At 42.2% G+C, this 125,239-nt stretch overlaps 7 protein-coding genes, 4 non-coding genes and 1 pseudogene across 21 annotated transcripts; 7 read left to right on the top strand and 5 right to left on the bottom strand.

Annotated features, from left to right (window-relative positions):
• The first annotated feature begins 12,129 nt into the window (after nucleotides 1-12,129).
• Nucleotides 12,130-19,472, top strand: thap4 (THAP domain containing 4). 2 transcript variants are annotated; one of them, XM_021589895.3, is made up of 5 exons: nucleotides 12,130-12,491; nucleotides 14,622-14,775; nucleotides 18,044-18,153; nucleotides 18,625-18,728; nucleotides 19,092-19,472. In XM_021589895.3, the coding sequence occupies exons 1-5, from the start codon at nucleotides 12,467-12,469 to the stop codon at nucleotides 19,206-19,208; spliced, it is 510 nt and encodes a 169-aa protein (XP_021445570.2). In that variant the 5' UTR covers nucleotides 12,130-12,466; the 3' UTR covers nucleotides 19,209-19,472. The 2 variants fall into 2 exon arrangements, with proteins under 2 accessions (XP_021445570.2, XP_090081208.1); XM_090225082.1 differs by lacking the exons at nucleotides 12,130-12,491; nucleotides 18,044-18,153.
• Nucleotides 19,473-19,509: 37 nt separating this feature from the next.
• On the bottom strand, nucleotides 19,510-26,757 carry LOC110508964 (bcl-2-related ovarian killer protein homolog A). 4 transcript variants are annotated; one of them, XM_036966473.2, is made up of 6 exons: nucleotides 26,364-26,712; nucleotides 25,580-25,753; nucleotides 24,477-24,605; nucleotides 24,160-24,222; nucleotides 21,312-21,475; nucleotides 19,510-20,717 (listed from the first exon to the last, which is right to left on the bottom strand). In XM_036966473.2, the coding sequence occupies exons 2-6, from the start codon at nucleotides 25,743-25,745 to the stop codon at nucleotides 20,592-20,594; spliced, it is 648 nt and encodes a 215-aa protein (XP_036822368.1). In that variant the 5' UTR covers nucleotides 25,746-25,753; nucleotides 26,364-26,712; the 3' UTR covers nucleotides 19,510-20,591. The 4 variants fall into 4 exon arrangements, with proteins under 4 accessions (XP_036822368.1, XP_036822367.1, XP_021445568.1 ...); XM_036966472.2 differs by having other exon boundaries at nucleotides 25,580-25,892; nucleotides 26,364-26,684; XM_021589893.3 differs by lacking the exon at nucleotides 24,160-24,222 and having other exon boundaries at nucleotides 25,580-25,892; nucleotides 26,364-26,757.
• Nucleotides 26,758-33,370: 6,613 nt separating this feature from the next.
• Nucleotides 33,371-33,443, bottom strand: trnav-cac (transfer RNA valine (anticodon CAC)). The gene has a single exon. It is a non-coding gene; the product is annotated as a tRNA-Val (tRNA).
• A 350-nt stretch (nucleotides 33,444-33,793) lies between these two features.
• On the bottom strand, nucleotides 33,794-33,866 carry trnav-cac (transfer RNA valine (anticodon CAC)). Its single transcript has one exon. It is a non-coding gene; the product is annotated as a tRNA-Val (tRNA).
• A 1,101-nt stretch (nucleotides 33,867-34,967) lies between these two features.
• trnav-aac (transfer RNA valine (anticodon AAC)) lies at nucleotides 34,968-35,040 on the top strand. Its single transcript has one exon. It is a non-coding gene; the product is annotated as a tRNA-Val (tRNA).
• A 327-nt stretch (nucleotides 35,041-35,367) lies between these two features.
• On the top strand, nucleotides 35,368-49,398 carry stk25b (serine/threonine kinase 25b). Of its 2 annotated transcripts, XM_036966526.2 has the most exons (12): nucleotides 35,368-35,796; nucleotides 41,327-41,557; nucleotides 41,746-41,802; nucleotides 42,092-42,200; nucleotides 46,894-47,051; nucleotides 47,427-47,612; nucleotides 47,974-48,119; nucleotides 48,325-48,430; nucleotides 48,518-48,589; nucleotides 48,710-48,846; nucleotides 48,951-48,965; nucleotides 49,070-49,398. In XM_036966526.2, exons 1-12 carry the CDS (start codon nucleotides 35,767-35,769, stop codon nucleotides 49,107-49,109), a joined length of 1,287 nt encoding a protein of 428 aa, XP_036822421.1. In that variant the 5' UTR covers nucleotides 35,368-35,766; the 3' UTR covers nucleotides 49,110-49,398. The 2 variants fall into 2 exon arrangements, with proteins under 2 accessions (XP_036822421.1, XP_036822422.1); XM_036966527.2 differs by lacking the exon at nucleotides 48,951-48,965.
• A 1,916-nt stretch (nucleotides 49,399-51,314) lies between these two features.
• On the bottom strand, nucleotides 51,315-68,791 carry LOC110508962 (septin-2B). Of its 4 annotated transcripts, none has more exons than XR_016492757.1 (14): nucleotides 68,272-68,341; nucleotides 67,735-67,906; nucleotides 65,477-65,519; nucleotides 62,741-62,855; nucleotides 61,335-61,421; nucleotides 61,020-61,143; nucleotides 60,489-60,623; nucleotides 56,098-56,215; nucleotides 55,676-55,777; nucleotides 55,139-55,284; nucleotides 54,539-54,655; nucleotides 53,444-53,516; nucleotides 53,022-53,181; nucleotides 51,315-52,896 (listed from the first exon to the last, which is right to left on the bottom strand). XR_016492757.1 is itself a non-coding variant. In XM_021589891.3 (14 exons), exons 3-13 carry the CDS (start codon nucleotides 65,498-65,500, stop codon nucleotides 53,095-53,097), a joined length of 1,095 nt encoding a protein of 364 aa, XP_021445566.1. In that variant the 5' UTR covers nucleotides 65,501-65,519; nucleotides 67,735-67,906; nucleotides 68,272-68,791; the 3' UTR covers nucleotides 51,315-52,896; nucleotides 53,084-53,094. The 4 variants fall into 4 exon arrangements, 2 of the variants coding, with proteins under 2 accessions (XP_021445566.1, XP_021445565.1); XR_016492758.1 differs by having other exon boundaries at nucleotides 54,572-54,655; XM_021589891.3 differs by having other exon boundaries at nucleotides 53,084-53,181; nucleotides 54,572-54,655; nucleotides 68,272-68,791.
• Nucleotides 68,792-70,592: 1,801 nt separating this feature from the next.
• Nucleotides 70,593-70,664, top strand: trnap-ugg (transfer RNA proline (anticodon UGG)). Its single transcript has one exon. It is a non-coding gene; the product is annotated as a tRNA-Pro (tRNA).
• A 10,456-nt stretch (nucleotides 70,665-81,120) lies between these two features.
• Nucleotides 81,121-82,025, top strand: LOC110508960 (transcription factor Sox-14-like). Its single transcript, XM_090225079.1, has one exon. The coding sequence runs from the start codon at nucleotides 81,198-81,200 to the stop codon at nucleotides 81,930-81,932; it is 735 nt and encodes a 244-aa protein (XP_090081205.1). The 5' UTR covers nucleotides 81,121-81,197; the 3' UTR covers nucleotides 81,933-82,025.
• Nucleotides 82,026-84,017: 1,992 nt separating this feature from the next.
• cldn18 (claudin 18) lies at nucleotides 84,018-86,666 on the top strand. Of its 2 annotated transcripts, none has more exons than XM_021589887.3 (5): nucleotides 84,018-84,469; nucleotides 85,346-85,510; nucleotides 85,816-85,948; nucleotides 86,047-86,160; nucleotides 86,308-86,666. In XM_021589887.3, exons 1-5 carry the CDS (start codon nucleotides 84,106-84,108, stop codon nucleotides 86,408-86,410), a joined length of 879 nt encoding a protein of 292 aa, XP_021445562.2. In that variant the 5' UTR covers nucleotides 84,018-84,105; the 3' UTR covers nucleotides 86,411-86,666. The 2 variants fall into 2 exon arrangements, with proteins under 2 accessions (XP_021445562.2, XP_090081204.1); XM_090225078.1 differs by lacking the exon at nucleotides 84,018-84,469 and adding an exon at nucleotides 84,577-85,267.
• Nucleotides 86,667-87,306: 640 nt separating this feature from the next.
• Nucleotides 87,307-99,453, bottom strand: LOC110508961 (selenoprotein F-like; annotated as a pseudogene). The gene is made up of 5 exons (XR_002471378.3): nucleotides 99,396-99,453; nucleotides 96,513-96,680; nucleotides 88,987-89,050; nucleotides 88,268-88,317; nucleotides 87,307-88,046 (listed from the first exon to the last, which is right to left on the bottom strand). The product of XR_002471378.3 is annotated as a selenoprotein F-like (transcript).
• A 96-nt stretch (nucleotides 99,454-99,549) lies between these two features.
• Nucleotides 99,550-121,495, top strand: hs2st1a (heparan sulfate 2-O-sulfotransferase 1a). The gene is made up of 7 exons (XM_021589885.3): nucleotides 99,550-100,319; nucleotides 116,255-116,499; nucleotides 116,883-116,968; nucleotides 118,196-118,334; nucleotides 118,546-118,643; nucleotides 118,968-119,125; nucleotides 119,688-121,495. The coding sequence occupies exons 1-7, from the start codon at nucleotides 100,196-100,198 to the stop codon at nucleotides 119,912-119,914; spliced, it is 1,077 nt and encodes a 358-aa protein (XP_021445560.3). The 5' UTR covers nucleotides 99,550-100,195; the 3' UTR covers nucleotides 119,915-121,495.
• The last annotated feature ends 3,744 nt before the right edge of the window (nucleotides 121,496-125,239 follow it).

Raw genomic sequence — 125,239 nt, 5'->3', positions numbered from 1 at the left:
TATGTTTCAATATTCAATTAAAATAAAATAAACAAATAAAAAAGAAGGGATCATAGCTTTCAACTGGATTCACCTGGTCAGTCTATGTCATGGAAAGAGCAGGTGTTCTTAATGTTTGTACGCTCAGTGTATATAATGCATTATAATGTGGTTATAATGTATTGTAAGACCTGCCATTAGCAATGCATGACTTCCTTTATCATTTCTCATTATCCTCTCATGATGATCACACCTGTCACGTTCTGACCTTAGTTATTTTGTTATGTCTTTGTTTTAGTATGGTCAGGGCGTGAGTTGGGTGGATAGTCTATGTTCTTTTTTCTATGTTGTGTTTATGTGTTTGGCCTGGTATGGTTCTCAATCAGAGGCAGGTGTCGTTCATTGTCTCTGATTGAGAATCATACTTAGGTATCCTTTTCCCACCTGTGTTTTGTGGGTGATTGTTTTCTGTTTAGCGTTTGTCAACGTACAGGACTGTTTCGTTTCATGTCATTCTCTTTGTTATTTTTGTTTTAGTGTTCTGAGTTTAATAAATATCGTCATGAACACGTACCACGCTGCGCATTGGTCCTCGGATCCTTCATACTCCTCAGACGAGGACGACGAATGTTACAACACCTCTGTTGCTCTTCTGTTCATCGGATAAGGAAAGACATTATTTAGACAAACAGTTGTTATTCTGTCACATTATCTGGACACGCGTCAGCAGATTCAGAAGATGTTACATCACACATTAACATTGCGAGGAATCTAACTATGGAGGAATCTAACTATGGATGGCATTTACTGCACAAAAATGTTGTTTATTATCTGACAGCCTATCCATCTATAGGCCCTGGCCAAACACAAGCCCGTTCTGTTCCTCCTCACACATGGAGAGTCCTCTGCCAGGCTCGCCAACCCCGCCAATGGCATTGGAGACCTCTGCCGGGCTCGCCAACCCCGCCAATGGCATTGGAGACCTCTGCCGGGCTCGCCAACCCCGCCAATGGCATTGGAGTCCTCTGCCGGGCTCGCCAACCCCGCCAATGGCATGGGAGTCCTCTGCCGGGCTCGCCAACCCCGCCAATGGCATTGGAGTCCTCTGCCGGGCTCGCCAACCCCGCCAATGGCATTGGAGACCTCTGCCGGGCTCGCCAACCCCGCCAATGGCATTGGAGACCTCTGCCGGGCTCGCCAACCCCGCCAATGGCATTGGAGACCTCTGCCGGGCTCGCCAACCCCGCCAATGGCATTGGAGTCCTCTGCCGGGCTCGCCAACCCCGCCAATGGCATGGGAGTCCTCTGCCGGGCTCGCCAACCCCGCCAATGGCATTGGAGTCCTCTGCCGGGCTCGCCAACCCCGCCAATGGCATTGGAGACCTCTGCCACAAGTGAGACACCGCTCCATCGCAAAACAATTTAAAATAAATAAATACAGTTGAAGTCGGAAGTTTACATACACTTGGGTTTGAGTCATTAAAACTCATTTTTCATCCACTCCACAAATTTCTTGTTAACTAACTATAGCTTTGGCAAGTCGGTTACTTTGTGCAAATTTTTCCAACAATTGTTTACAGACAGATTATTTCACTTATAATTCACTATCACAATTCCAGTGGGCCAGAAGTACATACACTCAGTTGACTGTGCCTTTAAACAGCTTGGAAAATTCCAGAAAATTATGTTGTGGCTTTAGAAGCTTCTGATACGCTAATTGACATAATTTGAGTCAGTTGGAGGTGTACCTGTGGATGTATTTCAAGGCCTACCTTCAAACCCAGTGCCTCTTTGCTTGACATCATGGGAAAATCAAAAGAAATCATCCAAGACCTCCAATTAATTTTTTTTAGACCTCCTCAAGTCTGGTTCATCATTGGGAGCAATTTCCAAACACCTGAAGGTACCACGTTCATCTGTACAAACAATAATAAACACCATGGGACCACGCAGCCGTCATACCGCTCAGGAAGGAGACGGGTTCTGTCTCCTAGAGATGAACGTACTTTGGTGCGAAAAGTGCAAATCAATCCCAGAACAACAGCAAAGGACCTTGTGAAGATGCTGGAGGAAACAGGTACAAAAGTATCTATATCCACAGTAAAATGAGTCCTATATCGACATAACCTGAAAGCCGCTCAGCAAGGAAAAAGCCACTGCTCCAAAACCGCCATAAAAAAGCCAGACTACGGTTTAAAACTGCACATGGGGACAAAGATCGTACTTTTTGGAGAAATGTCCTCTGGTCTGATGAAACAAAAATAGAACTGTTTGGCCATAATGACCATCATTATGTTTGGAGGAAAAGGGGGAGGCTTGCAAGCTGAAGAACACCATCCCAACTGTGTAGCACGGGGGTGGCAGCATCATGTTGTTGGGGTGCTTTGCTGCAGGAGGGACTGGTGCACTTCACAAAATAGATGCCATCATGAGGCTATAATTATGCGGCTATATTGACCCCAAGCATACTTCCAAAGTTGTGGCATAATGGCTTAAGGACAACAATGTCAAGGTGTTGGAGTGGCCATGACAAAGCCCTGACCTCATTCCTATAGAAAATTTGTGGGCAGAACTGAAAAAGCTTGAGCGAGCAAGGAGGCCGACAAACCTGACTCAGTTACACCTGACAGTTACATCTGTCAGGAGGAATGGGCCAAAATTCACCCAACTGATTGTGGGAAGCTTGTGGAAGGCTACTCGGAACGTTTGACTCAAGTTAAACAATTTAAAGGCAATGCTACCAAATACTAATTGAGTGCATGTAAACTTCTGACCCATTGGGAGTGTAATGAAATAAATAAAAGCTGAAATAAATCATTCTCTCTGCTATTATTCTGACATTTCACATTCTTAAAATAAAGTGGTGATCCTAACTGACCTAAAACAGGGATTTTACTAGGATTAAATGTCAGGAATTGTGAAAACTGAGTTTAAATATATTTGGCTTAGGTGTATGTAAACTTCCGACTTCAACTGTACTACAGTATATCTCCGATGTATTTATCTCAATTCACACTTGTGATGTCTGCAACTTCAAATTCAAGCCCTAAATTTCTCTCTCCTCAGACACAATACCCTGTTTCTTGTAAATACAGTTGCATCTCTTGGGGAAACGCCTATTTTCATGTACCAGCAGAGTAAGAAAACGTTGAATCTTGGTTAACCCGGAACTAAAATATGGCGTAATTTAGTCAGATGCTTGGTACCATTAATGTTCACCGTAGTCTGTCTATGAGATATTAGAAAATGTCAGACTCTTGTTTCATTGTCAGTATGTCTGTATTCGTGTAACATGTTATCATCATTTTATTGTCTTTGTAGATATTGACATTCTGTACACTGGCTCTCAAAAGGCCTTGAATGTACCCCCTGGCACAGCACCCATCTCTTTCAATGAAAGAGCATGGTAAGGACTCTGTGTGTATTTGTGTGCATGCGTGTGTGTTGTATGAGTTACGGGAGAAAGAGAGGGATAATTATTGAATTGAGACAAAGTGAATGTTTGAAATTTGAGAAATATGGACTTTTACACTCCCTCTTGATACCCCATACAGCCAAAATATGTAAAACAAAATCAGTGTCCTACCTCTTTGACATGACCCACTTGTCTAACTACTGGGGAAACGATGGTCAACAAGCCAGACTGTTAAGTCGACAGTATCCTCATGAACACTACTTTATGAGAAAACTGCCCATCCTAACAGGGTGAAATATGTTTCAGATACCACCACCCAGGACCAGTGTCTGGGTCATTTGCCCTGAGGGAATGTCTTGCTATTCTTGCTGAGAAGGTAAAGAAGAAGGTCCTAAATGAATTAACCATGTTTATGTCTATTAGCTGATTACTTTGAGGATTGCTTCTAATTCTCTAAATAAATCAGTTAATTTACAACCAGCTTTGGACCAGTTTCAGGCTTTCAGGCTTACTGTCCCTGTACCATCAGTAGCAAGTTTTCAAATCAAATCAAATGGTAGTGGTCACATACACATGGTTAGCAGATGTAAATGCTAGTGTAGCAAAATGCTTGTGCTTCTAGTTCTGACAGTGCAGTAATATCTAACAAGTAATCTAACAATTCCACAACAACTACCCTATACACCCAATTTCGTATCGTCTGAGATTCCCAAAGATTGGAAAGCAGCCGCGGTCATCCCCCTCTTCAAAGGGGGAGACACTCTAGACCAAAATGCTACAGACCTATATCTATCCTACCCTGCCTTTCTAAGGTCTTCGAAAGCCAAGTTAACAAACAGATTATTGACCATTTCGAATCCCACTGTACCTTCTCCGCTATGCAATCTGTATTTCAGAGCTGGTCATGGGTGCACCTCAGCCACGCTCAAGGCCATCGATAAGAGACAATAAATACTGGCCAAGGCTTTCGACTCTGTCAATCACCACATTCTTATCGGCAGACTCAACAGCCTTGGTTTCTCAAATGATTGCCTCGCCTGTCTCACCAACTATTTCTCTGATAGAGTTCAGTGTGTCAAATCGGAGGGCCTGTTGTCCGGACCTCTGGCAGTCTCTATGGGGGTGCCACAGGGTTTAATTCTCGGGCCGACTCTCTTCTCTGTATACATCAATGATGTTGCTCTTGCTGCTGGTGCTTCTCTGATCCACCTCTACGCAGACGACACTATTCTGTATACTTCTGGCCCTTCTTTGGACACTGTGTTAACTAACCTCCAGACGAGCTTCAATGCCATACAACTCCCCTTCCGTGGCCTCCAACTGCTCTTAAATTCAAGTAAAACTAAATGCATGCTCTTCAACCGATCGCAGCCCGCACCTGCCCGCCCTTCCAGCGTCACTACTCTGGACGGTTCTGACTTAGAATATGTGGACAACTACAAATACCTAGGTGTCTGGTTAGACTGAAAACTCTCCTTCCAGACTCACATTAAACATCTCCAATCCAAAATGAAATCTAGAATCGGCTTCTTATTTTGCAACAGAGCATCCTTCACTCATGCTGCCAAACATACCCTCGTAAAACTGACCATCCTACCGATCCTCGACTTCGGCGATGTCATTTACAAAATAGCCTCCAACACTCTACTCAACAAATTGGATGCAGTCTATAACAGTGCCATCTGTTTTGTCACCAAAGCCCCATATACTACCCACCACTGCGATCTGTACGCTCTCGTTGGCTGGCCCTCGTTTCATACTCGTCGCCAAACCCACTGGCTCCAGGTCATCTACAAGTCTTTGCTAGGTAAAGCCCCGCCTTATCTCAGCTCACTGGTCACCATAGCAGAACCCACCCGTAGCACGCGCTCCAGCAGGTATATCTCCCTGGTCACCCCCAAAGCCAGTTGCTCCTTTGGCTGCCTTTCCTTCCAGTTCTTTGCTGCCAATGACTGGAACGAACTGCAAAAATCACTGAAGCTGGAGACACATATCTCCCTCACTAGCTTTAAGCACCAGCTGTCAGAGCAGGTCACAGATCACTGCACCTGTACATAGCCCATCTGTAAATAGCCCATCCAATCTACCTCATCCCCATACTATATTTATTTATCTCTCTTCTTTGCACCCCAGTATCTCTACTTGCACATTCATCTTCTGCACATCTACCATTCCAGTGTTTAATTGCTATATTGTAATTACTTCGCCACCATAGCCTATTTATTGCCTTACCTCCCTTATCTTACCTCCTTTGCACACAATATATATAGACTTTTTTTTCTACTGAATTATTGACTGTATGTCTGTTTATTCCATGTGTAACTCTGTGTTGTTATATGTGTCGAACTGCTTTGCTTTATATTGGCCAGGTCGCAGTTGTAAATAAGAACTTGTTCTCAACTAGCCTACCTGGTTAAATAAAAGGTGTAATAAATATAAAATAAAAAATACACACAAATCTAAAGGGATGGAATAAGAATATTTACATATAAATATATAGATGAGCGATGGCCGAGCGGCATAGGCAAGATGCAATAGACGGTATAAAATACAGTACACACATATGAGATGAGTATGTAAGATACGTATGAAAACATTATTAAAGTGACTAGTGACAGTCTTTGTCTCCCTCTAGAGGCTGGAGGTGCCTTGGCGTCACCACAAGGAGGTGTCAGGGTACCTATGGAAGGCACTACAAGTCCTTACACCATGGCAACCCTGCCTCCCTACAAGCTGTGGGTATTGATCATGTTCCGGCCTCAATTAGAAAAGGGAACCGTCTTACATAGCTAAACCAAAGGGAACGTTACAAACTACAGGCCACTAAGTACCCTGGTTTAAATGAAGATATGGATTTACAAACTACAGGCTACAAAGTACCCTGGTTTAAATGAAGATATGGATTTACAAACTACAGGCCACTAAGTACCCTGGTTTAAATGAAGATATGGATTTACAAACTACAGGCTACAAAGTACCCTGGTTTAAATGAAGATATGGATTTACAAACTACAGGCCACTAAGTACCCTGGTTTAAATTAAGATATGGATTTACAAACTACAGGCCACTAAGTACCCTGGTTGAAATGAAGATATGGATTTCTCACCTTTCCTGTCAGGTCGTGATAGTTCCCTTTGCTGACATCTAGTGGACATATTGCTCTATTGCCCTCAGCTATGTTTAGACTGTTGTGGTCCATGTTTGCTGTGATCGAGAGTACAGTACTATCATATAGATGGCTCTCCTATTCTTACCACTTTGCCCAGTCATATTCAAGGTTAGAACTATCTTTCTAGGGGTTATGATGCATCTAGCTAAGAGTTGCATTTTTGATAACATATCTACAGTATTTCACTTTTGAATGTGTATAGTTTTGCTTACTAGGTGTTGTCCAATTAATTATGTACCACTCCCTCTTCAAATCAGGGTTGATTGGAAAAAGCTGTTCAAAAGTGGACATTGTACCGTCGTGGCCAAAAGTTTTGAGAATGACACAAATTTGAATTTTCACAAAGTCTGCTGCCTCAGTTTGTATGATGGCAATTTGCATATACTCCAGAATGTTATGAAGAGTGATCAGATGAATTGCAATTAATAGCAAAGTCCTTCTTTGCCATGCAAATGAACTGAATCCCCCAAAAACATTTCCACTGCATTTTAGCCCTGCCACAAAAGGACCAGCTGACATCATGTCAGTGATTCTCTCATTAACACAGGTGTGAGTGTTGACAAGGACAAGGCTGGAGATCACTCTGTCGTGCTGATTGAGTTCGAATAACAGACTGGAATCTTCAAAAGGAGGGTGGAGCTTGGAATCATTGTTCTTCCTCTGTCAACCATGGTTACCTGCAAGGAAACACGTGCTATCATCATTGCTTCGCACAAAAAGGGCTTCACAGGCAAGGATATTATTGCCAGTAAGATTGCACCTAAATCAACCGTTTATCGGATCATCAAGAACTTCAAGGAGAGCGGTTCAATTGTTGTGAAGAAGGCTTCAGGGCGCCCAAGAAAGTCCAGCAAGCGCCAGGACCGTCTCCTAAAGTTGATTCAGCTGCGGGATCGGGGCATCACCAGTAGAGAGCTTGCTCAGGAATGGCAGCAGGCAGGTGGGAGTGCATCTGCACGCACAGTGAGTCGAAGACTTTTGGAGGATGGCCTGGTGTCAAGAAGGGCAGCAAAGAAGCCACTTCTCTCCAGGAAAAACGTCAGGGACAGACTGATATTCTGCAAAAGGTACATGGATTGGACTGCTGAGGACTGGGGTAAAGTCATTTTCTCTGATGAATCCCCTTTCCCATTGTTTGGGGCATCTGGAAAAAAGCTTGTCCGGAGAAGACAAGGTGAGCGCCACCATCAGCCCTATGTCATGCCAACAGTAAAGCATCCTGAGACCATTCATGTGTGGGTTTGCTTCTCAGCCAAGGGAGTGGGCTCACTCACAATTTTGCCTAAGAACACAGGCATGAATAAAGAATGGTACCAACACATCCTCCGAGAGCAACTTCTTCCAACCATCCAGGAAAAGTTTGGTGACGAACAATGCCTTTTCCAGCATGATGGAATACCTTGCCATAAGGCACAAAACATCAATATTTTGGGTCCATGGGCAGGAAACTCCCCAGACCTTAATCCCATTGAGAACTTGTGGTCAATCCTCAAACTCCAAGCATTGATTATGCAAGACTGGGCTGCCATCAGTCAGGATGTGGCCCAGAAGTTAATTGACAGCATGCCAGGGCGGATTGCAGAGGACTTGAAAAAGAAGGGTCAACACTACAAATATTGCCTCTTTGCATCAACTTCATGTAATTGTCAATAAAAGCCTTTGACACTTATGAAATGCTTGTAATTATACTTCAGTATTCCATAGTAACATCTGACAAAAATATCTAAAGACACTGAAGCAGCAAACTTTGTGGAAATTAATATTTGTGTCATTCTCAAAACTTTTGGCCACGACTGTAGTATCATAACTTTGTACTTACTCCCTGACAAAGGCCGAGCAGCCGAAATGCTTCAGAGTTTTTAAACTTTGTTTCCATTGAACATGCCATACAAATAAAGGCATTTTAATTAATTATATGAAGAGTGCCTTGGTCCTCCTTTCTTTTTGAGAACTAATGGGTGATTTAATCTTTTCTACCTGTTCAACACTAATAAGGTTTAACCCAAAGGCCGGCAGATGGCAATATTTAGTCATTTCAGCTTACCGTTCAAACGCATTGTATGCGAAACATTTGTATCCCTCATGGACCGGTTGTACCTAAAACACTATCCATTCAGGCAATATAGGATTCGATTTCCTCTTTAACTGTTTTTATGTTGAGAATATGGAAAATCGGGGGAAATATGCGTACTTTTGTTATGAAGTACAATTTTCTTCAATAGGCTGAGAGAGGCTGGACTGACGGCTTGTACCTGTTTTAAGGCAGGTCCTCACCAGACATCACCGGCAACAACGTCGCCTATGGGCACAAACCCACTGTCGCTTGACCAGACAGGACTGGCAAAAAGTGTTCTTCACTGACGAGTCGCGGTTTTGTCTCACCAGGGGTGATGGTCGGATTTGTGTTTATCGTCAAAGGAATGAGCATTACACCGAGGCCTGTACTCTGGAGCGGGATCAATTTGGAGGTGTAGGGTCAGTCATGGTCTGGGGTGGTGTGTCACAGCATTATCGGACTGAGCTTGTTGTCATTGCAGGCAATCTCAATGCTGTGCGTTACAGGGAAGACATCCTCCTCCCTCATGTGGTACCCTTCCTGCAGGCTCATCCTGATATGACCCTCCAGCATGACAAGAATGTCAGTGTTCTGCCATGTCCAGCGAAAGGATCTCAATACCATTGAGCACGTCTGGGACCTATTGGATCGGAGGGTGAGGGCTAGGGCCATTCCCCCAAGAAAATGTCCGGGAACTTGCAGGTGCCTTGGTGGAAGAGTGGGGTAACATCTCACAGCAAGAACTGGCAAATCTGGTGCAGTCCATGAGGAGGAGATGTACTGCAGTACTTAATGCAGCTTGTGGCCACACCAGATACTGACTGTTACTTTTGATTTTGACCCCCATCCCCTTTGTTCAGGGACACAATATTCGATTTCTGTTAGTCACATGTCTGTGGAAATGTTCAGTTTATGTCTCAGAGGTTGAATCTTGTTATGTTCATACAAATATTTTCACATGTTAAGCTTGCTGAAAATAAATGCAGTTGACAGTGAAAAGATGTTTATTTTTTTGCTGAGTTTATTTCATGTACAGAGGAAAGTCAGGGAGGGGAGGACGGCAGGAAGGGACAGAAGAGAGGAGGCTATTTTTACAAGATTAAGGTTGGGACAAAGCCAGTTGAATAAGTCCTTAAATGTGATAGGAAAGGAAAGTGTGATTATTGCCAGGAAACAGAGACATTGGATGTATGTAATGCTACAGTGTGGGCAGTATCAGAGGGAAAGGGAGAGGCTGAGATCTGGTATGAGGGAGAAGGGGATACAGGAAATTAGTTTAATTGTATATTGAGTAGAACGTCATTAGATATAGCCTCAAATATGTTCTATTTTTTAAGAGCAACGGGGCTGGCAGGATTTCGTTTCTCCCTGTCTCTAGCCCACACTCCAGTACAGTAGGTTGCGGTAATGCACCATAACGTTGGATGCCAACCGCCGATAAACCCCACAGAAGAAGATCCATCTGTGAAAAAGGGGGGCGTCAGTAATATGACAGCCTGAGAATAATATTGTCGCAGTATTATATGCACCATTTCACTGCTTCGCGAAAGATTGGTCTTTTCTAACATAATGACATACTTTGAATAAGACAACCTTGCAATGGCGTGCCCTTTTCACCAGTCAGGTAAGCATTTTTTTTTACAATCTAATTCCAACGGTGAAACATTTTATCCTTGAACTGCTTACTTAGCCTACTCTCTATACATGTATATTCAATGTCAACAGCATACCAACTCGATACAATTTTACCCGATAGATCTAGCTTTACTTTATTTAGTTTTTATAAATAACACTTGCGACATTGCGCTTTATGTAGGTTGGCTATAAGGTTAGATTCATGATATCGATAACGGCCCAAGAAACACATTTTATACATTTGCTTATGGCCCTTCTACACTTCAACCATACGGCGACTTCACTATTCATTTTCTAGATTAAGGTTGACTCAATCGTTTTAAACTTTTGTTTTACTATTGCCAGTTAGTTGATTTAGGGATTGTATATCTATCTATTCGCTCTCTTTAAATATGTAATTTGATGCATTCGTTTGTCTCTGACTTGTTTAATCAAACGTTTTGCCGCCAGCTCCTTACATCAAGGCATGAGTGTCCTGAATTAGCCTAGTAGCAAGTGCGCCCAGCTATATCCTGTCCTGAGATTGTTTTCTCGGGCTAAACCAAAGTTATTTTATAACTAACCCAAGATGGACCACGGCCAGTCATTTCCAATGGTAGCAAATTAATCCACCCGATTAGAGTACAATCACCCCACTGTAAAATGTCAATATTATCACACCATTCATATAGTACGTGTAGTACGCGTAACCTTGGATTAGTGAGTCAGAACCACACATTGTACTGTGTTGGCAGAACAGATCTGGTTAGAAGTTGACAAGGTAAAAATCTGTCGTTCTGCCCCTGAACAAGGCAGTTAACCCACTGTTCCCCGGTAGGCCGTCATTGCAAATAAGAATTTGATTTGATTAAGAAACTGATTTGCCTAGTTAAATAAAACGCAAGTAGGTGGGCGAGCCAAGCACAACCTAGTGAGATCCTATTGGCTCGTTCTAGCATAGGCCCACATTTGCTTATTTCCAATAGGGTACGTCTACACTGATGTGTGCTGTGCAATAAGTCATTTCGCCCTTGCATTAGTTCTGAAGAACGCCAAATTAAAACTTTGGCAAAGGATAAAGTCTACAAAACGTAGTTCACTCTGTTCATAACATATTATAGTTTTGGAAACATAAAAATGTATTGAGGTCAAATGTTTAATCGATGAGAATTTGCATAACGTCGGCTAAAATCCATCTAACGCCATCTTCTCCCACTGCGGGTATTGTACCGGAAAGCTCCCCCTGCCACTCAATTCTTCATTGCTGCGACTTGCATGCTAGTTGAGGTTTCTGATCACGTTAGGCTGCGTTTCATTTTTTTGAAGTCATTTGATCGAAGACACTTTTTTCGGTTTGGCTATTTTTTTCAAGTGTATTAGTCTACGAATTTTGGCAAATACATTTATTTATAATCTCTCCATGTCTTATTTGACTAGTCGTTCTAAAATGTGTCTTGCTTGCCTACATTTTACTCCCTCGGTTTTAATATAACACACTTTAATTATTAATTTCGGTTGCCTACGAAGTTTGTTCTATAGAAAGAATTTGACTGTTTGCCACAATTTTTGACTCTACCCACAAAATTAAGGAAATTAGAACGGGGGATTTCGGCAAGGCTATTTTCTTGCCTGGGGGTGTCCTATTGAGGTGTTGATGGTGGAGGTGCTGGGGATGTCCTATTGAGGGGTTGATGTGGAGGTGCTGGGGGTGTCCTGTTGATGGGGATGGTGGAGGTGCTGGGGGTGTCCTATTGAGGGTAAAGAGACCTATTGGTGAGGGGATTCTTCATGGAGGCACATTCAGTCTTAGTTTTATATTATTATACATTTTTCTATTATAAGTTTACTGTGATTATGAAAATGCACTCATGTTGATGTGTATATTACATTTTTTTTACAGGAAATTAGTTTAATTGTATATTGAGTAGAACGTCATTAGATATAGCCTCAAATATGTTCTATTTTTTAAGAGCAACGGGGCTGGCAGGATTTCGTTTCTCCCTGTCTCTAGCCCACACTCCAGTACAGTAGGTTGCGGTAATGCACCATAACGTTGGATGCCAACCGCCGATAAACCCCACAGAAGAAGATCCATCTGTGAAAAAGGGGGGCGTCAGTAATATGACAGCCTGAGAATAATATTGTCGCAGTATTATATGCACCATTTCACTGCTTCGCGAAAGATTGGTCTTTTCTAACATAATGACATACTTTGAATAAGACAACCTTGCAATGGCGTGCCCTTTTCACCAGTCAGGTAAGCATTTTTTTTTACAATCTAATTCCAACGGTGAAACATTTTATCCTTGAACTGCTTACTTAGCCTACTCTCTATACATGTATATTCAATGTCAACAGCATACCAACTCGATACAATTTTACCCGATAGATCTAGCTTTACTTTATTTAGTTTTTATAAATAACACTTGCGACATTGCGCTTTATGTAGGTTGGCTATAAGGTTAGATTCATGATATCGATAACGGCCCAAGAAACACATTTTATACATTTGCTTATGGCCCTTCTACACTTCAACCATACGGCGACTTCACTATTCATTTTCTAGATTAAGGTTGACTCAATCGTTTTAAACTTTTGTTTTACTATTGCCAGTTAGTTGATTTAGGGATTGTATATCTATCTATTCGCTCTCTTTAAATATGTAATTTGATGCATTCGTTTGTCTCTGACTTGTTTAATCAAACGTTTTGCCGCCAGCTCCTTACATCAAGGCATGAGTGTCCTGAATTAGCCTAGTAGCAAGTGCGCCCAGCTATATCCTGTCCTGAGATTGTTTTCTCGGGCTAAACCAAAGTTATTTTATAACTAACCCAAGATGGACCACGGCCAGTCATTTCCAATGGTAGCAAATTAATCCACCCGATTAGAGTACAATCACCCCACTGTAAAATGTCAATATTATCACACCATTCATATAGTACGTGTAGTACGCGTAACCTTGGATTAGTGAGTCAGAACCACACATTGTACTGTGTTGGCAGAACAGATCTGGTTAGAAGTTGACAAGGTAAAAATCTGTCGTTCTGCCCCTGAACAAGGCAGTTAACCCACTGTTCCCCGGTAGGCCGTCATTGCAAATAAGAATTTGATTTGATTAAGAAACTGATTTGCCTAGTTAAATAAAACGCAAGTAGGTGGGCGAGCCAAGCACAACCTAGTGAGATCCTATTGGCTCGTTCTAGCATAGGCCCACATTTGCTTATTTCCAATAGGGTACGTCTACACTGATGTGTGCTGTGCAATAAGTCATTTCGCCCTTGCATTAGTTCTGAAGAACGCCAAATTAAAACTTTGGCAAAGGATAAAGTCTACAAAACGTAGTTCACTCTGTTCATAACATATTATAGTTTTGGAAACATAAAAATGTATTGAGGTCAAATGTTTAATCGATGAGAATTTGCATAACGTCGGCTAAAATCCATCTAACGCCATCTTCTCCCACTGCGGGTATTGTACCGGAAAGCTCCCCCTGCCACTCAATTCTTCATTGCTGCGACTTGCATGCTAGTTGAGGTTTCTGATCACGTTAGGCTGCGTTTCATTTTTTTGAAGTCATTTGATCGAAGACACTTTTTTCGGTTTGGCTATTTTTTTCAAGTGTATTAGTCTACGAATTTTGGCAAATACATTTATTTATAATCTCTCCATGTCTTATTTGACTAGTCGTTCTAAAATGTGTCTTGCTTGCCTACATTTTACTCCCTCGGTTTTAATATAACACACTTTAATTATTAATTTCGGTTGCCTACGAAGTTTGTTCTATAGAAAGAATTTGACTGTTTGCCACAATTTTTGACTCTACCCACAAAATTAAGGAAATTAGAACGGGGGATTTCGGCAAGGCTATTTTCTTGCCTGGGGGTGTCCTATTGAGGTGTTGATGGTGGAGGTGCTGGGGATGTCCTATTGAGGGGTTGATGTGGAGGTGCTGGGGGTGTCCTGTTGATGGGGATGGTGGAGGTGCTGGGGGTGTCCTATTGAGGGTAAAGAGACCTATTGGTGAGGGGATTCTTCATGGAGGCACATTCAGTCTTAGTTTTATATTATTATACATTTTTCTATTATAAGTTTACTGTGATTATGAAAATGCACTCATGTTGATGTGTATATTAAATTTTTTTGCCCAGAGTTTGCCCACATTTTTTGCCCAGGTTTTGTCAGGCAAGAAAATAGCCTTAGTACAACCACTAGCAACAATTAATAGTAAAGCAACGCAACCCGTATAGGTGGAGCTGAAGTGGCAAGCGACTATGAGTTTTTGTTGTGTGCTCATAGGCTATGTCGACATTGGATATGCGCCGTGGTTGTCCGGCTAGGCCTACGCAAATGACTGTCCCCTATATGAAGCCCTTGTGTTCTCCCATAGCTGAGCTGAACCCTGCACTGCTGGCATTGGACTGGCTTCTCGGGGTCTGGGAGTCCGATGAGCCAGGAGAGGGCTCCTTCTCCTCCATACCGCCTTTCCGCTACAACGAGAGACTGCACTTCTCCCATGTGGGCCAACCAGTCATCAACTTCATGTGAGTTGGACTGACAGCTGACAAGGGTACAGCAGGCCTAACAAAAATCACACTACACAAGGAGTCTGTCAAGGTTGCGCTTAGCCTGCTATGATTTTTAAAAATCATGTCCTTTCTAGCTCAGTTGGTATAGTAGTGCGCCAGTAATGACCATACATAGTCATACGTGCATACATTTGACATAAGTTGCTTTGGATAGAAGCGTCAGCTAAATGACTAATTGTTTTGGATTCAACGTCTGGCATAAATTAGTGTTTGGGTCAGGGACGTTTCCTCTCACAACCTTTCCAAGCCAGAATGATGAATAAAATTATATTTTGATTGACTTTACCTTTTGTCTGTGTGGTTGGTTCTTTTGCAGGTTGGTGTGTGTGAGACATATCCACAGGAAAGTAGAATTACATAAACTTTTCTGCAAAAAAAGATGATTCTAAGATAATTGGCTTTACATTTCTGAAGTGTCAGCCATTTTTATCTTGAATTTATCAAACATGAGTACTATATAGGTAGAGAACATTTTAACTAGGCTGTCAATAACATTTGGACAAAAATGCAGATAGAACCTTAGTCCCAAGCTCTCTACATGGTAAACATCACCCAAGGAAATGCTTACTTGCAGGTTCCTTCTTGACAATGCAACAATAAGAAATAACAATAGATAAGAATATGAACAAAGTAAATGGCTGAATAGAATAAATAAAATACAGGAACAATTTTAGAGTCCAATATTTAAACGTTTTGGGGAAGGCAGGAATTGGGGGGGGCAAGTGTACAGGTCATGTGTGCAGAGACTCAGCAGGTAAACTGGACTGACCAAGTGTTCAGCAGTCTGACAGTTTGTAGATACCAACAGGCTCAGAGACAGTTTCTATCAGACCTCATGCTCTGATACCGTCTGCCTGACTGTAAGGAAGTGAACAGCTGGTGTGTGTGTGGGGTCCATGATGATGTGCGAGACTTCCTCGTGCACTGTTTCAAGTAGATGTCCTGGATGGGTGACGCACTGGGCCGTCTTCACCCCCTGCTGGAGGGACTTGCGGTTGTGGACAGAGCAATTCCTGTACCAGGCCATGATGCAACTGGTCAGGATGCTCTTGATGGTGTAGCGGTAGTATTGGGAGAGGACTGGGGGATGGCATGTCAAATTACTTCAGCCGCCTTAGGAAGTAGCAGCGCAGTTGCACCCCTGACTGGTGGTGTTATTGGTCCATGTCAAGTCCTCAGTGGAAAATGCTGACTAATGCAGTCTTGTTGCTGTGGATCAGGGCATGTTCCCTTTGCTTTCTGAAGTCAACAGTCAACTTCTTTGTTCTGCTGATTATTGAGGGAGAGGTTGTTGTCCTGGTACCTCAATGCCAGTTCAGTTCCCACCTCCCTATAGGCTGACTCGTTGTTGGTTATCAGGCCTACAACCGTGGTGTCTTCAGTAGAGTTGGTGTCGCGCAAAGTCAGTCGTGGGTGAACCGGGAGTACAGCAGAGGGCTGAAGACACACCTGTGCTAAGAGTAGTGTGGTGGTGTTGTCAATCCTCAGCCTGTGGTTTGTCCATCAGGTAGTCCAGGATCCAGTTGCAGAGGGTGTTGTCCAGACCCAGGACTTTGAGCTTGGTGTCAAGCATCATGGGTTAGGATACATGTTGGTGATACTTTGGAATAATTTGGTTAAAATTAGGGATGCATGATATCGGTAAGCATATTGGAATCTGACGATATTAGATAAATGTCAACATCGGCCCGATTTCTAGCTTAATACCGATGTCAAAGCTGACGTGCATACCTATATAACGTAGATGTAATGACTGCATGAAAAATACTGCGCTACACAGAACAAAAGCAGAAAAATACTAAGCGCACTTCCAACAAGTTCAAGTCGAGCAGTCATTTGAAAGAGTGAACATTTCAGCAAGACAACTCAAAGGCGAAATCCATCAACGCCAAGATAATGGAAATCATTGCCCTTGACAATCAAACGTTCTCTGATGTTGGCTTTCGCCGACTGGTCGAGCCCCGGTACACACTACCAAGTAGACACTATTTTTCAGATGTTACCCTACCGGAGTTGCACAGTATTGTTGAAACCCACATCCATGAGCTACTTGCTATGGTCGTCACTGCTATTAGCTTCACATTTGGACTAGCGATATCAGCTCCATGAGCATGCTGAGTCTGACAGCACAGTGGGTCGACGAGGATTTCATACTGAGGAAAACCGTATTGCATGCTCAATGTGCTGGTTCTCATACCGCTGCTGCCATTTTAAATGGAATTTGAGAACCTGTTTGAAACTTGAACACACTCCTAGCTCCACTCGAACGTATTTCTCAATTCAGTTGTTCATCAACTGCGTCTGCAGCAGAAGGTGATACCCTCTTTCATGGCATTTAAAAGCCTGCTCAACAAAACTGATGACACAGACCATGGGGTTAACTTGCAAAAGTACTCTACAAGTACTCTGTGAATAAGCAATTCGGTAGCATTTTCTCAGAATCTCCTTTACTGTCGCCACCATGCTAGGTACAAGGACCTCTACTTCGACGCAAACAAGCAGGGTTTACATGAAATGTTAGACAGCTGGACAAGATGGAAAAGGACACCGAGTGTGTACTGAGGAAGAGGCCATGGACAGAGCTGAAACTTCACTGCTTGACATGTATGATGAAATCCTGATTGAGACTGAACAAATTGGTTTGATTGTTTTACTGGTAATAGGGACATGGATAAAGGCCAACAAACTAACTGTACTAGAATGCTTAAGGCCACTAAAATGTTATTGGTTATCGGTATTGGGTTTTTTTTGCAAGCAAAATATCGGTTTTGGACAAAAATGTCATCGGTTCCTCCCAAGTTAAAATCTCCAGCGACAATATGCTTCCGGATGAGAGGATTCCTGCTGGCTAATGTTCTTGTACTGTTTGAATGCCGCCTTTGATATTTGCTTGCGCAGAACCATGTAAACGTGCACAAGTTTGGCCAGTATCTTTGATAGAAACCTCCGCACTTCCAGCGCTTTGAAAAGTATAATTACATCAACTTTCCTGTGGATGTATTGTCTCTCATTCCTACCTGCAAAAGGATCAACCACACGGACAACCGGTAAAGTAAGTTCCAAATATAATTTTATTCAACATTCTGGCTCGTAAAGGTCATGAGGAAATTTCTGATCCAAATGCTAATTTATGCCCCACACGAAATTCGACATTGGGTTTCCGGGCTAGGATGAACGTAGTGTTATAATAATCACGTGTACATTTATTTCCCCTGTTCTGCAGGTTTAATGCATTCCATGCTGAGAATAAGAAACCTATGCACAGGGAGTGTGGCTTCATCAGAATACAACCAGGCGGCAACAGAGTAGCCTTCATTATAGCACAGAACTCAGGTACGAGACTGTTCAATGCTTAGACCTAGCCTGGATTTACCCTTCAGATCATTTAGAGCGTTGCCCAAGTGGGACTTGAATCTGCAATCTTTCATCTGTCAGTTCAACTACGCTATTAAACCAGGTCTGAACCTCTAATCTCAGATAACCCAAATCTGAAGTCTCACGTAATTAGTCAGCGGCTCGATTTAAGTTCTGGTTCCATACGTATTGAGAGAAGAGATGAAAAGCTACTAGAACTGGAGCAGAAACAGAACGAGTTCCACCCTCTCTCTTTGCAAGTTATGGCCAAATGTCCCCTCCAAATGTTTTTTTTTTTTTTTTTTTTTTTTTTTGTCCAAATAATCAGTGACAAAACACCACTACTGCTGCTCATCATCCTATTAGTTCAACAGATTTTACAGTATCAGTTGTTTGCATTGATCTGTCCATGAGATCGAACCTCCTATAAATCTGGAGTTCACTTTACAGGCCTGGTGGAGATTGAGGAAGGAGACCTGACTGGACAGCAGTTAACTCTACACACCCATGCCCTGGCCAGAACCTCCTTCGCTAAAGAACCCCATGTACAGCAGGTGAGACTGCCACTTTCCAGTCTGTTGATACTCTTTTCGATCCAACAAAATTTGGCCTATTTCCCTAATAGATATTCAATGGTTGGTCCAAAAACAACTTACTGCTTTGCTATTTCCTGATCTGTAAATACCAGGGAGCTTAGGACTTGGGCTTAGAAACTACCTTGTGCCAAGTTGCTTACAACTTTCTGGTTCTTTTGGATCTTGACATGTGTTACGTCAAGTTTTCCAAAATGGACAGATCCAATAGTGTTACAGAATTGAACAAGCTCCCTTCCAATTGGATACTCTCTGGTGTCAAGTGCACTACTCTGGTTAAACCACAGTAATTAGGATTTGATGGATTCCTGTTCTCTCCCTCAGATTTCCAGAGTGTTCCAGCTGAGACCGGATGGGAAGCTTGAGCAGACTGTCTCCATGGCGATGGAGTGTGGGCCACTTATGCAGCATTTGCACATCACCTACCGTCGCTCCTCTTGACCACCAGGAGGTGACGGCGTAATAACAAGCACTAGACTTTGTTAATTTGATTTTCCCGACCCTTAATTAATGCTGATCTAGGTTAGTGTTGTGTTTTCTCCCATTGGGGTTTGGGGAGGATAAACCGATTCTAGATATCACTTGTTACACAAGCAGCTATTTAAGTGTGTTCAGCCCTTAATTTAATGCTACTATAATCAAGTTGTCCTTCTCAGAGGCTATATTGAACCCAATGGATAAGTGGAATAAAAACAAATAATCTAATTGGTGATTTCACTCCTGTTTACAACACTTATCACAATAGTGTTTAAAAGTTTATTTTGCATATGAAAGTATATACAGCACAATAAGTAAACTGGACCACAGGAAAGATACTTTTAGATTCAATCATCACTACAGTATCGGAATAAAATACATTAAGATTTAAAAAGATCCAACATTCTAAAATATCCCCCATGGGCATCGTTCTGTCCTGTAATCAACGGGAGTATTCATTAGTGCACACCATAGCAAAACATTGCAACAAATGCAAGGTTAACGTTCTGTTCCATCTGTTAGCAAATGCAGCAGTGTAAAGTGTGCAAAGCCTGGCTAGACTGTTGCATCCCACAACATGAATAGCTCATCATACAATTCATGTCCTCTACAGTGGTGCAGCAAAACAATCATTGGATTTATTGTCAATTTCTTCAGTGTAAAGTCCCAGAGATGATATGCTGTAGGTGTCAGACTGGATCTCACTTCAGCGGTATGAGCACCTACCACAGTACTCACTCCGACACAGTAGTGGAAAATGCATTACGACACTGAAAGATACATGGTTCTGTACAAGTACATTGAGCAAAAGTTGATCATCTTAAGCGAATGGGTTGTTCCAAAGTTCCTTGGCGTCCCTTTGATATTTTAATTGTGCACAAATTACATTTTAAAAGCCTGTTAAATTAAGTGCCCTTTAATATAGACCACATGGAAAATGACATTCAGCATTTTGACTTCTAGTCTGATGCATCATACGGGCTACATTTCTGTATTTGGAAAGTTATACATCAAACTTTATTGTTGACATGCAAAACATTTTGGGACTCAACAATAGTCTAATGAAACAAATACCAAGACTTTGGGTGGAATTTTCTTAAGTTGATCATCTTCTCTAATGACATTTAATTAGGTTGCAGTAAAAAAGGGCACCTAATTGGTGGAACTACCCACATTAAATTTACTCACTACTCTTTGGAAGAAGAGCAGTCATTGTTTGATTGTACAAATGTGATACTGTGACTTGTACTTGGCAAGAAGGAAAGTCACTGTTTAGACAGCCATCAATCTTCCAGAAAATGTCAGGACTTCAAGCGCGTGTTCTTTCAACCTGAATTCTTCCAAGTCTCATGGCTCCTTCATAATGTAGATGTACAGTGTTGATAGAAAGTGCTTGCAGGATTGGGCAATGGGAGACAGCCAATGGGTCTGAGGAACGGCATCTAACTTCACCACACACCTCTTAATGTCCGTCTGAAAAAAGACAGGCATTTCCAACGTCAGACGGACAGACGGACATTGCCCAAGAGAAACTGTCAGGACATTCTTTGCAAAGCTAGCCGTTTCACATCCGTTACATCAACATGCATTGAAGGTCAGGAAAATAACCGTAGATCTAAGATATTTGAAGGAGGGCGATGTAAGGAATCAAGAAAAGACAATTGAGAAGCCAAAATCTCTTAATGTTGCCCGTACATTTCCACTGAACCGCTAGAGGGCAGCATAGGCTAAACTGCATCCTTCAAAAAACTACATTGAGGGGAAGGTCTGCTGTGCTTCAATAAGCATCCTGCTTCGAATACACCGACAGCGTCATTGCATTTTGGTACACCAAAATTACCTTTTCATTTCCAATGAAACGCTGAGATTGCGTTGCAGAGGCGGCGCGTTCGGTGTGGTGCATACATAAGATTTGTCGAACAAATGTAGAAGGTGAATGTTAAACTTTACATATCCAGATGAAGCTGCATACTATTTTGAGCAATGACGCTGTCGTGTGTTCGAAGAACCACAACGATGTGGTTGTTACGAAATTGTCCCTTGGTCAACAACAGTCCAGCCACTCACCCATCCTCCGCGTTTCTTCAGCCAAGGGGCCAGGTTCTTGCGGACAAACTGGCCCAGGCTGTCCACTATGGTTTGGACCGTAGCTGGCTGGTTCTGTCGCACGCAGTCCACCGCCAGAGCCCCAGCCACGGCATACATAGATACCACCTTCCCCCATGTGATACCTATGGACGAGAGAGCGAGAATCACGGATCAGTTTGCTGATTGTGGTTAGTTGATCACGATGCTTCATACTATTTATTGCAATACTGCAACATTAATGAAAAGAACATAGCTCATATTAAAACAGTTGAGGCAGACTGATAAGTGTGCATTGCAGTTCACCGGTCCCAATTCAAATACACTGGGGTCCGAAATTGACACTATTGATAAAGATTAGCAAAAATGACCAAATTAAATAAGTCAAATGCTGAGCTATATTAGAGGCTCAAAAAATGAGGGGTATTTATATTTTATAGTAATACATTTGCTCAGAGAAAGATTAATTGTTATACAATCAACAACAAAAAGTAGGGGTAAACATTGACACTCGTTTTCAATGCCTTAACTGCACTGAGCCTTTTTCTAAAATGTTTTATGAGTTGTAGAACACCGAGAGGGATCTTAGACCATCCTTCCAGATCCTTGATGTCCTTCATCTGAGCTTATGGTGGGCCTTCTTCCATTCAAACCACAGGTTTTCCATGGATTTCAAGTCCGGAGACTGAGATGGCCATTGCAAAATGTTGATTTTTGTGGCCAATAAACCATTTATTTGCATATTTTGATGTGTTAAGCCAAGTTTCAGCCTCCTGGTACTGGGTAAAGTTCACAATGCCGATGACCATGAGCTCTTTTTTCCTGTCGTGACCAAAAGCTCCAGTTCAATGTGCCAATGCCATTTAGCAAACAGGAATTTATATTTGTTGGATGTCAAGAAAATACTCTTTGGCCGTGCACAGCAATAAGAATACATGAGCAGAAAATAACCCCATACCTACTGTAAAATAGGGTGGTGGATCTTTGATGTTATGGGGCTATTTTGCTTCCACTGGTCCTGGGGCCCTTGTTAAGGTCAAAGGCGTCATGAACTTTACCCAGTACCAGGACATTTTAGCCAAAAACCTGGTTGCCTCTGCCAGGCGGCTGAAACTCTTCCAGACAATAACCCCAGGAACGTGTCAAAACCTACAAAGACATGGTTAATTGGCAACAAAAATCAACATTTTGCATTGACATCTCAGTCTCCACTCTCTGGACTTGAAAACCTGTGGTTTGAAATATTGAAAATGTTTGCAAATTTTTATTATGGGTGTCAATTTCAGACCCCATGGTACATAATTTTAAATTGCTCTACTTCTACATGCTGCAGTCTAGTGCAGAGATAGTCCCAAGACACTGCATACTTCAGAAGTCAACTGTACAGTATGTCCATTATCCAGAGAGAAAGAGCAAGACGGTTGCGGTCGCATCTGAGCTCTACATCAAAGAAATGGTCATTAGTTTCCTAGTAAAGCCGTTTGGCTGTCAGCCTTGTCATGACTGAGGCTTGAAGAACGGAAAAACCTGCACTCACTGAAATAGTCTGCTTTGATGTATATATTTTCAGAGGTCAGAACAAACGCGTTTCGGTGGCATCCTTCATCAGCGTTTAGAGAAGAGCCATTTGCCCATATTTATAGATGAAGTAACACTGCAGTACTGCTTCTTTCTTTGCATTATAGTCATTTAGGAGACGCTCTTATCCAGAGAGACTTACAGGAGTGATTAGGGTTAAGTGCCTTGCTCAAAGCCATATTTTTCACTTAATCAGCTCAGGGATTCAAACCAGCAACTTTTCGGTTACTGGCCCAATGCTCTTAACCGCTGGGGTACCTAACGCCATTTTTCATAATCATTATTTACATTCATTTTTCTACTATTTTCCACAAGAGCTTAAAATTGTTAAAAAAATAAACAAAGAAATGCACACCTGTTGCTCACAGGAAGCAAACTAACAGGAGTTATTCATATGACTGTGATGCAACAAGAAGGCTAATGGCATTAGCCTCCTTTAAGCCTTTTTTGTTTGCCTTCACTGACTGACCTATGACCTGGTTCTAGGGATCTATGGACCTCAGGGAAGGCTTAAACAAGCTAACTCCCTCTGGGACAGGGAGTTACTCACGTCGTCTAACTCCCTACAGAGATCTGACCCTGACGTGAGATGACCCAGCCAAGAATAGATTGTCTGGGGATAAGGAGAAGATGGAGGAAGAGAAGGGAAGGGAGAGAAATCGGGGACATTGGGGAAGCAAGATTAGTTTGTGCACTTGGCAATGAGTAAAAGACGAGAGACGAGGTTACACGGAACGTCTAGCCAAAGCACATCCTTATCGAATGTAATCCAATGATGTCATAATGGTCTATGGTTGGAAGTTGAAACACTCAATCGTTTTTTTAATTACAGTTCATGATCAGAGTTGGGATTTTGATCCATTACAATCCATTATTCTGAGTGCAGCATTTGATTGACAATTAAATCATTACTCATTCATCTCTTTTGCAATCATTAAATGTAAGGAATCTTGCTCATCTTTTTTTAGTCTAATAAATATACTGCCGTTTAACGCCACATCCCAAAAGACCAACGTTGTCTTGGTCAAAGGTTTGTTTTTCTGTCTGGAGGAATCCCACGGTGTTCCAAAATGCCTCTGGTGACGTCAAAACAGTCACAGTTCTGCCTAAATGCCTGCCCGAAAAATGCTTTCGAATGTAGGCTATTTTTATCTTTCCAGACACAGAGCCAAGTTTGAGCGACATATTATTAATGCAGTCCAGGGGACCCATGCTGTACTGTAGCAGTAATTAATGTATGGCATTGAATTACCTTTTCGCTCTTTAGTGACATGATCCATAGCAGAAACTGTGTGTACTAGTGACGGAATGTGAGCTGTTAGATAAAAGATAAATGCATGTTTTTGTCAAAGTTTCAACTTGCCTCTGTCCAATAGACAGAAAAACACGATGTACAGAAAATAAAGATGTAGGCTACTGTGTGATGCTTTTACACAGCAGAGACTTCATGTACCAGTGACGGAATAGGACAGTTGTTCCAGACACCTGATGTTCTTGTGTGTTGCCAAAAATCAGCCCTGACTGGTCAGCTTGTGCAACATCAACCCCCAACCCTTTGAAGTTGTTCACCTGCTGCGAATATCTCTGTTGCCACGGCAACGAAGGCATCAGAAACCATGGTCTCCATGGCTACTGAGATGTTGAGCTGTCTCGCCACGTTCCGGTAGACACTGGGCCGCATGCACTCCAGCTCATCACCTAGGAAAACCAGGGGCGACCACAAGGCTGGACATTTAGGAACAGGATAGCACTGAGAAAGCATGACTGGTCTATCAACCCAATTAATGACAAAGTGGCAATCCGTAATTGAAACAATAAAGTGCCTAGCCGCCTGTTTCGGTAAAAAGCTGAGGGATAGGGCTGGAGAAATGTAATCGCTCAAATTCTTAGACAGAGCTATGGATGCAAGGACTGACCAGCCATGATTTCAAACCTATAGTTTCAATCATGTTGAGGCTATATAGTGTTTTAACATCTACTTTGTTTACAAACTTTGGAGAGAAAAACACGCTTATAAAGCTCATGAGGCCTTTATTTAAAAGTTATATTCTTCAAGAATCAATGGATACATATTCATTTATACATCCAAAATGGATGCAGCAACTGCAGATTGTTTCACTGTCTAATAAGGGGCAGTCATTGAACCACTGGGGCATTAGTTTCTATGACCAGTCTGGTTATCCTAAATCAGTTTTTCCCCAAACCTTTGGGCTCTGTGACCAAGCTTTTAGAGATGTATTGTGATCAACAAAGTAAACAAATCTATTGTCTTGGCCACAAACCAACCCAAGCTGAACAAATCAGCCATAGCCCACCAGTGTGTCCAGACAGGTCCTGCGCAACCCATTTAGTAAATATAGATGATGAACAAGAGGGGCCTGTGGGGTATGTAAGTGTCATCTCACCTGTCTCAATTAGCATACCACACTGAACCATTCAGTAGCTTGATTGCCCTCACCTCGGACTGCCAGACGGTTTTAATAGCATTCTGGGTCATGCATGTCAGTCGGTGTCAGTCCTTAATCTCAAGGCAAGCCACTGATACACACGTGGTGGACAAATCCAGTACAGTGTGTACCATATCTATTCAGTGGAACATAGGGATTCTCAAGAGAAATTAGGCTATTTTTTATGTGAAGTTTCACATGTAACGGTTTGCAGCAGGTTCTTACCGAGACAGAGAAGCACAGCAGCCACATCACAAAGCGTTGAGTCCACCTGAGTTTTGGACGAGCCTAGCCCATAGAGGTTGAGCCTAGAGTGTATGTAGTCCCTACACAGTGCCTTGGACTTGGACACCAGTTCTTTGTCTGACGGGGAATGATCAAAGGCCTCCATCACCCCGGCTGCAAACACAGAAGAGCGACGAATCACCTCCATCTCCCAAACAGGATTCTGATTAGGAAAAACCTGACCACTTCAGTGTATCAGTGCCTGAATGGTTCTGCTCAGCGGCAGCTCCCAAAATGAAGATAATCTTTAAATCTGTTAAAAATACATTTTAAAAAGTTAGGCCTATCAAACATTTGACATGTTAACAAAATATATATTTTTAATTAAATACAAATAAGAATGGTCAAAATGCATTCGAAATCTTAAATTTAATAAACCATTTTGTTATGTAACTCCAGTAGGTTGTATGATTCACAAATTTGCCATAGAGGCATGGCCAAGACCGACAATGATCATAGGTCTACAATTATTTAATATGCATATATATGTACGAAAGATATGTCAAGCTAGAATAGCCTAGTGAATTTCCCCTCGTTCATTTTACTAGATATGAACCAATTTATATAGGCTGAGAAACTAGTAAAATACTATTTTCGTATTAATTGCTCATTATTAATCCTCGACCAAACCTAGTAACCTATAGGTATTAAGAGTATCGTCCTAAATTGATATAGAATATTCCACCCGACACCTGCTGAAAGACACGCATCACAGTGATCTTACCGATGCCATTTTGATTGGATTCAAATCATTCCTTGGGTGCCAAAGTAAAACATGTATATCCTTTCGGGAAAGTACTCTCGAATACAGTGCTCAAATTACAAATCCTGTCTGCATACCGTCACAATTTTAACAAACAACGCAATCTCAACGCAAAAATCGTTGATGAAATTCCTTTTCTTGCGCGCGCGACCTTTTACAATAAACACAGAAAACAAGCCTTATTAACAAATGTAGCTACTAGACAGTACTTCGTGTGCAGACCAAATTCATAGAAAACGGTAGGTCCACTTCGCTTTCCTTCTATAGCAAATTATTTGGGTTGAGATGACGCGAAGCGCAGCCAAAGAGTGCGTCTTTTCATGCCCCACCCTCTTCACCGGGCGCAGTGCTCAACGATCGTTGGCCCGGTTCATAAACTTTACATCCTAAATGTGTTGTTGTCTTCTTTAACCTAATAGGCATGAATATTCATTTGAACATTAATTTTTATCATATTTCTTGCTTATCTCAAGGAATTTCATTCACATTTTTATTTCAATTAAGGGAAAAACTAGGCTACATAAAATAAATAGGCTAACCTGGCTGAAACTCAATAAAATTATTATCATAAGCCTAGTAGCTATAAAACCTTCAAGGATATTGCGCACCCATGGCACCGTTCCCATTGTTAAGCCTTATTATCTCTATATTTAAATTGACCAAAACGACAGAGACGCCAAGAGTGGAGCACCTTCAAATCACTTGGAATTTGTGTTGTAGATATGTGGTAGTAGAGTAGTGTAATTTAATGCTTGTAATTGTTTATAAATGCCTTCATTTTGCTGGACCCCAGGAAGAGTAGCTCCTACCTTGGCAGGAACTAATGGGGATCCGTAATAAATCCTAATACACATACAGGGGTTAGAATGCTTAGAAAAAAAATCCACCTCTTTATGAGCAAATGACATTGAAAAACAGCCCCCCGACCATTATTCCTCCTCCACCACATTTTAGAGTTGGCATTATGTATTCGGGCAGTTAGCGTTCTCCTGACATCCGCCAAACACAGATTAGTCCTTCGGACTGCCAGATAGTGAACTGTGATTCATCACTCCAGACAAATAATTTCCGCTGAGTCCAATGGCAGCGAGCTTCACACCACACCACACTGAATACAACATGTGTAGATCTTACAGTGAAATGCTTACTTATGAGCACCTAAATAACAATGCAGTTAAAAAAAAAATACGGATAAGAATAAGAAATAAAAGTAACAAGTAATTAAAGAGCAGCAGTAAAATAACAATAGCGAGACTATATACAGGGGGGTACAGGTACAGAGTCAATAAACGGGGGCACCGGTTAGTTGAGGTAATATGTACATGTAGGTGGAGTTATTAAAGTGACTATGCATAGATGCGTAGTGTTGCATCCGAGGACAAATGTTTTTCATGCGTTACGCGCTTCAGCACTCGGCAGTCCTGTTCTGTGTGGCCTACCACTTCCCGGCTGAGCTGTTGTTGTGTCTAGAAGTTTCCACTTCACAATAACAGCACTTACAGTTGACAGGGGCAGCTCTAGAAGGGCAGAAATTTTACGAACTGACTTGTTGGAAAGGTGGCATTCTATGACTGTGCCACGTTGAAAGTCACTGAGCTCTTCAGTATAAGGCCATTCTTCTCCTTATGTTTGTATTCGCCGATTGCATGGACATGTGCTCAATTTTATACATGTGGCTGAACTAACCAAATCCACTAATGTGAAGGGGTTTCCACAAACGTTTATAGTGTAGATTGACAAGGGTGGCATTTTCCTAGTTAAACTGACCAAGATCCGCCTCCAACAAGACATAACACCTCACATAATTCTTCCCCAAAAAGAAACACTGATTGACACTTTGGTTCCTACCCTGTCACAATATTTCCTCTCTGGCGTTTTCATTCGTTGTCATGTCAAACACTGTATTCAAAGTTCCCACTATTAATATAACTACGGATTTAAAATAATCATTATTTGTCCATGTTTCCAACAGCTTACCCAAGGGTTATGATCTAAATCGCAATTGAAACATTTGGTTAAATGTAAAGCCTGGATGATTTGCCAATATCATGTAGCCCTACGTCGCAGTGTGGAAATGATTTCAAATTTCACCCAGCAGAAGCAGGTGCCAGTAAACACTAAATTTGGCACATAACTTTATTGACTTGGCACATTTTCTGTCCAGAGATACTGATGAATAACTATGAGAGATATTTTTTTTTTTGTAGAAATATACTTTTTTGTACATATTACAATCATTTTATAGCCTAGGTTTCATTTACAAACGTCATCGGGAATTAAATTGACACATGCACATTTGCGCTGAGTTGCCATCACAGGAGGTTGGTGGCTGCTTAATTGGGGAGAACGGGCTCGTGGTAATGGCTGAAACGGAATCAGTGGAATGGTATCAAATACATCAAACATGGTTTCAGTGTGTTTGATGCCATTCCATTTGCTACGTTCCAGCCATTATTATGAGCCATCCTCCCCTCAGCAGCCTCCACTGGTTGCCATCTTCATGAAACAGAAACGAGCAAAAAGTCAGTGGTTGTATTTGATTAACGTATATTGAAAAGTATGCATTTCAGCAAACAAAAGGCACGCAACAACAGAGGACAAACATTTTTTTTTTCATAGGTATGTGGTAGGTGTTTCATAATGACATTTTATTTTATTGCCATTGGGCAAATCGATGTAGTCAGAGCTAGATTCCACAAAGCCGGGTCTCTGCTCCACTCTGTTGGTGAAGTTCATCATAAGAGTCTAGTCTCGCAGCGCTGCAGCACTCCACCAACACTAAAGTCATCTAACATAAATCATGTAGTCTATAGTAGAAAGAGTAGTAGCCTGTGTGGTTTTTATGTAGCCTACAGACTGAAGACAAGGTGAAAACCCTGTCGATGTGCCCTTGAGCAAGGCACTTAACTCTAATTTGCTCCAGGAGGGCTGTACTTCTATGGCTTACCATAAAATAACACCTTTCACTGCGTGTGACAATACATTTTTATATTTTTTTATCCAATCAAATAGTCTGGTGCCCTGTCAAATAGAAATATGCTTTGATTTGAATATGACAATGCAAAGTGACACCTAACTTTTCTATTTTTCGAGTTATTACATCAAACTGATCAGGATGGCAAAGAATGCTGAAGTCATGTCGGCAACAAAAAAACATTCTGTGGGGTGATGTATTATAAAGGACCTGGCTAGCCAGCCTATTCCCTATAATGTAAACTCCCACAGAAATTATTTCAAATGTATAACTTCAAATTAAACCAAAGTGTTTGCACTCATGACTACTGGTTTCAATAACATTTTCCGCCATCTTGCAAGCAAATTTTTATGAATGTATTGTTACAAATTAACTTGCAAAGGTGCTAGCTAACTAGCCTGCTAACATTATGTTAGCACTACCGGTTTTGCTATCAACAGCTAGCTTACAGCTATAATAAAGTAAACCACATTTTTGGAAATACATAACCTCATCGAACCAGCTATCAACAAATTTTAGCTTTATGCAGTTGTCTTAGCCAGCAAGCTAGCCAGCCAGCTATTAGCCTTGCCAGCCTAGCCAACCACCATGATTATGGTCAACAAGATAGAGCCCAACTATTGGAGACCAGCTAGAACACAATTAGCACAACACAACTAAAACATAACCACAGATCAAAGCAAAAAATGAGCAGAGACTTACAGATGGATGGCTGGGACCCATCCAATAGTAAACATTTTAAAAGCATGCAGGCTGAGTTAGCTACCAAAGGCAGAGGAGGCGGGCACTTCACCAGCTGATGGAGAGTCAGGGAAATCCCAAATAGATACAGTAGATTCCAGATGTCCGTCAGCTAGAGCACTAACACTAAGCCAAGGTGGAAAAATGTACAAAACTCCTATAGCCTACTTCACAAAGAACATGCCGAAAAGTTGACAAAACAAAGAGGAGAGCAGACAAGGTTCTACAAAATTAGAGCAAGCAAGTATGATTTTCTCTTTCATTTTGATCCTACGGGTGAAGACACCAGAGCCTGCCATTTTAAGTTCTAACGGGTTCGCACTAGATCAGTGTGGAGCGATGCAAGTGCGCCTTCCATCTGAAGAAAAGAGAGAAGTAAGACAACAACATAGCATGGCAGCAACACACACAGTGCCTTGCGAAAGTATTCGGCCCCCTTGAACTTTGCGACCTTTTGCCACATTTCAGGCTTCAAACATAAAGATATAAAACTGTATTTTTTTGTGAGGAATCAACAACAAGTGGGACACAATCATGAAGTGGAACGACATTTATTGGATATTTCAAAAAATTTTAACAAATCAAAAACTGAAAAATTGGGCGTGCAAAATTATTCAGCCCCTTTACTTTCAGTGCCGCAAACTCTCTCCAGAAGTTCAGTGAGGATCTCTGAATGATCCAATGTTGACCTAAATGACTAATGATGATAAATACAATCCACCTGTGTGTAATCAAGTCTCCGTATAAATGCACCTGCACTGTGATAGTCTCAGAGGTCCGTTAAAAGCGCAGAGAGCATCATGAAGAACAAGGAACACACCAGGCAGGTCCGAGATACTGTTGTGAAGAATTTAAAGCCGGATTTGGATACAAAAAGATTTCCCAAGATTTAAACATCCCAAGGAGCACTGTGCAAGCGATAATATTGAAATGGAAGGAGTATCAGACCACTGCAAATATACCAAGACCTGGCCGTCCCTCTAAACTTTCAGCTCATACAAGGAGAAGACTGATCAGAGATGCAGCCAAGAGGCCCATGATCACTCTGGATGAACTGCAGAGATCTACAGCTGAGGTGGGAGACTCTGTCCATAGGACAACAATCAGTCGTATATTGCACAAATCTGGCCTTTATGGAAGAGTGGCAAGAAGAAAGCCATTTCTTAAAGATATCCATAAAAAGTGTCGTTTAAAGTTTGCCACAAGCCACCTGGGAGACACACCAAACATGTGGAAGAAGGTGCTCTGGTCAGATGAAACCAAAATTGAACTTTTTGGCAACAATGCAAAACGTTATGTTTGGCGTAAAAGCAACACAGCTGAACACACCATCCCCACTGTCAAACATGGTGGTGGCAGCATCATGGTTTGGGCCTGCTTTTCTTCAGCAGGGACATGGAAGATGGTTAAAATTGATGGGAAGATGGATGGAGCCAAATACAGGACCATTCTGGAAGAAAACCTGATGGAGTCTGCAAAAGACCTGAGACTGGGACGGAGATTTGTCTTCCAACAAGACAATGATCCAAAACATAAAGCAAAATCTACAATGGAATGGTTCAAAAATAAACATATCCAGGTGTTAGAATGGCCAAGTCAAAGTCCAGACCTGAATCCAATCGAGAATCTGTGGAAAGAACTGAAAACTGCTGTTCACAAATGCTCTCCATCCAACCTCACTGAGCTCGAGCTGTTTTGCAAGGAGGAATGGGAAAAAATGTCAGTCTCTCGATGTGCAAAACTGATAGAGACATACCCCAAGCGACTTACAGCTGTAATCGCAGCAAAAGGTGGCGCTACAAAGTATTAACTTAAGGGGGCTGAATATTTTTGCACGCCCAATTTTTCAGTTTTTGATTTGTTAAAAAAGTTTGAAATATCCAATAAATGTCGTTCCACTTCATGATTGTGTCCCACTTGTTGTTGATTCTTCACAAAAAAATACAGTTTTATATCTTTATGTTTGAAGCCTGAAATGTGGCAAAAGGTCGCAAAGTTCAAGGGGGCCGAATACTTTGCAAGGCACTGTATGTATAGTGTAGGCCAGAATTTGGCCGCAGGTGATTTTATTTGGCCCCCTTAAGTTTTCTGAGCAAAATATAGACATATCTTTTTTATTCCCCCCCAAAAAGGGCTTTACTACAAACAGAAATACTCCTCAGTTTCATAAGCTGTCGAGGTGTCTGGTCTCAGACAATACGGATGTGGAGGTCCCGAGCTGACTTGATGGCATGGCCGGTTGGACGTACTGCCAAACTCTATAAAAATGATGTTGAATGCAGTTCATGGTAGAGAAATTAACGTACATTTATTTGGCGACAGCTCTGGTACACATTCCTGCAGTCAACATGTCAATTGCACGCTCCTTCAAAACTTGAGACATCTGTGGCATTGTGTTGTGTGACAAAACTGCACATGTTAGTGTGGCCTTTTATTGTCTCCAGCACAAGGTGCACTTGTGTAATGAGCTTTTTGATATGCCACACCTGTTAGGTGGATGGATTATCTTGGCAAAGGAAACATTCTCACTATCAGGGATGTAAACAAATTTGTGCACCAAACTGAAAAGAAATAAGCTTTTGTTGTGTTTGGAAAATGGGATCTTTTTTTCAGCTCATGAAAAATTGGACCATCACTTTACATGTTTGTTTATACTTTTGCTCAGTATAGAATCAATTAGTAGACTGCAAATAGACTGCAGTCATCCAGAACAACAGAAGCTTTTACGCTAGACTCAGTGTTGTATTCTTGAAGGGCATTTAGGCCTTTGGGACTTCTGCATCACTGGGCATCTCACAGCTGGATTTTCCTTTGTAGTCTGTTATCATCTGCAAACCCTGCCATATACGACGAGCGTCGGAGCCAGTATAATAGGCTTCCACCTTTCTCCTATATTGTCATTTTGCATGTTCGATGTCTCATTGGAGGTCGTAGCGGGCTTATTTATATGGGTCCATGTCCGTGTCCCGTTCCTTGTAATCGGTAGCTCTAGCCTTTAACCCAGCATGCATACCTTCATATAGTTACTGTGGGGACGACGTAGTCTATGCACTTATTGATGAAGCCTGTGACAAATGTGGTAAACTAGCCTAGCCTCTGTTTCATCGGAAACACTTCCGTATTATCATTGCATTGCTGCTGTTTTTTATATAAAGAAATGTTCAAGCCTGATCTATTTATGTAGCCAATACTGTAGTCCGTTCAATTTGTTCGTTTATTTTCAGTTATCGGCTCTGTCAATTTTGTTAAAATGTGTTTCCGCCCGGTCTCGAACCGGGGACCTTTCGCGTGTGAGGCGAACGTGATAACCACTACACTACGGAAACCTTAGAAAATATTAGTTAGGTGTCATTTTGACTAGGTGAAGGGTTCGTCGCGCTCAGAACGTAATGAAGTCAGAAATTGCTTTGTCTATCACCGTTGCTTTTCCACTGGTTATTTTAAGAAATGTCTAAGACAGTTCCATTCATGTATACTGTAGTCCAGATTTACGATTTACGATAACCCAGCATGGATACCTTCATATAGTCACTGTGGGGATGACGTAGTCTATGCACTTATCATTGCATTGCTGCTGTTTTTTATTTAAAGAAATGTTCAAGCCGGTTCTATCTATGTAGCCCTATGCATGTGTTGTCTATTTTCAGTTATTGTCCCGATCTATTTTGTTAAAATGTGTTTCCGCCCGGTTTCGAACCGGGGACCTTTCGCGTGTGAGGCGAACGTGATAACCACTACACTACGGAAACTGAGATACAAGAGGACTTGGGTATGAGTTTGAGTGGTTGGGGAGGTTCGTTGCGCTTGGAATCTAATGAAAGGGAGAGGTCGCTTGGTCTATTTCCATCAATGGTGGAAAAAGTACCCAACTATTATACTTGAGTATAAGTATAGATACCTTATTAATAGAAAGTTAAAAGTCAAAGTCACCCAGGAAAATAACACTTGAGTAAAAGTCTAAAAGTATTTGGTTCTAAATACACTTAAGTATCAAAAGTAAATGTAATTGCTAAAATATACTTAATATCAAAAGTAGTAGTATAAATACTTTCAAATTACTTATTTTAAGCAAAGCAGATGGCACCATTGTCTTGTTTTAGAAATGTATGGATAGCCAGGGACACACGCCAACATAATTTACTAAAGATGCACTTGTGTTTAGAGAGTCTGCCAGATCAAAGGCAGTAAGTAGGGATGACCATGTGTTTTCTTGATAAGTGCGTGAATTGGACCATTTCCTATCCTGCTAAGCATTCAAAATGTAACGAGTTCTTTGGGTGTCAGGTAAAATGTATGGAGTAAAAAGCACGTCATTTTCTTTAGGAATGTAGTGAAGTAAAAGTTGCCCAAAAAATAAATAGTAAAGTAAAGTACAGATACCCCCCAAAAAACTACTTAAGTAGTACTTTAAGGTAATTGTACTTAAGTACTTTACACCACTGATTACCATGGCATTTCCACTGATTATTTGAAGAAATGTCCAAGACGGTTTTATTTATGTATACTGTAGGCCACGGATCATCAACTAAATTTAGCCGCGGGCGGATTTTTCCCTTGAGCGGATTGTTAGGGGACCAAAACATAATTACAAATCATTTGTAAACTGCAAATTGACCACAAAAAGCCCAAACAGATATAATATTTGACTAAAACACAATCATTTCAAACATTGCTTACATTTGTATACCATCACATATATCTTTATTATGCGTGGGAATACTTTCCAAAGCATGGATTGCTGTCATACCATGTCCATTGACTGCCAACACCACAGTGTAAGGAAACCAGTAAATGTGTAATTCTGGGTGAACTATCGATTTAACTTGATGTAGGGAATGTATTTCGTACTTGTTTCCGTAGTGTAGTGGTTATCACGTTCGCCTAACACGCGAAAGGTCCCCGGTTCGAGACCGGGCGGAAACACTTTTTCCAAAATTTGACAGTACCCTAGGTCTCAGAACAAATACATTGACGAAATAAATAGAAGGGACTTGGACATTTCTTCAATCACATTACGTAATAACCATTTAATAATAATTCCCCTTTGGGATATACAGAATTATTCAGTTTGATACAAAACCCCCTTGGAGTTACATATTTACTGCGTTGCATTATATAGTTGTTTATGTAACAACCTGCTACAATTCGAGATAAATGGCAACAGTGTATGTGTATGATACGATGAACTGTTGATAAAATGTACTTTGTATCTGACGCGACTGCGCGTTGAAATACAACTCCCACAACCCTGCACTCCGTGAAAGACGCAAGTGCGCATGCGCTGTTCAACCCATTATTTTGTTCTCCTCAAGCCACAAATAAAGAACAGGCTGAGTGTTCTTTGATATGAATTAAATATTAATATACGGAAACATTTAGTTCCTGTTCAATGTTACTCTTATACATGGAGTTACACGATACATAGCTTTGCATTTTGGCCGGGCTGTAAAGCCCGCCGTCGGGGGATTCGAGGCCGAAAACACTGCGGAGTGACAGCACGATAGCTTGGGTGTTTAGCTATTTGGTTAGCTAGCCTGCTAACGGAAGGGGTTCGAGAGGAGGGAAAATAAGATAGAGGAATTTTGACAACTCCGTCTTTCAGGCAGAAAGGGCTGCGGCTGCCCTTTTCCTGTCAAACCTGCCGAGCGGATGGCGCACCTACGCGACATGCAGAACCAGGTAGGTAGCCTAATCTGTAGGGACTGTCACCCCGTTTAGCCAAGGCGAACCCCGATGACTGCGAGGCATTCGATTAATAGATGGGCGGGTTTAGGTGGGTGGGGGCGCCTAGCTAAATCATTACACACTGACACAGACGACTGGAGATTTCGAAGATAGCGGAGATGTACACACCCATCCGAAATCCATTCAGCCTCCAATGTTTAATCTTGTCTCTGTCAACAACACACATCCTCCTAATCCCCATCAAGTAAACCAGCTAACCAATAACATTGTCGGTTATTTGCACGATTTATATTGTAGCCTATTTGGACAACATATGATCAAATGACCTTTCTAAACTGTAATAACCTCTTACAAATAGATCATCAAACCAGAATGGCCAAATGTCTTGACAGATCCAGTTTACGTGCTAATAAAGCCTGTATTTGTGCCTCTTACTAAGTCCTATGTTGTCACTGCTTTCCTGTGGAGCAGAATTCCAGGCTGGACCCTAAGGAATACTTCAAGCAGGAGCACATTGGGAATATTCAATTTTATTTGGAATGGGAACCAGACAAAATTAAAAGGGCCTATTTATATAATGAATATGAATTCGGAGAGCAGAAATGATTAAATCATTAATTACACCTCTCACTAAAGGCTTCAGCGAAACAAAAGTTATACTTAAATCCAAACGAGTTCTCTAGTAAATTAATATGAATGTCTCACTCCATGATAAAGAATGGCCTTTTTCCTTTTATTCAGATTACAACCTCAATAACTTTCAGTTATTGAAATGGAAATCATCTCCCAAATATCTTCTTTTTTAAAAATTTCTATTTAATCCACCAGAAAAAAAAACTGAACAAATATTGTGGTTAAACTCAAATATACTAATAAATTAAAAAAACTTTGGGGCGATTTTTTCTTTAAGTATCTTTGTAAATTATATCATAAATAGGATTGGTGGAGTTATGTCACACATGAAGCTAACTAAATACATGGAAATGTCTGCTCTACCCAAAATTACAACCAATTAATTGCAGCATAACTGCAAAAGTGGAAGGGGGGGAAAAGTAGGGAACTTGTCTGTCGGCCCTGCATTGAAGACCATAATTGTTTAAAGAAAATTGTGATAAAAGTATACCAGTTTCATTTAAGGACCAACAAATTGACAGCTGTGCCATATAAATTGCAAAATAGTTGGAGAGAGATTTGTGACGTACCGATTCCATGACACATGGTTTATGAACTGATACGCAAAACGATGCCGGTTTCAAAACGTAGAATTTTTCAATTTAAATTATTATACAAAATTCTTGCAAACAATAAAATGTTATATAGGCTGTATCACATCCGGCCGTGATTGGGAGTCCCATAGGGCGGTGCACAATTGGCTCAGCGTTGTCCAGGTTTGGCCGTCATTGTAAATAAGAATTTGTTCTTAACTGACTTGCCTAGTTAAATAAAAAATTAAATAAATGTAAAAAAATAAATATATGGGGGATACAACCTTCCCAGCTCTGCAGATGTTGCTGCAAAGAGACAGAATCATTAGATCATTTGTTTTGGTACTGTCCATATGTAGCTTGTTTTTGGTCACAGGTCCAGGAACGGCTGAAGAATTGCAACATTTACCTGGAGCTAACTCTGCAGATAGTACTACTGGGTGATTTGAAAAGTAATATTCAAACGATTAATAATACTTATAGAAAATGTTTTATTTAATTTATTTAGAATCTGTAGAAATTATGAGAAAAGAAAGGTTCAGAACTTTTGTGAAAGATCACACCACAGTTAAATTATATGGCAAATAGAGATCCAATATGGATGGTGTTAAGAGATAGATGGGAGGGGTTGAATGGAGCTGAAGGTTGGGACTAATAACTAGATAACTAATGTAAAACATACTGTTTACCGTAAAACGTATATAGGTTCAGAACTATGGTGAAATAAATAGATGGGAGAGATTGAGGTTAGAGGAAGGCCAGAACCAACAACATATAACTACTGTAAAATAGATTGTGCCTGTAAAAACTATATAGTACATATAAAGCTAATTCTGCTGGAAGCAGAAGCCTAAGTGTTGTTGTTCACTAGTTTACTCCAATTAGGGGTGGGGTGGTAGGATTAGAACATAATAAAGGAAAATATATTGATTGGTACTGTATATACAACTCATTCCAGGGTTTTTCTTTATTTTTTACATTGTAGAATAATAGTGAAGACAAACTATGAAATAACACATATCATGTAATCATGTAATAACCAAAAAAGTGTTAAATCTAAATATATTTAATATTTTAGATTCTTCAAAGTAGCCACCATTTGTCCAAACTTTTGACTGGTACTGTGTATGTATGTACAGTGGGGAGAACAAGTATTTGATAAACTGCCAATTTTGCAGGTTTTCCTACTTACAAAGCATGTAGAGGTCTGTAATTTTTATCATAGGTACACTTCAACTGTGAGAGACGGAATCTAAAACAAAAATCCAGAAAATCACATTGTATGATTTTTAAGTAATTCATTTGCATTTTATTGCATGACATAAGTATTTGATACATCAGAAAAGCATAACTTAATATTTGGTACAGAAACCTTTGTTTGCAATTACAGAGATCATACGTTTCCTGTAGTTCTTGACCAGGTTTGCACACACTGCAGCAGGGATTTTGGCCCACTCCTCCTCCATAAAGACCTTCTCCAGATCTTTCAGGTTTCGGGGCTGTCGCTGGGCAATACGGACTTTCAGCTCCCTCCAAAGATTTTCTATTGGGTTCAGGTCTGGAGACTGGCTAGGCCACTCCAGGATCTTGAGATGCTTCTCATGGAGCCACTACTTAGTTGCCCTGGCTGTGTGTTTCGGGTTGTTGTCATGCTGGAAGACCCAGCCACGACCCATCTTCAATGCTCTTACTGAGGGAAGGAGGTTGTTGGCCAAGATCTCGCGATACATGGCCCCATCCATCCTCCCCTCAATACGGTGCAGTCGTATTTTGCAGTCCCCTTTGCAGAAAAGCATCCCCAAAGAATTGTTTCCACCTCCATGCTTCACTGTTGGCATGGTGTTCTTGGGGTTGTACTCATCCTTCTTCTTCCTCCAAACACGCAAGTGGAGTTTAGACCAAAAAGCTAAATTTTTGTCTCATCAGACCACATGACCTTCTCCCATTCCTCCTCTGGATCATCCAGATGGTCATTGGCAAACTTCAGACGGGCCTGGACATGTGCTGGCTTGAGCAGGGGGACCTTGCGTGCGCTGCAGGATTTTAATCCATGGCGGCGTAGTGTGTTACTAATGGTTTTCTTTGAGACTGTGGTCCCAGCTCTCTTCAGGTCATTGACCAGGTCCTGCCGTGTAGTTCTGGGCTGATCCCTCACCTTCCTCATGATCATTGATGCCCCACGAGGTGAGATCTTGCATGGAGCCCCAGACCGAGGGTGATTGACCATCATCTTGAACTTCTTCCATTTTCGAATAATTGCGCCAACAGTTGTTGCCTTCTCACCAAGCTGCTTGCCTATTGTCCTGTAGCCCATCCCAGCCTTGTGCAGGTCTACAATTTTATCCCTGATGTCCTTACACAGCTCTTTGGCCAGGTGCAGTTAACAGGTGCAGTTAATACAGGTAATGAGTGGAGAACAGGAGGGCTTCTTAAATAAAAACTAACAGGTCTGTGAGAGATGGAATTTTTACTGGTTGGTAGGTGATCAAATACTTATGTCATGCAATAAAATGCAAATGAATTACTTAAAAATCATACAATGTGATTTTCTGGATTTTTGATAAATGGACCTATGATAAAAATTACAGACCTCTACATGCTTTGTAAGTAGGAAAACCTGCAAAATCGGCAGTTTATCAAATACTTGTTCTGTATGTGTATATACACTCAGCAAAAAAAGAAACGTCCTCACTGTCAACTGCGTTTATTTTCAGCAAACTTAACGTGTAAATATTTGTATGAACATAACAAGATTCAACAACTGAGACATAAACTGAACAAGTTCCACAGACATGTGGCTAACATAAATTTAATAATATGTCCCTGAACAAAGGGAGGGGGGGGGGGTGAAAATCAAAAGTAACAGTCAGTATCTGGTGTGGCCACCAGCTTCATTAAGTACTGCAGTGCATCTCCTCCTCATGAACTGCACAAGATTTGCCAGTTCTTGCTGTGAGATGTTACCCCACTCTTCCACCAAGGCACCTGCAGTTCCCGGACATTTCTGGGGGGAATGGCCCTAACCCTCACCCTTCGATCCAACAGGTCCCAGAAGTGCTCAATGGGATTGAGATCCGGGCTCTTCGCTGGCCATGGCAGAACACTGACATTCCTGTCTTGCAGGAAATCACGCACAGAACGAGCAGTATGGCTGGTGGCATTGTCATGCTGGAGGGTCATGTCAGGATGAGCCTGCAGGAAGGGTACCACATGAGGGAGGAGGATGTCTTCCCTGTAACGCACAGCGTTGAGATTGCCTGCAATGACAACAAGCTCAGTCCGATGATGCTGTGACACACCGCCCCAGACCATGACGGAGTCTCCGCCTCCAAATCGATCCCGCTCCAGAGTACAGGCCTCGGTGTAAAGCTCATTCCTTCGACGATAAACGCGAATCCGACCATCACCCCTGGTGAGACAAAACTGCGACTCGTCAGTGAAGAGCACTTTTTGACAGTCCTGTCCAGCGACGGTGGGTTTGTGCCCATAGGCGACGTTGTTGCCGGTGATGTCTGGTGAGGACCTGCCTTACAACAGGCCTACAAACCCCCAGTCCAGCTTCTCTCAGCCTATTGCAGACAGTCTGAGCACTGATGGAGGGATTGTGCGTTCCTGGTGTAACTCTGGCAGTTGTTGCCATCCTGCACCTGTCCCGCAGGTGTGATTTTCGGTTGTACTGATCCTGTGCAGGTGTTGTTACACGTGGTCTGCCACTGCGAGGACGATCAGCTGTCCGTCCTGTCTCCCTGTAGCTCTGTCTTAGGCGTCTCACAGTACGGACACTGCAATTTATTGCCCTGGCCACATCTGCAGTCCTCATGCCTCCTTGCAGCATGCCTAAGGCATGTTCACGCAGATAAGCAGGGACCCTGGGCATCTTTCTTTTGGTGTGTTTCAGAATCAGTAGAAAGGCTTCTTTAGTGTCATAAGTTTTCATAACTGACCTTAATTGCCTACCGTCTGTAAACTGTTAGTGTCTTCACGACCGTTCCACAGGTGCATGTTTATTAATAGTTTATGGTTCATTGGACAAGCATTGGAGACAGTGTTTAAACCCTTTATAATGAAGATCTGTGAAGTTATTTGGATTTTTATGAATTATCTTTGAAAGACAGGGTCCTGAAAAAGGGACATTTCTTTTTTTGCTAAGTTTATATATATTTGCATACAAGTATATGGGGGATTGGAAGTGATGCAGACAATTACATTGATGGAAGCTACAATCTCTCTGCAATATTAAGGCTGATCTGCCCCATAAAATAATAATTAAAAAAGCTTACTAAGTCCTTCTATGTTGTCACTGCTTTCCTGTGGAGCAGAATTCCAGGCTGGATCCTGAGGAATACTTCACCAAGCAGGAGCGCATTGGGAAGGGCTCCTTTGGAGAGGTCTACAAGGGCATCAACAACCGCACCAAAGAGGTAGTGGCCATCAAGATCATTGACCTGGAAGAAGCCGAGGACGAGATCGAAGACATACAGCAGGAGATCACTGTACTGAGTCAGTGTGACAGCCCCTTTGTCACCAAGTACTATGGCTCCTACCTGAAGGTAAAGCTAAACGCATAGATCGACAGAGACTGAAAGAGAGAGACACACACACAGACATACATACAATAATATACACCAATATATACACACGCACACAAACTCACACACTCTGAGACTTCTGCCTATGTTCAGGTCAAATCTCACAGCAATCCTTAGCATTGAAAACGTCTCGGTCTCTGTTTCTCCAGGGCACTAAGCTGTGGATCATCATGGAGTATTTGGGTGGGGGATCAGCTCTGGACCTGGTAAGACAATGCCTTTCCTAATTGCCCCTGAGGGGATAAGTACAATTGTATTTAATTGAGTCAATGCCAATTGTTTGATTCATAAATGCTGACTTAGATGTCTGATTAATAAATTCTAACTTACAATACAAATGCATGAGTTGGAGGATGTACACAGCACACGTATTTAGCAATAATCTAAATAGGCTCTCAGCAAGAAACTCTCCCTTTCTCCCTCCCCCCGTTTTCTCTTTCTTTCTCTCCCACTATCTCTCTCTCTGTCTCTCCCCAACTATTTATCTCACTTCAGCTACGTCCTGGGCCTCTAGAAGAGACCTATATCGCCACCATACTGAGGGAAATACTGAAGGGACTGGAGTACCTGCACTCTGAGAGGAAGATCCACAGAGATATCAAAGGTTCAGGCTGCTCCCTTTGGTCCTCTATCAATCTGTCTATGCAACAGGACAGCACCCCCTAACAGAATCCCCCAACCATCGAAATGATACCCTGAGCCTGCACTCTCCTGGCGGTTTACGTAGTGTCGTGGTTATCACGTTCGCCTAACACGCAAAAGGTCCCCGGTTCAAAACCGGGCATAAACATATTTTCAAAAAGTAAATAGCAGCTGCTGTGTCTGCGGAACCGAGTTTTCGTTCCCTTGAACTAAAGGTCTCAGTGTCTGCACATGTGTTTTCTCTACTTGACACAAAGTCTCTGCTCTACTTGTAGAGAACAGGGGTGTATTCATTAGCCAGATTCTATTGAAAAACGCTGCCGTTGTGAAACGTTTTTTAACGGAAACCATTTACTCCAAACAGAAAACATTTTACAACGAAAACAAGAGTTTCTATTGGACAAATTCATGTAGGTCCCTCCCCGTTTTGTTTGCTCTGTTTGCTTCCATTTGGTTCCTAGAGTAAACGGTAAGCAGTTTCCGTTGCAATACGTTTTGCAACAGAATACGACTAATGAATACACTCCAGGCTACTCTGGCGAAAGCTGAATCAATGTCTGCAAGATCACATAATGATAGTATTATACATAACACAACCTAATAAAATAGCATAGTATGACATTACTGTAAGACAAAATCACCACTACATCTTTCTCTCGTGGCCAAAACTGAACAGCGCACCACGAGGCAAAATGCTACAGTTTACTAACACCATCTGCTTTGAAATTCGCTCACTGTACATCATTCAAAACAACACTGTAGGCTACTTCGAAACAACACTGTGTTACTCAAGAAGATCTAAGTATCCCCATGAAACTGATTGAGATCAACTGGTTAGTAGCGGATGGACGTTTCACCGATAAAACTTGAAGAATTATAATCTGCGATTAACAGAAAAATGTGAAGGGAGAGACCAAATGTGTGTGGAAAGTAGAGGTAAAGAAACACATGCGCAGAACGTGAAATGCACACGAGCAAAAGTTCGGGACCTTCAATCAGGGTAAAAAAGTTGTTTCCGCAGCCACTCCGATATGTACATTCAAGTGCCAGTTTACTAGGTACACCCATTTAGTACCGGGTGGGAACCCCCTTTGCCTCCAAAACAGCCTGACTTCTTGGGGGCATAGATTCTACAAGGTGTGGTATCAAGGGACCTAAAGTGTGACAGGAAAACATTCCCCACACCACTGCCACCAGTCTGTAACGTTGACACCAGGCAGAATGGGCCATGGACTCAAGCTGCTTACGCTAAATCCTGACTCTGCCATCAGCATGACGCAACAGGAACCGTGATTCGTCGGACCAGGCAATGTTTTTCCACTCCTCAATTGCCCAGTGTTGGTGATCACACGTCCACCTGAGCAGCTTCTTCTTGTTTTTAGCTGATAGGAGTGGGACCCGGTGTGGTCGTCTGCTGCAATAGCCCATCCATGACAAGGACCGACGAGTTGTGCATTCTGAGATGCTGTTCTGCACACCACTGTTGTACTGCACCGTTATAACGATCCATTTTCATGAACGGGGTGGTGTACCTAATAAACTGGCCACTGAGTGTATATGTAGACAAAATAAAATAACTTGATATACTGGTACATACTTTATCATGTGGGATCATTTTACCTGCCAGTTCACTTCAGTTTCCATAGTGTAGTGATTATCACATTCACCTCACACGCTCAGTCCAGGTCCCCAGTTCAAAACCGTGTGGAAACATGTTTTAATAAAATAGATATGGGCCGATGACTGAAAATAAACACACATACATACAGTAGACCTATACAGTAGATACAATAAGTAGAACAGTTTTGGACATTTCTTCGAATGACCAGCAACAATGAAATGGTAATAGGTTAAGCAATATTCTGCATGTGATACTCATAAACCTGCTACTCCGAAAGCACAAAGAATCCATTAGGTTCTGAGAGTGATAAATATTAAATCTTGCAGTTGAGTTTATGTAAAGTTCACAAGAAATGGGCCTGCCAATAACAATAATTCTTATTCCAATCTCCCATTATAGTTTTGTTAAAGAGATTTTCCGGTACTATTTTAGCCGGTAGTTCTGAAAGTAGCGCCCACGAGCCAAAAGTGATCCCCAGAGATTGCGTACTACGTCACAAATGTGCACCGCGTCATTGCTCTCTCTACTGTGTTTGCATTGTGCTAGCTGTCACTCAAATGGCAAGGGGCTGAAGCTCATTGGCTGAAACTCAAATTGCTAGGGGGCTGGCTCACGTGGGGGTGAATGTAGGGAAAATGGCGCATAACATCTTCCAGAAAACAGTCGCTTTCAAACTTGGGATTTTGTGGCTAATTGAGCTAAGACAGTAACTCTCCTCATACACTACATGGTATGTGGACACCCCTTAAAATTAGTGGATTTGGCTATTTCAACCACATCCGTTGCTGACCGGTGTATAAAATCGAGCACACAGCAATGCAATCTCCATAGACAAACATTAGCAGTAGAATGGCCTTACTGAAGAGCTCAGTGACTTTCAGTGGCACAGTCATAGGATGCCACCTTTCCAACAAGTCAGTCAGTCAAAACATTTTCAACTGTAGGTGCTGTTATTGTGAAGTGGAAACGTCTAGGAGCAACAACAGCTCAACCGCAAAGTGGTAGGCCACACAAGCTCACGGAACGGGACCACTGAAGCACGTAGCGCATAAAAATTGTCTATCCTCGGTTGCAACACTCACTACTGAGTAACAAACTGCCTCTGGAAGCAACTTCAGCACAATAATTGTTTGTCGGGAGCTTCATGAAATGGGTTTACATGGCCGAGCATCCACACAAGCCTAAGATCACCTTGCGCAATGCCAAGCGTCGGATAGACTGGTGTAATGGAGTGATGAATTACACTTCACCATCTGGCAGTCTGACGGACTAATCTTGGTTTAGCGCATGTGCCCTTGATTTTGGAATGAGAAGTTTGACAAACAGGTGTCCACATATTTCTGGTTATGTAGTGTATATTATGCAGGTATGATCTACACGTTCACACATCCAGCCAAACAAAAAATGCAAAGTACCTGAGCATGTCTTTAATAGTTGAAAAAATACTAAAGACTGATCTGGGAAGATCATGTAGAACTGGGCCTTAGTAGAAAACTATATGTGCCAGTGGATATGCGGTTCAGCCGACACAGATCTGTCCAGTCCAAGATGTCTTCAGAACAGGTTTATTACAGATGCTGGGTTTAACCACACTCCTTGTTTTGACTGCCTACTGTGTAAGTGTGTGTAAAAGTGGTCTTATTGAAGCCATTGGATGCTGGTGAGGGGAGGACGGCTCATAATAATGAATGGAATGGCGTTAATGGAATGGTATCAAACACATGGAAACCAGGTCTTTGATGTCTTTGAGACCATTCCATTCATTCCGTTCCAGCCATTACTATGAGTCCATCCTCCCCATTTAAAGTGCCACCAGCCACCACTGATGAAGGAATAGAAAGGAAAGAAATAACCATTAGTATTGGCTTACATGACATACCATAGAGTAGACTGTGGGGGTATACAGAATTTATTATGACAAGGTACTGCTCTGCCATGGTAAAATGCAAGGGGCAATGCCAAATACACTTTACAAATTACAGAATAAAGATCCATTTACTGGTAAGTAAACGTGACTGGAATGTATCTAAGGTCTTGCATGAGACCAGAACCAACGTGAAATAGTGGCCAACTGCTTCATGTGGAAAGGGACAGGCTTTTAGGCTATATGCAACATTTGGCTACATACAGTACCTACCTACATGATATAATTACATGGCTACATAAAATAATCTAAATGTCCACAAACACGGCTATAACTTTAACCTGACAACATGAGTAAAATAATATGCCTAAAACGATATAGCGTTACTTATGTGCTATACCAAGACTAACAAGCTAATGTTAAGATGACTGGCTGATATCTTGGCTTAGCTAGCTAGCAATTGCATGAAGCACATGGAAAAGGAAAACATGTTACCATAAACACGGTAAATAACTGAACTGCCTTAGCAAGCAATGACATGTCACAGTACTTACAATTAGATGCATGCACTAACTGCAGGTTGCATTCAATAAAGTTGAGGAACAGTCCAAGGAGCTTCTGACTTCGATCTCACTCTGAAGATGGCCCGGCTCAGTCAGGTTCACCGGGAATGACGAACTGTGATTGGCTGATATAGGTACTACTAATAAAAATAAAGGGTGTTGGGCAAGTACAACAAACTATTAGATTGGGGCTGCTGAAACGACTAGCTAACTGTTAATTAATGGTGCTCTTTAGCTAACTGGGTAGTGTTGTGATCTAACGTTACTGATATAAAACATATATATTGTTCAATCTTGTTATTACATGTCGTTACAGTGTTTAAACAGTAGATGTTCTGATTCATCAGGGGCTGGAGATTTTGCAGGAGAATCATCCATACAAACTGATTTCTACAAAGCAATAGCTGTAGGCCAATAGATCAACATAGAGAACATTAATTGCCATCTTCTTTTTGAATGATGTAAGTGTTGTGATGATATCTATTAAATGTAAGTTCTCACTGTAAGTCACTTTGGATAAAAGTGTCTAAGTGGCATTTATTATTATTATAATATATTGACCACCAACCTTGCTGTCTCCCTCCCCTTCTCCCTCTCTCTGTGGCAGCTGCCAATGTGCTGCTGTCAGAGCAAGGCGACGTGAAGCTGGCAGATTTTGGCGTGGCGGGCCAGCTGACCGACACCCAGATCAAGAGGAACACATTCGTGGGCACTCCCTTCTGGATGGCGCCCGAGGTCATCAAACAGTCGGCGTACGACTTTAAGGTCAGCAGCCCCCACGGAGTTGGCAGTTGGCTCAAATATGTCCTAGTCTGTAGGGTTGGTTGTCAGCAGGGTTTATTTCTGTTAGTTCAGGATATTCAATGAAACTCCAATCTGAGAAGAGCCTCTTATTGTCAATGAACATTTTTCTATTTTTGAATTGGAAGATCGTTTCACTTCCTTAATTGACTGAATTGAGGTGGAATTTACATTAATCCTGCTGCTGCTTATTTGTTTTTGATGTCAGCCTCTTTAAACATGTTCAGCACATCCCTTATGAATTCTGTACACATAAATATCAAGTGTGTCTGTGTGTGAGCACATATGTTTTTATCTGTGTATACTTGGCTGTCTTACACTTGTCTGGCTTCCTCCTAGGCGGATATCTGGTCCCTGGGCATCACAGCCATTGAGCTGGCCAAAGGGGAGCCCCCCAACTCAGACCTGCACCCCATGAGGGTCCTCTTCCTCATTCCTAAGAACACCCCTCCCACCCTGGAGGGATCCTACAGCAAGCCCTTCAAAGAGTTTGTGGAGGCCTGCCTCAATAAAGACCCGCGCTTTGTGAGTCAATTCATTTCTCCATTGACAATGATTTTCTGTTGAGTGCTAGGCTTAATCTGGGTTCTGGGAAACTGGCCCTGAGAAGTCTACCTGATTGAGGGGACTAGCAGTAGACAACCTATCATGAGCATGACTTTGTAGGCAGCCTTCCATAAAAGAGAACATGGGTACTTACTCTGTTATAAGCATTTGTTTGTTATATTTATAGAAATAAACTTACAACACCTCTATGGTGCTGCTGGTGCACCTATATTTAGAGTTTTATCATAAAAATACCAACTTCATTTCTAAAGCGCTCAAAGCAGTCATATTTAGTATGGGAATGAATGCGTGTCATTGTACCATGCTCTTTCCTCCATAGAGGCCAACAGCCAAGGAGCTGGTGAAGCACAAGTTCATTACACGCTACACCAAGAAGACAGCCTACCTGTCGGAACTCATCGACCGCTACCGTCGCTGGAGGTCCGAGGGCCACGGGGAGGAGTCCAGCTCAGACGACTCAGATATGTGAGGCCCTTAACACACCCACAAACGCAGACATATACAGTGCACAATGGATGAAGCAGTTTTGAAACACACACACAGACAACCTAACCAACATATTGAATATTTCTGACTGGCTGTAGATATATAACATGCAGTTCTCTATTTTACGTGGTACTGAATTAAACATTTCAAACAGACCTACTGTCTCCTTCTCTTCTTCTTACAGGGATGCTGATGGTGACGACAACCAGAGTCCCGTGTGGACCTTCCCCACAGTCCGACCCAGCTCCATGAACAAACTACAGAAGGGATACACACACTCCGATACAGAGGTGAGACCATGTTGGTGCACATTTAAACACACAAACAAACGGTTTGGGCTGGGACACTGAAGTCATTTGTCTCTCTTTTTTTTTTAGTCTGCAGATTCGGTGAAACGCCAACCCAAGTCACAGTGTCTGTCGGCATTGGTCACTCCCATTTTCAAAGAGGTAACAAGTTACAGAAGCTACTTATTAGAATGTCCACATTGTGTGGACAATACAATTTTCCTTTTCTATTAACTTTATATCTATGCTGAAATGGAACTAATCCCTGTTTGTCCTGTCCAGTTAAAGGAGAAGCGGAGGGCTGCTGGAGGTGGCGTGGGGGCCATTGAAGAGCTGGAGAACGCCTTTAACCTGGCCGAGGAGTCCTGTCCCGGCATCTCAGACCGTCTCGTCACACACATGATGGAGAGGGTCTGCAGGTGAGTCTGGCTTCAAGCACACCCACACACACAATTCCAATACACTTCAGTGACATCCTTTTCTCATCTCTTGTCCTTTGTGACTAACCCCACTGATCTGAAAGGACAAAGAATAAAAGGTGAGGTATGACTATAAGGACACAGATGAGTGCGATTCATTGGAGTCTTATCACTTCAGTGTCACCTAGTCACTCATTTAAATCTACCGTCTTCTATTCATCAGGTTCTCTCTCAATGGTAACACCACCCCCTCCTCGCGGTGAACCCCTGCTGGCTGCTACTCCAAATCCCCTTCCGTCTACTTCTATTCCCCGTCAGACCGTCCAACACCCCCCCCCCCCCCATGGACCACGAAAACCCCTCCTCTGCCCCCTAGTCCACCTGACCAATCTCCCAGAGAACTTTTAATTAGTTATGATTAAATATTTTTACAGTTTTTCTTTATAGAACGGAGAGTATTTAAGAAAAAAGAAAGCCACGACATTAAGAGTGCTGTGTGTACCTGTTAGATCGAGAGAGAAACAATCCTAAAATAAAGTCTATGGAAACGTCTATGGGTTTGTGAGCTTGTCTGTTGCATCACATGCATGGGTGTTGTAGGTTTTCTATTCAATGTAATTCAACAAATAAGACCTGGGTTAAATACCATATTTTAAATAATTCAGGTTGTGCACCTTTGGCACTATTCCATTGTGCTTGACACAAATCAAGCACACAAGTATTGCAAGTGTTTGATAAACATATTCAATCTGGGTCTGAAGCAAATTCTCTGAACATTTTGTTCAATATAAAAACCACCATCCCAGTTTGATCGGTGGCAAGTTCCCATGTTTCCACCTGTCCGGTTCATTTTTAAGCTCCTTAGCTTTCCTCACACTGGCAGTGAACGGCAGGGCCTCGGGTGACCTTAGTCTTAGCCACGCCCACTGCTCCGCTGTTGCCAGGTGGTCATAGGTATGAAGACTCCTTGAGAGCGTTCACCATTTTACAAGCGTTTCACTATGGGAGCTAGGCTAGTGTTAGGAGTTTATACTTTTTTTCAACCCCCCCCCTTCTGACTAGGTTGTACAAACACATACACTGGGTTACAGTATTAAGGACAGGTTTTTGAACATTCTCTGATGTGAAAGGACCATAGTCAAAGTAGCTCGTTTGGCAAAATGTTTGAGAAAAAAAATACTGCTTGCCCTAGATATTTCCATTCAAATTCTGTAAAATGTCATTTATAGATATTAAAATCAGATATGTCATCCCCCATCAAATGCCTGCTGATGCCTACAGAAGATGCTTATTGTCATCTAGCGATGACCTAGACGTGTCCACCAGGATGGCATAGTAGAACTCCGTTGGGGTGCGGGCCATGCCAATCTGATCAAACATTCCCAGTGGGAGGCACCTTGGCAGCAGCTCTGCTTCAGGACACCGGTGATCAGCAGCACCACGTTCTCAATCATGTAGCATGGAGACAAGGACAAACAAGGGGGGGGGGGGGGGGGGGGGGAATAGTGTAGGCTTAGTTCTAAATCATTTAAAATGCTTCCTTTACTTTCTACGTCAAATCAACCACTGATATACAAAGATTTGATGAGTGAACGTGCTATGAAATATTGCCTTCACTTCCAGTCATCTGTTGCCTTAACATTCAGATCAGTGCTTCTCAATCAAGGGAGAAAGGATTCATTTTTTTAGAAACAAACTTGTGGTTAGTATTGTTTTGGCCAGCATACCAACTACTAAGCTTTAAATAATATATACACATTTGGATTAGTGTGAGGAACTCTTATACATGTTCTCTATTGATGAACGTTGTATTTCAAACTGAACAGGATCACTGAACTCATGAATCTAAATAGATGGGCAAATTAATGTGTTTATGTATTTTTTTCCTCCCCAATTTCATGCAATCCAAATTGGTGGGCAAGTAACATTTTTAAAAGAGGAAAGAAGTCAGTTGAATGGATCAGTGACAGCCAAAAGCTAGCAGAAAGTGGTAGGAGGAGGAACATACGAATCATTTGTGTAGTAGATTTGAGCCTAAGGTTACTGGCATACATGTACTTAGTCAAGGAAGGTGTAGCAACTCTGCCTGCCAGAGGCAAGGAGACAGACGTGAGGTTGTGACAATGATGTAGTCGAGGAAGGTGGCGGGGGTGGAGCCGTAGAAGTGAGTTTAGTCAGCATGTTCTCCTTCAGTCTGTGGTCGAAGAGTGACACGGTCAAATCACCGGGAGAACATTACCAGACTGAGGATATGGTAATCTGTAAAAAGAAAATCTGGATAGAAGATTAGATAAGGATTTATCCCGTGGCTAGACGAGCCACTAGGCTTGAGGTGTGGTATATTCTTAGACAATGAAGCAGAATGCCTTGATACAGCCTTTAGCTGTTGTACATTGGCCATATACAAGCCCCAGAATGACAAATGACGCAAACTAGAATCTAGCTCGAATAAAAACATTAATACAAGATGGTATACATCAAGGGTTTTATTTGACAGTGATTAGATTAAAAACCGCATAAACCGGAATGTTAAGAACTCGGGCTTGGCTTGAGGGAGATATGGGCAAAGCTGGTGACAAACAAACCAGATCACCATGACGATAGCCATAGCAACTAACTGGTCCTGTCCAACATCCAAATGTCAGTCTTAACCCATTGACACACACAGCCATAAAGAACATAAGATATGGATAGATATCATATAGCACGACGTACAGTGTGCCTTTGCAGCATGACCTCTCACAGACTGGATGCACTTTATTCCACAATCATCAATATCATGGGAGACACACACAAAGAAAAGCAATGTCACCTGCAATACATGAGCCTGGTCCGAACATCAGTAATTCAATTTACTTTTAGTTGGCCAGGACTTTCGCCTCAAATATCAAACCACTTTACAATATGTTAAAACCTGGGGGCATAGGGAGCCTGGGCCCATATTCAGAGCGTCTCAGAGCAGGAGTGCTGATCTAGGATCAGCCCTTACGGGAAAAAAAAGATTGTTATTTCAGCATACCTCAGTTATACTTCACTTTCTTACTACAGTAATGTTGCACTCTAACTGCAGTTATTCTGCAATTACCGTGTCCAAAATACCACAGTCAACTGCAGTTACAATACAAAAAAAGATTGCAAGGTAGGTCTGTCAGTCTATATGATCATATCATAACGATCTAAAAGACTAGACTGATTCTAGATCTGCTCTCCTACTCAGACACTTTACAGGCCCAGGATTTATAGAGGCACATACAGTAAAAAAAAAACACCACAGTATGTCTCCTTCATTGGTTCAGGGCTACAGGATGACTGGGAAGGTCACAGTGTCATGCATTTCAGTCATAACCAGTCGTTTGAACACAACATCAGACAGGGTTAAGCGTTGCATGCAGGGGAGTGGGAGAAAGAACCCTGTCAATGAATCCATGGATTAAGAAAATAATTTAGCTGCTTTTCGAAAGACTAGATCTTTAAGAAATATCTTTAAAGAATTCTCCAACATTGGCATGACAACCATTAAAGAAAAAAACATTATGGTTTTAGCTGTATGGCTCCATGAAAGACAGAAGAGAGTTGCTAACTAAGTTGTCCTTTCCCACTTGGAACTTGGAGCCACAGTTGGCAACATGATTGATCATTTTGTGAGTGGTTTTAGATGGGGCCCAAGTGGACAGCCTTGAAGAGCAGCAGCTTTTGTCTTTCTCAACATAAAAAAAAATAATGTAACAATGTCCGCTATAATAAGAGCATACTCCAGGTTAAAGGAGGGTTATTCTCCATTTGGTGACTAACTGGCATGGTCCAATAGTATGGAAGAAATTAATAATAAGCCATATGGAATATTAAAGAAAGTGTAAATATAAAACATAATACTGCTTATATAAAAATAAAAACAAGAAAAACTCAAAATAATTCCAAGTAGGAGCGAAATAAACTAAAAAGTAGCAAGCAGTACGAGACAAAGACCAGTTATCGTTCTCATTTTCACACCCTTCTCTTCCGCAATCCTTCCATCCATGTCTGGTCAAGCTCAAATAACAGCTTGAAAACCTGCAAGGAAAGACAATACCATAAAATTCTGACTTGTATTTCCTAACTTTGGATGTATATGAACACTCAATGGATCAACAAATCTGCTCGAGTATCTCTGAATAGGTCATAAAAATAATATTTACAGGGTACATTTCAGTCTTCACAGCACAGCTTGGTTGTGCGGAGTGTCAAATGGACTTGTTACCGTGGTGTATTTCACACATGCTGGACATCTCCCGCGCCGTCAGGCTTGATTTGCATCTGAGCCTGCATCTTGGTAATCATCTCCTGCATCCTCCTCAGCTGCACAGAACACAAAACAGCATTATGACCAACACATAGAAGAGTGACTAAAATCCCCACCCCCCCCCCTCAAAACAACTACCGTATTCACATGAAATAAACATCACAGTCCTTCAAATAAAAGTGAGGGTGTAGGATGTAATGCGAGGGGCCATTCAAGATTGTGTGATACTCCCATAAAGGTGAACAGGCAGAGAGAGAGACATAGTAGAACGGTAGTGGGAGTGATGAATGAGAGGGAAATGAATGGTTAGCCGTTTACCTCCGCCTCCTTCTCCTGCAGGATCATGTCCTTGTCCATTTCCTCCGGCTCAGGCCCCTGGCCCTGCCCCTGCCTGGAACATAGACACGGGTTTGGTGAGTTTGGCTCTTTAGGCTGAAGTCCCAATCATGGGGGAGACTTACCGTAAATATCCAAAGACAGACACTGGAAACCTCGTACATTTCAAGTTCTTGCAAGTCTGTTTTTACATGGGTTGTGCTATCAGAAGAAAATACACTTTAATACTCCCATTGTCATTCATAGAATGAGCAGAAAAGGTAGAGGACGGAAAACCCCACCGTGCATAGGAGGTCTCTGAAAGGCAGTTTAGTAAAAGCCCAAATCTGGTGTGTGTGTGTGTGTGTGTGTGGTTTCTAGCATTTAAGCAGACGTGACTAAAGCAACACGTAGAAAGAGGGGCAGGAGGTTAAAGGTAGAGCAGTGGACAGCTGGCTGCTAAAGTGAAAGAGGGCAAGCTGCAGAAGCAAGAAGAGAGGGTCGGGGGGTACCTCCAACAGTTCACTCATGGGATTGGACAGACCAGAGCATCATTGGGCTGATGACAAGCCAATGGGAAGGCAGTAAAATCACTCCCTTCTCCTGGATTGGCTATAGGGGAAGGTCTCAAAAAATCCAAAGGGTCCAAACTCTTAGAGTTATATGATACCCATACAACCTATAACAGACTATGTACTGGTTAAAAACCCATAGTCCACTAGGATATTCAACCATAACCCACTACCAAGGTCCAATTGTTGTAGAATGTACATCCAAAATTATACATCCTGTTAAAAAAATCTGTATTTTACAACAGTGTAATGTTAAACACATTTAAATGCGAATGATCACCTAACTACGTATTGACAGAATTTTGCCCCAGACAAGTGCCACTGTCTGAGACAATGGATTAGTTACCCATTCATTGTCGTATAATCAGGTAAGTCATTCAATTCCAAGTCAGTCAACTGAGTCTTGTGTTAAATTGTGTCAACATCATCTGTTATATGTGGCATTAAGTCCTTGGCTGTATATTATATTACTATGTATGGAGGTTGGGGTGGGGGGGTGCAGAAATGCAAGCAGACAGGTACGTACGCAGGAGACATAACGTAACCATGGGAGGACAACCTGCCGCCCCGTTTGAGGCGCTCCGATCGGAAGTTCTCGTAGTGCAGGTCCTGGGTCACCTCCTGCAGATCCTGCATGTGGGTGCTGCGGATGGATAGGCATCAATCAATCAATGAAGCACTAAACCAACGACTTAACTCAAGTTAGTCGATCACAGAAGGCTTACCTCATAATGGAATCGCCAAGCAGTATGTGAGACAGGACTGCCACTACTTATGCCTGATAAGTAACGGATTGATAAATCACACACTTAGGGCCGTGGCAGCGAATACGGATTTTTCACGTGCAGAAATCTCTGCATCTTAAACTACGGCAAATCGGGTTTCAGAAAATCCAGAACCACAGCCACTCTGTTTTTACAACTGACACAGCTTAGTAAAAGACAAGCATTCATCAATAGAGTATAAACTAAATCAACCATGAACACTAAATCAAAATCGCCACCAATTTCAAATCAGGATTCTCAAGCTGTTATTCAATGCGGCTATTCATGTCTGATATACAAAGACCACAAAGCAGCTCCTCAGACAAGGCCCAGTGCAGTCCCCCTATCTCCCACCCACTCACATCAGCATGGTGCGCAGCTTGAGGAAGTCGTTGTGCTCGGGGTTCTCCACTTCCACCACGCCCCAGGGGTACAGGCGACCCCGCACCTTCTTCCCCTTGGCCTCGATCTGCTGGTTGGAGCCCACCACCGCAAAGGGAATACTGGCCTAGGGGAGGAGAAAGGAGGACGAGGAAAGAGCAGAGGTTAATGGTTCAAATAGCTACCATATTCTATTCAGTATGTGGCCCGTGCAGCATTCAAACCCACAACCCTAAATCAACCAACGTGAGACATTTTAAAATGTATGTAGTTTTGTCCTTGTCTATTAATGTTCTGTATGATGTCATGTTTCATGTGGACCCCAGGAAGAGTAGATGCTGCTTTCGCAACAGCTAATGAGGATCCTTTGGTGTTACCAAAACACTGAGCTAAGATTTAAATTTTTTTTTATTTTTTATTTTTTTATCTGAAAAAAATCAAATAAATATAAGGAAAGAAGTTTTGCATTAGGAATCTTTGTAAGGAGATAAATTAGTTGAGGTGGAGGAGAGGATTACTTTGAGAGTCCTGGTCTGCTCCTTGAATTCTTCGTCCTCGTCAGACTCTGCGTCAGGGAGGTGATAGATCTTGATACTATGCTCATCAATCTCATCCAGGATCTATAGCAACATGGAGGATGGAAAAGTCATTTTGGCCATTTACTTTTGATATATATAGATATATATAGAGATATAGATATAGATCTCTATATATCAAAAGTAAATGGCCAAAATATATATATACACACACACACACCTTTGTTCCAGAGGGATTACTTAATACAATACAGGCACATGGTGCAGTTGTGTCTTAAGTACGATAGCTACATCCACATACCTTGTTTGACAACACTTAACCTGTTCTCCTATCGTATACTTTTGAGAGTCAAGAGCTATAATATGTGTCCTATCCTGACATTGAGCTATACTGTGTTTCCTACCCTGCGCTTGAGCCTCTCCCTCTCTCGCAGGGTGAGTGTGTCGGCCTTAGCGATGACAGGGACCACGTTGACTTTGTTGTGGATGGCCTTCATGAACTGTACATCCAGAGGCTTCAGCCTGAGAGAGAAAGGGAGAGCGGGAGGGTGTAAGAACAGGGAATTCCACAGGGGGGTGCTCATGTAAAGTCAAGGTAAACTAAAATGTTGAAAATGTGATGGTTAGTATTACATTGTCAAGACTGGCATTGATATGGAACTACTATTGGTGTGTGTGTCTTAGGGTTGGGCGACATCAACCTTTGTCCTATTGTGATAAAGCATTGGCACCTATAAAATCTTGGTATATCAAGGGCCTGGCTACAGCCACGCAACTCTGCTGTCCCCAGAACTGAGTAATTATTCAATGATTCATGTTTTTGCCTAATCTTCCTATTATTATTATTATTATTATTATTATTATTATTATTATTATTATTATTATTATGTTACTATACATTGTAGGTAGGCTTACATACAGTGCATTCGCAAAGTATTCAGATCCCTTGACTTTCCACATTTCGTTACATTACAGCCTTGTTATAAAATGGATTCAATTAAAATGTTTTCCCTCATCAAGCTACACAAAATACCCAATAACAAAGCAAAAACAGGTTCAGATTTTTTATATGCTAATTTATAAAAAATAAACAGAAATACCTTAGATAAGTATTCAGACCCTTTGCTATGCGACTCGAAATTGAGCTCAAGTGCATTGTTTCCATTGGTGATCCTTGAGCTCTTTCTATAATTTGATTTGGAGTCTGAGGTAAATTCAATTGATTGGACCTGATTTGGAAAGGCACACACCTGTCGAGATAAGGTTCCACAGTTCAGTGTATGTCAGAGCATAAACCAAGCCATGAGGTCAAAGGACTTGTCTGTAGAGCTCCGAAACACAGATCTGGGGAAGGGTATCAAAAAATGACTGCAGCATTGAAGGTCCAAGAGCACAATGGCCTCTATTCTTAAATTGAAGATGTTTGGAACCACCAAGACTCTTCCTAGAGCTGGCTGCCTGGCCAAACAGCAATCGGGGAAGAAGGGCCTTGGTCAGGGAGGTGACCAAGAACCAAATATTCATCTCACAGAGCTCCAGAGTTCCTCTGCGGAGATGGGAGACCCTTCCAGAAGGACAACTATATCTGCAGCACTCCCCCAATCAGGTCTTTATGGTAGAGTGGCCTGCCAGAAGCCACTCCTCAGTAATAAGCCCACTTGGGCACCTAAAGGACCCAGACCATGACAATTTTCTGGTCTGATAAAACCAAAATTGAACTCTTTGGCCTGAATGACAAGTGTCATGTCTGGAGGAAACCTGGCACCATCCCTACGGTGAAGCATGGTGGTGGCAGAATCATGCTCTCCGGATGGTTTTCAGCAGCAGGGACTGAGACTAGTCAGGATCGAGGGAAAGATGAACCTGATTTAAACCTGCTCCAGAGCGCTCAAGATCTCAGACTGGGGCGATGGTTCACCTTCCAACAGGACAAAAACCCTAAGCACACAGCTAAGACAACGCAGGAGTGGCTTTGGGACAAGTCAATGTCCTTGATTGACCCAGCCAGAGCCCGGATTTGAACCCCATCTAACATCTCTGGAGGGACCTGAAAATAGCTGTGCAGCGACACTCCATCAAACCTGACAAAGCTTGAGAAGATCTGCAGAGAAAAATGGGAGAAATTCCCCAAATACAGGTGTGCCAAGCTTGTAGCATCATACCCAAGAAGACTAGGCTGTAATTGCACTTCAACAAAGTACTGTGTAAAGGGTCTGAATACTAATGTAAATGTGAGAGTTCTTTACTTTTAATACATTTGAAAAAATGAATAAAAACCTGTTTTTACCATGTCATTATGGGGTATTGTGTGTAGATTGATGAGGGGGAAAACGATTTAATCAATTTTAGAACAAGGCTGTAACGTAACAAAATGTGGAAAAAGTTATGTGGTCTGAACACTTTCCAAATGCACTGTATATGCCAGTTAGGCTATACACCCCTTTTAAAGCGGATTAACGTGCTTAAAATTAAGAATTGACTTGGCCACTTTAGTTGTGAGACAAAACCTTAAAGCATATATGCCTATAGGCTAGGCTACATAAAAAAAAAGGCTTTGTTTCTTATGCTGGGCATCATTCACAAGTGATAAGTTAATATTGTCACCCATCAGACTACTCTTGATTTAATATTGTCTTTACCTGTATACTAAATAATGTGTGACATTTGTTTTGATTTAGACTGGACCATTATCATGCACCTGTATGGAAACATGGGCAGTGGGAAAAAATGTCATCCATGCACTTAAACGGCAAATGGAGGACGCTTTTCCCCGTGGTTCATTTTCATGCCAGCCAGGTAGGCTATACTCCTGCTGTAAAGAGACACAATGTGCTTAAATATTAGGAAAGTTGATAAATAAAAGTAGGCCTAGCCTATAGAAAGCTGATGGGATACTCGTTTTCAGAGGCCATCACTCGGTTCTCACACAATTGCATAGTCTATAGAAATGTTGCGCAACATGAGCTCTCATGAATTGTTTGATTAGATTTTCTAATAAATTTGCATTGATGTCAGAGTGATTAGAGGGAGAATAGAGTGCTGAGTACCAGGCAGTTAGCAAGTTTGGTAAGCTATTAATGACCAGCAGAAACATCAGAGCTTGGACAAGCCTAATTACAGTGACTAAACAGTCATGTGGAACTTAAGTCGTCATAATTCGTGACCGGTGGTGTGGCGGTAATATGGTCACCGCAACAATCCTAGATGGAGCTAAGCTTTTCACCAAAGCAGCGCAAAATGTCCAGTCTCAATATCAGATGATCTAGGACATCTAGCCAGAGCCTATATATATTTTTTTTATAGAGGTGTCAAATTATTTTAACTTCTCTAGGATAGGTGGCAGCATTTGGAATTTTGGATGAAAAGCATGCCCAAATTCATCTGCCTGCTACTCATCCCCAGAAGATATGCATATTATTAGATTTGGATTGAAAACACTCTGAAGTTTCAAAAACTGTTTGAATCATGTCTGACTATAACAGAACTTATGTAGCAGGCGAAACCCAGAGGACAAACCATTCACATTCTTTTTATATATTTTAGGTCACCCTCTTTTCAATGCGTTTTCATTGGGAATCCATATTTCTGCTTCAGTTTGTTTTCTTCCTGTATTGAACACAGATCATCCAGTCTTCAATTTTATTGATTATTTACTTAAAATACCTAAAGTTGTATTACAAAAGTAGTTTGAAATGTTTTGGCAAATTTTACAGGTAACTTGAGATATTTTGTAGGTCACGTTGCGCAATTTGGAACCGGTGTTTTTCTGGATCAAACGCGCCAAATGAAATGGACATTTTGGATATATATGGACGGAATTAATCGAACAAAAGGACCATTGACGTTTATGGAACATATTGGAGTGCCAACAGAAGAAGCTCGTCAAAGGTAAAGCATGATTTATATTTTATTTCTGCGTTTTGTGTCGCGCCTGCAGGGTTGAAATGTTCTCCCTTTTGTTTATGGAGGTGCTATCCTCAGATAATAGCATTGTTTGCTTTTGCCGAAAAGCCTTTTTGAAATGTGACATGTTGGCTGGATTCACAACACATGTAGCTTTAATTTGGTATCTTACATGTGTGATTTCATGAAAGTTAGATATTTATAGGAATTTGGCGCTCTGCATTTTCTCTGGCTTTTGGCCAAGTGGGACACTACAGTCCCACAGAGAGCTTAAAAGCACAATTTGGCATTTTCTCTCCATTTTGATGCGAATATTATTTCAGTTTTTGTGCATACTTGCTTTTCTCCTGCCACACTACTTCATATTAAAACAATACATTTTTGCTATTATTTTCTTCTGAAATAGAAATTCTCCATATCATGCTTCTTTAGACCTGTCTAAAATAAATAATTGATTTATTTTGAAGGTGTAGGTTAGATTACATAGATTTATTAGACTTTTTAAAATGGCTTGTAGGCTGTGTGGAAGTCAGGAGATGCTAAATGTGTTTATGTTAATTAACAGTCAATTACTGAGACCGACAGTTATTTGCGTGACAATCATCAGCTGACGAAATTTCGTGACCGCCACAGCCCTGTCTACAGTGTTCTTACATTCTATGACTTGTTTAAAACAAATTTACTGAAAAAGGTTACGCAGGCTATAGCATGGCCCTGCTATGGGTTGCCCGGTCAGCTCTATACTGTCTGGTGCCAGTCAAGTTGAAATAGGCTATGCATTGTCGGTTACATCACCATGTCATCACCATCGACGATGGCTGTCAATCAGCTTCAAAATCCAATACTATCACCCAACCCTAGTGTGTGTGTGTGTGTGTGTGTGTGTGTGTACCCATGACCCAGCGGGGAGATGAAATAGAAGCAGCAGTGAACGCGGTTGTCCACGATGTGCCGGCGGTTCAGACCGCTCTCGTCGTGGAGGTATCTCTCAAACTGGTCGTCGATGTAGGCGATGATGGTGCTGAAACTGCGGGAGAACAGAGGAAGCAGCACAGTGGTGGGACCATGTAGTTAAACACCTTGTGTGACATCGTCGTCACTTGTTACCACAGCAACAAAGTCTAAATATATCATACAACTTTATGAAAACAAACCTTTTGATTTTTGATCTTTATTTAAAGTTAGGGTTAGGTATAAGGTCAGAAGTGTGTTTACGGTTAGGGTTAAAATCAATTCTATAAATAGGAGCGGTTGAGCCATAATTAGGACTTTGTGACAACCATATGACATGGTTACAAAATACATCAACGGTACTCCAGCAATAACATATTTGTCCATGCACAAACAGATCATGGAGAAATAAAGTTATTACATTTGAATGGACAGGATCAGGTCCCCTGTCTATACAACCATAGCGGCGTACCAGTCCTGGCTGTTGATGGCGTCACCGTATCCGGGCGTGTCCACCACGGTGAGGCGGAGCTTCACCCCTCGCTCCTCAATCTCAACCGTAGATGCTTCGATCTGAACCGTGCGCTCAATCTTCTCTGTGGATTACAATTAAAAGGAGATAAAAAAGGTTAGGCTTTTACTTTCCAGACACTTGAGGCCACTGAATAAATGAGGGGTGATTTGGCATAATTGGTTTTAAAATTGATTCCCATTAGGTTATGCAGGAACAAATGACATTTTGGAGTAATAGCTGGGAGTGTGGCCGTGGTATGTGTGTACGTCATACCTGCTGCTCCGGGGATGATTCTCTCTGGGTAGAGATCAGTGAGGAACAAGCTGTTGATGAGGGTGGACTTCCCCAGACCAGACTCACCTAAACACGACACACAGAATCAATAGCTAAACTATCATTATTTTCCAAAAAAAAGGGACCAAATTAAAAACAGAATAGATTATATTGTGCCTGCATGGCAAAACAGCCAATATAAAGATAAAGGCAATATACCCAATTACCTTTAGTCTACAAACCACAAATACTACAAGAATCTACAAAATGTGTGCAGTTTTTTTTTATACACAAAATAGCCCGCTAGTTGGCAGACATCCAGCCTGGACTCTGCATATTAGCCAAGCACTAACCAATGATACACATTAGGCCTCTCATAGCCTGGGAAATGCATTAAGCTGGCAGTAAAACCAGATTTATCTAAACACACAGTCACACACAGACAGACACTTTCCAGCAGCAGAGGCCTGTCCAGCACACAGGGCCACATTCCAGTCTGGTTTATTTAAGGCAGAGGGGATAAGTGTACAATAGGGCTCTCCTCCTCCCCTACACCACACAGACAAATAGGGAGATGAGAGAAAGGAAAACCATTTCACACAGCTAAACTAGAGGACCCAGAGAAACCCTGCCTCCATCCGTTTACATAGTTGAGTCCACAGCTGGACTCAACTGTGACCTAAACCAGGACCTCTGACATCATCCCTGACACATCCTACTCTCAGACACACACATAAAAACACTAAAGGAAGCGAAGAGATTTGGAACAGTGGTTACTGAGATGTGGGGAGGGTGGGAAATGTGAAAATGGTGAGGCGAGGCTATGAGAAGAGGAAATGAATGCGTTTGTCAACTAGCTAACAACTGTCTGGGCTTACAGTCAAAGAAGTCACATTCCATTCTGTCGACAGCATGAACTGACACCTAACTGCTTAGCACAAACTAGGCCTAATCCCAGATGGATTTTTTTTCTGTAAAAAAAAAAAGAAGCCTGTACACAGTTCATATGTTTCATACGGGAGAGATGCTATCCACCCACTCCAAATGGAGAGGAAAAAGGAAAAGTATATCCAAAATGTTAATTGATTACTGTTGCCATCCCATTCCTAAAACACTTATGATATGCCAAAACTGTGTGAACATGATCATTTAGGCACACATTCCCCATTCGAAGGCCAAGGCTCCTAATCTCTACTGAACTGAGGAAAGAACTAAAGCAAGAAAATGTCTGACTCACCAACAACCAAAGACCAGTTGTTTTGAGCTTTGCACAAAACCACTGAGTATCCATTCTGTCTAAGGCCAAACTAAGGCAACTATAGCTAGCGACTTCATACAAGCAATTACAACCCTCTCCATACAAAAACACCAGACATTATTTAGGTTACAAATATTGTGACACTCACCAACTACCATGAGGGTGAACTCGAAGCCCTTTTTGACCGACTTGCGGTGCACCTGGTTGGGCAGGTTGGCAAAGCCCACATACCCCGGGGTCTCTGGATTGGTAAACTGACCCTGCTGTAAAACACGAGACATGTTCATTAGAACTAGAATCATTCAACCCAGGAATACCATCATTTTTACTGACATTTCCAGAGACATGGGTTGTCGTTGCTAGGGTTGGGCGTTATGCAGATTTTCATATCATACGTCCTGCCCTCAATTCGGTTTAGTACACAAGGGGGCGCCAAAACACGCTAAGAATTTAATTGGGCGTCTACCAGAATGCTAACCAAATTAGCGCAAGTAATAGCGAATTTCCATGGAGGCTGCTAGCTAAACTAGGCTAACGAGCACAAACAAAAATAAGCTAATTACAATGACAGGGAATCTGGCTCATAAAGTGATACATATATAGGTAGGCGCTACCGAATGTTTTTGTGTTGGTGAGTTTGTACATTTACAAGCGAATGTGAACGAGAGACATTGAACAATGTTGACGCATGCATTACTGGCTCTCCAGAAGCGTTAACACACTGTCTGTGTAGTAGAGTCTGGAGCCACTACGGCAACCGGCCTGCCTGCTAGAAGAAGAGTGGGAGGTTCAGAAAGCCGAGAACAGGGGGAAAAAAACGTAAGGAAATCAAGATCGCAGTGGCAGCTGTACAAATACCTAATCCAAAAGACCGTTACATTCTTAAACAGGCAGAAAGCTAACACAAAATGACGCCCCCGTCACCTAATTAATTGAGCCATTTTACTTAGATAACAGACCCCGCTAGTTTAACTTGCTAACACAATTCTTCGTTTTTCACACAGGATATTGTTTTTAAATAAAAAGCATCAGAAATATCTTGCTACGTTTTGTAAACGGATCTAAAATGCTTATTGTAATTTCTGCTCGGCATCAGAAACATTTTGTGCTTCAGTTGCACTTCTAAACTCGGATGAGAACTCAGGAACGGGTATCAGCAGACAGCGCTCTGATGTGTAGCTACTTTTCTCCAATACTTTTCTCAGTGTAGCAAGGCTATTTTTCTCCAGTAAAATACAATATTAACTTTAAGCAAAACATAAGGAAAAGTAGCTGGCTACATTACTCCTATGATAGGCCAAGACGTTAGAAATATGATGGCCATGCATCATTTTTGCTTTTTTATTATAAGCACATTTACTTGTGCTCAAATGACAGCAATTAAGCTATTTTATGCCGAATGTGTTGCGCTAATGGATGTATTTTCTGTGAAGGAAAACTATAGCTGTACGTCCCTGATCACTATTGAAGAAAAAAAACACGATTTGAATGTTAAACACATTGACTGCGGTTATTTACTTCAATTGCTACAAAAATGCAAATGTATTGAAAAAACATCGTCACTATTTCTAAATACCCCGGTATACCGCCCATGCCTAGGTTGCCTAACAGACTGATACCTCCGATTCGCAGTCCGAAATTAATGCCATTCATTTGTTTGGAACACTTCCTCAAACTCTACAAGCCAGAATGTTGACTAAAATTATATTTTGACTTTACCTGTTGTCCATGCAGTTGGTCCTTTTGGAGACAATATATCCGCAGGAAAGTAACTCACCTTTTCAAAGAGCTGGTATTGCGTTCAGACTTCGATCACCTGAAGCATGCGGAGAACCACGTAAACACGTGCACGAGCTCAGCAAGTATGCACGCGTCCCGTTTCATCAGGTGATTAGAAATCTGAACGCACTACCAGCGCTTTGAAAAGTTGATTTAATTGCACTTTCCTATGGACAGGTTCTCACATTCCTTCCAGCAAAAGGACCAACCGGTAGAGTAAGTAAACATGACATTTTATTCAACATTCTGCCTTGTAAATTAGAGCTTTTGAGATTAAACCTTCCTTATCCAGACGCTCATTGATGCCCGACATATAATTTAATGCAATTCAACATCGGGTCTTCAGGCTAGGATGGACCTACAGTATATTATAGTAATCATATCTGTGGGTTGTGCAAATCACAGCAAACATTACAACCAGCAATTAGGCAGCTACTCAAGAATCAGCTGTACACAAATGAACTGTCTTGTCTCTGGAATGCATTATTGCATTCCAGTGTTTATGGCCTTAACCGGCCTATACATAACCAGGGAGAATGTGCAGTCTAGCTAAAGGGTTTAAAGTTAGGCCGATCTTTTCATCTTATGAACAGATGTAAGGAAGGGATTATTACACTAGCTTTCTATAATATAGCTAGACTAAGCCCATACATTGGAAATGCAATACAGCCATTACTGTTCACGGCTTTGTATAACTAGTGGTCCCCCTCTGTGAACAAGGGGCAGGACTGAGTGAAGCCTGAGATGGCAGCGTTCTCATGGAGCCTTTCGACACAAGTCAAGGCACAACTGTGAGTCATGGGGAAGGAAGTAGCTGCCTGGACGCTGGCAGCATCTGCTTGAGTGGCCATGCATTCTGCAATTAAGACCCCAAATGGCTTTAGGTCCGATGGTTTAATTAGAATAAATCCTAATTTGCCAAAGCATATCCCATCGCGTTAGTGCAGGCCAATTACAAATAGGCAGAGGTAATTATTGGAATATTATGAGGGAACTTTAAAAAAAAAAATGTTTTTCTGTTTTTATTTAACTGCCTGACAGTATTACATTAAAATGAGCTGTGGGGATGCAAGCATCCTATAATTGTACTCGGTCGGGAACTTACTTTCATTTTTTCCGCCTGAGACATTTTGCGCTCTTTCAACCTGCTAGAGAACAGAGAACATAAAAACAGATGTCAAATGTCAGGTACATTACATGACCAAAAGTATGTGGACACCTGCTCGTCAAACATCTCATTCCAAAATCATGGTCATTAATATGGAGTTGGTCCCCCCTTTGCTGCTATAACAGCCTCCACTCATCTGGGAAGGCTTTGCACTAGATGTTGGAACATTGCTGCAGAGACTTGCTTCCATTCATCCACAAGAGCATTAAGTGAGTTCGGACACTGATGTTGGGCGATTAGGCCTCGCTCACAGTGGGCGTTCCAATTCAACCCAAAGGTGTTTGATGGGGTTGAGGTCAGTGCTCTGTGCAGGCCAGTCAAGTTCTCGACTGGCCTGCAGTCGGCAAAACATATGTTTAGCCCTCGCTTTGTACACGGCATGGTCATGCTGAAATAGGAAAGGGCCTTCCCAAACTGTTGAAAGCATAGAATCGTCTAGAATGTCATTGTATGCTTCACTGGAACTAAGAGGCCTAGCCCAAACCATGAAAAACAGCCCTAGAGCATTATTCCTCCACCAAACTTCACAATTGGAACTATGCATTGGGGTAGGTAGCGTTCTCCGGGCAACCGCCAAACCCAGATTCATCTGTCGGACTGCCAGATAGTGAAGTCACTACAAAGAACGCATTTCCACTGCTCCGGAGCACAATGGCAGCGAGCTTTACACCATTCCTGCCGACGCTTGGATTTGCACATGGTGAACTTAGGGCTGTGTGCGGCTCCATTTCATGAAGCTCCCAGCGAACAGTTATTGTGCTGATGTAGCTTCCAGAGGTAGTATGGAACCTGGTAGTGAGTGTCACAACTGAGGACAGACAACTTTTTTTTATTTAACTAGGCAAGCCAGTTAAGAACAAATTCTTATTTACAATGAAGGCCTTTTGCGGGGACAGGGGCTAAACTTTTACACGCTTCAGCGGTCCCGTTCTGGGAGCTGTTGCGCCTAGAGATTTCACTTCACAATAACAGCACTTAGTTGACCAGGGCAGAAATTGTACAAACTGAGTTGTTAGGAAGGTGGCATCCTATGAAAGTGCCACATTGAAAGTCACTGAGCTATTCAGTAAGCTGCCAATATTTGTCTATGGAGAATGCATGGATGTGTGCTCGATTTTATACACCTGTCAGCAACCATGTGTCTGAAACAGCCAAAACCACTAGTTTGAACGGGTGTCCACATACTTTTGTATATAAAGTGTACTTCTGTTTTCAGTAGAACATGCAGTACTATATCAATAGGCCTATTTATTACTTCAAGAGAATGACAACTGTGTACACTAACAAAATGGAGGACGGCATAGCCTACATGATTTAGGGGACTGTGAGAGACAGGAAGTCTGCTCTCTGCTCAGAATGACTTTTCAAAAGAATGTCTCACCACAAAAAAAAAAGCCATGCCGTACAACTTTTGACACCACGTCACAAATGCATTTGTTGCTCAAGCTGGTTTTGCCTCCAATTCAACTTTCATTGCTGTACTTTTATTTATCTAGCTAGTGACTTTTCTATAACTAAGTAACATGTTCAAACTGGAAGTGAAATTAAAACACTTAAGCCCTTTCTTCCTACAGTTAGCGGAAAGTGTGACAACCACAAGTCAGATGAGACTGAAGAGGCCAGAGAAATTGACTCGAAATAGTGCCGGGCATCTTTCTTTCAAAACTACTGAGACTGGGTTATGAAAGCGCTGTCTCAATGAATGAAAATACAACTAAATTAAATTGTAGTTACGTCAAAGAATGCCTATCTTGCAGTCTCCGTTTAGCTAAATAAAACAAAACACGAGTCTACCCAGATATTGAATCGTGCTTGAGATGCCTTGAACGTTTAAATTAGTTAGCTAGCTTCTTAGCGAGCTAGCAATACACAGAGCCATGTATTTTTAAAATATATGGCTCTGACAATACCTAGCCAGCGAACACGCATTTCAAGTCGGACTGTGTAGATATAATTTGTCAATTGTGATACATTATGATTGCCAATGGTGGCTAGCTCACAATGATTCTCCGGCAAGGTGTCTAAAAGCAAGCGTTGAAAGCTAGCTAACGTTAACTTAGCTAGCCAACCACTTTGCTAAAGTAAAGGCTAGCTAACAAGCTACTTGGGATGCGACAGGAAGTTAAAGCGACAAACCTAATTCGACGAGGCAGTGAAATATTACAACTTGCTAATAAATACAATGCAATATTTACCTTTTCGATTGTCAGTGAAAGAAAACCGAGTGATTCTGGAGGCTGGATGGACACCTCAAATTCCTGTAGACACCGAACAGTTTCTTCAGCACAGGGACCAGAATGCATTGGGCGTTGACTGTCCTCTAATAATGCAGTGCCTTTCCAAAGATACTGATACCTAATCGGTGTCCTTTTTATAAATAAAATATATGACACAAATGTAATACTACTAGCTACCAAACTTTACAATTCGTACTAATATTCCTCTTTATCACCATCTTCGTCGTTGTCATACTTCAAATCACAAGTTACAAAGTATTGGTTAGTCTGATCCAAAGTCCTTCAACTTTAATCATATAGAAAGCAATTTACCTAAAGTTTGAATAAATATGTAGAGTACTCTACGATTATTATTAATTTAACTGATTATATTAAGCCTATTTATAATAAATAATTTTAAAAAAAGAATATACTATTTTAAATAGGGTAACAAAGCATTTTATAAAACAGCCCAGTGCAAAATATGACAATGTAAAACTCAATCATCTGCCTCACCATAATCTGTAAAGGTCTGCAGCAGACACCCAACCATGACATCCAACCACTGGGTTGGCTCGAGTTACCTGGATGACTGCACTGGAGGGGCGTTTTCAAGGCTGTGAATGTAAAGTAAGAATAAGGTAGTCTACGATGGAGCCAGAAATATTGTGTGGGACTGCGTTTATTGTCCCATATGGACAAAATTAGCCAACAGACTAGGTCTAGCTGTTATAAACACTATCTTCACCACCCATGCCACCACTTGAAGTGCCACATCCTCATACAGTATGCCTAAATTAATTTGATAATGATGAACAGTTTAGTTTCAAAGCCTCAGACATGGTATGCTCAGGCTAGTCTGGCAGGAGGGCCGGTCATGGCTAGAAAGTTGTTGTTTTTTTGTGCATTTTAGCTAACCCGCCAAACCCCTTTCCTAACCTGCTACGTTAATTATCCTAACCTGCTACGTTAATTATCATAACCTGCTGCGTAAATTTTCCTAACCGGCTCCGATTTTTTTTTTTACAAAAGCAGTAGCCTTTCTAGTCAAAACCAGATGGCATAGCCAGAATTTCGTTGGTGGGTGGGCCTGCAGAAACGTGGTTTTAATGATTTTGTTGGGGGGTAGCAGCTAACTTCCTGAAATGTTACACATTTTGTCATGCGGCAAAGAGAAAGTTGAACCAAACAACACAACAGCATTGTATTTATTTCTGCACAGGCCTACTACTAGATATATATTTTAAACAACATTGTGATAATGTATTTCATCTTCAACCAGCCTTATAATATAGCAATCTTGCTCCCGGTAGAATTTTTTTTTAACAAGAATATTAGCTAAATTAAGGCAAGTTGGATGAAATGGTAGCCTGTAAAGCGTTTTCTTCATAATGAAAAGGTACATTTTGTATTTTCAAGTTATGAGTTTGCCGCCAAACAACCAGATAACTGTTTAAAAGAAAACGACAGCTACAAATTCATCCTGGACAGCAACGATTTTGTGTCTTCATGATTGGTATGTAGTTATTTATACGTCGACATCTGCGGCTTTATCAAGCGTCTTGTTAGTCGAGACAAGGGATCAACTAAATTCTGTTGCGGGCCTATTTTTTTCTTGAGTGGGTGGTCAGGGGACCGGAACATAATTACAAATCATTTGTGGACTGCAAATTGACCTCAAGAAGTCCAAACAGATATGTTATTTGACTAAAACATAATCATTTCAAACCTTGCTTACATTTGTATATGATCACATCGTATTATGCGTGGGAATAGTTGGGAAGAGATTTCCAAAATCATTTGAAGCTTATTTCCTGGTGTTTTTACAGCGTTTTTGTCCTACAATGAAAATGTCTTGCTCAGAAAACTCAAAACCACCCGTGGGCCAAATTCGTCCAAATCGACCCACAGGCTGCCAGTTGAGGAACCCTGGTCACGAGACGGGTATGATTCTCATCTTTTTTTATTTTTTTTATTTTTAGTGGCTAGATAAGCTTTAATATTGCAAACATATTTTGGGTTCTAACAATGTAATTGTCTGCATCATTTTCAATCCCCCATTTATAAATATTTGTATATGTTTTCCTTCTGTATTATTTTCCCTTAACCCTACCAGATATTACTCCCATACTAGGAGTAATCTAATGGACAACAATAGTTAGGCTTCTACTTCCAGTTTATACATACTATATACATTTTACGGAAACGCAATATCCCACCCTTCAGCTACCCTCAACCCCTCCCATCTATCTCTGAATACCACCCAGTTTTGATTTCTAATTGCCATATATTTTTCAACTGTGCTTAATGTTTCACAAATGTTCTGAACCTTTCTATTCTCATAGTTTCTACAGATTGGAAATTAAAGATTTTTTTTTTTTACTGAGAGTATTTATTATTGCTAGATTGACTATGGCTAGATGGACTCAAATCACCCAGCAGTGCTATTTGGAGAGTTAGCTCCAGATAAAAGTTATAATTCTTCAGCCATTCCTGAACCAGCGACCAAAAAACAAGCTACTGTACATGGCAGTACCAAAACAAGTGATCTAGTTAATGATTCGGTCTATTGGCAGCAAAGTCTGCAGAGCTGGAATGGTTGTATCCCCCATATACATAACATTATTTTGGTTGCAATCATTTTTTATAATAATTTTAATTAAAAAACAACGTATTGGTCGAGACATTATTTTGTGTATCAGTTCATAAACCATGTGCAAGTTATGAATTTCTCGCCAACAACCAGATAACTGTTTTCACAAAAATGACGGCTATAAATTCGTATCGTTATGGTTGGTGTTGTTACATATACTTTCATATCTCTGGTTTTCGCAAGCGGCTCGTTGGTCTAGGGGTATGATTCTCGCTTTGGGTGCGAGAGGTCCCGGGTTCAAATCCCGGACGAGCCCATATTTTTGTCACCATACATAGTTCCAGAGTTTCATCACAGACAGAAGGAGGTTAGTTACAAATGTATTTTGTTTCATATTTGATAGTTTTCACATTTAATTCAACACTTCCGGTACGTTGTAGCAAAGCCATTTAAACTTTTCGACCGTCTAACATACAGTACAAGTACCAGTCAAAAGTTTGGACACACCTACTCATACCAGGGTTTTCTTTATTTTTACTATTTTCTACATTGTAGAATAAAAGTGAAGACATCAAAACTATGAAATAACACATATGGAATCATGTAGTAACCAAAAAAGTTGGAATTGAAAAAGGGCTAATACATTTTTTTTATTAAAAAACGATATTTTATATATATATTTATTTTTTATTTCACCTTTATTTAACCAGTTTGGCCAGTTGAGAACACATTCTCATTTACAACTGTGACCTGGCCAAGATAAAGCAAAGCAGTGCGACACAAACAGTAACACAGAGTTACACATGGAATAAACAAATGTACAGTCAATAACACAATAGAAAAAAATCTAAATACAGTGTGTTCAAATAAGGTAAGATTAGGGAGGTAAGGCAATAAATAGGCCGTAGTGGTGAAGTAATTACAATTGAGCAGTTAAACACTGGAGTGATAGATGTGCAGAAGATGAATGTGCAAGTAGAGGTACTGGGGTGCAAAGGAGAAAATAAATATATGGGGATGAGGTAGTTGGATGGGCTATTTACAGATGGGCTATGTACAGGTGCAATGATCTGTGAGCTGCTCTGACAGCTGATGCTTAAATTTAGTGAGGGAGATATGAGTCTCCAGCTTCAGTGATATTTGCCATTCGTTCCAGTCATTGACAGCAGAGAACTGGAAGGAAAGGCGACCAAAGTAGGAATTGGCTTTGGGGGTGACCAGTGAAATATACCTGCTGGAGAGCGTGCCGCGGGTGGGTGCTGCTATGGTGACCAGTGAGCTGAGATAATTTCTGTTTGAAAAAGCTAGCCTTTGCTTTCCTAACTGCCTGTGTATATTGGTTCCAAACTTCCCTGAAAAGTTGCATATTTGGGGGCTATTTGATGCTAATGCAGTACGCCACAAGATGTTTTTGTGCTGGTCAAGGGCAGTAAGGTCTGGAGGGAACCAAGGGCTATATCTGTTCCTGGTTCTACATTTTTTGAATGGGGCATGCTTATTTAAAATGGTGAGGAAAGCACTTTTAAAGAATAACCAGGCATCCTATACTGAAGGAATGAGGTCAATATCCTTCAGGATACCCGGGCCAGGTCGATTAGAAAAGCCTGCTCACTGAAGTGTTTTAGGGAGCGTGTGAAAGTGATGAGGGGTGGTCGTTTGAGTGTAGACCCATTACGGACGCAGGCAATGAGGCAGTGATCGCTGAGATCCTGGTTGATGACAGCAGAGGTGTATTTAGAGGGCAGGTTGGTCAGGATGATATCTATGAGGGTGCCCCTGTTTACGGATTTGGGGTTATACCTGGTAGGTTCATTGATAATTTGTGTGCGATTGAGGGCATCTAGTTTAGATTGTAGGACGGTCGGGGTGTTAAGCATGTCCCAGTTTAGGTCACCTAACAGTACGAGCTTTGAAGATAGATGGGGGGCAGTCAATTCACATAGTATGACAGAACTCTGCAGGCTATCTCTGCAGTAGATTTCAACGCCACCCCCTTTGGCAGTTCTATCTTGTCGGAAAATGTTATAGTTAGGGATGGAAATTTCAGTTTTTTTTGTGGCCTTCCTAAGCCAGGATTCAGACATGGCTAGGACATCCGGGTTGACAGAGTGTGCTAAAGCAGTGGATAAAACAAACTTAGGGAGGAGGCTTCTAATGTTAACATGCATGAAACCAAGGCTTTTACGGTTACAGAAGTCAACAAATGAGGCACCTGGGGAATAGGAGTGGAGCATGGCGCTGCAAGGCGTGTATTAACCTCTACATCACCAGAAAAACAGAGAAGGAGTAGGATAAGGGTACGGCTAAAGGCTATAAGAACTGGTTGTCTAGTGCATTCGGAACAGAGAGTAAAAGGAGCAGGTTTCTGGGCACGGAAGAATAGATTCAAGGCATAATGTACAGACAAGGGTAGGGTATGGTAGGATGTGAATACAGTGAAGGTAAACTTAGGCATTGAGTGACGATGAGAGAGGCATTGTCTCTAGAGACATCATTTAGACCAGGTGAGGTCCCCGCATGTGTGGGGGGTGGAACAAAAGGGTTAGCTACGGCATATTGAGCAGAGCTGGAGGCTCTACAGTGAAATAAGACAATAATCACTAACCAAAACAGAAATGGACAAGGCATATTGACATTAGGGAGAGGCATGCGTAGCCGAGTGATTATAGGGACCAGTGGGTAGCTAGGCGAGCTGGAGACACAGTGATTCAGACAGCTAGCGGGCCAGGACTAGCAGGTTAGCAGAAGGGCATTAAGGGGGACGTCGCAACTGAAGAGTCTGCTGGTAGCCCCCTCGGACGGTTACTTGAGATTCTTCAAAGTAGCTACCCTTTGCCTTGATGAGAGCTTTGCACACTCTTGGCATGTTAGGTCTCAGAAATAACACAGGGATGGGTCTAAACTCACTTTTTCCAATTTGATTTTAACAAATTACAAGCTCATTGCTGGAGCATAGGCCAATTATTGATTGTTGTTATACTGATCTCTTGTGGCCTTCATCAGTACTACCATTGTGTGCAGTTAAACCAATACACTGTAATGCCTGGTGCTGCAGGTCCATAACACCTTGCATGTCATTGTATTGTCAGTACTAACCTCAGTGTGTGCATTGATTTGACTTGGTGTGCTTCTCCAACTTGCGTTTGTTTTCAGATTGACTTTCAGTCATGTCTTAGCATTTTTGATCATGTCTCCTGTCTTGTTGTTTAACATTGCTCAGTGTTTACAAGGGAATCAGTGGGAAATGCAACCGAGTAAGACAAGAACGATGAGACAGAGGGAGGTTTGATGAAGAGGATTATCAAGATTCTCCAGTCCCATATATTTTGCCTGTGTTGTGCTATGCTCTACCCAGCCCACCTCAGAAACAAGCGCAATTAATCTGTCATGTCCTGATTCCCAAGAGCTCTGAGGTGCCCACAGATAATCAGTCCTTGTAACCAAATCCACCTACCTACAGTACACTCACTGCCATCCCATTGGTTGAGCAGGAACATTCCGAAAAGACTTAAAAACCTCCACTTTCATGCCTGTCTATCTGCCTGTCCTCTCCCGGTAGGGGTTTATCTAAGCATACTGTTGTCATGGGGTCTCCCTACTCCCTCTCTTCTGGCTCAGTATGGCGCTTAACACGAGTACAGGCAATCTCAGTAAATACAAATCTCTCCTTACTGTCACAGCTAGCATATCATAGCTGGGGGGAACACTGTTTTCATTATATCATAAGCCTCTTAGAAGCACCACACTGTCATTTTAGGGGGTCATATTATGAATATCCGTATGGATATTGCCTCATTCGCCTGTATTTGAAGTGGCTCTCCTCATACAGTACATGGCAACACAAATTCCTGTTCCACTCGGAATATAAAAGCGCTAATAATTCCGGTAATTTTAACTGGCCACTTATATAATCCCATTCCTTAAAGAGGAGTCTCACCTCTAAAGGGGGTAACCAGGCTGCTTAGAGGAGAGAGGTAGAGAGGAGAGGTAAAGCTGCCAGGCTCAGGCTGGTACCTGGAGGGCAGATTGTTTCTGTTCCCCCCTGTGTGTCCTAAAGGAAGAGGAAGATGGTAGATACATGTCTGTCTAGAAGTAACAGACAAACAAGGTCAGTTGGGGGTCCTCCTATCTCCCCACACCCTCAACATTGATCTTCCTCTTCATTCCCTTTTCTTCTTCAGAGGGAATGGTGCTCTCTTTCTCTCTCTAACTCTCTCACACATGAACACACTGATTAAAGGAATTGCTTGTATTGCTTTCAATACCTTCTTCCAATACTGTGGAATTCTGTCTTAAACACTGTCTTCTCTTGCATCTTTTCCCCTCACTCTTCTTCTCTGGAAATAAATCCTGTAACTTTAAGCAGCGTTTAATCAGCTGAAAACACACTGCTCCCCTGCTAAGCTCTCCTGGCTGCTGATAACATTTTACCAGCTCATTTGCATACAGTAAAAGCTTGTCTTTATTCGTAGCGTCTAATAACTGTAGGTATTAATGATTTTCTTCAGTGAGCATCCTAACAGTTGATCCCTTAGTGATCATCTTGCATGTTGGAGTCCCTTTTCGTGTTACTGGCATTATTCTAAACCTCTGTCATCTCGATTCAGCATGTAATTAATCCAACCAAAGTGGGCAAATCACTCTGTATGTAAAACACTTGTCTAGTAAGAGATTATTTTCCTTATTGGCTATCCCTCCCTGTTTCAAATACAGTAGGTCATAAATGATGGAGTTGGTCAAGGATGCCCTATTACAAAACTGATAGCCATTCATGAGAAAGATTGATATCACTTTCACTCCTTACTTTTCTTCAAAAAATTTGAGGGTTAAATTAAGTTGAGGTAAATATAAAAGCAACTACAGGTTAGTTTAACATTGATCCCACTGGGGGCACACTGGTAGAATCAACGTTGTTTCCACGTAATTTCAATTCAATTACATTGAACCAACGTGGAATAGATGTTGAATTGACGTCTGTGCCCAGTGAGATATCAGTTGTGCTAGTTTGAAGGTCATGAAACATGCTAAAGAGTTGTGACTCTTTCGTTCGCTCAGATCTACGGTTCCGCTACCGAATGTTCCCCAAGAAGGATACAAAATGAACTGGACTCTGAGAAATCTGAGTCCAACTGAGGAGCACTTTCACCCCCTAAACCACTCTGCCATGTAAAGTAAAGCATCATCCTGCTTAGCTGGCCCCTTTCACTTTCAAGCAGCACTTAATTTACTGCAGGACATTTTAAAATCTTTAGCCTGCATGACGCTGAGTCGCTGACAAATGCCTGGTTGTCTCTCATTGACTGCTGACTAAGTGCTATTTCAAGCTTGCAGATAGGCCCCACTGTAATATGGCCTTCAGGTTTATCCTGAGATGGTGGAAGTGTATTAATTTAGTCGGGCGGACTGCGAGAGCATGCAGGAGTAGATCTCTCAACCCCCTGCGGGATTGGAGCTGTCGACCACAGACCCCAAGCATATTCCGCCATCAATGTGTCAGGGGGAAGCTATTAAAACCGCTTTACTTTTCCTAAGTATCATGAGAATAAGCACAAGATTTAGTGAAATCCCCTCCAGGGTCTGGAAAATCTGAGGGATTTTCCCCCTGAAATGTTCCCTAATGTACTCCTCGGAAGTGTCAGAAACTGTTGTTGGATTTAAAACGTCTCCCCCCTCAAGATACCCAGAAGTCTTGCATTGTTGGGAATTTCTGTGTATTTACTGTACGAGTAGCTGAAATGACACAATTTAAAGTGAGGTTGATGCTGAACTTTCTTCACACTCAGCTAGTGCCAAATGTCCTCTGCATACATGGTCACAATATAGGTTTGGGATTTTGAAAAAAAGAAATCTTGGGTTTTTCAAATCCAATCAAATTTTAATTGTCACATGCTTCGAAAACAACAGGTGTAGACTAACAGTGAAATGTTTACTGAAGGGCCCTTCCAAACAATGCAGACAGAGAAAAAAATAGAAATTGAAAAACTGAAAAATAATAACACAAGGAATATTAATTTGTGATGTGAAAGTATTCAAAAGTAAGTATTCAGGAACTTTAAAGAACAAACAACTTATGCTTACATCACATGCCTCAAGCAGAACTCTCCCAAAGTCCATGTCATTAAGGTCTACATACATTTCTACTAACATAACCACATTTGATGTATGCTTTTGATAGATCAACTACAATAAATGTATTTTATAAGGTTATTCAATGAATTGAAAATATTGTGGAGGTTGGCATTGGGTCCCACATCAGGAGGGCACTCAGTTTTTCCCAAACACATGACCAGACTTGGAAAACCTCTGTGTGGTCAGGTCTTTTCTTCTGTCGCCATTACATAAATGATTCGGGGAGACAGGCGCAGGGATGCGTCATGTTTTTTTATTTTATTAAACCCAAATTACAGCGTGCCATGTAAAGGCACGGGGACAAAGACCATACAAACACATAACAAAACACAGGGTAGAAACCCAAAACAAAAGAGCGAGGAGTACTTCGAATAAATAACACACGCGCACAATGATTAACACATGGGACAAGACCCGTAATCATCTGCGCAATCCACAATGGCACGAAAGCCAAAACACACAGCACAGGTACTCACACGCACCAACGGACATTGTAACAATAATCGACAGGAAAATTTTAAACCAAGGACACACTTATACAAGTACTAATCAGTGGGAATAGGGGCCAGGTGTGCGTAATGAAAGTTCCGGAGGGATCCGTGACATCTTCCTGTTCTCAAGGTTTTATCGATCTCTTAGGTATAGCTCTTTTGTGTTTGATTCCCTGCCTGACCCTGGCAAATCCAGCACTACAGACTTGACGTAGAGAGAGAAGGATGCCTCCTGCCGATGTTAGAAAAATGGCAACTCTAAAATGCAGGGGGATAGAGACAGACACTGAACTAATGGATTGAGTCAGACAGGAATGGCCACATGGCATCCATCGTTTCACTCTCGATAAGCAAAAGGGATCATACCGCGCAGGTTTGTTAAAGCCTGGGCTTATAGCTCACTGTTAGGGTAGGTAACCCGCTTCCATACGTGTGTCAAGGAAGGAGATCCAAATGAGTCACAGGAGCTGGACAAGAAAGTAGCAATGAGAAGTAAATGTCCGCACACTGATTGCATTGCAGCTCAGGTACACCTACTGTACCTTCACAACTCCTTATCATTCGTCAATGTGCTTGACAGTACATTGACGAACAGTGTGGCAAAGATATACAAGTCGGTTGATTGTTTTTCTAATGTCAACAGAATTGAGCTGCAGGTATTCAACACAAACATGAGCAGGGCTTATTTACTTTTTGCACTCCGTGGAGTTACCAACAGAAAGTTAGTGCCCTGAGGTACAGCTATTCCTCCTTCCTTCTCCTCTTTCATTTCCTTTCTTCCCCCAGGTCTTCTGTACCTGTCAATCTCTCTCTCCAGCGTGACTTCTTCTTAATCCACCTGAGTGCATGGAGGACAGTTTTGACATAAGAAGAAAAAGATAGACTCCTGAGGACCAGTATCTTTAGAGCTCGGAGGATAACCGGATTATGACGGCCATTTTGTGCTGCAGGCAGTTTTTCTTATTACCCAGGGTTTTGTCGAACTGTAGAGGGGAAACGCCGTCCTCACAGAACATAGTCACACCCAACACTAATTTACACAAACAGACTGTACAGAAAACTACGTATAAAATTGCCATCATGTAGTTAAACTTCTCAGCGCTTTTCTCAAACAGAGGAAATATTTCTGAGGACAGCATTATTGGAAAGAGTGACAGGAGTGTTGTCATTATCTACACACCCTCACCAGGGAAATACCGGACTTTTTGTTTACACACTTTGCTATATTAATCCATTCGCTGATTCCTTCAAACGGGCGTCTTCTTAGAGCCAACAAACAGGATGTTTACCCTGTACTGTAGAAGCAATCAGCCTCGCTGCATGGTCAACGCCTCCTGTGTCTGAATCTCTGAACTAAACCCCCATAGTAGATAGAGAACATGGCTGTTGGGTTACTGTTGATCCACTGAGCCCTGCTGCCAGGCAGTTTATCCACACAGCCCTCGGCGAGGCCCAGTTTGGACCCCAATGGTGGTTTAACATCTTTATAATCTCTGCCGCTGTATCGACGTGCACCGTTGGATTCCCTTCTGTCCATTTGTCTGCCTTTGAAATGGCTTTGGCCTGCAGTGCCTCTGATGTACAGAGTTGAGGTAATCCTGTTTACCTCTGGCAGCACCTATTCCGGGTAGGCTATGTGTACATGTACTTGGTGAAAATAGTGCTTCTGATTCTGATTAGTTGGCGCTGGGTTGAAATAAAGAAGGCCTCCACTCTGGTCATCTGTGCTTATACCCGCCACTCCCAACTCTGATCCACTGGTACCAAGTCTATCAACTCTGAACCACTGGTACCAAGTCTATCAACTCTGAACCACTGGTACCAAGCCTATCAGTGTAAAAAACACATAATCTGCCTGTCATGGTGATAATCTGTTTGGTTCAAGCCCCTTTGCACATTTCAGGGTTTGTAGTATGGCCCAGGGGCTTCCACTTCTTTTGAGGCATCCCCAAGAGGGGTGTATTTTCCTTATCCCCCCAAAAAATTGTGTCCATCATGGCACAAGATTTTCAGAATGTTTAATCCTAATCAAAATGATAATGTGTTATGTACAAATCTTCTCCCCCTTTCAGATGAGGTCCCTTCCCTGCTTCAGATGAGGTCCCTTCCCTGCTTCAGATGAGGTCCCTTCCCTGCTTCAGATGAGGTCCCTTCCCTGCTTCAGATGAGGTCCCTTCCCTGCTTCAGATGAGGTCCTTTCCCTGCTTCAGATGAGGTCCCTTTCCTGCTTCAGATGAGGTCCCTTTCCTGCTTCAGATGAGGTCCCTTCCCTGCTTCAGATGAGGTCCCTTCCCTGCTTCAGATGAGGTCCCTTCCCTGCTTCAGATGAGGTCCCTTCCCTGCTTCAGATGAGGTCCCTTCCCTGCTTCAGATGAGGTCCTTTCCCTGCTTCAGATGAGGTCCCTTCCCTGCTTCAGATGAGGTCCCTTCCCTGCTTCAGATGAGGTCCTTTCCCTGCTTCAGATGAGGTCCTTTCCCTGCTTCAGATGAGGTCCTTTCCCTGCTTCAGATGAGGTCCTTTCCCTGCTTCAGATGAGGTCCCTTCCCTGCTTCAGATGAGGTCCTTTCCCTTCAGATGAGGTCCCTTCCCTGCTTCAGATGAGGTCCCTTCCCTGCTTCAGATGAGGTCCCTTCCCTGCTTCAGATGAGGTCCTTTCCCTGCTTCAGATGAGGTCCTTTCCCTGCTTCAGATGAGGTCCCTTCCCTGCTTTTGGAGGAAACTTCAAGACAAAACTATATGATCTCATGACACTTGTTTGTAAAAATATTGCTTTTTGTTTCTTTAAAGATTGAATGGAGAACAGAATCTAAAGAGGGAACAAATTTAGGAAAACACTTTGTACAGTTTGTTGTCATATAAGTATTCTGGCAAGGACATTCAGACATTTGGCCCTGTCTTATCAATGTCATTTCAATATCAAGGAAAATAGCTTAAATATATATTTGATCAGATAAGGGATAGTAATTACCAGCACCTCACAATCAATGGAATCATCCAGGACTATTGAATTATTTCTGTGATTATTATTGATTACACTGGGGTGTGAAAGATGGCTGGGTCAGGTGAGATACACTGACGCATATTAAGTCATTGAGGGTGCAGTTGAGCATTTCTATGAACCTGTCAACTTTTAAGGGCAGTTTGAGAACTGTGGAAAGTGTGGGCTTAAGTAATGATTAGGTTTGATAGGCTACCTGAAAAGACTTGGCATGGCCTATCAGTCACCTAAGGACTGCAAGTATCCTAGCAGTTAAGCATGCTGGGCCAGTAACAGAAAGGTCACTGGTTTGAATACCTGAGCTGACAAGGTGAAAAATCTGTTGATATGGGCATGTACTACTGTAAAACAACATATTTCACTGCATCTATCTGGTGTGTGTGACAATAAAATATATATTTTTGACAACACATATTTTATTTTATTAAATGTTTTACTAATGTGGCCCTACTGTTATTTTTTTTATATAAACAAGGTTACACTTTCTTTAACAGTGTTTCCTGTTTCTTTTCAGAGTCTCTGTTTGAGGGAAGAAGTCCATGGTAATTGCTACACATTTTAGTTGGAGATGTCATAACACCTCTCGCTTCAAATTGGCATTTCAGGACCATGGACAAGTAGGTAATACTTGTCCACTCCAGTAAAATGGCCACGAGAGATTAACTCCAGATACATTTCCAAATTCAGAATACATTATCTGTTGGTGGTGAAAAACTCTAAACAAAAGGAACGCAAAACAAAGGCTACAAAAAAAAAGAGAGTGCTTTCCTCCCCCCCAAATTGCCGGTTGCATAGGTTAAATTTTTAGGAAAGGGATTACAATGCTTTCTATCCTCGGATTGGCTTGCCTGAGTATGACACTTCTATGATGTTGTCAGGTTGCGCACAGACCTACACAGCTCGATCCATACCTTTGAACTTGGCTACGTTTGGCTCCCATTCACGCGCCTCTTCACATTCTTGAGTTTGCATTGCAGGCAGCTTTCTTTTCTTGAGAAACACACAAGTGATTCAACTCGCATTGGAGCACCAGTTGCCACCGGGTTTAGTCGTGTTTTTTTAACAGAGGCATTTGTATGAACTTTTATCTTTAAACTCTGTTAATTATCCTACCCAATTTGGATAGGCTACGTTTTCTCTCCTGTGCCACATCTCCACACTAAAGGAGCATGAGCAGTTGGTGAGCTGAATACCAACAACTAAATCTATAGATCTTTATAACTTTGGTTGATGTTGATGCGCATTTCACCGTGCGCTATTGAGATGGCAAAACCTTTGGATCACATAAAGAGGCCCATGAACGCTTTCATGGTGTGGTCTCGCGGTCAGAGACGAAAGATGTCACTGGAGAATCCCAAAATGCACAACTCTGAAATCAGCAAAAGACTTGGCGCGGAATGGAAGTTGCTTTCCGAATCAGAGAAGCGACCATACATTGATGAAGCCAAGAGATTGCGCGCGCAACACATGAAAGATCACCCCAACTACAAGTACAGACCTCGGCGCAAACCCAAGAGCTTGCTAAAGAAGGACCGGTTCCTTTTCCCCTTTCCCTTCCTCGGGGACGCAGAACATTTGAAAGGATTTTCCACGGAGTCTATTTTGGCTTCCGCTGAGAAAGCTAGAGCCCTTTTACCACCGACATCATCACCATACTCGCTCCTTGACTCAGGTCAATTCAGCACTGGTGCTGTCCAGAGGATCTCAGAAATTCCCCACGCTCTGGCTGCCAACGGCTTGTCCTATGCGCCCTCTTTGGGATACCAGACTGGGGCGTTTGGAAGTTTGGGATGCCCCAGCCAGCACACTCATACTCACCCGTCCTCCACGAACCCGGGGTACGCCTTGCCCTGTAACTGTGGCACCTGGTCGGCGACGGGTTTACAGCCTCAGGTTGCATACATCCTTTTTCCAGGTATGGCCGGCATAGACCCGTACTCCTGTTCACCACATTCAAGTGTGTGACCACATAAAGAAAAAACGCATGTGAATAAAATACATGAATGTTCACATCATAACTGTCAAAATAGTTTTGCTGTTGTCTCACATCAAGGTGAGCGATAGGCTATATCTACCACGCACGCGCAACGAGGACCGATTCTGATCATGGTAAAACTGAATATATCTATTTCTTTACTGTAGATAGGTCTAAACGAATTTACATTTTCATTCTTGATTGGTTTTCCTTATTTATGTGGATTTTTCGTTCTGTATTTATGTTGTGTTTACTTCGTTAACTTTATGATGATATGGCAATATCTGGGGAAATATGATTTAGGTTATTTTGGCATTTCAAAAAAGGCTGTTACCAAACTTTAAATCTAAATTGTCAATATGGCTTCAAAAATCTGGATTTGTCTATTGTCAATTAAAAAAGTAGGTTTTTAACAGATCAGACCATATTCCTTGGCAGCTGTTCCTAGCCAGCTACTAATAAGTCAGTTTATCAGAAGATGCATAGTAAACGTACCAAGTCAGATAGACCCCAATGAGGTCCATTTTTGTCTTATGAAATTACCACATAAATAAGACTGCATCAAAGTATAATTTTGCAAACGTCATCTCACATGTTCAACCAGTGGCCAGAGGAGGGCAGGATAAACCTGTGAATCAGTGATGATTTCTAACAGAAACAGACTCTTAGTGATGTAAAATGGATGCTTTATGTTAAACTCTAATACAACAGAATAAAGCAGTCAATCGATGTCTCTATGATTACTCATTAAACAAGGATCTGCAAAATAACTGAGCAGTTTATTACAATATAATCAATGAATACCATGATGACCACTGCTACTGTGTTTTGTTGACATGGACATGATCATCTGCATTCAAATTAATCTAGTTGACGTTTATTTATATTCAGTTTCACATTTTACCTCCATAATGGTTAAGGAGGATTGGGGTTGAGTTTACTGATCTTAGAACATCGTTTGAGGTCAACCTCTACCTAGCTTTTAATTTGTTGATGATTTCCATTGGACCACATTTACATTCAAATTCTGAAGCAAAGGAAGTTATTTGTTAAACCACTTATAAAAAATGTATTCCCTGCCCACCAAAGACGATTAGCAAAAGCTCTCAAGATTGTGTTACCATGGTATTTTTTATCAATAATGTTATTGGTCCATAATGGTCTACCAGTATTGCTTGATGGAATCCAGACTGTTTGGTTTCACTGTATAAAAACATACCCTGTACAACTTTCAGTGTGTATATGTCTGTGTGTGTGTGTGTATGTGTGTGTGTGTGCTCTCAGTGCTTGAGAGAGGCTTGCGATAAGAGAAGAATGGAAAGTCTCTCCTGCCCAGTTGGATTGTTGACAAAATGATCATGTGATTAAAATTAGTTTCTGCTTGTTCTGAGTGTGAAAAGGAATGAGTCTTACGAAGCATCATATTAAAATAATTGATGCGGTTACATCAACAAATCATCAACACTAACGTCTGGGTGCCTATACACTCTGGGACTTACCTGATGTCATTACAGGTTGCTGTTCACTCTGAATCATTCGAGTCTCACCTAAAATCACGTCTATAAATCATCTCCATCACCTGTCTGTGAAGTGGGTGCCTCTTAATATGCCGTCCTGTCTGTCTATCTATCCACCTACCTACCTAACTACCTACCTACCTACCTACCTACCTACCTACCTACCTACCTACCTACCTACCTACCTACCTACCTACCTACCTACCTACCTACCTACCTACCTACCTACCTACCTACCTACCTACCTACCTACCTACCTACCTACCTACCTACCTACCTACCTACCTACCTACCTACCTACCTACCTACCTACCTACCTACCTGTCTGCCTGTCTGCCTGTCTGCCTGTCTGTCTGTCTGTCTGCCTGTCTGTCTGTCTGTCTGTCTGTCTGTCTGTCTGCCTGCGTTCTTCTTAATCTATCTCTGTCTCACTAGCTTTATTTGTCAGGGTATATAGACATTACACATGCTCGCCATGCCGTGCTGTTATGGGGTTGTCTTAGCTAAAGTGATTCAGACCTCTTTATTTACTCCTGCCCAACAACGGTTGGCTCAGATGAAAGGTACCTGGTGCACCTATCTCCACTGTGCCCACATCTCTGATGAGAAACCAAGCAGGAGCGTGCACGTGAGCGTGAACGTGCACATGGTCAACTGCCCACGAAACCTCAGCAACCCCACCCTACTCCACATTAGTTCCACCACCGCCCTTTCGCCTTCCCCCTCTCTCACCCTTCTACATCCCTTTCCTACACACACACACATTTCACTCACACTTCACACTCAGGAAAGTATGGCCACTGCACTCCAGACGGGTGGATTCGTCCTGGGCCTGCTCGGCGGGGCTGCCATCATCGCCGCCACGGGGATGAACAACTGGAGCGTCAAGGATCGTCAGGGGGACGTGGTGACCTCGGTGTACACCTATAAGGGCCTGTGGCAGAACTGTGAGGTGGGCACCTCAGGCTTCACTGAGTGCCGGCCCCTCTACGGCCTCCTGGGCTTCTCAGGTAAATCATGTGGAATTTATGAAACTCTTTTCCAGGTGCTTTACATTGAAGGTTTCGGAGATATTGGTTCAGGGTTCAAATTACAGATTGACTTGTATGGGGGAGTTGGAGAAGAATTGGTGTGGCCATTAGTTCCTCAAAAGGTTGATCAACAATGTTTTTTCTCCGAAAGTAATTACCTGTACCACCAAATTGTGTCAAGGTTCTTAAATGTACCACTAAACTAGAGCAAGAGTTGTAGTTCTATTTCCACTCTGTAGTAGCCTAGTGGTCTTTTGTGTCCAAACTCACACTGACACCTGGGTTGGACTTGAAACAGGGCATCACTTGAACATTTCTGACCTTGATATTGTCAAAATAATCAAGTAGATTCCTCTCATTTTAATTCTCAAGGAATGGAACATGGAACAGTTGACCTGTATAACAACAATGGATCATGGTTTACGAAAGAATATATACTTATTTAATTGCAGAATCGGCTCAATCATTAGTGACATTTGAAGAAAAAGAAAAGGGAAGCCAAAAGGTTTTTTTACTTATTTGACAGGACATTTTGGAGTCTTTCTGCTTTTAAGTTTCAGTCCTCTCCTCTCCCCAAATGAACTCCCACCCATTTCCCTGGCCTGCTCCTATCAGTATTGACTTTAGCCCCAGTGCATTATGGTTCCATAGCCAGGCTCATGTTAGGTCAACACCATTATCACAGGCAAAAAAAAAAATACAAAGAATCCGATTCAAATTTCAAATACCAACAGAATACATTGAAGCTTGTTATTCACATTGGAGCCTCTATCCCTGGTAATATGACTTGTAAACTCATGGGTACTAAAACAATGTGTGGCTTGAATATACATAATGATTTGTATTGTCTTCCAGGTACCTTTCAGGCAGTGAGAGCACTGATGATTGTGGGCATTGTTCTGGGTGTAATAGGGGCCATGATAGCCCTGTTCTCCCTCAAGTGCCTTAAAATGGGCAGCATGGAAGATTCCTCCAAAGCCAAGATGACCCTTACAGCGGGGGTCATGTTCATCATTGCAGGTATAGGGACGAAAAGGTTCATATTAACACATTTTAAAATGTTGCCTTTATTTAACTAAGCAAGTCAGTTAAACAAATTCTTATTTACAATGGCGGCTTATTTGCATGTTGCTGGGAGAACAGCAATTCAATCACTTATTTCTACATGTCACTCTCTGAACGTATGTCTTTGGTGATAATGTGTAACCACCCAAGTCCTCAATCAATGAATTGTTCAAATAAACGTACAATTCCAGTTTCAGTGGCTTGCTTTTGTTAAAATCTCTTATTGCCACTGAGCAATGAATTTCCTTCCTCTCTGTCAGGCATTTGTGCTATTGCTGGAGCTTCAATCTATGCTAACCAAATTGTGGCTAGTTTCATGATGACCACCTACAACCCCAATTATGGAGGAGGGATGGGACAGGGCATAGAGAATGGAGGAAGTATGATGCCGAGGTAAGAGTGAACTTCATGCATCTCTATTTCCATATTTGGTCATGGTATCGCTATAGACAGGTGAGTCAGTTACTGACTGTGCTTTTTCTCTGTGACAGGTACACGTTTGGCCCTGCCCTCTTTGTTGCCTGGATAGGTGCAGCTTTGCTCTTATTGGGCGGGATTCTGAAGTGTGTTGCCTTCAGGGGACTACAGCCAGACAAGTCAACAAAGTAGGTTATCAATTTTACATAATTTTCTAGCTATATTCAGGTAGGCCCAAAAATGAACAATGGGATGAAGGCAATTTGTTTTTTTTACACATACGTAAATGTAGGTGAATATGCAAAATTGTAATTTTCTTGCATTTTTCCCCCCAGCTACACAGGAGTTGCTTACAAAGCCTCCCAAGCCCAGAACAGGCCCGTCTATGATGACCACCATGCAGTGGATGGGAAGAGAGACAACCAAAAATATGTATAATTTCTGTTATATTCTGCATCAATAAATTTGATTCTACATTAAGAAGCATGTATTTAAATGTTGCTTCGGAATATAGTGCTTCATTTTCATATACGCTTCCTAGAGTTTCAATACATTTTACTGCATGTTATTTAAAAATGTGTATTCTGTTGCGGTTGATAGTGGGCTCCATTTTATACTGCCAGTAACTGTTTTAGTTTCATGTGGTCTTGGGTAATGTGTTATTGCTATTTTGTCAATAAACCATTCATGTAAAGCTTTCATGTGTACAATGAAATGCACCAAATACATTTTCAAAATGCTCTCCATTTCTCAAATGTCCTACCATAACATTCAGTCAGAGTACACAATACACAGAGCCTATATTTGAAAACTCTGTGGTACATACCTGGAAACTGACATTTTATTCCACTAGATGGCAAGAACACTACAACTTTTGGCAAATCAAAGCTCCCCTCCATGTTGGACCTACACTGAGTGTACAAAACATGTAACACCTGCTCCTGCCATGACAGACTGACCAGGTGAATCCCTTATTGATGTCACTTGATAAATCCACTTCGATCAGTGTAGATGAAGGGGAGACGGGTTAAAGGAGGATTGTCAATTCTTTGAGCATGTCAAGAACTGCAACGCTGCTGGGGTTTTTCACACTCAAGTGTTCCCCGTGTGTATCAACAATGGTCCACCACCCAAATGGCATCCGGCCAACTTGACACAACTGAGGGAAGTATTGGAGTCAACATGGGCAAGCATCACTGTGGAATGCTTTTGACACCTTGTAGAGTCCATGCCAGACAAAATTGAGGTGAAAGTGGTACTCAGAAGTATGCACCACAGCACAGTTGATTAAATTAAGGGTACGCACAAAGAAGACAGATACCATTAGAAATAAATACCGTGAAAGACATTTTATTAATTGCAGCGTTTTTCCTCCTCCCCATACTCATTCACACACTGGGGAATCCAGTCCCTCTCCACAGCAAGACGCCCAGAGAAACACACAGGGCCATCAGGTCTCACATCCCAAACTGTGGTTTACTGTGAGGCCTTCATTAATGTGTGCCTCCCCAGAACATTCTCATGAGGTGAGACACTTAGATCCCCCACCCTAAGATCCTCCTGCTGACACCATTAGCAATATTTTAAAAAACTACACAGGGACAACTGACAGACGGGAGGAGGGAAAAAAACATTAAAAAATAAAATGTAACAAGCACTGAATCTTTACACTCGCTTTGGATAATTCATTCCAATCATTTAAAAGTTAACAGCAGGTATTCTGCATGTAGGTTTAAGTATTTTGATATGTTCACAAATCTACAAAACAGACGTTTTACATCCTGGCACAAAATGTAATTAGGAAAAACTACAGATTGATTTTCAGGTAAAAAAAAAATTTTTTTTTAACAGTGCAGTACTTCAACATACAATTAGAAAATCAAATCCAAATGGTGCACAGATTTGTAGCAGGGAAAAAGGTTATGATGCACTATGAATCAGTATTATATACTTCCAACTTCTCGCTTAGGAATTCCTCCACGCTATCTGTGTTCCACTTGAGGATGCTGAGTTCTTCAGCGATGTTCCCGTTATCGTCCAGCAGCTTTAGTATAGGGTCTGCGCCTCTCACATACTGAAACCAAACACACAGGCAAGAGGACTATCAGGACTACGGGCAAGCCCCAGTAAACCCTTTCAATTCAACAGCCATTGAAATTATGGAAGATTATGTTCCTCAGACAATTTGGTTATTTTAATTCCAAAGTTGTAAAAAAGCTGAGAGAATCAACTTCTTTACAGCATTTGACACTTAACTAATCACAACAGGCAAGATTATCTACAATTCATTTGTACCTTAATTTGAAGACCCTTGAACATCTTCGGCTTGTCAGACCTGACAAAAGCTGTGGACAGAAAACAAGGTTAACTCATTATCGCAGGTCTAATGAATCCGTCGAATGAATCGATGGACAGTTCATATTTTTACACAAAGGTTGTAAACAGAAACCATTGGAAAACATTCTTCGGTAATCAAGTTAACGGGACCACAGTTGTGAACGAAACAGTACAGCTGTCCTAAACACAAACAGTGCCACAAGCTCCAAGGCCAAACCCCAGGGTTTCCTAACTGGATTGATCCCCCCCCCCCCCCACCAAGTTTTCTGAGCAAAATTATATATATATATATATTTTTGAATTTATTGTTGGATATAACTGTTGTTGTTTTTATACCAGGAAAATCAGCTCCATGTGATTTCAATTGGGAAAATCTGTTCAAGTATTCCCACACATAATAAGAGAGATACACATGTTAGCAAGATTTGAAATGATTATGTTTTAGTCAAATGTTATGTGTTTGGGCTACTTGTGGTAAATTTGCACGCTACAAATTATAATTACGTTCTGGCCCCCCATCCATCCTCAAAATAAAAAAAATGAGCCCGTGGCTGAATCTCGTTGATGATCCCTGTTCAACCCCAACAAGCTGGCAACAATAACAGCCCCCTCAGAACAAACTGACACCAATTAGCTTTGCAAGATTGGTGATCACAAAACATTACCACACAACTCACCTTGGACTTGAGGGAACCTCCCCAACTTTCATCCACACACTTCCAGGATGGCCCCAGGGTAGAGCTGTGGAGGGGAAAGTACTGCATTAAGCCCTGTAGTGTGTACAAGCAGACGGTCAGGGTGCGACGCAGGATGACCACGTTGTTCTACTGGAGGTCACCTAACTGACTAACACACAGCTCCTAACATCCGCTCATTACTAAAACTAGCAAAACAAATACAGGTCTCAAGGGCCACAAGCTATGCTGGTTCTCCTTACATTTTTACCAGACTTGACTATGGCGTGGAGGCCAGTCAATGACCTTAACTGATTAATTAATTGCCAGGTAAAAAGGAAAACCAGCAGGACTACGGCCATCGAGAGTTGTACACCACTGCTCTACACCAATGCAGAGGTTTATCTTGACAATCTTTTGGCCAACAAAAATATGCACACAGAGAAGCTCCTGGCGGTGAATTGATGTGATTCTGGACAGTCTGGTTCATGAATGTGGTAGACAGGCTGTTCCTCAGGGTCATTAAACTGTGAACCTGCATATGCTCTGATGGAAGGCAGCTTTGTGACTCACAGGTAATCAAAGCTCCACACCTCTTCGCGATAACTAACAGGAAATTGGAGTGTCACAGCAGTATTTCCCAGGCACGCTGTTACTGGGAACACAAATACAATTACAAAGGCGAGCTTCCTTTACCCTTTTCTCACATACTGCACGGGAGGAAGTCACAGTTTTGTTGATTACAGGGGCACGTCGACAAAGGCTTGAACACAGGGGTGGCGATGATTGCTACCATGATGGCCTTTTCACAAGTGTTAATCAATCCCTCACACTTACAGCAAACTTTAGTTTTGCACACAATAATTTGGCCATTTCTATTATTTTCGTCCTCTGAACTAACCAAGATGTCGTTGCCAGTTTCAGTGCTTTTCTAAATCGCTTGGAGTAAAAACTCATTAGAATGGTCCAAAACCCTAAAGGCCATCGCTCACTTGCTCCACTGAGCGACAGTAATATTAGCTTGCAGAGAGGCAGCAGGGCCAGAGGTGCAGCTGAAGGAGCATTTCTGGACACACACAGAGATGTCCTCCGTGCTCATCGAGCCCCACATGAAACTATAAAAAGTCATTTTTACACATGTTTCATTATGCAGCAGAATGTCAATAGAAGAATAGAACATTCTACAGTCAGACAAATGACTGCGCTTAGCGAGCGCCCTCTCCCAGGTCTCCTAAGGGTTAAGAAGAGGGGCAGCAGCCGCCGCCTTGTAGTACATGTGGTCCTTTGTGACACAGTTGGTAAAGAGTGGGGCACTCTTGAGAGATCACAAAGGCAATTCCACGGTAACGGAATTGCACCGACTATCAGATATTTCACTTAACATATATGCCAAACAAAAACAATTGGATTTCAAAGTTTAATAAAACCATAGAACTCTATGCACGAGGACTACATAACAATGTACACTGAACATTTTACAAAAACATATTTACTGGAAGAAGTGTACAGTCTGGTAACAGAATTTCGATATAACATGACACATCGACCAAATCTATTTTGGTTGTTGAACTACAGAAAGTGAAGTGGATTTGCACCCGGTAACAGAATTTCATCATGTGTCTGATCTGTACTACACAGAAATGCATGGATATGATATCCACGACTGGCGACTTGCCGGCGCTGAGGTCCAGTGTGACGACTCAATCTCAATTTATGACATTGTTTGGATGGCTGACCATCTGCGGGCTATCAAGGTCAAACACACCTTAAGTGTGGCTTTCTCCGGGGAGGGGCGTTCCCACAGAACCCTGGGAGCACGGACACCGTTGGAGGTGTGAAGACAGATGAAAACGTGAAATCGACTAAATGAATGTTACTGTGTGAATGAAATTGTCATGTTTCAAGAGTTCACAAAGAGCTATGAATTTTAGATACGTTCTATCGTACTGTATGTAGGGTTGAGTGGTATCGAGATTTTTATATCATACTGTCCTTCACGCCATTACCGGCGTAGTGCCAAAAAACACAAAAAAGCCCATTCAGCGTCTATTACCAGAATGCTAACAAAATTAGCACAAGTAATAGCGAATTTCCACGAGGCTGCTAGCTAAATATGCTAATGGGCAGCAAACAAAAATAAACAAATTGTAAAGAAATGCAATCCCACTCGTTAAGTTATAGCCTACATATATAGGTAGGATCTACGGAACGTCATTTTTGGTCAGTTTGGACATTTACAAGCGAATGTGAACGAGAGACATTGTGCAAATGAACAAAGTTGACTCATGCTTGTCTGAAGGAAGAACAGTACTGGTTCTCCAGCAGCATGTCTACATGCTGTGTCTGTGTGGAATCTGGAGTCGCTAGGGCAACTGGTGTGCCTGCTGTGCTTGGAGAAGAGGGGGGAGGAGCAGACAGGCCAAGACCGGAGAGGAGAAAGCAACAAGGAAATGAAGATAGCAGTGGCAGCTGTACAAATAACTCTCCAAAGGCCTATGACTTCTCAACCAGGCAGAAAGCTAAAACAATATGACACCCCCTTACCTTATTAATTGAGCCACTTACTTAGATAACAGACCCCTAGTTTAACTTGCTAACACAATTCAGAGTTTTTCCACGCAGGAAAAATATATATAAAATGGCATAAATATCTTGCTGCGTTTTGTAAACGGATCTAAAAATGCTTCTTATTGTAATTTCTGCTCGGCATCAGAAACATTTTACGCTTCAGTTGCACTTCTAAACTCGAATGAGAACTCAGGAACAGGTATTCATTCAGCAAACAGCGCTCTGACTGATATGTAGCTATTTTTCTCAGGTAAAATGCAAGATTAACTTTAACCTACACATTAGGAAATAAATCTGGCTACATTCTTTCTATGATGGGCCTAAACATTAGAAATATTTTTTGCTGCCAGCCAAATAGCGTTGCACTTTTGTCATCTGATGAAAATGTAGCTATTTTATGTTGACCGTGTTGCACTAATGTATGTATTTTCTGTGAAGGAAAACTATAGTTGCACGTCCCTGTTCCCTCTATTGAAGCAAAAAATGCTTGACTTTCAATATAAAATAAAAACCCTGTCCATACACTGCTGGACTCACCTGTTCCCGCTTTCTCCCTTTGTGTCATTTACAAACACGTGACTGGCTCAACTGTTCTGGAGAACATCATGAGCTTCATAATGTAAAATAATGTGACTGGCTCAACTGTTCTGGAGAACTCCATGAGCTTCATAATGTAAAATAATGTGACGGGTGAAATGAAGAAAGCAAGCGCTTTTCTCTCTTAACGCATTGCACAAGTTAACTGCAGTTATTTACCCCAAAAATGACCACATACATTTTTCCCCCCTCTTCATTTGAGTCATTTAGCAGACGCTCTTATCTAGAGGGACTTACAGGAGCAATTAGGGTTAAGTGCCTTGCTCAACGGCACAACAGATTTCACCTAGTTGGCTTGGGGAGTTGAACCAGCGACCTTTCGGTTACTGGCCCAACTCTCTTAAACGCTACGCTACCTGCTTACACCCTACAAATATGTATGGAAAAACCTGTGGCTATTTCCAAATACCTCAGTATACAGTATACCACCCAAGCCCAACTAAGTGCTGTGGATTTTTTGTTACAGGAAAACTTATTTTGTTCGTTGGATGGCATCTAGTTCAAAGAGGGAGAGACACAAGAGTGCACGCACACCTCTCATTTAAAATGGAGTTGATTAGAATCTGAGTGTTTTCCTGTCTACTGTTTTCATGAGCAAAGTGTAAAACCGCGTTAAGTCTTAGCCTATTGGTGATAGACTAACAGAGTAAATGACTAATGTTTCATGTATATCATGCATCACTGGAATGGTTTGAGTGTTAATTCTTTGACTAATCTATTAGTTTAATTCATGAAATGCATTCCTCGTTTTACAGAGTAATTTTTTGGACTATAGACTTATACATGAGTAGACCTATTGGTAGTTATTAACACTATACACATAGCACATTCTTGTGTACCACCTTGATATCGCTGATCTGCTTGCCTCAAATTCATTCTAGAACACTGGTTGCCAGGATTAGCCATTTGTATTTAGTCTCTCAAAAATGGCATAACGGTGCAAGTTAGACATGTTCATTATAGTCATACTGAGAGGTGATGCGAGGCTCGCTGCCTGCACTAGACTCCTCCAGAGACGTACAGGGCCTGTTGCATTTATTTACATAATTTTGAAGTCAGATTGAGAAATTACATTTATGTGTGTGTGTAATTTCCATCCACTAATGGATATTGCATACATACGCAATATCCTGCCTTGCATATTTGGGTATTATTCTACATACTGGTTATTATTTTAATGAGCGCTGCCCCCAAACGAGACCTAATTTGGTTGGTCCAGACCGGACCAAATCAGAACCAATCATAGAAGTGTCTTTCACAAGTTTGGATATCAAAGCACAGCACAGTAGAGTACAGTGGGTGTCATTTGTCACGATCCTATGAACTTTTTACGTTGGTGCTCATGGGTCCTTCTACATGGAAATGACCACACATTCTATAAATGTAAGCACTCACTGTAAGTCACTTTGGTAAAAAAGTATGCTAAGTGGCATATTACGATATATTACAGGACGGCGGTAATAATCAAGATGTGAAATGAGCTGCTGCTTACACCTCTCTGTAGGCTTACTCTCCTAGGTAGTGTTGCTAGGATACCACAGCACTCGGGTGGCATGGGGGGCTGCTTAGTTTAATCAAGCAGAAATGACAGTTCTGTACTCCACCACTTGAGCCAACTTTGAATCTATTTGAGTAGTTGAACACATGTTAAGTAGGGCTGGGACGATACAAGTATCGCAATATGTTTTTGATGGATTTAAATCTATATTTTTTTTTACACAAAGCAGACTTTAAAAACCTACTCTATGTAAAATATTGTGTGCTATACAGTAGCTTGGAAAATAAATAAATGTGACTACGCAATTCAGTTAAGAACACATTCTTATTTTACAATGACAGCCTACCCCAGCCAAACCCTTCCATAACACATACAATGCTGGGCCAATTGTGCGCCGCCCTATGGGACACCCGATCCCGGACGCTGGTGATACAGCCCGGGATCAAACCAGGGTCTGTAGTGACGCCTCTAGCAATAAGATGCAGTGCCTTAGACTGCTAATAACACAAACAACATCTACACCTAACAACATCTACACCTAACAACACGAACAACATCTAACACACTAATATCTAATAACACACTAATATCTAATAACACACTAATATCTAATAACACACTAATATCTAATAACACACTAATATCTAATAACATCTATAGCGCTAACACTCAATATCTAATAACGAATATCTAATAACGAATATCTAATAACTAATATCTAATAACAACTAATATCTAATAACAACTAATATATAATAACTAATATATAATAACAACTCATATCTAACTAATAACATCTATTCCACTAACCCAATTACACCCAATATCTAATAACGAATATTTAACTAATAACATCTATAGCACTAACACCAAATATCTAATAACAACTAATAACATCTATAGCACTAACACCCAATATCTAATAACTAATATCTAACAACTCATATCTAATAACAACTAATAACATCTATAGCACTAACATGTATCGAGGTACGTTTTCCAACCCGTATTTCACGCTGGACCCATGATTGCGTTCCGCGTAACGGTGGGGTCAGTATCTTCTCGCAAAGTCTGAACATGAGAATACTTCATGTTTGTTTGGCCACAGAAGGTCAATGCACATGGTACCAGGTAATCATATTCTGACATAGCTGATCCCATGACTTGCATGTGTGACGGAGTCGATCCTTGCTCATACAGCTCACTACATCCTCTCCTCGCCTCTCATCTGCACTGGTCTGAGAAGAACTGACCGGCTGAAAGTCAGCCTATTGATGAGCTTCCTGCACATTATTTTCACCAGGCAAGTCCTTCTAATCGGTGCAGATGGATGGACTGAGACAACAAGGATAATTGATTCGATTAAATTGGGGCAGATTTCAAGTTTTCATAACAAATCGGTAATCAGCATTTTTTGGGGATGCCGATTATGGTCGCTTACACTGCACTCCACGAGGAAACTGCGTGGCAGGCTGACGACCTGTTACGCGAGTGCAGCAAGGAGCCAAGGTAAGTTGCTAGCTAGGATTAAACTTCTTATAAAACCAACTATGAATCTTAACATAATCACTACTTAATTAACTACACATGGTTGATGATATTACTAGTTTAACTAGCTTGTTCTGCGTTGCAAATAATCAATGCGGTGCCTGTTAATTTATCATTGAATCACAGCCTACTTTGCCAAACGGGTGATGATTTAACAAGCGCATTCGCAGAAAAAAAGTACTGTCGTTGCGCCAAACACTGCCTTTCTTAAAAACAATACACAAGTATATATTTTTAAACCTGCATATTTAATTAAAAGAAATTCATGTTAGCAAGCAATATTAACTAGGGAAATTGTTCACTTCTCTTGCATTCTGCGCAAGCAGAGTCAGGGTATATGTAGCAGTTTGGGTCACCTGGCTCCTTGCGAACTGTGTGAAGACCATTTCTTCCTAACAAAGACAGTAATTAATTTGGCAGAATTTTACATAATGATGACATAACAATGAAGGTTGTGTAATGTAACAGCAATATTTAGACTGATGGATGCCACCCGTTCGATAAAATAGGGAACGGTTCCGTATTTCACTGAAAGAATAAACGTTTCGTTTTTGAAATTATAGTTTCCGGATTTGACCATATTAATGACCTAAGGCTCGTATTTCTGTGTGTTTGTATTATAATTAAGACTATGAATTGATATTTGATAGAGCAGTCTGAGCAGTGGTAGGCAGCAGCAGACTCGTAAGCATTCATTCAAACAGCACTTTCCTCCGTTTGCCAGCAGCTTTTCGCAATGCTTGAAGCACAGCGATGTTTATGACTTCAAGCCCATCAACTCCCGAGATTAGGCTGGCAATACTATAGTGCCTATAAGAACATCCAATAGTCAAAGGTATATGAAATACAAATGGTATAGAGAGAAATAGTCCTATAATAATGACAACCTAAAATTTCTTAACTGGGAACATTGAAGACTCATGTTAAAAGGAACCATCAACTTTCATATGTTCTCATGTTCTGAGCAAGGAACTTTAACATTAGCTTTTATACATGGCACATATTGCACTTTTACTTTCTTCTCCAACACTTTGTTTTTGCATTAATAAAACCAAATTGAACATATTTCATTATTTATTTGAGACTAAATGGATTTTTATGTATTATATTAATTTAAAATAAAAGTGTTCATTCAGTATTGTTGTAATTGTCATTAATACAAATATATATATATATAAAAAATTGGCCGATTAATCAAAAACAGCATTTTTTGGTCCTCCAATAATCGGTATCGGCGTAAAAATCATAATTGGTCGACCTCTAATTGATACACCCGTTATAGTTATTTAGATACTCTAAATGCGGTCAAACGTCTTACCTTCCTGGACTCCATCTGGGCCTCCTGCTGGCAGCACTGTCTACAGACTGGCTGGATCTGGCCCAGGCTGAACTCTCCCAGCAGGTCACAGGAGCTGCACAGGAGGTTGCTGGAGAAGCCCAGCTCCCTGCATGCCTCTGAGGACAGGTCGGCTCCATAGGCCGAAAGCTGAGCAGGAAAGAATGCAGAGACATTAGATTGGTTGTCACTTAATGTTTTCAGGGGCCACCCGAGTGGCGCAGCAGTCTAAGGCTCTGCATCGCAGTACAAGAGGCGTTACTATAGACCCGGGTTCGATCCCGTGCTGTATCACAACCGGCCGTGATTGGGAGTCCCATAGGGCAGCGCAAAATTGGCCAAGCGTCGTCCGGGTTAGGAGAGGGGTTGGCCGGGGGGGCTTAACATGGCTCATCGTGCTCTAGCGACTCCTTGTGGTGGGCTGTGCGCCTGCAGGCTGACCTCAGTCGTCAGTTGAACGGTGTCTCCTCTGACACATTTGTGCGGCTGGCTTCCGGGTTAAACGGGCGGGTGTTAAGAAGCGCGGTTTGGGGGGGTCATGTTTCGGAGGACGCACGACTCGAGCTTCGCATTAATGTGGGGTGGTGCCTTGTATCATTATTGACCTTTTATTTTATTGCTTACACTGTCTCTGCACACTAACAGGGCCCTAAACACTCACTCCATAATCTGCTTAGTCACAAATAATATGCGAACACATATTTTTTGTATATATATATATATATACACACACACACACACACACACACACACACACACTGCTACTACTCTTATATCCTGTTGCCTCGTCACCTTACATATATACATATCCCTGCACACAAATTGTACTGGAACTGAGCCTGTACAGTTGAAATTGTAAGTTTACATACACCTTATCCAAAAACATTTAAACTCACTTTCACAATTCCTGACATTTAATCCCAGTAAAAATTCCCTGTTTTAGGTCAGTTAGGATCACCACTATTTTAAGACACAGCTGGTGTAACTGAGTCAGGTTTGTAGGCCTCCTTGCTCGCACACTTTCAGTTCTGCCCACAAATGTTCTATAGGATTGAGGTCAGGGCTTTGTGATGGCCACTCCAACACCTTGACTTTGTTGTCCTTAAGCCATTTTGCCACAACTTGAGGTATGCTTGTGGTCATTGTCCATTTTTGAAGACCCATTTGCGACCAAGCTTTTACTTGGGGTCTTGAGATTTTGCTTCAATTATATCCACATAATTGTCCTCCCTCATGATGCCATCTACTTTGTGAAGTGCAGCACCCCCACAACATGATGCTGCCACCCCTGTGCTTCACAGTTAGGATGGTGTTTTTAAGCTTGCAAGCCTCACCCTTTTTCAAACATAACAATGGTCATTATGGCCAAACAGTTCTATTTTTGTTTCATCAGACCAGAGGACATTTCTCCAAAAAGTACGATCTTTGTCCCCATGTGCAGTTGCAAACCGTAGTCTGGCTTTTTTATGGTAGTTTTGGAGCAGTGGCTTCTTCCTTGCTGAGCGGCCTTTCAGGTTATGTCGATATAGGACTAGTTTTTCTGTGGATTTAGATACTTTTGTACCTGTTTCCTCCAGCATCTTCACAAGGTCCTTTGCTGTTGTTCTGGGATTGATTTGCACTTTTCGCACCAAAGTACGTTCATCTCTTGGAGACAGAACGTGTCTCCTTCCTGAGCGGTATGATGGCTGCGTGTTCCCTTGGTGTTTATACTTGCGTACCATTGTTTGTACAGATGAACGTGGTACTTTCAGGTGTTTGGAAATTGCCCCCAAGGATGAACCAAACTTGCGGAGGTCTACAAATGTTTCTCTGAAGTCTTGGCTGATTTCTTTTGATTTCCCCATTATGTCAAGAAAAGAGGCACCGAGTTTGAAGGTGATATACATCCACTGGTACACCTCCAATTGACTCAAATTATGTCAATTAGCCTATCAGAAGGTTCTAAAGCCATGAAATCATTTTCTGGAATGTTCCAAGCTGTTTAAAGGCACAGTCAACATAGTGTATTTAAACTTCTGACCCACTGGAATTGTGATAGTGAATTAATCTGTAAACAATTGTTGGAAAATTAGTTGTGTCATGCATAAAGTAGATGTCCTAACCGGCTTGCCAAAACTTAACAAGAAATTTGTGGAGTGGTTGAAAAACAAGATTTAATAATGCCAACCTAAGTATGTAAACTTCCGACTTCAACTGTATGCTTAATTAGTGTTCCTCACATTTTAATTTATCGCGTTTTTTTCTAGTATAACATTGTTATTGATTGCATTGTTGGTTTTTAAATTAGCAAGAACGTTATTTCACTGTAGCTGTGCATTGACTAGAAAGAAAGTTGTAAGTTGAAACAATTAAATAAGTTGTAAATAAACACAAGATGTGATTATATATCATTGGGTGGTGGATATGTAACCATTTTTAATACTTCATTTATCGTCATACACTCAAATACTCGGGCTAGGTAACATGTTCTCCCCATGACGTGAACGTTTTGAAGAATCGCAGCCGCTGTCTCGTCGTGATTGGCTCTTTACTTTGTCACCTGTCACTTCAGTGAACGCGAGCAGTTTCCGTTGGTTTGAAGTACAGTATGAGTGGTAAAGTTTAAGATGTATTACAATGTAATTAAATATCAGTTTTACCAAAGGTGGATAGCTGGCTAACTAACGTTAAACTTTGTAAACCGGTGCAATTGTTTTAAGCCACGTCATTCGGTTTAATACCGGTTGCGAATGTCGCAGCAAAGAAGTGGTTATAAATCGAGTGTAGCAAAATAAAACCTGCAATCCGATACAAGCTGAGCCATAGGCAACAAAGCAACAAACGCATACGTGTGGCTTAGCTTATTTTTGTTAATAAACCTACCGTTTGTATGAGAGAAAGAAGCCACAAAATATACACCTCCCCCGACATTTTGGCGATTGCTTTGTTACGGAAGAAAACTGAGGACCCCTTAAAAAGTAGGAAGTAGTAGCTACTGGCAAGTGCCTAATGCCCTGTAAATTGTAATATACACGTTGTTTAGTAATTATCTTTATATTTTAAAAAAACGAGATCATAAATTCGCAAAATAATATCTGGTTGTTTATGTTATTTGTCTAATACAAATTTGTAATTTGTATTCCTATTTTCAGATGGCAAACAGAAGGGCACCTTTAATTTCTCTTCTTTTATCAGTCACTCACAGTTACATTCCATTCGTATGTGGACAGTGCCCCCCGTGGCCCAATTCAAGAACTGTTTAAAATGTGTTCAATCGCATTTTAACAGACTTGACTGTTGACGAATGAAAAGCCTATTCCGTTTCGTGGATTGTTGGTTTCACCAATAGGGGGTTTGTAGTAATAAGTCCTCCGACGAAGGTAGGCGTGTTAAGTGAACTGAACGGGACAGCTCTACAGAGAAAGACTCGCAGAGACCGAGGAACACAAACCCGCTTCTGTTGACACCCTTGGGGGGGGACAACATCTCAACATCAAGAATACGGCATTGAGGTTGCATGCAGAGTATATTATAGTATGAAACATCATTTGGACCTGAGTGTGTTTCCTACTGCACAACCAGGGTTTTAACAGACACTCGTTCGCTCTGTAATTGACAATTCCATTACATTTTTATGTAGTATTTTCTAAACCTGGAATGACCTGTTCTTACTGGATTGTTTGATGGGGCTTCTAAGAATCATGATACCGCCCAAGTTTCAGCTTCTGGCGCTGTTGGCATTCGCAGTGGCCATGTTCTTCTTGGAGAACCAAATCCAGAAGCTGGAGGAGTCTCGAGGAAAGCTAGGTAAGACTGCGGTCAAGCTGTCCTTATTCATCATGCCGTAGGTAAATGTGTCCGTGAGATGCAGTAGGGGTTGAACCATTGCTGAACATCTTGTCAGCTTGGTTGACAATTTGCGGTTGACTTGTGACGACATCATTCGCGCTCCCCTTGGGAAGTGACAAACTGGCATTTTGAGGACAACGTGCAACTCAGGAACATCAACTACATTTTTAGTCAGGTTTAGTAAACGATTTGACAAACCTATTGTATAATGAGTTTGCCCTCTTTTACCATATGGTTGACCAGATCATGTGTGAACAGCAAGTAGAACCTGTGGCACCATTATCCCTCCAGTGGGTTAATGATTGATAGTGTAGTGATTGGGGGGGAACAACTAGGCTTGAACCATCAACCCAGCAGTTTTAGAGCTGGCGCAGTACAGCTTTTTGCCATGGAGGAGGTCCAGACCTCTTGGTAAACAGAGGTCATTACACTTTAAAATAAAAAGCAACCCTTGCATAATGCCTTTCAGAGCTGCATGGTTATCCCACCGCTGCCACCAAGATAGCAATTGAGAGTAAACTGGAGCCGGGCTTGGACCAAAGACCATGTGGTTACGGCAGAAGGGCTCTACCTCCTATCTCATTAAGCTTCAGATACCTCTTTACAGAACATGCAAGGATACAACAATAGCTGTGTGGAGGGAGACTTAAAATTTGAATGATGGCCATTCCAAGGTGATTTCATGTAAACATGCACTACGTGGGAATTAGAAAAGTCCACTATTTCAGGCCATTCAATGTGCATTCTATGTATGCATTATTATTTTCAACAACCATTTGCATGGTGGAATTGATCGTTCAGAGAAATGTCCTTGCTGTAGTGTGCTGTGTCACAGAAACCTTTATTCATGTAAACATGAGTTCCAAAAGAATGTGTTCTAAACAACCGGCACATTTCAACAAACTGTGATCAGAATTAATTATCATGGTGGTTCCTAACAAATATTGGGGAGGATATCTGAATGTTCTGGGTAGACATCAAAATCAACTACTGAAACAATATCTAAATGCTTTTGGAGTGGGAAAAACACAAGATGCTAAAACAAGACCTAAAGGGAGCAGTCTCTTCCATTACAGCCTACTCCAAGAATTCTATTGACTTGACAATGCGTCTGAATGATGCCTAGAGAGGGAAAACGTCTCTGTAAACTGGAGCCGTCAATTATATCCTGCATAGTCAAATAGCCTAGGTTTGAGGCAGGGCAACATGATGGATACCACTTGCTGTCCAACCAGGTGCTGATGCATTTCTCCCGTCTATATTGGGAAAACAAGCTGTATATTTATTAGACACATTTTTTTGGGGGGGGGGGGACGCTCCAATATTGCCCATTTCCAACTTATTTTCTTATCTGCTTGTTACTTCACTCAGACGCTGAATCACTTTTCCTACTAGAAGTCTCCAGCACAGAAGCCACTGTGATTTGCTTCCAGGCTAATTGTGAGTGGTTTGGTAGTCTCTGCATAGATTGAAATCACCCCATAACAATCCATGTGTCTTGTAGCTAGCTTCATCTGTGTTATCTGGTGACATACAGTGCATTCGGAAAGTATTCAGACCCCTAGACTTTTTCCACATGTTGTTACGTTACAGTCTTATTCTAAAATTGATTAAATTGTTGTTGTTTTTATCCTTGTCAATCTACACACAATACTCCATAATGACAAAGCAAAACAGGTGTTTAGAATTTTTACAAATTTCAAAAAATTGTAAACATCATATTTTATATACGTATTCGGACCCTTTACTCAGTACTTTGTTGAAACACCTTTGGCAGCAATTACAGCCTCGAATCTCCTTGGGTATGACACTACAAGCTTGGCACACTTGTATTTGGGGAGTTTCTCCCATTCTTCTCTGCAGATCCTCTCAAGCTCTGTCAGGTTGGATGGGGAGCGTCGCTGTACAGCTATTTTCAGGTCTCCAGTCATGTTTGATCGGGTTCAAGTCCGGATTCTGACTGGGCCACTCAAGGACATTCAGAGACTTCTCTCGAAGCCACTCCTGCGTTGTCTTGGCTTTGTGCTTAGGGTCATTGTTCTGTTGGAAGGTGAACCTTCGCCCTAGTCTGAAGTCCTGAGGGCTCTGGAGCAGGTTTTCATCAAGGATCTCTCTGTACTTTGCTCCGTTCATCTTTCCCTCGATCCTGACTAGTCTCCCAGGCCCTGCCTCTGAAAAACATCCCCAGAACATGATGCTGCCACCACCATGCTTCACCGTAGGGATGGTGCCTGGTTTCCTCCAGATGGGACGCTTGGTATTCAGGCCAAAGAGTTCAATCTTGGTTTCATCAGACCAGAGAATCTTGTTTCTCATGGTCTGAGAGTCCTTTAGGGGCCTTTTGGCAAACTCCACGCGGGCTGTCATGTGCCTTTTACTGAGGAGTGGCTTCTGTCTGGCCACTCTACCATAAAGGCCTGATTGGTGGAGTGCTGCAGAGATGGTTGTCCTTCTGGAAGGTTCTCCCATCTCCACAGAGGAATTCTGGAGCTCTGTCAGAGTGACCATCGCGTTCTTGGTCACCTCCCTGACCAAGGCCCTTCTCCCCGATTGCTCAGGTTGGCCGGGCAGCCAGCTCTTGAAGGAGTCTTGGTGGTTCCAAACTTCTTCCATTTAAGAATGATGGAGGCCACTGTGTTCTTAGGGACCTTCAATGCTGCAGACATGTTTTGGTACCCTTCCCCAAATCTGTTCCTCGACACAATCCTTGCTCTGAGCTCTAGGGACAATTCCTTCGACCTCATGACTTGGCTTATACTCTGACATGCACTGTCAACTGTGGGATCTTATGTGGACAGGTGTGTGTTGAGTCTCATAGCGAAGGGTCTGAATATTTATGTAAATTAGGTATTTAAAAAAAAATAAAAAATTATACATTTGCAAAAATGTGTATACCTCTTTTTGCTTTGTTACTATGGGGTATTGTGTGAGTATATTGTTGAGGGACATATTTATTATTTAATCCATTTTAGAATAAGGCTGTAATGTAACCTGTGGTAAAGGGGAAGGGGTCTCAATACTTTCTGAATGGACTGTATTTCCTGTAGCGTCCTCTTATGCCAGCTAGGTACATTTTGTAGAAACGTCAAGTTTAACATTAGCACGTGGAGGTGGGGCTGACGGTGTGCTTTCCTCATTGGCCGTAACTCTAGATGGGAGTATATGCTATACTTGCTAAGAGCAGTGTAAATTGAAGCGTTGTTTATAAACCTGTCATCTCATGGCCCAAGTAACTAACTATGTATCTACATTTAACCACCACACGAGTCTCCAACATTTACATTTTTAGTCATTTAGCAGACATTCTTGTCCAGAGCGACTTACAGGAGCAATTAGGGTTAAGTGCCTTGCTCAACGGCACAACAGATTTTTCACCTAGTCTGCCCAGGGATTCCACCCAGCGACCTTTTGAGTTACTGGCCCAACACGCTTAACCGCCAGGCTACCTGCCACTCCATGAGGAGCAATGAGCTTAAGTAAGTTCCCACTTGGCGCAATGTTACCGCAAGCGTTGTACCGGAGTGAAACATCCTAAGTGAGGTTTTGTCTTTTATTTCTTACACTGCTTTAATAATTCATGAAAGAAAGGCTTTTTAATGCAAAGGAGAAAGGGTACTGTCCATGCACTGTGAATGTGTTTGGAGAGAGTGACACAATGATGTAGGAATGCCTTCTGCTCAACATTCATTCATAAAGAGTCAGACCTGAATTATCTTCCATTTCCATACTGGGCACCAACCTCCTTACTGCTGAGTGCCCTGGACAGGAATTTGCTCATGAAAAGATCTTGCCATCCACAGACTGACATCAAGTACTTTGAAAAGAGTTATACTATTTGATGTGATTGACAGTAGCTTTGAGCATGGCTTTAAAAAGTCCATCTCAATGCAGCGCAAGGAGGACCAGGATATCATCGCTGATGTGGTCAAGTTCCTAGTTCACATCTTGGACGTTTGAATGCTTTCAATTATAATAATGAATCTGAACATTATAAAAAGTCAAAATCCTGATACACTAATCAAATCAAACTTTGTCACATGCGCCGAATACAACAAGTGTAGACTTCACCGTGAAATGCTTACTTACAAGCCCTTAACCAACAGTGCAGTTCAAGAAGAGTTAAGAAAATATTTACCAAGTAGACTAAAATAAAAAGTAATAATAAAAAGTAACACAATAAGAATAACAATAATGAGGTTGTATACAGGGGCCACCGGTACCGAGTCAGTATGCGGGGGTACCGGTTAGTTGAGGTAATTTGTACATGTAGGTGGGGGTGAAGTAACTATGCATACATAATTAACAGCGAGTAGCAGCAGTGTACAAAAGGGAAGGGGGGTCAATGTAAATTGTTCGGTGGCGATTTTATTAATTGTTCAGCAGTCTTATGGCTTGGGGGTAGAAGCTGTTGAGGAGCCTCTTGGTCCTAGACTTGGCCCTCCGGTACTGCTTGCCGTGCGGTAGCAGAGAGAACAGTCTATAACTTGGGTGACTGGAGTCTGACAATTTTATGGGCTTTCCTCTGACCGCCTATTATATAGGTCCTGGATGGCAGTGATGTACGGGGCCGTTCGCACTTCCCTCTGTAGCGCCGTACAGTCAGATGCCGAGCAGTTGCCATAGCGGTGATGACCAGGCGGTGATGAAACCGGTCAGGATGCTCTCGATGGTGCAGCTGTAGAACCTTTTGAGGATTTAGGGACCCATGTCAAATCTTTTCAGTCTCCTGAGGGGCAAAGATTTTGTCATGCCCTCTTTATGACTGTCTTGGTATGTTTGGACTTGAGGTCGACCGATTGAATTGGAATGGCCGATTTTAATTAGGGCGTCAACCCAGACAGGAAGATCACATCAGTGATCACACCAACTTGACTCCCTCTGATCAAACTCTTGCCTCACCAAGTTCACACCTCAGCCACCTCCTCACTTTCAACAACTCCTCTTTCTTTCTCTCGCTCTCTCTTTTTCACCCTTATCCGGAGCACTCCTTTTGACACCATGAAGCTGTTTTTAGCCTCCCCAGGGTTATTAAATGGAGTCATACACTGGCAGTCTGCTGGTATTCACTAAATAGTGGTTACTGTACATCTCTATGTGTCTCAGCACTCTGAAACATGCCAATTGAGTGCCTAATGGATTGGATACCACTGTGGAAACACAGGTGTCAGGAATGGATTTGGTGTGGGCAGAGTACTAATGGACCTAAGCTCGAGCAGTTAGGGCCCTGATTGGTGTATTTATGGGCATTGGCTTGCACTTTAAAGAAGAATGTTTTCCCTTGAAGTTCTGTGCTACATTTCCGTGCACAGTTGCGGATGACTGACAGGCTAATCACGGTGCTATGAACTGTTTCGCACCCCGGAGTGTAATTGAGACCGCTCTCCTCGCGCCGCAGTGTTCCCTTGTCGGGTTTCCAAGGGGTTTGACGAACGATGCGGTCGGTGTGGTTAAGCATGCGTGAAAGCAGGTGGGTGACTTATCGCTTTTATAACACTGATCAACATCCCTCTGAGAGACCCAGCTGTAACAGAGCTTCTGTAGACGTATTGTAAGAATACCAAGCATCATTATAACTGATAATCATGTTACTTTTCATTCGAGTCCTTCCTTTGCCAATCAATAATCATAAACAGCCTCTTTATCTGGAGCCTGGGATGCTACTGTAGTGCAAGATGATAATCCCCTGTGGCCAAACAGGCCTTTCCCAATTTCCAATTTACATCCAAAAGCTATCTTCCTCTTCAAAGCTATGGGGGGGAGGGGTGGGGTGTGGTGAGATTTAATTTTCATCTCAACACAGAAATATTTAAACCCCTGGCTGCTCACATCATAAGCCTTAACAAAAGGAGGGGAGAGAAACATGCCTGCAGCATTTTAAAACCAATTTCATCAGAGAATAGAGGGATAAGGTAGTCTGGCTGAACTGTTCCGCTCCTCTTGTCTGCATATACCTTCCATCTTGTATACAGCAGCTGAATAGAGCCTCACAGTGGAGGTGTCATAATAACCAGTAAAGGTGACTCTTATCAATATATTCGTCTCTATTTACTTTGATTCGAAAATGCTAATTTGCGTCAAAGTAGTCATCATGCAAAACTACAAATCCCTGCAGGCTTCTGCACGTCATCTCGAGCTGACAGTTTTGCTAATAGGTATTACACAAGACTGTTCACATAATTGTAATTTTAAAGAAATGTAGCCAATTTATTAATTACACATTTAGCTAACATTAGATAGTTAATCCAGAGATTCTTACCTTTGCCTCGATTCGGCAGTCTCGTTGTCACGTTCTGACCTTAGTTCTTTTGTTATGTTTTTGTTTGAGTATGGTCAGGGTGTGAGTTGGGTGGGTTGTCTATGTTAGTTTGTCTATGATTTTCTATTTCTGTGTTTGGCCTGGTATGGTTCTCAATCAGAGGCAGCTGTCAATCGTTGTCCCCGATTGAGAATCATACTTAGGTAGCCTGATTTCACCTTTGAGTTGTTGGTGATTATTTTCTGTTATGTGTCTGTCACCTTTCAGAACTGTTTTGTTTCTCCTTTGTTATTTTGTTTAGTGTTCTCGGTTTAATAAATATATGATGAACACTTAATACGCTGCACTTTGGTCCTCACCTCATTCCAACGACGATCGTGACAGAATCACCCACCACAACCGGACCAAGCAGCGTGGTACCCAGGAGCAGCGGGTTCTGGACTCCTGGACTTGGGAGGAGATCTTGGACGGTAAGGGAGCCTGGGTACAGCCGGGAGAATATCGCCGCCCCAGGGGAGAGCTGGAGGCAGCTAAAGCCGAGAGGCGGTGGTATGAGGAGGCAGCACGGCAGCGTGGCTGGGACGAGAGGCATCCCCAAAAATGTATTGGGGGGGTGGCACACGGGGAGTGTGGCTAAGTCAGGTAGGAGACCTGAGCCAACTCCCCGTGCTTACCGTCGAAAGAGGTGGACAGGGCAGGCACCGTGTTATGCCGTGAGGCGCACGGTGTCCCCGGTGCGCAGGCATAGCCCGGTGCGTTTACATAGCAGCGCCTCGTATCGGCCGGGGCTAGAGTGGGCATCGAGCCAGGTGCCATGAAGCTGGCTCAGTGCATCTGGTCTCCAGTGCGTCTCCTCGGGCCGGGTTACATGGCACCAGCCCTGCACATGGTGTCCCCGGTTCGCCAGCACAGCCCAGTGCGGTCTATTCCATCTCACCGCACTGGCCTGGCTACGGGGAGCATCCAGCCAGGTAGGGTTGTACAGGCTCGATGCTCGAGACCTCCAGTGCGCCTCCTGTCTATTCCGTGCCTCCTCCACACACCAGGCCTCCGGTGGCAGCCCCCCGCACCAGGCTGTCTTCGTCTCCTCCCTACAGGTGCTCCCGACTGCTCAGCGCTGCCAGAGTCTCCCGTCTGTCCTGAGCTGCCAGAGTCTCCCGTCTGTTCTGAGCTGCCAGAGTCTCCCGTCTGTCCTGAGCTGCCAGAGTCTCCCGTCTGTCCTGAGCTGCCAGAGTCTCCCGTCTGTCCTGAGCTGCCAGAGTCTCGCGTCTGTCCTGAGCTGCCAGAGTCTCCCGTCTGTCCTGAGCTGCCGGAGTCTCCCGTCTGTCCTGAGCTGCCGGAGTCTCCCGCCTGTCCGGCGCTGCCGGAATCTCCCGTCCATTCGGACCCGTGGCTAGGGTCCCCAGTCCGAGGTTGGCGGCGAGGGTCGCCGTCCGGAGTCCGCACCTTTGGGGGGGGGGGGGGGGGGGGGGTACTGTCACGTTCTGACCTTAGGAAGAAGAAACCCGTTACCCTCGTCCAGATCATCATGGCATTTGTAGTTCTTTATGATAGCCACATTAGCAGATAATTAGCATTTCATTTTGGGGGGGTAAATACAGACGAATATATTGATAAAAGTCACCTTGTCCTAGAGAACTGTACATGGTTATCAAAATGTCACGCCAGGGTAAGCCTACATGAAACACAGCCATAATTTTAAGTGTTTCTAAAATCCCCTATGGGAAAAATGTACAGTGGGGAAAAGATTGGAAACATTTCCTGTTTGATCGCTATGTTTTATGGGTATTATGACTCATACTGTGGTACTCTATCCTGGCTTGGCTTTCATCTGCTGTGGTACAGTGCATCTTGTAATATCAGCTCTGGAGGGGAACTGAAAGTTTCTCTGCTGCTGTGGCCCGCTCTCCTTGTCAGACTTTCTCTTCAGCATTGCATTGCACTGTGAGTGCTGGCAGTCTCGCACACAGTGTGCCGAGACTCTGGGGAGTGGGGACAGCCCCTCACCACAGAAGTGGTAGGTCACAGAAAGGCCAGTTGGAACACTTGAGATGTTCTTGTTCATGAATGATCTCAATCAATTCATTAACTGCTGCCATAGTTCATGTAGCCTGGTTAAACCAGACTGAATGCTGCGCTCTCCATTGTTCAGTCTGGTTTAACCAGGCTATAGTTCTTGAGGAGAAGTATTGAGAACCGCTTGTGACCATAGAGGAACATTTTTGGTGTCCGTTTCCTTCCTCCTACTTGGTTGCTATGACAGCCGATGATGGATCTGATCTCACAATTGACACCGGAGTTCTCTGTTGGGCTTCCTCTGTGGAGCTTTGGGTCCTATTAACCTATTAGCCACTCCTCATCTGTCCTATAAATAGCTGCCCTCAGAATTGCCCAAACATTTGTGGAGTTTTCCCTGGACTCCTGCCTATGCATTATTAACACTTATGGGGGAGAGAATCACATTTCTGTGTTGTACAATAACTAGCCTACACCTGCATTGTTATGTAAGCTGTTTATTTCTGTGATGTAATTTTTTTTAAACATTTGGGCAGTAATACAGTTTCTCACGTGAACAGTTTGCCGTACCATTTCTTAAGTGGTGGTGGACATGGAGAAATGGCTGCTGTCTCTCTTCCTGTGATTCTGGAGAGATGGTGTTATTGACAGAACCTGATATTTCCCCCCATATTTCAAGCAGTAGGCTAATTACCCTGCTTAGTCAATGACAAATCCTGCCAAGAGATCCAGACAAATCAATTGTCCACTCCACAGAGCAGCCCTTGCCAAGGCATAGAATTATTAGGCTGTAAAGCCTGCCATCTGTGTAAATTATCATCTCAAATAACTGCCAGTTTTTGATGGGCGAAACTGAAGCTCTTTTTTTTCCGATTATCGTATAAACTCACCTTGTCAGATAAAATGAGCTTTGATTGTCATGCCATTTATCCGCCGCCATCACCTCATGTTTCAGAATGATAATGTCCCAAGGATCTGTACAGAAAATGTCCCAGTTCTTCCATGGCCTGCATGCTCACTAGACCCGTTGACCATGTTTGGCATGCAATGGATCGACGTGTACGACAGTGTGTTCCAGTTCCCGTCAATATCCAGCAACTTCACACAACCATTGAAGAGGAGTCAGACAACATTCCACAGGCCACAATCAACAGTCTGATCAACTCTATGCGAAGGAGATGTGTCGCGCTGCATGAGGCAAATGGGGGTCACACCAGATACTGACTGGTGTTCTGATCCACGCCCCTACATTTTGTTTATTAAGGTTTCTGTGACCAAGAGACTCATATCTGTATTCCCAGTCATGTGAAATCCATAGATTAGGGCCTAATTAATTTATTTTAGTTGACTGATTTCCTTATATGAACTGTAACTCTTAAAAATGGTTGCATGTTGTGTTTTATATTTTTGTTCAGTGTAATATAAACTAACCCTAATAATTTTTGGGATTGTAAAAACTAAAAACCAGATGTAAAGTATGTAGAAAATATAATGGAACAATATCATTTTTTTAATTAAGATCATCTTTGAGAACTAACAATCACCACCAGACGGGAGAATCTACAATTCCAAAAATGCCACGGCATGGGGCCCCCATTGCTGTTTGTTATAATGTTTGAGTCACTCAGATAGCATAAGGCCGTGGTCGGCAACCTTTTCTGAGTCAAGATCACTTTCGCAGTCAAAAAGCAAGTAGAGATTTACCACTCAGATAAAAACAATACTAATAACAATTACAAACCTGACTTAAAAAATGTAAGCCTATGCAACATGAATAAACTTAGTTGTCACAGCATATTGGCTTTGTGCTTGGCCTGCTAATATTGTTCTGCTAAGACCATATTATATTTCACAACGAGCTTTGATAACAGAATATATCAGTTGGTGTATCACTTGCGATGCACAGCTTTGCATAAATTGAAATTAATTAGCTTTTTTATTTGACTGGAATGATGATACCTGCAGCTGATGGTCAGTCTCAGCGAAGGGAGGGAGAGGGCAGTAGAGGGTCTGCCTCTCCCTGTCCCCGTTCACTCCTTTCCTCCGGTGAGACTGACCAGAGAGGGGACACCTTCCTTCCCCTGAAGGCAACTGGAATTGCACCACATTACTTCTACCTCAGGCACAAATTTATGTTGTTCCTTTGACTAAAGAAAGTGAAATATTCCTCGATATTAAAATACACATGACGAGCTGCTTATAATAAAAACACAAGCCTATCGATACACTTGGCTACTAATTACTTGCAGCTGCAGTGCAAGAAGAGGTAGTGAGAGGCGAGTGTTATGCTTTGTGAAAGTGTTGGAGAAAAGAAAGTGTTGACAGTGCTGAATAAAAACAAATAACTCACTCATAAAAACAGCAGCTCTATGCTTTTTTTATTTGGCAGTTTCTCTCTGGTCATGATTTAAAAGTTGTGAAATCTCGTGCAGGCTAGTATCCAACTGTGGTTTCTTGGAAGCTATAGGCATGGTGATTGGAGCCATCCGATTGGCCAGCGCAGTAGGCGCACTTGATTTAACTACAGCTCTCCTGGTCCGCCAGGTAGGTGGAGTTTGTCCCTTCAGACAAATGAAATGGTTAAAAAATGGGAACACTTTGCCTACCCGGCACAGGGCTTCTGAATCAAGTGCACCTTCCGGCAAAAGTGCAAAGTCAAATACAAAATCAAGGAGCCCAACATTTTGTCTCTTCAGCCAAGAGCGCTTCTAAAACCGTGCCATTGGTCAGGTCCACTACCATGGGGCGTGACCAATGGCACTCTGTTCTAGTCAGTCCCAATCAAGAACCTCCCTAAAAACTGACTGCAGAGGGCATGTTTTGTCTGCTGACAAGATTTTTGGTCTGGTTTCACTGACCATATAGGCTTGTGTTTTCTCCCATGAGGAAAATAGGCTACTTTAACAAGATACCTTGCCTGTTAGAAATGGGCTGCTTCCACACACAGATTTATATTGGCATGTGGAAATAGAGCATGTGAGTGCTTAGTTATTCAGTTTCCACTGCACCTCTGTTGATGCCAGCAAAATATCTCCACTTGCTTGGGCTAAACTGTACTAACCATCCGAGTGTCGTTTCTCATTTTCTGCCTTGTGTCTTCACCGGGCTCGGCCCAGCCGTCTCTCTCCCAGCTGTCTACACCTTAGCCGCCAGGCTAGACGTGAATGAGAGCTTTCATGGGCCATGAATGCAGCAGTTGTCTCCAAGCCAGGAACCCCCCCCCAGCTACGGTAATCTGTCCTAAAAAGAGCACTTAAGGAATTAAATTGTAACTCATGGTGCCTCCGTCATTTATTTGCAAACACTGCAAGATTGTGATGAGGTGTCTGTGTCATGCATTAGTTTGAAACAGTAGTTCTGTACAGTCGTTGATGAAGCATTTAGTTGAACAGGCTTCTTTTGGATCCCCTGTTCCTGCAGCTGTGAAAGGCTAGCCCAAGGGTCTCTTGTACAATATGCTTGAAATTACTAATCACACACTCCTATTACCACCTGGCTGTGTTTGCACTCTGGTAAATAAATATTGCAGGTGCCACAGGCCACATCAAAAGCTTACTGTATTTAAATAAATAAAAAATACCACTTCATATTTATTTTTTTCCAGCAGCAACCTAGATCTCCTCCCTGTCGTACTCCATTGATTTTGCAATCCAGCGCTACTGAAGCAGAACCATACAAGGCTTCTAGCTCTCAGGCTCTCTATTACCCCTCAGCCTAGGCTTGTGCTCGAGAGGCTAACCCGCTCAGGGATGAAGAGCTGCGGAGTATGATGGATGTATGAGCTGCCTGGAGAAGGGATCATCTTCTCCCCTGTTTTTATTATCCCATAAGATCGTATGAGACACCATAACACACGACAAACTGTCATATTCACGGATTTCCCGCCCAAGACGAATGATGATTGGAAATGGGCAATTCTAATCTAGCGTGAAATTGTTTTAGTAAATATTGCTATCTCGGGTGGCGTTCTAGAATATGTATTCAGAACAATGAGCATTGGCTTAGTTGTTGTAGTGTTTAAGACTGTGTTGCCAGTTCCACCATAGGTCATAATTAGCTGGAAATGGCGAGGGGGGAACCAACGGAAATGGTGACTGAATGGAAGCACACTGTGTGGCCAGGGTGATTCATCAATACAGAGCGGGTCTTTGTCCACTAATTAAATGACCTCCGACTCGACCATTAGCTTAAGTGTGTGTGTGTGGCGCCCTCTGCTTGGACACAGTGGGGTTTTAACTAAGCTTGTTCAACACAATGGACTACAATAAACTGTACCTCCCTGTTAATTGTTGGCACTGAACACAATGCCCTGAACTAGTGGCTTGGGGCCTGTTTAAGTTCAGCTCATTATGTTTTAGGACTAGGGAGTGCTGATTCTGATTCAGTTGTTACAGACCGTGACTACTGTCTCCAATGTTAGGACGCTCTGTGGGAATACGCTAAGGTCTAGGCCTAGAGATCTGGGCTCCACATAAGGCTGCGTTCAGACAGGCAGCCCAATTTTTTTGGATCATTTTCGGAGCTGATCTGATTGATCAAAATACCAATTGGTGAAAAAAAATCAGAATTTGGCTGGCTGTCTAAACGCAGACCATATTTATCTATGTTCATCATGACGACAGACGACCATAGACTGCCACCTGTCACAGCCCAGTATCGTGGCTAGCACCAGTTGCTAGCACGGTTGGTTAGCGCTAGCTTTGATCAGTGGGACATTAGCAGCTGCCTGGGAGGGTGTAAAAAGGGAGGGGAGCGGTGTGGTGTGGTGTATGTGGGGATGGCAAAGGGGGTTTGGGGGTTGGGAGTGCAGTGTGATCACAGATGACACCTTATTCTCTGTACCAGCTGCCAGCACGGCTAGGCATGACCTGGCATGGCCTGGCATGGCTTGGCATTCCCATATGTATTAGATGCTGGAGTGTTGATCTGTTCCAGCACAGATCTGAGCCAATGTCACCACTAGTCAATCTGAGACTGATTTAGACCTGAGATAGGAAAGCCAAACGGAAATGGCTCAGGCCTACAGCGTTGTCTGTTTATTCACAGTTAGTCACATACATTTCTATCTGATACAGCTACTGTAAGGTCAGCAGGTAGCCTAGTGTTTAAGAGCTTTGGGACAGTAACCTAAAGGTCGCTGGTTCGAATCCCCAAGTCGTTTAGGTGAAAAATCTGTCAATGTGACCTTGAGCAAGGCACTTAACCCAAATTGCCCCTGTAAGTCGCTAAATGACTCAAATCTAAATGATATATAGAGAGGACATGGTTCTCTATTCCCATTCCCAGAAAGATGATAGTATTTAGGCCATGCATACTCAGACACATCTGTTAAGTTACACAGAGGTGAGATATAACAGGGACAGACTCCAGGCTGCGGTGTGGAGTCCGACACCATCTCCGATTTGTTCTGAAATATTTTCTCTAGTTAGAAACATAAGATTAGCATTCCTGAAAGTTTATTTTCTTGAAAGATTATTTGAACGCTGAGGAACTAAGCTAATTGATTGCAACCAGATTGACCATTCCCCCCCCCCCCCGAGCAATTTGAGTTCTAGACAGTGGGCTTCAGCCCCTACCCATTTGAGTGACTGCTAGCAAGATGCAGACACTGTAGCAAGAGGGGGAACAATGATGTGGTTGGGGACCACTTTTGGCTCGTGAGCTCTACTTTTAAAACTACTGGTTAAAATGTATTCAAAAGTACAGGAGAATCTGTTTAACAGTGAGTAAGACATGAGGGATCTAAATGAATGGTCAAACCCCACACTGAGCGCACCCCAAAGGCCAGTACACAGTGTCACTTCACTCTGTTTGACAGGTATAATGAAGCTTTGTAGTATTATTCATACAATGTAATGTATTCTCAGTCAATTTGGTGATCAATCATTTTTTTCTGTTCTTTATATTATGTTCAGAAGTCTGGTAAAAGGATAGTTTGCCTAAGTTACAAGAGCACCCCATTTTATAGATATAAAGTGGCCTATTTACAGTATATACCCAAGATACAGTGCCTTGCGAAAGTATTCGGCCCCCTTGAACTTTGCGACCTTTTGCCACATTTCAGGCTTCAAACATAAAGATATAAAACTGTATTTTTTTGTGAAGAATCAACAAGTGGGACACAATCATGAAGTGGAACGACATTTACTGGATATTTCAAACTTTTTTAACAAATCAAAAACTGAAAAATTGGGCGTGCAAAATTATTCAGCCCCCTTAAGTTAATACTTTGTAGCGCCACCTTTTGCTGCGATTACAGCTGTAAGTCGCTTGGGGTATGTCTCTATCAGTTTTGCACATCGAGAGACTGACATTTTTTCCCATTCCTCCTTGCAAAACAGCTCGAGCTCAGTGAGGTTGGATGGAGAGCATTTGTGAACAGCAGTTTTCAGTTCTTTCCACAGATTCTCGATTGGATTCAGGTCTGGACTTTGACTTAGCCATTCTAACACCTGGATATGTTTATTTTTGAACCATTCCATTGTATATTTTGCTTTATGTTTTGGATCATTGTCTTGTTGGAAGACAAATCTCCGTCCCAGTCTCAGGTCTTTTGCAGACTCCATCAGGTTCTCTTCCAGAATGGTCCTGTATTTGGCTCCATCCATCTTCCCATCAATTTTAACCATCTTCCCTGTCCCTGCTGAAGAAAAGCAGGCCCAAACCATGATGCTGCCACCACCATGTTTAAAAGTGGGGATGGTGTGTTCAGCTGTATTGCTTTTACGCCAAACATAACGTTTTGCATTGTTGCCAAAAACGACTGATTGTTGTCCTATGGACAGAGTCTCCCACCTCAGCTGTAGATCTCTGCAGTTCATCCAGAGTGATCATGGGCCTCTTGGCTGCATCTCTGATCCGTCTTCTCCTTGTATGAGCTGAAAGTTTAGAGGGACGGCCAGGTCTTGGTAGATTTGCAGTGGTCTGATACTCCTTCCATTTCAATATTATTGCTTGCACAGTGCTCCTTGGGATGTTTAAAGCTTGGGAAATCTTTTTGTATCCAAATCCGGCTTTAAACTTCTTCACAACAGTATCTCGGACCTGCCTGGTGTGTTCCTTGTTCTTCATGATGCTCTCTGCGCTTTTAACGGACCTCTGAGACTATCACAGTGCAGGTGCATTTATACGGAGACTTGATTACACACAGGTGGATTGTATTTATCATCATTAGTCATTTAGGTCAACATTGGATCATTCAGAGATCCTCACTGAACTTCTGGAGAGAGTTTGCTGCACTGAAAGTAAAGGGGCTGAATAATTTTGCACGCCCAATTTTTCAGTTTTTGATTTGTTAAAAAAGTTTGAAATATCCAATAAATGTCGTTCCACTTCATAATTGTGTCCCACTTGTTGTTGATTCTTCACAAAAAAATACAGTTTTATATGTTTATGTTTGAAGCCTGAAATGTGGCAAAAGGTCGCAAAGTTCAAGGGGGCCGAATACTTTCGCAAGGCACTGTATGTCGGGTTTATTTGCCACTGTGTGTTATTGGCGTAGTTGAGCCTGAGACAATGGAAGCGGTAAGGCCACTGTTAGCACACTGTTGCTAACAGAATATAGGTCCTCATGTGGGTGAACTATCCCTTTAACTCATCTTCCTCCTCTTCCTCTGTACAGAACGGGCCATCGCGAGGCACGAGGTGCGTGAGATCGAGCAGCGGCACACACAGGATGGCCTACGGGAGCGGGAGGCCCCCTCGGTGGCCGACAGCGAGGACGTGGTGGTTATCTACAACCGCGTGCCCAAGACGGCCAGTACCTCCTTCACCAACATCGCCTACGACCTGTGTGGCAAGAACCACTACCACGTGCTGCACATCAACACCACCAAGAACAACCCGGTCATGTCCATGCAGGACCAGGTGAGAGGGTGAGGCCAGAGGCAAATCTCAACGGTCAATGGCACTCGTAGCTGATTAGAGAAAATGTTGCACCCAGTGGAGGCTGGTGGGTGGAGAAATTGTAGGACAGGCTCATTGAAATGGCTGGAATGGAATATAAAGATATCAAACAATGGGTTTCTTCCATTCCAGCCATTAAAATGAGCCAGTCCTCTGTTTTAATGTTACACCAGCCGTCACTGATCGCACACTAATGTGGCAATGTTTGACCTCTGTGGAAGAGGGCGAGAGACGGAGAGACATGGAGAGATAGCAAGTGGGAGGGGGGAAAGTGGGAGGGTGATATTGAAGAAGGGATTGCATTGGCACATATCATGTATCAATTGTCTTGTCTATCTGCTCAGGTGCGGTTTGTGAAAAACGTGACAGAGTGGAGGGAGATGAAGCCGGCGTTCTACCACGGTCACGTTTCTTTCCTGGACTTTACAAAGTGAGTGCCCCCTCTCCACTGTAGAACACATCTTACCAGATAGACTTTTGCTGCTGTCTCCCCCTTGTGGTCTTATAGAATACTACATTAATACAACATTAGAGTGTAACATTCAGAACAGATAAAATGCAACTCTCTATAGAAGGGATATGTCTTTAAATCATGTGAAAATGAACCTGTCATGGCAGGTTGAAGCTTTACATCTGCAACACTGCCTTATTGAACAGGGCCCAGATTCACATCTTGATGTAATGTCATTAAAGGATCTCTCTTTTGATCCAGGTCCTATTGAACAGGGCCCAGATTCACGTCTTGATATAATGTCATTAAAGGATCTCTCTAGGTTAAATCAAATGTACTGTATTCTTATCTCTCTCTTTTGATCCAGGTCCTATTGAACAGGCCCCAGATTAACATCTTGTCTATTCATAGATCATCTTCGATTTAATGACACATGATCTTTGTGATATGCGTAACGTGTGTCTGGCGCATCGTAACGTGCGGGTGGCGCATCGTAACGTGCTGGTGGCGCATCGTAACGTACTGGTGGCGCATCGTAACGTGCTGGTGGCGCATCGTAACGTGCTGGTGGCGCATCGTAACGTGCTGGTGGCGCATCGTAACGTGCTGGTGGCGCATCGTAACGTGCTGGTGGCGCATCGTAACGTGTGGATGGCGTTTCGTAACGTGCTGGTACGCATCATAACGTGTGGGTGGCGCATCGTAACGTGCTGGTGGCGCATCGTAATGTGCTGGTGGAGCATCGTAACGTGCTGGTGGCGCATCGTAACGTGCTGGTGGCGCATCGTAACGTGCTGGTGGCGCATCGTAACGTGCTGGTGGCGCATCGTAACGTGCTGGTGGCGCATCGTAACGTGCTGGTGGCGCATCGTAACGTGCTGGTGGCGCATCGTAACGTGCTGGTGGCGCATCGTAACGTGCGGGTGGCGCATCGTAACGTGCTGGTGGCGCATCGTAACGTGCTGGTGGCGCATCGTAACGTGCTGGTGGCGCATCGTAACGTGCTGGTGGCGCATCGTAACGTGCTGGTGGCGCATCGTAACGTGCTGGTGGCGCATCGTAACGTGCGGGTGGCGCATCGTAACGTGCTGGTACGCATCGTAACGTGCGGCTGGCGCATCGTAACGTGTGGCTGGTGCATCGTAACGTGCTGGTGGCATTTCATTATACCATCTATTCTTACACTCGCTCTCTGTTTTGACGCAGGTTTGGAGTAAAGAAGAAGCCCGTCTACATCAATGTGATCCGCGACCCCATCGAGCGCCTGGTGTCCTACTACTACTTCCTGCGTTTTGGGGACGACTACCGGCCCGGCCTGCGGCGCCGGAAACAGGGGGATAAGAAGGTCAGTCTGCAATCCTCCTGATTATTTTCTAGCAACTAGTGTATTCGTGATTAACACTGTAAAATATTGTTAAAATTATGCCTACGCTAAAGCTACAATCTGGGAGAGAGAAAAAATCCCTGCAAACTATTATTATATATACAATGTATTTGAACAGTAGAACACGCTTCCATAGGCAATTCTGTCTTTGATTGTCATTGATGTGTTTCAGACCTTTGATGAGTGTGTGTCGGCGGGAGGCTCAGACTGCGCCCCGGAAAAGCTGTGGCTGCAGATCCCCTTCTTCTGTGGTCACTACTCTGAGTGCTGGTATGTACCCCTCCTTATGTTTCATCCACAACATGCATTCTTAACCTATAACCCCATTACACACTTCTTAATGGGCTGATATATGAACAGTAGAACACCAAACATGAACTCCTTTAAAATATAACTTACATGCTATATTGCATGTCTTTGTTTTCTAGAGGCGTTTATTTGCTTTTTCTCTCTTGTGATATGTATCGTTCTCTTCTCTCTAGCTCATCTGTTGAGAATGCGAGACTAGCCTATTTTGCTCGATGTACAGGTGATGAAAAAATAACTTTATAAATGCATTTAATTGATAACATGATTGATTGACATCTCTTGTAGGAATGTGGGCAGTCACTGGGCCCTGGAGCAGGCCAAGTATAACCTGGTCAATGAGTACCTGCTGGTGGGGGTGACAGAGGAACTGGAGGACTTTGTTATGATGCTGGAGGCGGCGCTGCCACGCTTCTTCAGGGGCGCCACAGAGCTCTACAGAACAGGTACTGTACCAGAGACGCCACCATGCCTCTTGAGATGACCTTTGACATTGACTGTATTCATTACTTTGTCAACTAAGCAGAAATTGATGTCTTTGTTTTCTGTCTTTTTAAAGCTTTTTAAAGAAAAGTTATAGTGTCAGCATACTCAAATAGATTAATATGTATTTTGAGTCTTTGTAAATCGTATGTGGAATGATTACGTACCTATTTCTGAACGTGCACTTAGCTGTACCTTTGCACATGAGAGGTGATTTTCTGTGCAAACAAAACAACATTTTCACTTGTTATTCCCCTGAGCAATTCTCACCTTTTTAACAGCTCTAAAAATAAATATGCAAGTGCCTCTACATTTATTACATTAGATCTTTTATATATATATATATATATATATATATATATATATATATATATATATATATATATATATATATATATATATATATATATTGGTATATATATATATATATATATATATATATATATATATATACCATTTTTAACTAAACAAAAATCCAAGGGCCACCTGGATTGGTAGTGATGCCATATGCCCCTTCCCCCACAGGGAAGAAATCCCATCTGAGGAAGACGAGTGAGAAGAAGCCGCCGACCAAGGAGTCCATCGCCAAGCTGCAGCAGTCGGCCATCTGGAAGATGGAGAACGAGTTCTACGAGTTTGCCCTGGAGCAGTTCCAATTTGTCCGGGCTCACGCCGTCCGGGAGAAGGATGGGGAACTCTACCTGCTGGCCCAGAACTTCTTCTACGAGAAGATCTACCCCAAAACTAACTAACTAATGCACATGGAAGATGGACCATTCATCTAGGCTTCATCCCGTAGTCACATACACTGGACAGAGGAGAAGAGGAAGACTAATATAATCAGTGGGTCTGTGGAACTGTCTGTGTTGGACGTTAGTCAGCAGTTTCTGAATGTCGCCCACTTAACTAACTGACTCCTCCTCCTCGTCTCCATAGTAGCCGACAGAACTAGGAAGTGGCCTCTTCCTGGTGCGAGATCATGCCAATAGGTCATGTTCCCACCAGCATTCCAGGTCCAGGACTCCCTTTATACTTCCAGGTGAAAGGTCACAGGAGTGGTATGCTCGACGGACACATGACAGGAGACGAGTCTACTTGGCAGCTGCCCATGTTCTCTTTCTTCTGATCACATGATTTATATTTTCCGTCCAAGGGGAGGGGTTTTATTGGCCGTGTTCTGTTTGGTTTAGTTTTTGTGGTTTATTCTACTTTACTATCATCGTCTATGGGAACATTGTCGACCCAGTTTTATACGTTAAGAGGGTGTCATTTTTAATGTTGTAACCCTCCCACTAATAACTTAAAAGTTGACTACTATGTTATCTTGGAGTTTACCTATATGAACTGCAGACATTTTTCCAAAATCTAAATCCTGTGACCTCCATAGACTTGAGTGACAGATGCACCCTGTTCACGACTGTGGTACTACTATTTAGTGTTTGATACTATACTATACTTATTTAGTTGTTTTCTGACTCTTTCACCCGGTTGGAATATTGCTAGGAGGAATGTGAAGTGTTTGCACATGATTTAATTAAACTAAGGAAGAAGACAGACAACCGACCATTTAGCTGCTGTACAAAATACTAATTTAAATCTGGATCAAACAGTTATTCTATATCAAGAGGACTTACTATTATTACCTTATTTCAGCTCTGGTATAACACATTTAGTTAATGAGCCATTTATAGATTTTTCTCTCGACTTTTGTTATTTTCTCTATATTGGCAAGAGACCATTTAATTTTTGTGCTTTTACTGTCATAACCCAAAGATCTCCCAAATCTGTTGTTTTGCTGCTTTAAACTCATGAACTTTCTGAATTTCTTGACACGATATTTGATGACTGAATTTAGATGTTATTTTGCTATTCCCCTTAGGATCATAACTGGCAACCCATTTTCATTAAATTTGTATGGTTATTATGTAAGACTATAACCTAACCAAACCCATGCGTGCACTGCAAACTGCTGACACTGCTAATGCCAATTTCGGTTAATCTATTGATGGCCTGCTAATACAGACACTGATCAGATCATCTCTGTGACTCAGCCCAGCAACAGTGACTGCAGTGCTGGAGCACTAGAACAGCCTACAACAGCGTTGTGAAGAAGTGACTTTCCCAACTAATCAGGCCCCATCCCAGACGTTGAGGCAGCAGAAGTACTAAAAGCAAAGGGATTTTGTTCACAGGGGACTATAAAAGAGAGGTCGACTCCCCGAGGTGAGTTGTAATGTTGGCATGGTAGGCAGGCAGTAAAAACCAAACATTGAGATCATGTCAGACACATTGCTTGTGTTCTCATGTCATTAAAGAGGCACTTCACCATGTGACATCAGGAGTCATTTTCTTAGTCATCTTTTCTTTTCTTTTCTTTTTACTACAGAACGCTGTTACTGTACGGTGCTAAAGGGAATGAATATGTGAGGTACAAAAGTAGTGAAGCGTCCCTTTTTAAGGTCTGTTAAACAGAAAGTATTGTAGTTTTTGCTACATGGCATATTGTGTATTCCTCCCTAGACACCCCAAAACATTCTCTCCCTCTCTGTTGCAGATTTATCTGCTGGAATGTCAACCTCACAATGTTTTTGTTATTCTGTCGTTCTCATGTTTTTATTGTTTTATATATATATATATATCACACACACATTTAAAAACTGAAATGCCCATGACTGAGTGCTTTTAATGTCATTCTTCATTAGTACATTGATCGATGAAAATGTTAAAGGCTGCTGTTCTTACTGCATACTGTAGAGGGAGCTCATTCGCTATCGTGTCTTCACTCTGCCTGGAGTGAAGACATCTACGGGAGACATTATCCAGTCCATGGTGATGTGGTATGTGTGATGGAAATAGCAAATTAACACTTGGATACTGTAAGTTTAAAGAGATGAATCAGGCTAGGTGCTCCCCCCCCCCCCCCCCAGCTATTCAAAATAGCTTTAGCCTCAAATCAAATCTTTGTTCCATAGGTTGAGGTCATGACTGCACCACTGCAACACTTGTATTGTTAGTGTAGACCAGATCCAACCCTCCCTATACCATCACTGGCAACTGCCAATAGTGTTATGAGGTATGCATGCAATTGTCTATGTACAGTGCTGTGAAAAAGTACGTCTTTGATATATTTGGACATATGAATAGTTCATGTTAATTTCAAACTATTGACAAATAGAGTTAACCTAATTGAACATTTTAACAGTGACAAATAACACTTTGCAATTCAAATAAACAGAAATCCAATTTTCCTTGTGTGGAAAAAGTTAGTACACCCCTACATGTGTCATCCCATCAAATGGCTCAAATTAGAACCCGGTGCACCAAAACAGGTGCAAATGATTAGAACCCCATCAGAGTAACTTGGAGGGTACATAAAGATCAGAAACGTGGTCTGGTTTGGTCTTAACCATACAGGTATGTGATAGACTTGCCTAATTAAATACATAAATAAATAGGCCAAGATCAAAAGAGCTCTCTGTGGCCCTCCGAAGAAAGATTGTTGATGACTAGAGTCTGGGAGGAGTTACAAAGCCTGTTCCAAGCAATTTGAAGTCAATCATTCCACAGTCCGACAGATCATCTACAAATGGAGAAAATTCCAGACCACTGGCAATCTATCTAGGACAGGCCGTCCCACCAAATTCAGCCCAAGAGCCGACCGAAAGATGCTCAAAGAAGTCTCTAAGAACCCCAGGGCAACATCAAGGGATCTACAGGCATCTTGCAACAATCAATGTCGAAGTGCATGAGTCAACTGTCAGAAAGAGACTGCACAAACTTGGCCTACATGGGAGGTCAGGAAGGAAGAAGCCCCGGCTTTCAAAAAAATTATATAAATGGACGACTGAAGTTTACCAGACAGCACCTGGGTGAAGAACAAGACTACTGGAACAATGTGCTCTGGACAGACAAGTCAATGGTGGAGTTGTTTGGGCGCAATGCCAGGCGTCATGTTTGGCGAAAACAAAACACTGCCTTTGAACAGAAGAACCTTATACCAACCATAAAGCATGGTGGAGGGGGAATTATGGTTTAGGGCTGCTTTGCTGCTTCAGGGCCTGGCCAACTTGCCATCATTGAGTCACCCATCAATTCACATTGTACCAGAGAATACTTGAGGAGAATGTGAGGCCATCTGTCAAAAGGCTGAAGCTGAACCGAAAATGTATCTTGCAATAGGACAATTGATCCAAAACACTCCAGCAAATCCTTAATTGAATGGCTCAAAAATAAGAAATGGAGGGTTATGGAATGGCCGAATCAAAGCCCAGATCTCAATCCTATTGAAATGCTGTGGGGGGACTAGAAGCGGTCTGTAATGCAATAAATCCCTCAAACATCACACAGTTGAAGCAATTCTGTAAGGAACAGTGACCAAAAATTCCTCCCAGTCGATGGAAGAGGCTGATAGACAGTTACAAGAAATGCCTACATGACGCTATTTCATGCTAGGGGTGTACTTGTTTTTTTCTGCACAAGGAAATTGCATTTCTGTTGATTTTTGTTGAATAGATGATTGCAAATATATTTGTTCAGTGTTGTTATTTGTTAAAGTAGGTTACCTTTATTTGTCAATAGTGTTGCAATGGAGATCAAATATCTATATGTCAAAATACGTCAAAATAAATCAAATAAAATGAAATCCATGATTGAAATCCATAATCGAGACACAGGGGTTTTCAAACTAGGAAAAATATTGGCTCCAACCCAGGGCTGCTGGTGCACACTGTTGAAACCATATAATTAATAATGTTTCTATGGTCGAAGCAGCGTGCCACAAAACTCTACCCAGCCTGGCCCAGCGTGCCACTAAACTCTACCCAGCCTGGCCCAGCGTGCCACTAAACTCTACCCAGCCTGGCCCAGGGTGCCACTAAACTCTACCCAGCCTGGCCCAGGGTGCCACTAAACTCTACCCAGGTAATCTTATGCTAGTCATCAGTTAACCAATCTCCCAGTAATCCCATCGTTAGGTCGCCTACAACAGATTCCTGGATGTGCCAATGTGACACAATAAAAAGGGTTGCCCTACCCTCTGTCCAAGCCACAATTAGGCCGGATGGAATTCTTGTAGAACTCCCTTTTCATTTGTAAAAGGTTCTTTGATGGTTCTTCGTAGGGTGGAAAGGTTCTGCCTGGAACCTTTTACGGTTCTAGTTAACATCTTTATTTCTAAGAGTTACTTGTCTGTTTTTCCCATAACTGTCTCAACAGGTAATGCCCTGGGGTGTATTCATTCCAACAATTCTGTTTCACAATGGAACATTTTGCAACTGTTTGGAGTTTCTCTTGGACAAATTCAGGTAAAACCCTCCCCGTCTTGTTCTGCTTGCTTCAGTTTAAGAAATGTTTTGCAACAGAATCAGCAGAATGGAAACACCCCTGTTGAGTGCCATTATGCTTTCTCCCTTTGTGCTACTTCCCAGACTGATCTGGGGCCTGCTTCATGAGATTAAATAGTGTGCTCTCTCTTGTCATTTGTGAAATGACCAAATTGATCCAGGACCTGTAATGAAGGCCTACAGTGTCATCTATGAGACTGAGAGAGGTCTGATGTAACTTCAACTTTTCAATGTGCAAGTTAGTTCAGGTAATTTGTACATGTAGGTAGGGGTGACGTGACTATGCATAGATAATAAACAGCGAGTAGCAGCAGTTTACTAAATAAATGGAGGGGGGGGGGGGTCAATGTAATAGTCCGGTGGCCATTTGATTAATTGTTCAACAGTCTTATGGCTTGGGGGTAGAAGCTGTTCAGGAGCCTTTTGGTCCTATTCTTGGTGCTCTGGCACCGCTTGCCGTGCGGTAGCAGAGAAAACAGTCTATGACTTGGCTGACTGGAGTCTCTGACAATTTTATAGGCTTTCCTCTGACACCACCTATTATATAGGTCCTGGATGGCAGGAATCTTGGCCTCAGTGATGTACTGGGCTGTACGCACTACCCTCTGTAGCACCTTACTCTGAGCAGTTGCCATAGCGGGGATGACCAGGCGGTGATGCAACCGGTCAGGATGCTCTCGATGGTGCAGCTGAAGAACTTTTTGAGGATCTGGGGACCCATGCCAAATCTTTTCA

This window comes from Oncorhynchus mykiss, chromosome 28 (assembly GCF_057628025.1).
Source record: "Oncorhynchus mykiss isolate SJ-2025 chromosome 28, ASM5762802v1, whole genome shotgun sequence".
NCBI classification, from domain to species: Eukaryota; Metazoa; Chordata; class Actinopteri; order Salmoniformes; family Salmonidae; genus Oncorhynchus; species Oncorhynchus mykiss.
Note: the sequence above shows the minus strand (reverse complement) of the source record. Positions and strands in the feature narration are given on the sequence as shown.

Bases quoted from the DNA above. Each gene is read 5' to 3' on its own strand.
- thap4 (XM_021589895.3), top strand. From the start codon at position 12,467: ATGGCGTGCCCTTTTCACCAGTCAG. The intron at 12,492-14,621 runs GTAAGCATTTTT...GTTCTCCCATAG, and splicing joins GTGCCCTTTTCACCAGTCAG to CTGAGCTGAACCCTGCACTG. The intron at 18,154-18,624 runs GTACGAGACTGT...TTCACTTTACAG, and splicing joins CATTATAGCACAGAACTCAG to GCCTGGTGGAGATTGAGGAA.
- LOC110508964 (XM_036966472.2), bottom strand. From the start codon at position 25,787: ATGGAGGTGATTCGTCGCTCTTCTGTGTTTGCAGCCGGGGTGATGGAG. The intron at 21,476-24,159 runs GTAATTCAATGC...TCTCGTCCATAG, and splicing joins TGTCACTAAAGAGCGAAAAG to GTATCACATGGGGGAAGGTG. The intron at 20,718-21,311 runs GTGAGTGGCTGG...GTCTTTTTTCAG, and splicing joins TGAAGAAACGCGGAGGATGG to ACGGACATTAAGAGGTGTGT.
- stk25b (XM_036966526.2), top strand. From the start codon at position 35,767: ATGGCGCACCTACGCGACATGCAGAACCAG. The intron at 42,201-46,893 runs GTTCAGGCTGCT...TCTCTGTGGCAG, and splicing joins GATCCACAGAGATATCAAAG to CTGCCAATGTGCTGCTGTCA. The intron at 47,613-47,973 runs GTGAGTCAATTC...TTTCCTCCATAG, and splicing joins TCAATAAAGACCCGCGCTTT to AGGCCAACAGCCAAGGAGCT.
- LOC110508962 (XM_021589890.3), bottom strand. From the start codon at position 65,500: ATGTCTCAGGCGGAAAAAATGAAA. The intron at 56,216-60,488 runs GTACACACACAC...TTTCTCTCTCAG, and splicing joins ATCTCCCCGCTGGGTCATGG to GCTGAAGCCTCTGGATGTAC. The intron at 53,182-53,443 runs GTAAACGGCTAA...TGTTCTGTGCAG, and splicing joins TGCAGGAGAAGGAGGCGGAG to CTGAGGAGGATGCAGGAGAT.
- LOC110508960 (XM_090225079.1), top strand. From the start codon at position 81,198: ATGTTGATGCGCATTTCACCGTGCGCTATTGAGATGGCAAAACCTTTG.
- cldn18 (XM_021589887.3), top strand. From the start codon at position 84,106: ATGGTCAACTGCCCACGAAACCTCAGCAACCCCACCCTACTCCACATT. The intron at 84,470-85,345 runs GTAAATCATGTG...ATTGTCTTCCAG, and splicing joins CGGCCTCCTGGGCTTCTCAG to GTACCTTTCAGGCAGTGAGA. The intron at 85,511-85,815 runs GTATAGGGACGA...CCTCTCTGTCAG, and splicing joins GGTCATGTTCATCATTGCAG to GCATTTGTGCTATTGCTGGA.
- hs2st1a (XM_021589885.3), top strand. From the start codon at position 100,196: ATGGGGCTTCTAAGAATCATGATACCGCCCAAGTTTCAGCTTCTGGCG. The intron at 100,320-116,254 runs GTAAGACTGCGG...TCCTCTGTACAG, and splicing joins GGAGTCTCGAGGAAAGCTAG to AACGGGCCATCGCGAGGCAC. The intron at 119,126-119,687 runs GTACTGTACCAG...CTTCCCCCACAG, and splicing joins CACAGAGCTCTACAGAACAG to GGAAGAAATCCCATCTGAGG.